At 49.4% G+C, this 142436-nt stretch overlaps 3 protein-coding genes and 2 pseudogenes across 3 annotated transcripts; all 5 read right to left on the bottom strand.

Annotated features, from left to right (window-relative positions):
- Positions 1–76016: 76016 nt before the first annotated feature.
- Positions 76017–78654, bottom strand: LOC132235088 (histone lysine acetyltransferase CREBBP-like). Its single transcript, XM_059696888.1, has 2 exons — positions 78492–78654; positions 76017–77667 (listed from the first exon to the last, which is right to left on the bottom strand). Exon 2 carries the CDS (start codon positions 77654–77656, stop codon positions 77099–77101), a length of 558 nt encoding a protein of 185 aa, XP_059552871.1. The 5' UTR covers positions 77657–77667; positions 78492–78654; the 3' UTR covers positions 76017–77098.
- Positions 78655–91718: 13064 nt separating this feature from the next.
- Positions 91719–95626, bottom strand: LOC132235148 (histone lysine acetyltransferase CREBBP-like). Its single transcript, XM_059697054.1, has 2 exons — positions 95461–95626; positions 91719–94340 (listed from the first exon to the last, which is right to left on the bottom strand). The coding sequence occupies exon 2, from the start codon at positions 94327–94329 to the stop codon at positions 93751–93753; it is 579 nt and encodes a 192-aa protein (XP_059553037.1). The 5' UTR covers positions 94330–94340; positions 95461–95626; the 3' UTR covers positions 91719–93750.
- Positions 95627–103268: 7642 nt separating this feature from the next.
- Positions 103269–117885, bottom strand: LOC132237607 (histone lysine acetyltransferase CREBBP-like; annotated as a pseudogene).
- LOC132237081 (histone lysine acetyltransferase CREBBP-like) lies at positions 103269–122885 on the bottom strand. Its single transcript, XM_059701422.1, has 4 exons — positions 122849–122885; positions 119575–119766; positions 116427–118746; positions 103269–104419 (listed from the first exon to the last, which is right to left on the bottom strand). The coding sequence occupies exons 1-3, from the start codon at positions 122883–122885 to the stop codon at positions 118157–118159; spliced, it is 819 nt and encodes a 272-aa protein (XP_059557405.1). The 3' UTR covers positions 103269–104419; positions 116427–118156.
- A 10835-nt stretch (positions 122886–133720) lies between these two features.
- LOC132236577 (CREB-binding protein-like) lies at positions 133721–141553 on the bottom strand (annotated as a pseudogene).
- Between the last annotated feature and the right edge of the window lie 883 nt (positions 141554–142436).

Here is a 142436-nt window from a genome sequence, read left to right as displayed (position 1 = left end):
ACATATATTTTATTGATTTCAGAGAGAAAGGGACAGAGAGAGAGATAGAAACATCAGTGATGAGAATCATTGTTTGGCTGCCTCCCGCGTGCCCCCCACTAGGAATTGAGCCCCCAACCCAGGCATGTGCCCTGGCCAGGAATCGAATTGTGACTTCCTGGTTCATTGGTCGACGCTCAACCACTGAGCCACACCAGCTGGGCCAGGGCTGGCTTTTTTATTGGGGTTCTGAGTCCCCCTGGTTAGGAAGTCCCTGGGCATGGATGGGTAGTTAGTGGTTCTTCATTTGGGCTTTGTGGGTAAAATGATAGGTAGCGAGATTGAAATTCCTGAAACTCCCAGGGAGAATCTCCCCCAACCCGGCTCGCCTGCTGCTGCCCTGATCGGGGAACAGCTCCTTGGAGTTTTCAGGGTACCGTGACACAGTTCTCTCTCCCTGCAAGAGTCAGAGAATCAGGGCTTCATAACCCAAATAGTTCACACAGCATGGTACTTGTCTCTATTTAAAATCATCTCCCATGGGGTTCAATTAACAATGTACATGTCAATTATGCCGCACCCATCACTTGCTCTAATTTGGTTAGGCTGGGTCAGGCAGTCCCTGAACTGACAGAGCTGTTCTCCTCCCAGCAGACGGCATAGCTGCCGTGCCCCCGCTGTCCTTGGCCTCAGCTGCATCAGGTTAACACCCCCTAGGCAGTAGCAGGCAGTGCTACGGGAAATGTCAAGCCCATGACCACAGTGGCCTGTCACCAATCCCCTTTACGGATCTTTGCTCCTAGACACTGAAGTGTGTGGGTTTGAATCATACCTCTTTCATTAACAGCTATGTGAACTTGGGCAAGTTCTTCAAATTTTCTGAGCCTCGTTTTCCTCATCTGTAAAATGGGAATACTTGAAACACTTCATTCACAGGAGGAGCAAATAGGATAATGCCTATAAAATGTTTGGCAGAATGCCCGGCACTTGATAACAACTCAGTGCTAGCTATTTATTATTAATAGTAGTACTTAATTTTTTATCTTGTTCAGTGCTTCAAAATTGGGGCTCCTCCCATGCTCACTCACCAGAAATATTTCACCAGTCCTCCAGAAACCAAGAGAAGGCAGGCAGCCCTTCCTGGCGGGCATGCGGGGTAGCCAGAAAAGCCACAGTGTTATTTTGACATCTGAATTATTAAAAATGTGGCAAGAGCAGCCTGGACTTTCAGAATAGCTTTGTGTGGGTACAGAAAGCTTCTTTCTCTGCCTGTCGGGGCGGGGCGGGGGGATCACGAGATGCTTTTGTGTGTCCATTCACTCGGCCTGCAAAGTGCTGAAGACACAGACATAAGGAGACATAAGGGTGCCGGTCACCCTCTGCACTTTATAAGGAGGTAAACGGAGGCACACAGAAGTCTACGACGCATGCGCAGCTCTTCCCCCACCGCTCACAGGACAAGTGGAGCGGTGGTCATGATAGAGCTGGAGGCAGAGTCTTCTGCCCAGATGACTGGAGGCTGAGACATGTGGGTCATAACCCACAGCGGAGGCCAAGAGTGGGGAAATTATCGGGGCTACTTTCCATGCACAAAGACGAAGCCTCTCGCCATCTTTCCCATCCAGAATCTCTGGGGTGGTCTGGCAGCCCCTCTGTGGGCACACCCGGGAGGCGGTTGCTGTAGAAAAAGCCCTGCATTCTAGTCGAGGCACCCAGTCCTGTCAGGCCAGCGGAGGGGCCCGGGCGAGTTGTGTAACCTGGGATTAGATTATGCTTCAGAAACAGAGGGGAAGGCTTTGGACATCAGTGGTTCCCGAGCCAGACTGTGTTGAGGACAGCGGGGGTGGGGGTGGGATGGGTGAGAGCTGGAGCCTGGGAACCTGTATTTAGAACGTGTTCGAGGTGATTCTGAAGCGCCGTCACAGCTGGCAATCCTGAAACAGATGTTGTAAGATGCTCGCAGGGCTCCCATGTTTTCTGACTCCGAAGCCCCTTTTAGCACGTGCCACACAATTCCCACGGTTCGCCCAGAGGTGACGGCAGCCCTCACGGCGGACCCCAGGAGAGAGTCAGTGTGTGACTCCAGGGGCAGCCACCGTGGCCCAGCGTCCGCTCAGGCCTGCCATGTGCTGGCCCTGGGACACGCCTGCTTCTCCCTGCTTTGGAGCCTGTGAATTGGGCTCCTCGGAGGCGAGTGGAGGTTGGCCTCGACTGGAACCCCCCCTTCTTGCCGCCCCCCCCCCCCCCCCGACTGCCCGGCTCCTGAGGCCGGGCCTGTCACCACAGCGCTGTGTCTGGAGCAGAGCGGCCTGAGCCCCAAGAGCATGTCAAGAATCCCGAACAGCGGCCTTGCCTCACGGGAGCCGGGAGCCGTTGAATTGGATCATGTGTCTCCGGTTGTCCCAGGGTTACAAAAAGTCCCCCTGTTAACGTGTTAACGAGGCGCTGTGGAATGCTAGGGCTACAGCTGCCTTTAGCTCTTCTTTCAAACGTTTCAATTAGGGGTTAATCCTGGCATTCTTTGGCTTTAGGAAACGGGGAGGGGGCTTTTGTGTTTGTGTGGGGGCCCAGGCAGGAGTACACGGTGGCTCCCAGGCTGACTGTGAGCCAGAAACGTGCGTCTACACTCCCTCTGAGTGGCAGAGGGTGCAGGGGAGCGTGGCCGCTCAGCCTGCAGGGCACACAGGCTGGAAGGGCCATAGGCGTGTGCGTGTGTGTGTGTGTGTGTGTGTGTGTGTGTGTGTGTGTAAGAGACGTGTGCCTGGGCTGCCTGGTGTGGCCACTACCTGCTCGTGCCTGTTGTTTTCATGCAACAATGAGAATCTAGTGTTGCCAATACTTTGGTTCTTTGAAAGAAGTCAGAAGTCTCCAATTTAACTGAATTCTCCCAATTTTAAAATAATGACACATTTCATTTAGAAAACTCCTCAGACCAAGCCAATCGTACCGTTGGCTACAGTCGGAGATGAGAGCCTGGCCTCAGGGTTGGTCTGGGTGTGCTCTAACATCTTCCCCCCAAAAGCAGACTCCCCAAAGGAGGTTCCTAAGTCCTGAAAGCTAAACCCACCTCCTACTTGGCGATTTCCTCTGTTGGAGGGGAAGGAATTCTCTGGGCCCTAGAAATCCCCTTCGTGGCCGCTGTGTAATGTGTCCCCTGCAGCACCACGGATGGGCGGTCCTCCCACTCCGTCTCCCGCTGACTGCCCCGTGCCCCCAATAACCCCTAATAATGGATAGCTCGTTCCCCGGACTGCCCTCAAGTCCTGCTGTGTACAGACAGTAACGCATCTTTCCCACGCTGGGAAAACATCCCAACCCAAGTAACCTTGGACAACCTTGAGCAATCATTTAGTTTGTAAAGGTAAGTCATTTATGTGCTTTGGTACTCTATCAGAAACCACTTGCTTGTGACAGTGGGTGAGTAGGGGCCCCAGAATTCCTAAATAGGAAAATCTTTGGGTGACATTTTGTTTGGAAGCAAGGAATGGCTAAAGCACTTCTCCTAAAACTACATTGTATATTAAACTCCCTTTTTTTCTCAAAATACACATTTACTAAACCGCACACACAAAGAGAGCCTCCAGGAGCCAAGCCTTGGCCCTGACATTGTGATTGGCCAGGGCATTGGGTGAGGGGAGAGATGGGCAGAATGAGGTCCCAGCACAACCCAGGTGCAATGCTGGCCCCACTGCTGAAGAAGATATTCAGTTTGGAGATTGAGAATGTTGAGCCTAGTCCCCGACATCATCCTGGACCAACAGGATGCATTCTACCTCCAGGCTGAGCCATTCTGAGTAAAACCAAGCCCACTCCTTGGCCGAGGCCAGTAGTAATGTCAGTAGCATCCCGGACACCTGCTCTCACGGGCTCCTCTGCCAGGCAGCCAGATGGTTCATTATGACCAACACATAGTCCTCCAGGCCTGGTGCCATGGCTTGTTGGCAACAGAAAGCATGAGGGACAGGGACTTAACCCCATTGTTCAGAATATGTCCCAGGGATCCTGCCCATGGTCTCCTTGTTGGGTGACTTAAAATTTACTTACTTATTTGAGGGGGGGGGAGAGAGAGAGAGAGAGAGAGAGAGAGAGAGAGAGAGAGAGAGAGATTTGGTGTTCCACTCATTTATGAATTCACTGGTTGACTCTTATATGTGCCCTTATGTGACTGGGGATGGAGCCCACAATCCTGGCATATTGAGATGATGCTCTGACCAACAGAGCTACTGGGCCAGGGCGCAAAGCGACGTCTAAACGTTAGAAAGGGAGAATAAAATGAAACACTGGATAGTTGCCAGGAAGTGGTTGAATTCTCTCTGTCACCATAATGCTACTATTTGGTATTATTTCAAGTAAGTGATCGGTGTATAACTCAGAGAGTTTCAATATTTAAAAACAAAGAAATAAACAAATTGGTGGTTGTCATCACACTAAGTGCGCCAACAGCACAATTCTGTTCTGGAAAACTGGCCACCAGCGACTGCAGGAACTTGCACTGTTCTCCCTTAAATGTACTTGTTAATAGATGGTTTGACTGCACTTTTCTTCTTTGACTTTTTAAGCAGTAGTAATCAACACTGAAAGGACTGTATGTTTGTAGCTTATGTTTCTCCTCAGGAACAAAGAAATCTGGCAGAACATACATACAGGTATGGATGTACACACAGGCGTGGGCCTGCCTTCAGAGTTATGAACAGTTATTATTTTTTTAGCTGGAGTGTGTGTTTGAGGGACGAGGGGACAAGAAAGCCACTTCTGCAAAGGGAGTGGTCCCCGCTGAAGCTTCCTCTGTCCTAAGCCACCGCCCTGCGTCACCCCTAGGTGTCCGTTATTCATCTGCCTTTCCGAGCTCACCCACAGAGCTCCCCCCTCCCCCTCCCTCGGGCCTGCCCGGCCAGGAAGCCCAGCCACAGCAGCAAGGCGTGAGATGAGCATCTTCAATGGCCCGGAAGGCCAGAGGCGGAAGGTGATGTCTAGGGCAGGTCTGAGGCTTGGGGCCACTTCACGATCATTTTTCTACTTGATATTTTGGTTCAGAACTCCATTGGGTTTCTTTGTCTCAAACGCCTTCATCAGTCTGCGGGTCTCCTGAAGGATCCTCTGGTTTACTGTCTTAGTCTGCTAAACACAGATGATGAAACGGTGGGTGAGACAAGAGGTTTGGTAATGTTAGTTCCTGGTGATATGAGATGCAGACGATCTACGTGCAATTTCTCAACATGCATGTGGCCTAAACATCTTCACATGCAGCATCGTGGGAACAGAGAACGACTTCTTTAATTTTTCTTAAAGGAATGATAGGAATCCAACAGACACAAATCACCTGGGAACACTTACTGTTTTCCAGGCATTAGCACAAGACCATGAACTTCAGTGTCAGAGAACCCCTGTCCTCGAGAGTTTCATAATCTAGTGGAAAGAGATTCTTGCTAAAAAGTAAAAACCCAAATTACTCTTGTTTCTCATGTTAGGTCCTCATATCTAGGGGTGAGCAGCAGCCTGCCGGGGCGGGGGGTTAGAGCATGGAGCTATGGGCTAACCATGGCTCACACCCTCCTGGAATCAAAGGTCTTCAAAGATTTGGAGGGAACATTGATTTTTTTTTTAAATTAAAGTAACCACAGGCCCTGGCCAGGTAGCTCAGTTGTTTAGAGTGTTGTCCTGATAGGCCAAGGTTTCGGGTTCAATCCCCAGTCAGGGCACATACAAGATGCATAAATGAGTGGAAGAGCAAATCTCTCTCTCTCTCAAAAAAAAAAAAATCAATAAAAAAATAAAATTAAAATAACCACAAACCTATTCTGCAATAGCATACAATCTGATCCTTGGACTTGAACATTGTTCTTTGTGTTTTGCATAAAAATCATATACTCCACCCCCAATTGCATCCTCTTCTCTACCCATGTTTTCTCAGTGGAAAGAGGCTGCTGCTTAAGACAAGGGATATAGGAGGGACAGACAGACAGACAGACAGATAGAGGGCACAGGGGAGAAGAGGGAAGAAGCAGGGTCCACCAGAGGGGCAGCAGAGAGGGCAGGGGCACCAATATGGTGTCAACTATATTGTCCCGTTGGGGACATTGCAAATACCAGCAGCTCCTCATTTTGTCTCAGAAAGAGGGGGCAGACGTTCACTGAAAGCTTCCGACTGGGAGGAGACACAGTCTTTGAAGCAAGCCAGGGGCTGCTCAGTGGCAGCCTTGTCTGCTTTGAAAGCTCTCGTCCACTCTCCGCGGGAAGTGGGGAGCCTCTCCAGCGACCTGAGAGGAGAAGTCGTGTAGAACAGAAAGCCCGGAGGAGGCGCGCTATGCCCTCCAGCGCAGCAGCCTGGCAGGAAGCTCTGCTGAGTAACTTTGGTTTTAGTTGGAAACCATCTGTCATGTTCCTGTCGCGGCAGCGGTGGGGAGTGTGGTCAGATTTCCTCCTTCCTCGCAGGGGACAGTGGTGGTGGGTGAGGGGATGAAGCAATGGACAGTGGAGCAGTGACCTAGGAGGGAGGTGGAGGTCACCACAGAAGGTTTCCAATTCACAGAAGCATTTCTGCTGTGAGGAGAATGAGCAGCATTTGCCTATGGAACAGGCCACTGGAGATTCCAGAGGAGGGACCCACCCAGGCCTCCTGACTTGTGGCTTTAATTATCCAGTTAGTCATTGGTTTACTGTCATCCAAGTTTAATAAGCCTGACTGTGACCTGTGAGCAAAAATGTTGCCCAGGCAACACACACACATACACACACACACACACACACACACGCATATCTCCCCCCTCCACCCTCCCACCCCACCGCCGCCCCAAAACACTCTGGGCTGCCTAGCAGGCTAAGGCAGAGCCCTCAGAGCCCACCTGGCCCTGCAGAAGTGGGGATCACCTATCTTCATTTTCTCTCCTTTTGTTGGAGCTGTGATCTTGAGCACAGGGCCTCAGGCACAGGCCTGGCAGGTTAAACTGGAAAATGTAGGAGCCAACAGCTTATAACTGCTCAGAGAGAGATTTCACTAGCACAGAGCACCTGGGAAGGCAGAAGCCAGACTTACAAGCCCGGGAGGGTGTGGGCGAGGTGCTGGGGCCCTGACACTAGCTGCTCACCCAGTTGTTCATGGGAACCGGCAGATCTCTGTCCGCCCTGGCCCCCGGCCCGCGCCCTGGGAGGAATGGGTGTGTTTTGTGGCATCGTCCTTGATGGGAATAGGCAGGGTTTTGTCCACCTGACCTTGGAGCAAAGCCTGAAACTCGGGGTGCAGAGCTCGGGCTTCCATTTTGAGAAACCCGATCCCTGGAGCTGAACACTCTGCTCTTTGTGTTTTACACAACAGGATGGTCCTGCTCCTCGCTCAGCGCAGTGAATGTTCTGGCTTCAGCTTCCCTCCTGAGCACCTGACGGCTGCCGGTTTACGGTGACTCACTGCCTTTGTATCTGCCTGGACTTATATTTCCAGCATCGCACCAGCGCTGCCGGGGCCCATCTCCCAGGCAAGGCTTCCACCCTGAGGCTGCCAGGCCGGTGGGACAGGAGACCTCCAACCCATCTGTCAGCATTTGGAAAATTTCAGCCATACGTGCATCTCTATTTTACTTTCCCTGAACCGTGCCAGCCAGAAGCGCCCGTAGGCCTGCTGCTTCTCAGTAGTTGGGCGCACCCCCTCCAGCGCTCGCGGAGCCCAGCACACTGGTTTCTTTGTGAGGTCATCTTTGCTGTGGTTTCCGGGCGCTCTGGCCTCCTTCCTGGTAGCTTCACACATTCTGGTTTCCCAGCGTTCTGAAGCTGCTCCAATTCAGTAAAAACACGAGGGCCTTCTGCGCACTCACCCCTGTGCTTCACCAGGTGGAGGACACCAAGGTCCCCGGGGGTGGGGGGTGGGGGGAGGTCTTGGGGGTACAGTGTAGTCAAGAGTTATCCAAGGTAGGTCCACCCAACGGGAATCCCAAGGAGAAAGAATTCCTTGACAATTAGATTGGCGAATCTTAATGACTCAAAAAACATGTTTATATAAAGGGTGAGCAATACTTAATAAATAATACAAGAATAAACTGTTTTGCATACTCACAATGGTAAACCTACTTTTGCCCACCCCTGTATTAAAGGTTCTGAGAAGTCCTGTAGTAAAAATTTTGTTCCTTTAAAAAAGAAATTTTTTTTTGACTTTCACTCTTTTTTATTTTTATTGATTTCAGAGAGGAAGTGGGAGGGAGAGATAGAAACATCAATGATGAGAGAGAATCACTGATCGGATGCCTCCGGCATGCCCCCCACTGAGGATTGAGCCACAACCCCGGGCATGTGCCCTTGACCGGAATCGAACCCGGGACCCTTCAGTCCGCAGGCAGACGCTGCATCCACCGAGCCAAACCGGCTAGGGCTGCACCCTTTTTTTAACCCACCATTTCCCAAACCCAGCATCCTATTGACTGTGGACTCTCCATAGCATTCCAACTTGCATCTCAAGGAGCTAATGCATGTGCTTTGGAATGTAGTTTAGGAAATGATTCAACAGAGGTTTGCAATCTAAGGAGGCACCCCAATCTCTAAAGAGAATTTGGACACAGGAGGTGGCATCTTTGGTTGTCACCTAGATGGGGAGGTGCTATGGCATTTAATGCCCGGGGAGCGAGTGATGCTAAACCTCCTGCAACGCAGCCCCAGCCCCGTCTTCACTAGCCGAGAACTGTCCGGCCCAAGTGCCCACAACACCCCTCCCTCACCGAGAAGCAGTGATTGGGAAAGGGCTCAGCACTTGTGTTTTTTAACCCCCTTCTGCCGGATCAGACACCTCGTCGCTATTTCCTGCCCTCTCCCCATCTCCCATCCCTGCTTCCTCCTGTTGGGATGCCTGCGGGGTGTTGCTGGAGAGGGTTCCTTCTGGGCCTTTTGCGGGTCTGGTCCGAGTTGGAGGTGACAGAAGCACCCAGAGGGCAGGCTCCTTGGTCCCCTCCACTACGGAGAGGACTCCCTTCACCCGCAGGGAAAAGGGTGCCCATGGCTCTCGCCAACGCGAAAGTCCCTGGAGTTAGCCAAGGTCGGGCGCCTGGAGAAGGAGAGTGAGTGAGAAGTAAAGCGCCGAGATGCCAACATCCACAACCTGCCGCTCAGACTCCAGGGACCCCTACGTCCCGCCTTCTGTCAAAACAGAAAACGCCCTGGCAACCGGCAAGGGTGGCCTGAAACTGCAGAGTGTGTTTGACAAAACAAGGGTGGCTCGTTGGGACGGTCGACCCAGCGAGATTCTGGCCCGGAGCCCAGGAGGGGGAGGCAGCGGGCGCCCCTCGCCGGGCGGAGGGCGGGTCTCCGCGGAGCTGGCGGGGTTTCCGGCGCCGCAGGGAGGAGCCGCGGGCTGGGCGCAGAGGCGGGCGGTTCCCCGGGGCTGGGGCGCAGAGGCGGGCGGTTCCCCGGGGCGCGGCGCCGCCCAGCCGCCCGCTTTCGGCCGCCACTGCGGCGGGTGGGGGAAGTGAGTCATCTGACTCCGACAGGGAAGTGTGGCCATCACCAGCCTCTGGTCCACCCTCAACTGAAGAAGCGGCGCCTGGCCACTTGCAGCGCTCCTCTCCCAGCCCGCAACGTTCACATAAACTGCTTCTGTGGCTGCTTCCCTCTTCCTCTTTCTCGGGATCAGTGGGGGTAAAAGGGTGTGGTGCTTTTTCTTTTATTTTTTTAAAATGACTTTTAGGGCAAAGTCTTGCCAAGTGGGCAGTCCAGTAGCCCCACGTTATAGACGAGGACACTGAGTTCCAGTGAGGTCAGACTTCAGGTCACACTGCGGATGCGCTGCCAGGCCAGGTAGAGAACTCTGGGTCCCCTCTCCTTGGGTGTCGCCCACATTCACTATTGTTTTCCCCTCTTCTATACCTACTAAAGCAAAATGTTGATTTTTCTCCCTGTTAATAAAAACTATTAAAACTTGTTGTACGGGGGGCAGGCAAAAAGGCCTTTCAGTATTAAAGCAATGTTTACCAAGCCCATCTGGGGTCATCTGGCTCTCTAGGGGAAGGTAACGTCTACTTACTATCAATTATAGCCCAGACATGCATAACTGTAAAATTAATAACTGTAGAAACTGTTAAAATGTAAATGGCTTTTCTGCTCAGTAGAGATGCAAATGATTTCTAAAAACAACCCTAAGGTTATAGTTTTGTTGCCCTGTAGGACATTAACCAGTTTTTTAAAAAAGATTTTTTATTCTTGATATTTAGAGAGAGAGAGAGAGAGAGAGAGAGAGAGAGAGAGAAACATTGATGTGAGAGAGAAATATCTATCGCTGTCTCCTTCATGCCCCCTCCTGGGGATCGAGCCTGCAACCCAGGCATGTGCCCTGACCTGGAATCAAACCAGCAACCGTTTGGTGCACAGAACGATGCCCAACCGAGTCACAGGGGCCAGGATGAGCCAGTTTTGTATCTAACTTTGCAATCTTCAGCATTCCTTTTTGTTCTCGGCGTGCGCAGCAATCTGTTCTCATATCCTCTTTGAAACCAGCTTTGTCACCCTGCAGGTTCCCTCGTTAATGAATGAGTGAAGTCATCAGCACACACCATCTCTTGTCAAGGCTTCATGTTCCTCTTCCTCTCTAGTCCCCTACCTCCAACCCACTATCAGCTGAAGTGCACACTGCACCCATTGTTGATTCTCAGACCCAAATGGAGCATATATATGGCATCAGGGGGATCTAAGGGTATGTGCTCCCTAACTGCAGGGTAAAAGATACCTCTGTGATTGTCAGAAGCATCCTAGGACTGTAAACGACAAACTCAACATGTGACTCCAAGCAGTCTGTTCCCCTCCCCTCTCACATTTTAATTACACCAGGTCTATGATGAGGGGCTGGGGGCACTGGCCCTCAGGACAACTGCAAGGCCTTCTCTGTCCCTGCAAAGAGCCTCTGGCCACACACAGACTCACACTTATGACCCCACCACCCTGGGCTGTGCACATGGTCCAAGCAGTTGGACCATGAAGGCTTAGCCCAGTTATACCAGTGAGATCCTCTACTTGGCAAACTTGTCAAGGAGACTTAGAGGGAACACTGGTAGTAAAGGAGACGGAGACCAGGCAGGCCTGTGCGGCTCTGAAGCAGCAGATGCTTAAATAAGCAGCAGGAAGAAACCAAGTTGCTCTAGCAGCAGAAGGCAGGGACTGAAGGAGCCTGCTGCTGAGCTGGCCAGGAGATGTAGTATCTGTTTTGTAGAATTGTGTTTGATCTTGTGGACTGAAAAAGGGATACTACGGAAAGTAACCTCACCGGGTGAGCAGATCATAAATTGCTCATTGGACACATCTTAGTGAGTAATCACGCCCCAGGCATGTAACTTCTTTAGTGAAAGGTTCGTCTTTACCTTAAGCTAGCCCTGTGCATTGTGTGTGTGTGCGCGCACGCGCGCGCATCTAGGTTAACAAACCTTTGAAATAAGTGTAACCACCCTCAAAGATCACATCATCTTAACTATCCTGTAATCCAATCCTTGCCTTGCTTTCTCCTACTACCTTCATGTGATCTTCTTATTAACCCCTCCTTAATTTCAAATGCATAAAAGAAACTGCAAAACTGTAATTCTCTGGGGCAGTTGAGATCTTGCTTCCAGGCAGTTGTCCATGGTTTGAGCTCAGGTAAACTCTTATGAAAATTCTCTACAGGTTTGGATGTTTCTTACGTCGACAATCTTGAAAGACCTCTTGGTTCCTGACCTGCATCTGGGGCTCTGTCAGGCTCCACACAGGTTCAATTGCTTCTGTTCCTCCCAATAGGCTGAGCCATGTGTCTTGTCCTGGATTGCCATTACACCCATCATTCAGTCTACAGCCCTTATCTTCTTATCTATGTGCGGCCTTAAAATAAACCCCCAGTGCTGGAGGGATCCTCGTGGGTCTCTGCTCCTTCTAATTAAAAAAAAAAAAAGAAAGAAAGAAAAGAAAAGAAACACACAAAAAAACCCTCTCACCTTTTTTAGTAACTTAAGTGAAATACTAATACAAAAGCTTTATTACCTTTTGTTCTGCCAACTCTCTCCAGGGTCATTAAGGACTTTCTAGGAAAGAGCCAGTTTCCTTGGTTGGAGCTGCTCTTCCCCTGTCTCCCTCCAGTCGTTTATGTTTGATCATTCATTCGTTCACTCCACAAGCACACCATGGATTCTAAAATGAATAAGGCAATATTCATGATGTGAAAGAGCTCACGATCTTACAAGGGTTAAGAGAGCGGGGTTGGTGCAGGAGTAAACTAATAAGATGGGTGTTCTGTGCACCCCAAGATGGGGCACCAGAACCTGGCATGCCAAGATGGGGGTGGGGAAGGATGCTCCAAAGCCTGCATTGGCAGCTGTTTTTCTGGCTCTCCCACGGACACTGGCTTTCATGCCTCTGGCCTGGAACCACATGTAACCAAAGCCATATGTACAAGTTGGATTAATTAAATGGTGGCCTCAGCAAATTTCTGGGGCTGCTTCTGATGCTTTTGTGTCATAATGTCTTTAATATTAGTTCCTGTGTGTTGTTTGTTATGTTTAACCCTGCGGCTTAGATTTTATTAGTCTGTAAAGTCTAAATGGTGTAAGACTTCTGGTCTTGATTTTTTAAAATAAGGATAGTTTTGCTTTATTCCATGAGAACGCATCTTCTGTCCTCCAGGTTGGTCCTGAGAGGATCCACAGTCCGGATTTTCGATGACTGTAATCTTGCGGAAGATGGGAGATGACTGTGATTTTAGGAAATGGTATAAAAAAAGGCTGTGCTGTGAACTCAAAATCCTGATCCTCAGTTCTTAGCACTAAGCTGCAGAAAAGAATTAAATTCCCAATACAGTTTCTAACTGCAGGTGTCTAAGCACCCACGAATCCAGGAAGAAGGAAAAGGGGGTGCCCATTTTAGCCATGGGCATCTCGGACTTGGCCCAGTCCTGAGCTGGCAGGTGAGGCGGGCAGCGTTCCCCCAGTGGGCACGTGTACATGTAAACCCCTCAGTGCCCCTTAGATCACAGCGCTTGGCAGAAGCGGTGGGCTGCTCTGGCCTGTCTCCCCCTTTCCCACACAGACCAACACCAGTGCTGGTGACATATGGCAGGTTTGGTCACTTTTATTTGGGAAGGGGCATTGTCACTGGTGATGAAGAATCTCTGTACTAGTCCCTTAAGCTGCAGGTGTAGGTCTCAGCTTCCCCCTCTGCAGTAGAATGCCTGCTTCGTAAGGTGACAGTGACAGGGTGAATGTGTGAGTGCTTGTGTGTGCATGTAGAGGGCCTGGTGTGTCTCCTGGCTGTGAGGCCCGGCCTCTTCCTTGAGGTGGGGCATCTAGGCATTTCCCTGAGGCCTCCAATCCCTGGGCAGGGTCGGGGTTTCGGGTGGGGTGCTGATAGCTGTCCTCCCCTCAGCTGAGTAGAGTAGTTCCACCAGCACATCTTGCTGAGCTGGTTTTGCAGGGAGCTGGGGTTCCCTAATGTCCCCGCCTAACTGCTCTTGACATCCAGCTCTTGTGTGCAGGGAAATTTGACCATGATTTCAAATAAGCAATTATGATTCAGAAGACATGCTTATTCATAGTTCCAAGGCCCCTGCCCCACCATACAGCAAGTGACCACACGCTCAGTACCTCCCTGGTCTCATCTGGGCGGTTCTAGCTTCGACTTGGAAACAAATGAATTCCATCCTCCCCTCCCCCTTCTAGTTTCCCTTTCTGTGTCTCTCCCATGTGTGTGTCTCTTGAATGAAGAGCACAGAAATTAGCAAACCAGCTTTGCCTCCTGGGCAGGATTTATGGAATCCAGGTGTTCCTGGACGTAACATTTTAAAACTTTCTTCTGGCTGCTCAGCGTTGTGCTGATTTTCCTTGGAGCATTGCCCTTCCCTTGCTCCCCGGTGAGGCTGTCTCTACCCAGGCTCCGCACAGACACCCCACCTGCCAATCAGCAGTGCGCTCAGGAACAGGCCCAGGCCTCTGTCAGTCGAAGAGTTAGTGCCAGGATTTTTGCTGAACCTGCTGGGAGAGAGGGTCTGCCTTTCCCCTGGGCTTCCTAAACGGGGTCAATGTGACCCTACGGCTTCTGGTGGCCATCTTGCCACCACTTGGGGAGGGAGAGGCATGTAGAAGAAAGCAAAGATGAGAGGTTATTTATATATATATACCTCAGAGAGGAAGGGAGAGGGAGAAAGAGATAGAAACATCAATAATAAGAGAGAATCATCGATTGGCTGCTTCCTGCATGCCCCCTACTGGGGATCGATCCCGCAACACGTGGATGCGACCTGACCGGGAATCAAACCATAACCTTCTGGTTCATGGGTTGACACTCAACCTTAGAGCCACCCCGGCTGGGCTTATTTTTTGCTTAAGCCCATTTGAATTGGAATTATATCACTTTCAATTTAAAGAAAGCTGTCTGCTAGCTGGATGAAGTGTAAACTGATTTCTGAATCAAAGACAATGTGTTTCTTTAGTTAAAGGAGAAAAAGAGGAGGCAGAGGAAAATAGTAACAGAGAAACCGGGGTAGAGAGGCTGGCGTCTGTAAAATACTGCCTTACTTTTCCTCTCTGCTTATTAAAACCATTTCCCGCCCTCCCTCCAAACCATGTCATCTGTCTCTACTGTGCTTTTAGCAACACAGCCTTGGAAAGGAGACCCTGAGAGACTGGCCATGCAGAATGTTTAGACCATGGTAGGTTTTCTGCCCGCGGAGCCCTTCCTTGAGAATCCCTCCAGAGACTGTTTTGAACCCCAACCCTCGCCCCAAGCTGATAGGCAGCGGCCCTGGGGAACCGTGATCTGGATCCCCACTCATGGCTTGGAAAACAGTTCTGGAGTAAGCGTTCCGCTTCCAGGAGTCTTCAAACCGTCCGTGGACAAGCAGCCTCATGCCCTACCCAGGTGCCAGAGAGGATTAGATTTGGCTTTTAGTGGCCTCACCCTCCCACCCCCAAAAGAGTTTAAACAAGATAGAAATCTATTTTCTTCTTATGTAAATGAAGTCTGGATTTAGGCTTCCTGAAGTTGTCAAGAACCCAGTATCTTTTTATCTTGCCTTCCCACCATCCTCAGCATTTGGCACATCCATTCCCTCCTCCCTCCCTACCCCCTCTCTCCTCTCACCCACACACCACTTTCCCTTACATCACTGGACAAACAGACGCAACCAGCAAGGGAGGCCGGAAGGGTGTCAGCTAAATATTGGGGAGGGGGGTCTATTACTAAGGAAGGAAGGGAAAACGGATAGTGGGGGACAGTAGGAGTCTCTGCCATAGCTTTCCCGTGATGGGCACAGCAATGCACTTCACAGGAACAGCTCAGCTGCTGGCAATGTTGCTGACGGGGCCTCTGGGGAAAAGAATAGCTCCAGACCCTTCAGTCCAGACACCCTGCTGTGCCAAATGGCCTGGGACCACCCGGGGAAGCCTACCCCTTCATTATCTGTCCTGACCATTCAGGGGTCACTGCCCCCAGGGAGTAAGGCCTCAATTGCTCAAAGACAGCTGGGCTTACAATGGCATTAGATCCGCAGAAACATCTTAGGAAACTCGCCGGGAGCCAGAGAGCAGGCAAAGGAGCCTTGTCCCTGCTTGACCCCGTCTCAGCTGAGACTGGACAATAGCGGCTTTCTTAGTGAAAAAATAAAGTGGGGTGTGTTTCTTGATATATTTCACTACCATTTGACATTCAGGGTTCGTTTGTGAATAAGCGAACTGTGGAATTCCACACCAGGCTGTTTGATCTCGGACCTCTTTCTGCCGCTCAGAAGGACTGGAGCCGCCTGGGTAGGTCGTGCAGGCACAGCTGTGTGGCAAACAGCCTTCAGGGAAGACCCCGCCTCCCCACTCTCCGCCTGACATTTGCAAAGTGCTTGACATGCTGGCTGGCACTGGTTAGGGACTCAGTCAATATAAGTTTAATATGGGCCTGAGTGTTCTGGGTGAGAAAGGACTTATTATCATTTTATGAAATATTTATTACACACCAACTATGTATAAGGGACTCTCTAAGCACCAGGGTGGGACACAGAGATGAAAAAGACACCATCCTTTGCCCTCAAGTTTACAATTCTAATAAAAATTATTTCAAAAAGCTGTTTAATTCATGTGAATTATCAAAACAAAACAATAAGAAGCGCCCAGCCCGCATGGCTCAGTGGTTGAGCGTCCACCTATGAACCAGGAGGTCATGGTTCGATTCCCAGTCAGGGCACATGCCCTGGTTGCGGGCTTGATCCCCACCCCAGTAGGTGGCGTGCAGGAGGCAGCTGATCAAAGATTCCCTCTCACTATTGATGTTTCTATCTCTCTCTCTCCTTCTACCTTCTTCTCTCTGAAATCAATAAAAAAAAAAAAATTTTTAAAAATAATAATCAAGAGCAGAAGCTGGGGGTCCTGCTTTCTGCGTTTGTAATTCTAAGTGTCCTTGAAGAGGCTGCTTTCTCAAGCCTCATTCTGTCTCCTGGAAGAAATGGTGAGGATTCGGTTCCCATGAGCCAGGTTTTGGGGAGTTACAGGCAGAACGCTGTCCTTGGAAATGCCAGTGGGGGGCCTTCTGTTTGCTGCAGTCACCTCCTATCTCAGGCTGAGCCTCTGCCTCAGTTCACCTCTCTCTGAAGTGAGAGCAACTGTATTTGTTTCTTCCCAGCTCTTCTGCCCTCCCCCCTTGGAGTCTGTGCTGATGGAAGCAATGATATCTGGGAATTATGGAAAACTTCCTGAGAACTGATTTCACATCAGATCTTTCTTGGGAATGTAGGAGTGAAATAGCTGGCTTTTCAAAATAGCAGTTTTGTTTTGAATTAATCTTCACACCAGCTCTTCCCAGGAAAAAAATGATGGAGGAGGGAACAGAGGGCAGGATAAAATACCAAGAGAGTAAAACAAGATACCCAAAGACCTGGGCAAAGATCAGAAATTTCTAGAGCCCAGTGCTCTGCTACCAGACAGCTGGGGGCAACTCTTTGATCTCTGGGCACACAAGTCCTCTATGCCCGTGCCTTGGGCAGCCACTATCTCTCCCCCAGGGCCACTGTCCTCCCCCTGCACAGCAAGTGTGCTGTGTCCAGCACTCTATGGTCTTCAAAGTCATCCTCATTTTTGTTTCATTTATTCTATAGTCACTCCATGTTTATTGAGCACCAAGAGGTGCCGTCTGGAAATCTTGCCTCCATTTGCTACCAGGAGGGGCATGCATTTGCATCAATCTTTCTGTACAATTAGTTTCATTTCTCAAGAGTGGTTTTGGACTTGAAAGTAGATGTTACTCCAACCTTTTCTGAAAGCTATGCCTGCAGGTCTTAGGGAGGGTCCTCTTCTTCAAAATAGTCTTACATGTCCTTGGCCTAGATGAGCCCCATCTCCCTGCTCATCCCCATGGGTATTCAAAACCAGAAGCATCTTTGCACAGTCCGGGTTGTCCCCAGGGAAGTCAGAGGTGACTGGCTGTAACTAACAAAGACTCTTTGTGTGGATGGGGCTGAGTCACCTGACAGGTCTGAAATGTAACTTCCTCCTCTGGGACTAGGGGAACTGAATCTGAAAGACTAGAAAGGAGGGTCAAAATGAAGATAAAAGTAGAGTTTTGTACTTAGTGATTTAAAAAAAAAGGTGAAAGGAGAAGGAATCCCATCTTGATGGTGTTGTATGTGAAACTGACTTGGAGATTTTGGTTGACTGCAGCTCAGTGTGAACCAAGGGCTGATCTGGCAGCTAGAAACCAAACAACCTTTGACTGTGTTGGCTGAGCCACAGTGTGTAGAGAAGGAGATGGGAGCCACTTGGGCTTGCTGCAGGGCGGGCCATATCTGAAATGATTAGGCTCAGTTATGGATATATATATATATATATATATATATATATATATATATCTCACTGAACTGCCAGCTCTCCCTTCCTCTCTGAAAGGGAATATATATATATATATATATATATATATATATCCATAACTGAGCATATATATATATATATATATATATATATATATATATATATATTCCCTTTCAGAGAGGAAGGGAGAGGGAGAGAGAGATAGAAACATCAATGATGAGAGAGAATCACTGATTGGCTGCCTCCTGCACACCCCCTACTGGGGATTGAGTCCACAACCTGGGCATGTGCCCTTGACCGGAATCTAACCCAGCAGGCCAACACTCTATCCACTGAGCCAACCAGCTAGGGCTGGATCCACATTTTAAGAGACATATTGATATATTAGAAGGATTCCTTAAGAGGATGGTGTTAGTATAGAAACACCACCATATGAGAAATCATTGATATTCAGTCTATGAACACAATGTATGGACCTGACAACTTTCTTCAGATATTCGATTGGTCATACGGAGCCTGGAGAACTGAAGGTTGAGACAGGCTATGTCGTTTTCAGATCTTCCAATGTGGACCTTCCCCTGTGGACTTCCAGAACTTCCAGCCCCTTCACCTCAAAATGTGCTCTGCATTTTCCTCTATCCTTCCTCTTCCTCCAGTTTCAGAAGAAGAATCATTCTTCCTTCTTTTAGAGGTTGCCTTATCCTCCCATCTCCTCTAGGACACACCTCACCAATTACCATCTCCTCCAGAATCTTTGCTTTTTCCTTCTCCACTGGTTCTTCCCATGAGCCTACGAATAGGAGGAAGATAATGATTTTGGTTCTTGTTATGTGCTAGGTGCATTGTGATTTATCTGCCTCAGTCCCCAGACCAGTCTAATGGTATCCTTCCTATTTATAGATGCGGAAACTGAGGCTCTGGGGAGTTCAGTGATATTCCCAAGTTCACACAGTTGCCAAGTGGTGAAATTAGAAGTCAACTCTAGGTCTATCTGCCTCTAATACTCTGAACTTCACTCGTATTCGGGCTGTTAAACACTCCCTTCCCTTTCCCAGCCAAATTCCTATAAAGATGTCTCTTTTCACGTATCTACTTCCTCACCGCTAATTCACTCCTCAGCCTATGCAGTCTGCTTTCTGCATTCACCCCCTGCAGAAACAGCTTCCCCCAAGGTCATCAGCGACCGGATGTTAATTCCAACAGTCTCTCCTCAGTTCTCATTCTACCTGGCCCTTCCGCAGCATTCACATTGCTGACCATACACCCCTTTCTCCCTCCCTTTTGTGTCTGGCTGAGCTCACCTTACCTCTCATCCTTCTAATCCTCATCTTAGATCCCTTAGGAATCTGTGTGTGCGGTCTCCCTGGCAGATGTGAGGGTAAGCTATGGAGTGAAAAGAATGGAGTGTGCTCGAGAGCACAGTTCCAGCGATTCCCCTGTCCTCACCCATGTCATGTGGAGTCATAGTGGGCAGGGAATAAGGCAGAAATGAAGGACCAAGAATAGGGACTGGTATAGTTTCAAAAAAACAGAGAGAGCTGGCAGGCAGAAGGCAGTACTAGGGAATGAGATGGTGAAGTTCAAGGAGAAAGCAGGCTGAGACCCTGGGAAAGGATGATCATGATGCAGAGCAGATGAATATTGGTGAAATTATGGATGTCGAGGAATTAAGAGTCTAGATTGTTGGCTGGCTCATCTACCTAAACCCTCTACAATCATAAAAGGAGGTGGGTTGAAATTCCCTAACTTGTGCCTGCAGCCCATATGAAGCTGCATCCTGGGCAGCAACAAGATTTTGCATCCCTGGGGCCCATCTTCAATTTTCCAGTTTCCCCAGAGCTCAGCATTCCTACTCCAGGTAAGCAGGGCCACCAATCCAGTACAGTACTGAGTGGAGCATATAACTCCAGGAGTGCCCCACCTTGAACCACTCTGATAGCACAGTGTCTATCTAGCACACATAGCACTTACTGGATAAACAGATGAATGAATGAATTCATTTCCTGTGAGTCTCACTCCAATTTAGTTCAGCAACATTATTTGAGCACTTACTGATATCAGGCTTTTTGTGAAGGATTGAGACAGATCAAAATGAGAGAAGGAAGCAGAAAACAGCCTGATGCCCAGGCAGAAAACAGCCCTGGCTGATTCTAAATTAGGGCAACACCTTAGAGCATCGGTTCTCAACCTGTGGGTCGCGACCCCTTTGGGGGTCGAACGACCCTTTCACAGGGGTCGCCTAAGACCATTGGAAAACACATATAATTACATATTGTTCTTGTGATTAATCACTATGCTTTAATTATGTCCAATTTGTAACAATGAAAATACATCCTGCATATCAGATATTTACATTATGATTCATAACAGTAGCAAAATGACAGTTATGAAGTAGCAACAAAAATAATTTTATGGTTGGGGGTCACCACAACATGAGGAACTGTATTAAAGGGTCACGGCATTAGGAAGGTTGAGAACCACTGCCTTAGAGGGTTCCAGATGCAGCCTAACGCTCTCCTGGGCTCAGCATGCAAATCTCCTTTAGAATCCCAGAAACCCTTTAGCTTGATACATGACAGGAAGGCAGTCTTGATGTGACCACTCAAGAAAATTTAAATTTTCTCAGTTACTGGGCCTCTCCCCAAGTCACCAGGTGAATGAAGTCAAAATGTCATAGTCTGGCCCTGGCAGATTTGGCTCAGTGGATAGAATGTCAGCCTTCTGGTCAAGGGCCCATGCCCGGGTTGTGGGCTTGATGCCCAGTAGGGGGCGTGCAGGAGGCAACCGATCAATGATTCTCTCTCATCGTTGATGTTTTTATCTCTCCCTCTCCCTTCCATATATATATATATATATATATATATATATATATATATATATATATATCTCATAGTATGTCTTGGACCAGTGATGGTGAACCTTTTGAGCTCGGCGTGTCAGCATTTTGAAAAACCCTAACTTAACTCTGGTGCCGTGTCACATATAGACACTTTTTGATGTTTGCAACCATAGTAAAACAAAGACTTCTATTTTTGATATTTATTTTATATATTTAAATGCCATTTAACAAAGAAAAATCAACCAAAAAAATGAGTTCGCGTGTCACCTCTGGCACGCGTGTCATAGGTTCGCCATCACTGTCTTGGACAGAGCTGCTGCTGAGTCCTCAATGGAAGGCCCTGGAGGCCGCGTTCAGGAGAGTCCCTCTGGATTCTCTCCAAGTTTTCCAAATTTAGGGGGAGAGGGGACTTACTGCTCATCCCCCTTGCTTCATCTCTCATCTCATTTTATTCTGACAGGAGCCTGCAGATCTCTTTTTATGTACACAGAAACAAGCCCTGCCTCCAAATTCCTTGCAGCATATTTTGGAGAACGCCCGCGGGGCTGTTTCTATCTACACCATGTGCTAGAGCATCACGAGGGGCTTCTCCGGAATTCCAGAAGAAGATGCAAGAGAAGAGCCTTGCCAGAGAGCCCACATTCCTCCCTGCTGTGCCCGCGTTAACGTGGCTGTGCCCTTGCTCTCCGGTTCCAGGCAGGGAGGCCGAGGAGAGCAGGCCGAAGACTCAGCGGGACAGAAGCTTGGGCCTTGGGAGGCTGCCACCACAGGGCCTCCCTCAGGGGCTTCCAGGAGAGCTTCCCTCTTTGTTAATTGCCTCGGTCCCTGCTACAGGAGCTATAAAAACCCAAGTAAAACTGGAGCATCCGCCACCGTGGGGTCACTTTTGGCTGGCAGGCCTCCTCTGCATGCGCTCCATTTCTCTCCCAGGGGAAAGAGGCCAAAGAGAGGAGCTCAGAACACTGGTGAGGAGGGGACTGGACCAAGAGACAACAGGGAATCCCTTTACACAGAGGCCAGCTTTGAGGTGGGAGTGGAGCAGGGGGATCCAGAAACCCTCTGGCAGAGGCTGAACCCCACCCAGACCTGGAGTCCCAGAGCTCTGACTCTGTTTAGACTCCTGGGCTAGTCCCCACACAGGAACTGGATTGGCTATGGTGATAACTGGCCGCCCTGGGGACAGGTGCATCTGCTGATGTGCTGCACAGCACTGTGAGAAATTTTGATCCACTGTTCATAGATTGGGAGAGTCACAGATTTATGGCTCCTTTTGGAAGAAAAAGAAAACCAGAAGATATTGCTAAACTGCACTGTCATGGCAAACTGCTCTGTACCGGTTGCACAGAGAGCATGCCTAACCATTCTCCACACGCTCCCCCACAACCTGGGACCTCCCCCAGATGGTGGCCAGGTGCTATTGACCTTGCACTTGCCCTTATAGTAGAGGAATATTTCTCTACATACCCTTTGCCATAAAAAATGATTAAAAAAAAGAAAGATTTTTCAGCCTGCCCAGCGTGGCTCAGTGGTTGAGTGTTGACCTATGAACCAGGAGGTCATGGCTCAATTCCTGGTCAGGGCACATGCCTGGAATGCAGGCTCAGTCCCCAGTGGGGGACGTGCAGGAGGCAGCCAATCAATGATTCCCTCTCATCATTTTTTTTTATTTTTATTTTTAAATTAAATCTTTATTGTTCAGATTATTACATTTGTTCCCTTTTTTTTCCCCCCATAACTCCCCTCCTCCCAGTTCCCGCCCCACCCTCCGCCCTCACTCCCCACCCACTGTCCTCATCCATAGGTGCACGATTTTTGTCCAGTCTCTTCCCACATCTCCCACACCCCTTTCCCCCCCAAGAATAGTCAGTCCATTCCCTTTCTATGTCCCTGATTCTATTATAATCAACAGTTCATTCTGTTCATCAGATTATTTATTCACTTGATTCTTAGATTCACTTGTTGATAGATGCATATTTGTTGTTCATAATTTGTATCTTTACCTTTTTCTTCCTCTTCCTCTTCTTAAAGGATACCTTTCAGCATTTCATATAATCCTGGTTTGGTGGTGATGAACTCCTTTAGCTTTTCCTTATCTGTGAAGCTCTTTATCTGACCTTCAATTCTGAATGATAGCTTTGCTGGGTAAAGTAATCTTGGTTGTAGGTTCTTGGTATTCATCACTTTGAATATTTCTTGCCACTCCCTTCTGGCCTGCAAAGTTTCTGTTGAGAAATCAGCTGACAGTCGTATGGGTATTCCCTTGTAGGTAACTGAGTTTCTTTCTCTTGCTGTTTTTAAGATTCTCTCTTTATCTTTTGCTCTTGGCATTTTAATTATGATGTGTCTTGGTGTGGTCCTCTTTGGATTCCTTTTGTTTGGGGTTCTCCACGCTTCTCGGACCTGTAAGTCCATTTCTTTCACCATGTGGGGGAAGTTTTCTGTCATTATTTCTTCAAATAGGTTTTCAATATCTTGCTCTCTCTCATCTTCTGGCACCCCTATAATTCTGATGTTGGTACGCTTGAAGCTGTCCCAGAGGCTCCTTACACTATCCTCGCATTTTTGGATTCTTTTTTCATTTTGCTTTTCCGGTTGGATGTTTTTTGCTTCCTCGCATTTCAAATCATTGACTTGATTCTTGCGCTCCTCTGGTCTGCTGTCGGGCGTCTGTATAATATTCGTTATTTCAGTCCGTGTGTGCTTAATTTCTAGTTGGTTCCCCAATATAAGATCGAGGGTCTTATTAGTTTTCGTGTAGATCTCATTAAGTTTATCGGCAGCTTCTAAACAGTTCTTGAGAGACCTTAAAAGTGTGGTTCTGAACTCTATTTCTTCCATTGACAATTTTGTCCTGTTTCTTTGTCTCCGCATTTTGTTATGCTTCCTTGGTGCACCCCCTAGTGGTCTTTGTTCGCAGTCTTATAGTTTAATCTTGATTGTTGTAGCTAATTCCAGGGAGGGTTTGACCTCCAGGCCAAGTGGCAATGAGAATCAACTGTGTCAGCAGTGAGAGAACTTCTGTCCTCTAGGGAGGTGCTAATCTAGCCTTTGCCTGAGGCTATCCGGCAAATGCTTCTGTGCAGGGCGTGGGCAGGGCGGGTCGCACAGGATCAACAGGGTGGGCCAGAGAGAGCAGTTATGGCGGCTCTCAGTCCTGTCCCCAGGGGCTCTGCCTCTCTGAGTCCCAGCACCCGCTGCAAAGCTGGGAGAGAAAGCTGCACTCGCTCTGACCGAAGCCAGACAGTCCCGCTTCTCCCGTTTGAGTCTGGGTCCCTAAAGACTCGCCCGGATCTGGAGCTCAGAGTCTGCGACTCCCTCCCGATTGAAAACGCCAACCGTGCCCTCCACCGCCAGCCCGCTCCGCGCGCTCCGCACCTCAGAATTTGACTTCAGCACTGCGCCTCCTCTGAGTGTCCGTATGCGTTTCTCTTTCCTCCTAGTTGTAGGACTTCCACTCAGCCAGCGTTCCTGTGGTTCTGGGCGATGTCCGTTCCGTGTTCTAGTTTCACTTTTGAAGTAGTTGTTCAAAGCAGCAAACTCCGGCGTTAACCTATGCCGCCATCTTGGTTCTCCTCCCTCTCATCATTGATGTTTCTATCTCTCTCTCCCTCTCTGAAATCAATTAAAAAAATTTTAATGATTTTTCAACACTAGATCCCCAGCTCCTATTGGCAGTTGAGTTTGCAAACCTTGATCTAAGGTGCCTCTATTAGCCAAGATGGTTTCCATTGCTAGAGACAGAAAATAAGCCCACCCAGTTTAAACAGAAATGAGAAGAGGGGTGGCTGGCTCGTGCAGCTAGGAAGGGTACGTGGGTAGCTACCGAAGTGAAGGAAAGGCTGCAAAAGGAATCAAAGAAAATGGCCACGCAACTCTGCCAGGACTCGCTCCAGCTCGCCGCTCTGCTTGTCTCGGCGTCTCTTTGCATGTTGCCCTCATTCTCCTTCAGCAGAGATGCCTTTGCCACAGGAGTGGATCATGGCCACCTGAAGCCCTAATTTGGAAATTCCAGTAGAAAAAAGAGCTTCCTTTCTCCACTTCTGAAAGTTAATCCCAGGAGAGGATGCTGGTGGCAGTTGGGTCATATCAGAGGTGCAGGATGTTTTCTTTCAAATCCCACACTTAGGTGGCTGGTCACTATTCTAAGCAGGTCACAAATATTAATTTATTTAATCACTTTTTTAAAAAGCCCATGAGTTAGGTCCCATTGCAAATGAAGAAACTGAGGCCCAGATAAGTTAAGTGGATTTCCCAAGGCCACTTAGCTATTAATTGGTGGAACTGGAGTTTAGGCCCAGGCAGTGTGGCTCCGGAGTCCGAGCTTATGCCCCCATGCTATGCTGCAGTCCTACGCTGTGGGTGTACCCCTTGCTATTATTTTGCAGGTTTGCTGCATAATTCTAGAGGAAGAAATCTTGAACCCAGGAGAACTGGACTTAGGAGCATGATCTACACAGGCAACATGGAGGGCCAGCACGTACCCACCCCTTGGGCAATCACTGTTGTCAGGGTGGATGGGAGACTGATGGTGGTTCATATCTGGAGTGTGTGGGGTAGGCACTGTGACTGACAGCCCCTGCACCACATCTCCTGGGGGATAAGTGGTTCCCCAGAGAGAGAAACCCAGGCCGACGATAATGCATGACCATCTCAGGAACATCTAGGGTCAGTCATGGCTAGAGCATCTGCTTGCCTTCCAGCCCCCTGACGATATCTGCGATATCAGGTAGCCTCCGAGAACATATTCTGGTTTAGGGTCTCTTTTTCAAAATTTATGGGTTTAATCAATGAGACAATAAAAGGTAATCAGATACAGACAGTCCTCGGTTACGTCATTTCGTGGTTACGTCACCATCTCCCATTTATTTATAAAAAAATGAAAGTTCCGTCATTTCGACGTATGTACATATGTGCTTTATGTTTTTTATTATTTATTTACGACAAGTAAAGGTCAGGAATTGTTATCTTTCTTTTAAATTGTTTTTACTGTTTCACTTCATTACTGCTGTGTATGTGCTCCATGTGAGTGACCTAGGTGCTTATGTAGGTGGGTTCCGACTTCACGGCGATTCGCGTTACGTCGCGCCGTAGGAACGGATCTCCCGAGGACCTACTGTAGCTCAATGTCAATAACACAAAAGTGGCTTTAAAAGAAAACTCTCCCAATCACTGTCTATTTTCATGCTCTGAGCTTCTCATAACTTCACCTTTTAGTTGACAGACCCCAAACAAGTTACCTACCCTTTCTGAATCTCAGTTTCTTCATCTGTAAAGTGGGAGTATAAGGCCTATCTTCTGGGGTTGTTAGGATGTGGTGAGATAAGCAACCATCTAGCATGGCCTTTGGCACATGGAAAGCTAATTTTCACTTTTGCTTTCATGGGCAAGTGTCATTCAGAACACTCTTCTCTCACTTCTACCATACACAGACCTTATAAAGTTACACAGATTCTTATGCAGAATCTTACTGCAAAATACATAAAGGCAAGCCACCCTGGATGAAGTGAAGGAAGGGCTGGGGGAGAGGTTAGTTTGGGCTCTCTGTTGTCCTCCACATAAGGCTCCTAGGAACAAAGTTTGAAAACCAGATCTGAGTCAATCCAGGTATCCAACACCACCACAAATATCCACTCTGTTTGCACTCCACAAATAAATTACCTACTTCATTATCCACCCCCAAACTTAATGTCTTAAGACAACCACCATTTTATTTGCTCATGATTCTATGAGTCAGCCTTTTGGGCTGCGCTCAGCAAGGAGGCTCTCCTGGACTACTTATATAGCTGCTATCATACAGGGGCTCCCATGGGCTGGATAGTCTAAGATGGCCTCATTCACACGTCTGGCAGTCCATAGCCACCTCAATAGTCCATGCTGGCTACTGGCTAGGCTTTTATCTCTATACTAGAGGCCCCGTGCATGAAATTCATGAAGGGCGGGGCGGGGGACGGTTCCCTCAGCCCGGCCTGCACCCTCTAGCAATCCGGGACCCCTCAGGGGATGTCCGACTGTCGGTTTAGGCCTGATCTAGCCTAAACCTGCAGTCAGAATCCCTCTCTCAATCCGGGATTGCTGGCTCCTAACCGCTTGCCTGCCTGCCTGCCTGCCTGCCTGCCTGCTTGATCGCCCCTAACCACTCTGCCGGCCATCCTGATCGCCCCTAACCACTCTGCCTGCCATCCTGATTGCCCCTAACCACTCTGCCTGCCATCCTGATCGCCCCTAACCACTCTGCCGGCCATCCTGATCGCCCCTAACCACTCTGCCTGCCATCCTGATTGCCCCTAACCACTCTGCCTGCCATCCTGATCGCCCCTAACCACTCTGCCTGCCATCCTGATCGCCCCTAACCACTCTGCCTGCCATCCTGATCGCCCCTAACCACTCTGCCTCGGCCCTCTGCCCGCCACTGCTGAGGCTTCATCTGGAAGGTCATCTGGAAGGTTGTTTGGCTGTCTGGTCTATTTAGCATATTGTGCTTTTATTATTATAGATCAGTGATGGCGAACCTATGACACGCATGTCAGAGGTGACACGCGAACTCATTTTTTTGGTTGATTTTTCTTTGTTAAATGGCATTTAAATATATAAAATAAATATCAAAAATATAAGTCTTTGTTTTACTATGGTTGCAAATATAAAAAAATTTCTATATGTGACACGGCACCAGAGTTAAGTTAGGGTTCTTCAAAATGCTGACACGCCGAGCTCAAAAGGTTCGCCATCACTGTTATAGATGGTCACTCATCCTAGGAGAGCTGCTCTGAGGCTCTTCATATGTAGCATTGAGTTCTAAGAGAGCAAGAATAAAAGCTGAAAGGCCTCTTGAGGTATGAGCTAGGCAGTCGCATATTATCATTTTTGCCACATTCTACTGGTCAAAACAAGCCATAAGACTGTAACTGGAACCCAAGTTCTGCTGCCTGCCACCATGAAAACCAAACTCATGAGACAGATGCTGATGAAAAAGGAAAGAGGTTTATTCAAGTGTCAGCATCTTGAGAATATGGGGGAACCTTGCCAGGAAGCCCATCTCAACATCTCAATGCAGGCAGAAGTTTTTATAAGAAGGGAGAGGAGGTTGAAAAGTTCTCTACGTGCAGGCCAGCAGAGTCCATTCTGATAAGGACCTGGAAACTGGTCAAGTGATGGTCTGGTGTGTGTCATCCTGGTCTTTGTCATCCTGTTTCTATATCATCCTGGGTCTATGGTTGCAGGTCAGCAAATCTCCTGGAACGGGGATGACTAAAGGTCAGAGTCTGTATCTTCTGAAGTTAGTTATTAGGATTCTTATACAAACATGCTGTTTATCTATCAGCTACATAGTCGCCAGAGTCAGCATTTACAGAAACAATATCAAAAGAATGGCGGTGGGGCAGGGGATGTACAACTATCCACTGTTACAAGAACAGCTCCTATATAAATTCAAGAGGTAGTGAAATAGACTGCTGATAGGAGGAACATCAAAGACACATTGAAAGGAGTTATTTATACAGAAATGGGAGGTATTTTTGACTATTTTTTTGTAACCTACCACTTCTTATTTTCTATAACCTTTTAAAAATAAACTTGGCATGTGTCTGGTATACAAGGATGACAACTTACAGTAATTTTGGGAGAATGTGGAAAACCCTGCCAGTTCTCTACTCATTGTTCTTGCTCCATCTCTTTCTTATTTACAGAATCTTAATTCTTTTTCAGGGTGGTGATGTGCCCAGTTACAAAAATTCACCTTCCTAATAGTGGGGGTGACCATGTGGCCCAGTTCTGGCCAATGAATGTAACCAGAAGTCTCCTGGGCAGGGCCTCTGGGAGAGCTGTTGTTCTCTTGATAAAAAGGAATAGGCTCTGTGCTGCTTGCCTTTTGCCTTTCTCCCTTCTTTCCTCCTGTCTGATTGCTGCCTGGATTTCATATGCAACACTTTGGGGTGGAGTAGCCTTCTTGAAATCATGAGGATGTGGTGAAGGATGCCAGAATGGAAGCACAGAAGAAGCCTGATAGCTGATGGCATGAAGGGGCATCAATTCCAGTCCTGGACTCTACCTCTGAGTTTCTTGGTGCTGGAGAAAAACAAACCTTACTTGGTTAACTCACAGTTGGAGCGATGTTTTCTGATACTCAAACAGGGAGTGACAAGATGAGGAGACTGGAAGGAGGGCAGAAGGCTGACGGTGAAGGGCCATAACTATTAGGAAGACACCACAGTTGCTATGAAAACTGAAACGAGTTTCTGCCTTTTGTTATACACATGTGTGTTTGGATGTGTTTGGATGTGCAGGAGTCTGGATATATATATGTTTGAGCGTGGGGTGAATGTATGCATATCAAGATACTATGGCTGTTGCAAAATTTAAAATCAAATTGGAGTCCAGATTTGGAAAGGCTAAAATTATAGGTTGAAAGTGAAAAAATAAGTTTAATGGTGATGACTTAAACCCTTTAGTTAGATTTTTTAAAAAATATGTCAAGACAGGAGAGCTTAGATTCATAGATAAGGGTGGGTCGATGGGGGGACGGATTTAAGTTGACTTCAAAGCCTTAGAATGACCTCATAGAATGAACCATGAGTTCTAAAAGTTCACCCTTCTGACTGCGGTGATTAGAGCACAGGGAACAGACGTCCCTCAGCCTCTGCATGTATGAGCCCTGCAAACCAGCACTATGCCCATCCCAGGGCTGGTGAATGGAGCCCAGCCAGAGGAAGACCAGGATGCCATCCAAAGATCTGGGAAAGTTTAACTTGGATGAGAAGACATGGAGGGGGCTGATATAGTAATAACAGCAATAAATCATCTATCACTGTCTATAAACCACACATAAACGTAGTGATTTAAACCAACAATAACCACTCATTTGCTCATGATTCTGCGGTCTGGGCTGGAGAGATTTTCTCTGCCCCATGTGGTGTAGTGGTGAGGGCTGGCCTCTCCGACATATTTGCAGCCAGCTGGCAGGTTGACAGAGGCTGGACGAGCCATCATTTGTTTTCCTCGCGAGTCTGTCACCTCATATGGGCTGGTTGGAATGGCTGCACCTCCCTGCTCACGCTCCTTCAGCCTCCTTCTCCACATGGCCTCTCACCCTCAAGGCAGCCAGCCCAGGCTCCGTGGCTTCTGAGGACAGCAAGACAGTGAAAGCAGATGCTGCACGGCTCCTAATGCCCAGGTCTAGAAATTTTGTCACCTTCTCCTGGACCAAGCAAGTCATGAGACCAGTCCAGATATAATGTGGGAAAAGACCACAAAGTATGACTATAGGAATGTGATTCATTTGGTAGCAATCTTTCAAAAAAACCAACATTCACTTTTTCTATAGTCTTTATCGTTCACAAAGGACATTTACTTGTGCTATCTTATTTGATCCTTACAACTAAGGTAAGATATGATCAATGGTGTGCTGGTAAAACAAAATAAAGCAAGAAAAAGCCCCAATTCATCACATTTGCCACTTGTCATGGTGTAAATACTCCCACCATGGCTCATTTTAAGAGACTAATGTGAGATTACTGAATGCAGAGCTGAGAGAACACATACTCAATAGCTAGTTCCAACACACCAGTGGGTATTATCTCCACTTGCAGATGAGGTTATGGGATACTCTCAAAATCACACACAACTGATAATGACAGAACTGGGACTCAACCCAGATCTAAATTGTATGGTTTGGATAAATGTTCTTTTTAAAAATATATATATTTTTATTGACTTCAGAGAGAGGAAGGGAGAGGGAGAGATAGACATATCAATGATGGGAGAGAATCACTGATCGGCTGCCCCCTGCATGCCTCCTACTGGGGACCGAGGCTGCAACACAGGCATGTGTCCTGACCGGGAATCAAACCGTGACCTCCTGGTTCATAAGCCGACACTCAACCACTGAGCCACACCAGCCAGGCTGGATCACTTTTCTTCAAGCAGTTTTCTTTTAACAGCTAATGGGCTGCTCTAGAGAAGGAGTAGCTGAAGTCTAGGCTGACCAGAAGGCAAAAGAAGAGTCAATGTGAATAAGTTTCAGAGAGGCAGATTTCAATATAAGCAAGGCAATATGCAAATGGATTCTCCAGTCATAGAGCCATCCAAAAAGAATGAATTCCTTTTTGCCATAGTGTTGTCCCTATCATAAAGTGCGAGTCCAGACCGTTGAAGATTTCTGAATTAGGGAAGAGGTTGAACTAGATAACCACAAAGACCCATTTATCTCAGATTCTGGATGTAAGAATGTTCTGAACTCCCAAATCTGGAATCATTTAATGTCCAAAGAAGGGAAGAGACCAAAGAAGGGAAGGGAAGGGGAAAAGGTGAGTGAAGAAAAGAGAAGAAAAGGGAAGGAAGAGAGGGGGTGAGTGTTAAATCCTGGGAGAAGCTTGGCCAGATGAGGAGTCCCAGCCCTGGAGAGCTGGGTCTCCTGAATAAATGCAGGGCTGAGAAATGGGTCTTCACTAGGGTAGCCCTGGTCTAAGTGACAGAGCCATATGACTCATAATATGGACCCACAACTTTTATTCTATCCCAAGTCAATTAAATGACCGCAGACAGGCCCAGACTTTGTGTCTGAACCATTGGGATGTTCTCAGTGTAGTAAAACGCAACCACCGATATAGCCTGGCTGTTTAGATAATGCTCTCTTTCCAAATGAGCTTCTTTAACTTTTCTCAGAAGGAAAACTTGCGAGGATTTAGCCTTTAGTCTCTTTGGCTCAACCAGAACCCAACTGCTCCTCCTCCTGGCCGCTCGCTGACAGCCCTGTAAAGTACCGGTGATTTGCTTGACGGTCTGGCCGTCTCCGGCACTTTCCCCTCAGCCCTGGGGCCTTCATAAAGCAGTTAAAGGTGTTGGTTTTACAATGAGAAGCACAAAACTGGAAGCTTTCCATAAAGAACAGCTCAAAACATGAGGAATAAATCTTGGCACTTGGGATAAACACCTGGGATATTCTCTGGGATGACTCAGGCGTCACCAACAATGCCAAGACATTACACGGGTAATCATAAGGCCTGAGAGCTTCCCGAGGATGCCCAAGACAGTTACTGAAGTAGATAATTAATCTCTGAGAACATGTCTTTCAGCTCAAAAATTGCAAAAGTTCATGCATCTCTGGTTCTGAGGAGGTGCTACTTCCCTGTGCTGAATCCAAAGAAAGAAGGAAAGTTGACCAAGTGAAGCCTGGCCCTGCTCTTTCTGCCGGCAGCTCCCTGAAGCAGGACCAGCCCCTGGGCCCATCCAAGGCTTTCAAGGACACGTTCCCATCAAGGTTCCTAGGTGCCCACTGAGTGGCACCCCCCCCCCCCCCGCCCCTCCGCAAGTCCAATGGACCCATCACCCATGGGTTGAAGGGTCTGGAATAGCTGGGCAGGATGTAAAATAAGCAATGATGGTTTCAAAAGCTGCTCCCCTGAAGACAGGTGCTGGGGTGGCTGTACTCCCCTCTGAAATACTTAGACAATAAGGAGCCATCGCTCTAACCGGTTTGGCTCAGTAGATAGAGCGTCAGCCTGCGGACTCAAGGGTCCCAGGTTCGATTCCTGTCAAGGGCATGTACCTTGCTTGCAGGCACATCCCCCGTGGGGAGTGTGCAGGAGGCAGCTGATCGATGTTTCTCTCTCATCGATGTTTCTAACTCTCTATCCCTTTCCCTTCCTCTCTGTAAAAAATCAATAAAATGTATTTTTTTAAAAAAATAAGGAGCCATCACTGATTTATACACAAACTGGCACCAGCTCTAGAAACCAGAGGAGCCCTCTCCCCAGGCCCAGAGTGCCCTCAGTTATCTCTGTTTTGCTCTTGCACAGAAATAGGTGTAAAAACCGCAGGGAAACAGGGCGTGCGCTATTAAATTAGAGCTTCCTGTTTCCATTCCTCACTCAGCAAATGGTAGCACTTGGGCATCCAGTCTGAGACTGGAGCTGTGGGGCACTGAGCCTGGACCTGGAGCTAACTCAGGGCTCAGGGCTCAGGTTTGGGGACTGCTTCCTGAGATCCATGTTCCTTTCTCTCCTTACTCCTTTCCTCCTTCACTCCTCTCTTCACCAACTTCAGATGACCAGAATCACAGACCTTAAGGAACTTAAAGACCATGCTATTTAAACTCCTGCTTTTATAAGAAAGGCCCAGAGATGAGGCGCAGAGATGTTGACTCTTGAAGGACATTCAACTAGTTAATAATCAAGTCTCTCAGAAGCCAGTCCATACCATTAACCTTCTCAGTGAATGATCCTCTTCCCCATTTCTCTCTTTCCCAAACAGGGTGTGGGAGCCAGCCTCTAAGATCCCTGCCTCCTGGTATTCACACCCTTGTATAGCCCCCTCTCCCACTATACCAAGGTTGTTCTATGGCAGCGGTTCTCAACCTGTGGGTCGCGACCCCTTTGGGGGTCGAACGACCCTTCACAGGGGTCGCCTAAGACCATCGGAAAACACATATATAATTACATATTGTTTTTTGTGATGAATCACTATGCTTTAATTATGTTCAATTTGTAACAATGAAATTGGGGGTCACCACAACATGAGGAACTGTATTAAAGGGTCGTGGCATTAGGAAGGTTGAGAACCACTGCTCTATAGAATATAGCAGACATGATGGTATGTCACTCCTGAGATTAGGTTACAAAAGACTGTGGCTTCTGCTGTGGACTTTCTCTTTTTCTTGAGTCACTCACTATGGGGGAAGTCAGCTGCCACATCATGAGAACATTCAAGTAGGTTATGAGAGGTTCACGTTGTGAGGAACTGAAGTCTCTGGCCAACAACCAGTGAGCAACTAAGACCTATTCACAACCACATGATTGAGCTGGCAAGACAATCCTTCCCCAATTGAGCCTTCAGATGACTGCTGCCCTGCCAACAGCTTAACTGCAAGCTCATGAGAGACCATGAGTCAGAACCATCATCTGAGCCACTCCTGGATTCCTAACTCCCAGAAACTGTGAGATAACAAAATGCTTGTTGTTTTAAGCTGCTAAATTTAATAATAATTTGTTACATAAGAGTAGATTTAAAACACTGGAGTTTCTTCTTTAAAAAGAGAGAGAGAGAGAAAGTAAAATTGCAGTGTATCAGTCAACAAGTCCTTGTCCCACACTTCCAGGAAAAAGGAAGTTTCCCGGAAGGTCTGGGGCAAGTATCTCATTGTTACAGGACTGAGTGCCTTTCCAGGCCTAAGTGAAAGCATTCCAGTTAGTGGGCTGCTAGAATGGCACCAGTTTCCTTTATAGAAGTTGTGAGCATGTGGCCCATGCAAATGCGGACCACATAACGTGCTTAATGTGTAAACCTTACAAAGCTTTAGAAATAGAGTTCCTCATTGGTAGCTGTTCTGTAACTTAAGGATACTTCCTTAAGTTCAAGGTAATTTCCTATGATTCTAGGGTCCCAGTTAAGACTGAGTTTCCGGTAGGGGGGTAAGAAATCAACTAAAGGACTTGTATGCATGCATATAAGCATAACCAATGGACATAAGACACTGGGGGATAGGGGAGGCTAGGGGACTGTCTAGGGCGGGGGGATAAAATGGATACATATGTAATACCCTTTGTAATACTTTAAGCAATAAAAAAAAAAAAAAAAGACAAAAAAAAAAAAGACTGAGTTTCCGTGTGATGTTTTCAGAGGCTGCAGCAAAGGTAGAACCTGCATTTCATATGTCCTCCCCACCCCCATTCACTCTCACGGTAGACCAGCCCAACCTCATCTGTCATGTACACACCTTCAAGAGAAGAAACTCTTTGTAAGGTGTCTCAGCAAAAAGCATCTTACAAACACATACGTTCAGCAGGATATGATCACAAACGCTCTTCCTGACAGACTTCCTCACTGGCGGGTCCATAAGTAACAGGTTCTATCCTACGCACTCTGCCCTGTGCTCAGAGGAAAGCTCTGTCTTGTTTTCTTTCCAGAAAACCTATCGCTGGAAGCCTGATATGCTTCCTGGTGCTAGGCATTTGTTTTCTAAAATATAGCTAATCTAGGTTAATGCTTTTCTTTTCTTTCTTTCTTTTTCCTTTATAAAAATTTTTTTCTGCCCTTCAAGTGTAGATTCAAAGGAAACCTCCTCTGGGAAACTTGCTAACTTCTTATTTTAAAAATCCATCACGAATATTAGCTATTACCTTCCTTTTGGGAGGGATTTCCATTGAATATCCTGGAAACAGACAAGCCAGAGAGGTGAACCTGATGGGCTCTCCCAGGTCAGTTAGAGAAAGTGAGAGCTGGCTGGTGCTCACTCTGCAATGTCATGGTGTCTTACTGTACAAAATAAAGCCAAGTTCATTTGGCTGGGAGAGGGCTAGAGGCGCTTTCAGGACCCATTGTATGTGAGCCAACAACCTCATCCCTCCAGCTGTTCCTCCTAAAGGAGACCAGGAAGTAGAAGAAAATAAAGAAGTTGGATTCAGAAGTCAGTTTCCACCAACAGAAACAATGGGTGCAATTGTGCTTCTCACATAGCAGCAACTGCTCTCAAGAAGCATTAAATAAAATTATGCACATGCTGTCACTACCATGAGAACCTCGCCATGGGAATTTCCGGATGTAGTCTTTTGGAATCTGAGGGACCTGGGAAGACCATTCCAGTAAAAGAGAGATTCCATAGAAAACTCAAGTAGTGGCCAGTTCTTGGGTTACCTCTCCAAGTGAGAAAAAATGCAAATATGTGCTTTAAGAGTTTCCTCAAAATAAATGAAAATCTTTGTTAATGTAAAAGATATGCCTTTCCCTTATTATTAAGATAGTGCTGATAAGGGGCAGAAATAGAATGTTGGGGAACAAGCCAGAATTGTAAGAAATATCAATCATGTTCTGTTAACCGTGATTGTTTTATTCTGATTAAAGAAGGCGCATTCTAACCTGCCTGGCAGTTACACACAGGACCTGGGAGCTCACCTGGAAATGCAGCCGTCTGTCCTCCTCATTTGGAGCTGCCCATTATCATGGAAAGATGAACAACTTTGCTGCAGAAACCAGAATGCCAGCCTTTGAAGACCCCAGTCCTTTTGCATACCTGCAGGCCTTTGCAAATCTCCTGCCAGCTTATCTGTTAACTGCCCATTTGGCATACTCTTTGGCTACTTCCCCCATGTAATCTTTATCCTTTTACCCAATACAAGCAGCTGGCTTATGGTGGGGTGCAGAGCAGACTTTTGTGGATGACCTGCTGCTCTCCCATATTGCTGGCAGTATTGGAATATAAGCTCATATGACTCAACCCTTTCTCTGCTTAATTGGCTCGAGCACGGACCCATTGTTTGTCTGGTTACAGTGCTGGACTTGCTTCTGGAAAACTTCCAAGGACAGAGGCTGAACTGTTAACAAATTCAGAGTCAAGAAAGAGACCCTCAGAACTGGGAAATTATCACTTTACATGGTTTCTTGCCCTTGCCTTGGTCTTTGCTCATTCCAAATTCTGCAATGTCTCCAAATGGGGTGGTCCTGTGTATATGCTATGATCTGAGACTTCTCAGAGGTAAGACTGCGGTGGACTCTCAGAGGCAATGTGGTGTGCTAGTAAGAGCCAGCCCTGCCTCAGGCACTTGCTAGCTGCTAACCTCAAAAGCTTCCTTAGCTTCTCCCAGCCTGTTTCATCTGCTTTACAATGGAGATTATAACCTACTTTCTGGAGGTTTTTGTTGTTGTTTTTTGGTGAGACATTAATGAGACAGTGTATTTGAATGAGGTTTGAAAACTAAAAAGTAATCTCTGGATTCCAATGAATTGTGACCGATCTACCCCATTAATAGTTCAATGACTCAGGGTCAGTAGAGGAAGCCTTGCCATGTGCCACATACCATGTGAGACCTCATCTGAGCGTACCCAGAGCTCTGTTCCCCCAGATGAGGAGAAACCTCAAGTGGGCACACTTACCTTCCTGGGGCCTTCCCAAGGCAGCGGAGTGATGCTGCTGGGACATCCTCGTTCCTCCTCTTCCTTCTGTCCATCTAGTATTGCTTTTTCTCTCCTAATGTGGTGTCTGTGTTCCATTTCTCACAACCTGTTTCATTTACAGTTCAGAAGACCAATTTCAGAAAACTCATTGACCCAACTCTCTTCTGATGACTCTCAAATCTGTCTCTAGCCCTGACCCCAATCCCAAATGCCTGCTGGGCAACACTATTTAGATGTCTGTTCTACCTTTAATTCAATGTTTTAAAAAGGATGTTTCCTTAAAATGGTTCCAACTCCCAACTATGATAAGCTAGTAAAATAAGGGATCTAGCTTTCATTTATTTACGTTAGCCTTTACTCTCTTTTATTCCCTATTCCAACCTGTTACCGAAATCTGGTACATCTTCCTTCAAAATGGCTCTTGAAATCCCTTCATTCTTTCCAGGTCTTTCTTGCTATCCTGCTTCAAGTCTTCCTTCCCTGAAATCTGAATTCATGTCCCTACTTCTCCTCCAACTCTCTCCCATTTATTTGAACACAACTTGATCTTTGTATTGATGAGGGAAATAAGACATTTTTTGGGGGGAGACCAGCAGCCTGACTCTGTACCTAGTTAATCAGTATCCCTAATGAACATTCCTGTTAGCCTATAGTCACTGCCTCTTCCTTAATTATCTGGTTTGCAAGACCTATTTACCTAAATGCTCACGTTTTACAGAGGCCATAAACCATGAACAATACACAACCCCCGGAGGGGGTTATCAGCGCTGGCGCCAGGCCAGGCCTTTAGGTGTGGTCTCACGTCCCCCGTCCCAACACACGGGGCTTTTTGCAAAGCCCAAGAAAGGTCCGGAAGTCTGATCCATATTTGGGGGACAAAGAAACCAAAGGGTATAAAGAGAAAGCTTCCTCCATATTGGCTTGCTCAGGATTTGGGAACAGGCTCCTCTGAGTCACAGTACTAGTACATCTGGAAATAAATGGGTTTTTCCTGAATTGCTGGGTACTCCTGTGAATTTTTCAGTCGCCTGGTAAATTCTGTAACAGTATTAGTTAGGTTAGGCTGGGCTATGCTGCAATAACAAATGACTCTAAAATCTAAGTGGCTCAACACAATAAAGGTTTACTTCTTATTTACATTACATATCCATTATGGACTTGCTCTGGCTCTGCTTCAAGTTGTTTTCATTCTGAGAACCAACCTGATGGAACATTCCCTTTTTGGGACAGTGTGGTTCTCAATGCAAAGGGAAAAGAGAGCATGGTGATCCATGATATAGCTATTAAAACTTTGCTTAGGAATGGCAAACATCCCTTTTACTCATATTTTATTGGCCACATGTCCAAATCTAATGTCATCTGGGTAGGGTTGTATAATCCTTCCATAGGGAGGGGAAACAAATAATTGTGAATACTACTATCATGCCACAGTACTCATTCCTACATTTCAGTTTTCCTCTTATCTCCCGTGACTCAATGCCAGATGTCAAAACCCCAGCCATCTCGCTGTCCTGTGAAACCTACTCTCTCTAGCTCAGGTGCTTTTTCTTTGTAATGACCTCCAGTTGACTTTAAAATTAATAGTCCCCATATTGGATTTATTTTAAGTGTCTATCTGCCCATAGCCCTTTAGGTGATCTTGTGATCCACTACTCCTGGCCACAGCTGACTGGACCTTCAGGATTAGCAAATGACATAAGGATAGCCAAAATATAAGCTCACAGAGGGCTACGAGCTAAACCAAATATAAAAACAAAAAACAAACTACCAAACAACTACGAGGTGGAGAAAGGATATACCACTTGGAGTGGTACTTAAAGTTGAAGGGATGCCTTGAGGCAGAGTGAGAGCAGGTGGAAGTCATCTGTAAGTTGAGGTTCGAGAAGAGGTAGAGAAGGCTTGCCAGTCCTCAGAGTTGTTTTAAGTCCAAAGCAAACCACATGGATTCTTACAATGAATCCTTATTTTCTTGAGACAGTTTGAGGGGTCTTTGTCCTTATTATCAACAAATCCCAAATAAAGCCACTTTGATTTAGAGAAACATCAGTTGTCAACTTGTTTCCCATGAGTTTAGTTAGATCGTCCCATTTAGACTTTAGACCCCCCAAAAAAGGAGCATGTTTTTGTTCTCCCTGAGCTTGGCACAGTGTAGATCTCCATAAATATTCTGCAAATGGCGTACATCACTTTTTATATACCTTTGCCACATTATCATCATTCTCTTCTTTGAAGCTAATTCTTGAAAATCAACCCAAAGCTTTATTTGGGGGCAAATGAAAAAAGAAATACAAACGTCCATACCCAGGAAACAGTTTCTATGCCCACTTAGCACAAACTTCTTTCTGGGACCTTTGTCATTGATGGCTGTGGATTATGGGCACAGGGTGGAATTTTCAGAGTTGCAGTAGCCCAGTCTCCAAGCCTCTCATTTAGGTCCCCCAGGGTAAACTGCTGGGTTTCAGACTCAGCCTCTTAAAAATAGGATTGACACCTGATTATGGTGAGAGGTAAATAGTGAAAGGAAGAACCATCAATGGAACAAGAAGCAACACAGATGCTTACTAGCAGCAAGTGCTCAATTTGCTTAAAAAATGCCCCATGTGCTCAAAGAAGCTCAGCCTAGACTGTCATAATATGAGACAGATAAAGTGAGCAGATGAGAGGAGCAGCAGGTGGCCGCTTGGCTACTGACCAGTTTCTGCAGAGGCCTTGGATGTCCTTTGTTCCTCTTTCCCCATTCCTTCTGCCTTCCAATCCCCCACATGGAAAACAAGTTGGGGAGATAAGGGCAGGAGAGACCACGTACAGTTTTTTTTTTTTTCATGTGTGTGTCTGTGTGTAAAATTATTCAACAGAGAAAGGTTTAGTTGGCTCTGAAAAGACTCCATACCACATTTCCCATCCCAGCTAGACATTAGTTTTCTGCCAAGAAAAGGAAAAAATAGACAGATGGCAGATAGATAGATACCTAGTTACATAGATACAGACAGAGACAGACAGATATTCACAGGCAGACCCTGCCAGTTAGCATCAGCCCTTTATCCTTGGGAAGCATCCTTAGCATGACTCTCAGGAGGGGAGCAGAAAAGGCTCTGCTGAAGGATTTGACGCACCGGGTGTACCGCTGATTGCCTGCCTGCAGGTGGAGAGAGGACTCCCTGAGGTTCTCTATTAAGAGGGATAACCAAGGGAGGCTCCAGCTGCTCTCAACGTCTTCGTATCCCGACATGAGGAATCGGGGAAAGCGCTGAGAACAGTGGCTGTCCCCAAACTCCTCTGTTTGTTTGGACTGTCCTAATGAAAGTCCAGAAACGTGTGTTAAACAACAGGCATTCATTGTCTCAAAGTTCTGGAAGCCAGAAGCCTGAGATAAAGGGGTCCTCAGAGTGGGTTCCTTCTGAGAGCTGTAAGGGAGCATCTGTCCCGGGCTTTTCTCCTAGTTTCTGGTGGTTTGCTGGTAATCTTTGGAATTCCTTGGCATGTAGAAACATCACCCATTTTCGCCTTCATGTTAACGTGGCATTCTTCCGTGGTGCTTGTCTGTCTCCAACTTTCCCCTTTTTATAAGGACACAGACATATTGGAATAGGGCCTACCCCAATGACCTCATTTCAACTTGATTGCTTCTGTAAAAGACCTTATCTCCAAATAAGGTCACATTCTGAGATAGTGGGCTTTAGGACTTCAACATCTTTTTTGGTGTGTGGGTGGGACGACACAATTTAACTCACATCAGGCCTCATCTCATCTGACCCAGCATGCTGAAGTCTGCATTCACCCCAGCCAGCCCTGGGTTTTATAACCAGCCAGACACATTGACCTTCTCCCTTTGAATCTTGACCTCTTGGGCTCAGTTAGCCAGAGGCCAGGGAAACAGGGGGATTAAAGCCTGCACAGCTTGAAAAGTGCAATGGAGGGAAGTGTCTTTAAAGCATCCCTAACCATTTTTGTGGTTTCTCCAAATTGGCGAATGTTCTCAGCTTTGCTTGATTATTCTAACTAACTCCACCCCCCTTTTTTAGGTAGTATTTTTTAAAATTAAATTTATTGAGGTGACATCCTATATAATAAAAGCCTAATATGCTAAGTGTCTGGTTGTCCCATTGTCCAGTCATCTGTTCAACAAAAGTGTAATATGCTAATGATATGCTAAGGCCGCTCAACCGCTCACTATGACGTGCACTGACCACCACAGGGCAGATAGTCAACCGGTTAACCAGTTGCTATGATGTGTACTGATCACTAGGAGGCAGATAGTCAACCAGTCAACGAGTCACTATGACATGCACTGACCACCAGGGGGCAGATGCTCAACACAGGAGCTGTCCCCCGGTGGTCAGTGCATTCCCACAGGGGGAGCACCACTCAGCCAGAAGCCAGGCTCACGGCTGGTGAGCGCAGCCATGGTGGTAGGAGCCTCTCCAGCCTCCACAACAGCACTAAGGATATCCAACTGCTTGCTTAGGCCCGCTCCTGGTGGGGAGCGGACCTAAGCCATCAGTCAGACATCCCCTAAGGGCTCCCAGACTGCGAGAGGGCGCAGGCCAGGCTGAGGGACACCGCCCCCCCCCCCCAGTGCACGAATTTCATGCACTGGGCCTCTAGTTGGTTAATTAAAGTATATAGGTTTCAAGTGTATAATTCTATGATACATCATCTGTATATTGCATTGTTTGCCCACCACCCAAAGTCAAATCTTTCATCACCATAGATTTGACCCCTTTTATCCTTTTCTTTCTTTTTTTAAAAAAAATATATATTTTATTGAGTTTTTACAGAGAGGAAGGGAGAGGGATAGAGTGTTAGAAACATCGATGAGAGAGAAACATCGATCAGCTGCCTCCTGCACACCTCCTACTGGGGATGTGCCCGCAACCAAGGTACATGTCCTTGACCGGAATCGAACCCGGGACCTCTCAGTCTGCAGGCCAACGCTCTATCCACTGAGCCAAACCGATTAGGGCCCTTTTATCCTTTTCTTCCCACTACCCCTCTTCCCTCTGGTAACCACCATAATGTTGTCTGTGTCTATGAGTTTTTATTTTTCTTGTATGTTCATTTGTTGCTTTCAGTTTTATATCCCATATATGAGTGAAATCATATGGTTCTTGACTTTTTATTTCTGACTTATTTCTCTTAGCATGATATTTTTAAGATCCATCCATGTTGTCACAAAAGGCAATATTTCATTTTTAAGGCTGAGTAATATTCCATTGTATATATGTAGCACATCTTTATCCAATCATTTATCTAAGGACTAGAGGCCCAGCACATGAAATCATGTGGGTAGGGTCCCTAGGCCTAGCCTCCTTGATCAGGGCCATCTTCTGCCCATCACCAGTCCTCAGGCCAAACGCCGCCTCCGCCACCAGGCTGTCAGGCCATTGGGATCACCAGCTCATGCCTGGCTGCTCAGGGGCTCAGGCCTGCAGGAAAGCAAGTGCCAGCGACTTCACCTCCATGTGCATGTGCCGGGCCAGCTGCTGATAGAACGTGCTGCCTGCTTAGGGCCATTCATGTGGGTGCCTCCGCCGCTGCTACTGCCGTGGCTGCTGGGGCTTGAGGCGCTGACAGAAGCTGCAGGGGGCGCCCGTGAATGGCCATCCTGGCGTGAATGGCCCCAAGTAGGCAGCGCGTTCCATCAGTGCCGGCCCAGTGCACATGTGTGGAGGTGAAGTCACTGGTTGCCTGCTTTTCCACAGGCCTGAGCCCCCTGAGCAGCCAGGGATAAGCTGGTGATCCCAATGGCCTGAGAGCCAGCCTGGTCCTCCTGCCACCCATCCCGATTTCCCCGTTCACCATCGCTGATCCATCGGAGCCTGCAGGCTGGGGGCAGGGACCAAGAGATCAGCCGTTCAGCCCGCTCGCCAGTTCCCAGTCCTGCCCTGCCCCACCCCTGGCTCGTGGGCCAGGGGGGAAGGATCACGAGGTGCTCAATGCACCTCATGGTGACCGGTCGTTTGGTTGTCATGGTCGTCATGGACACTGGCTTTTTATATATATAGATACTTCAGCTGTTTTCCATGTCTTGGCCACTGTGAATAATGCTGCAATGAATGTAGGGGTGCATATATATTTGCAAATAAATGTTTTCACATTTTTTAGATAGAATCCCAGAAGAGGGGTTGCTGGGTCATATGATAACTTTATTCTTAATTTTTGAGGAGCCTCCATACTGTTTTCTATAGTGGCTGTACCAGTTTACATTCCCACCAGCAGTGAATGAGGGTTCCTTTTTTCTCCACAACCTCTCCAACACTATTACTTGCCTTGTTGATAACAGCCATTTTAACAAAGTGTGAGGTGGTATCTCATTATAGTTTTGATTTACATTTCCCTAATAGCTAGTAAAGTTGAGCATCTTTTCATATATCTGTGGGTCGCTTGTACGTCTTCTTGGAAGAGATGTTTGTTCAGGTCCTCTGCCCATTTTTAATTGGATTGTTTGTTTGATGTCCAGTTGTATGAGTTCTTATATGTTTTGAATATTAACCCTTTGTTGGAGCTGTTGTTTGCAAATACCTTCTCCTGATTGGTTGCCTTCTTGTTTTGCTGGCGGTTTCTTTTGCTGTGCAGAAGCTTTTTAGTTTGACATAATCTTAGGCATTTATTTTTGCCTTTACTTCCCTTGCCTTTGGGGTCAAATTCTTAAAATCCTGTTTAAAACCAAGGTCCATAAGTTTCATACCTATGTTTTCTTCTGTGTAATTTGTTTCAGATCTTATATTTAGCTTTTTGATCCATTCTATTTCTTCACACCTCCTTGGGAAGAGCGAGAAGAAGCACCGAGGCTGGCTGCCTCCCTGACTCTCTGCAGCAGGACTCTTGCCAGGCAGCCACTAAGGGAAGTAGCAGAAGCCCCCAGGAACTTTGGGCTGTGAACACGTAGTTCATGGAGGCGGAAATATGGAGGTCAGTCCTGGCTCTCATGTGGGAGTCAAAAAAGGGAGGAGGTACAGAGGATGTGGGGAGAATAGGGGACCAGGGAGGGGACAAAGGGGTTTGGAAAAAGAGATATTATTATTGCAGACTTCTCTACAAAATAGGTAGTCTGTGGGTAGTGCAGATAAATAAGCTTTTCATTAGGCTGAAAGGAAATTGTGTGTAATAGTTGGGATTATATTTGGTTTTGTGTAACAGAAAATCCCCAAATAATAGAGGCTTTATAAAGATTGGCCTCTATTTCTCCCTTCCATAAAAGAAGCCTGGAGATGGGCGATCCAGGGCTGGGATGGCAGTCCCGCGGTCATCAGGAAATCAGGCTCTGCTAATTATTCTGCTCCCCGAACCCTGGCATGTCTCCTCATGGTCCCTGAAGGCTGCTCAGCCTCCAGCTATCACATCCAGATACCAGGTAGCAGAAAAAAGACTTCTCAGAGACCCCATACATTAGGTGTGCCTACTCATTGTCCAGGAAGGGATAGCTGTTTAAGTAGCACAAACTGGGGATCTGATATTAAGAAAAGAAGAAGGAACGCTGGAGGGCAAACAGTGGTCTCCACCGCCGCACTTTATGTGAAGGGAGGAAGTCACTGTCTGCATTCCGAGCTTATCCTTGAGGAGAGAATGTTTCTGAAGCAAAAATTCTTTGTGTCCGGGAGGCTCTCCCCTTCCAACCTCATATTCCATCACGTTTGAACGGTCCCTCGGGTGTCAGCTTCAACCTCAGCTCCTCAAGGAGTCCTCCCAGCCCCTCGGCTGCATTAGCCTCCCTGTCCTATGCTCCCAGTGCACCTTGTGCCTCTCTTTTAAGCACTTTGCGCTCTAGTCATTATTGAATTACCTGGCGATTTTGTGTAAGGGCTGCCTTCCCTGTAAACTAGCCTGTGAGCTCTATGACAGCAGGGGCTCTGCCTTGCTCACCATTATCTCTGTAGTTGGTGTAGGAGAGGGCAAACTTCCTTCTACCCCTTTAGGTTCTGTGGCTGGACCTAAGAATTAAACAGACATAAAACATGCTAACAAGATTGAGAAAAGCATACAAATTTTATGTAATATTTTTACATGTACATAGGAGTTTTTAAAATTTTTTTAAATTTATTTGAGAGAGAGAGAGGCAGGGGTGGGGAGAGAGAAAGAGAGAGAGAGAGAGAGAGAGAGAGAGAGAGAGATTTGTTGTTCCACTTATCTATGTATTTGATGGTTGATTCCCATATGTGCCCTGACCGGGGATTGAACCGGCAACCTTGGTGTATCAGGTTGGTGCTCCAACCAACTGAGTTACTTGGCCAGGGCTACCATAGGAATCTTCAAAAGGAAAATGAAGACCTAAAGAAGGCATTAGGCCAAAAATCTTATATACCTTTTAAAACAAAGAACCATATATCATGGGGATGTGACAAGACAAAGGGGCTTAGGCTACGGGGCAGTAAATTTTGGGCCAGTGACTAGGAAACGCCTGGGGGAAACTAATGGAAGATAAGAGTTATTTTAGTAGGTTTGTTGGCACATTTTAGTAGGTTTGTTGGTCCATTTGGGCGTCCCATCTCTGGTGATAAGAATGGTCTTCTCTTCCTGGTGCAGGGAGGGCACCTTTCTCAGGGGAAATGTAATGAGCTGCTTTCAGGTAGAAAGGGGAGGTCAGAGAGGCCTTCCTGCATCTGCTGTTTCTCAAGTGACTTCCCCGGAAAAGAATCAATATGGTAAAAGTGACATAATTTGGGGTGGCACATTCTGAGCCCCTTCTACACCCTCAATAAATACTTGTTAACTGACTGACTTTGAGTGATCAGAATACTAGCGAGGCCCCAGATTCAAGGCCATTTCCAATGAGACTTCTCTTGGACTGACTTCCCTGGCTGAGACTGGAGGGCAAACCCGGAGTCTCCAGGGCTGTGTGCCTGCCAGGATTTGAGCAGCCCGAGCGCCCCTGTGGATGGTCTGGGAGGGAGGAGGTTGGGGCTGTCAGAACAGCCTCTCGGGGGAAGACTCCCACGGCAAACTCCACTTTGCCACTTTACAAAGCCAGCACTGCCAGGAGCACACCCAGGAGGTGGGGAACAAACACTGCGGCAGTGTGGGTGAGCTTCGGATCTGAAAACGCAACCAAAATGCAACCGGCTGCCCGATGTGTGGGGAGGAAAAGTAGGTCACCGTCTTCCCTCAGTCGGGTGACGTCCTCAGGCCCTAAAGGGGAAGCAAGAGCTGCGTGATCTCTGGCACCACAGACTCTGGGCAGATTTGGTCACGCTCAGCTTTGTGAGAACTACCTGCCCCACATCCCCTCGCTTCCAGGGCTCCCTGAAAAACCAGAAAAACATCAGTCCAGGCTCTTCAGCCTTTAGGACAGTGATGGCGAACCTTTTGAGCTCGGCGTGTCAGCATTTTGAAAAACCCTAACTTAACTCTGGTGCCGTGTCACATACAGAAATTTTTTGATATTTGCAACCATAGTAAAACAAAGACTTCTATTTTTGATATTTATTTTATATATTTAAATGCCATTTAACAAAGAAAAATCAACCAAAAAATGAGTTCACCTGTCACCTCTGACAGCCATCACTGCTTTAGGACTTAGATAGGAATCTTCCTGAAGCCAGCTTTTTATTTTATTATTATTTTTTTTATTGATTTCAGAGAGGAAGGGAGAGGGAGAGAGAGAGAAACATCAATGATGGGAGAAAATCATTGATCGGCTGCCTCCTGCACGCCCCACACTGGGGATTGAGCTGGAAACCCCAGGCATATGTGAGCCCTGACCTCCTGGTTCATAGGTGGACGCTCAACCACTGAGCCATGCTGGCCGGGCCTGAAGCCAGCTTTTTAAGCAGGAGCCCATTTGAGCGCCACCCAAGGGAAAAGATAGAACCCAGAATCCAGTATGGACCCCAAGCCCTCCATTTTAAACTTCAGGAGGGAGCATCCCTTTCTCTAGCATGGGACCACGGGGTTTTAAAGGAAGGGGGCAAGAAAGAGGGAGAGCTTGCAGGAGGCCTCCGGCAAAGCGCTGCCTTGAAGCTCATCAGAAGATCTGTGAACAGGGTTCCCTCCGACTTCCCCTGCCCTGGGAGAAATGAGAACGAGATTGAGAAATGAAAATGCAGCTCTGATTTGGCAGACAAAATAAACCCCCGTTGCATCCTGTCCCTCCACACCCACCGTTATATTTATTCATAACAATGAGGCACACTTCCACCACTTCTCCTTCTGATTGAGAAGCAGAAAGTGATCTTCGCCCTGGGTATGATGTGGGGATTTTTCTGGGGCCGGTCTGAGATGATTCAGTGCTGCAGTTGTTGCCTCCTAGTTTGCAAGAGTTGATTATTAAATATTCAAGAATTTTGTGAGCCATTGCGAAACCATTGGTGACTTGAAGTCTGCCATGGTGGGAATATTTACACTATGGAATTAGGCCAATCTTACAAATCATGTGTGTGTGTGTGTGTGTGTGTGTGTGTGTGTGTAGAGAGAGAGAGAGAGAGAGAGAGAGTGCTGCTTGTGTTTGCAGAAACACAATGCATTACTCACACAGGAGCTCTGAGTGGACTGCAGGAGATGGCAGGAGAAAGAGGGTGTTTAGTACTTTTGCCAACATCTTTGTCATGTCTGCCTTCTCTGCTCTGCATACATTTCCTGGGGGTCAGTGTTTTCTCTGTAGAAACACCTATGGATCCCACTTCTGCTTCACCAGAAAAATCTACTTTCATCACCCCTGGGCTAAGGGGCTCCAAGAGCCCAACCTCCCAGAGCAGCGGGCCCATTTTCTTGCAGAAACGAAGAGAGAAGAAAAAGCTGAGGAGGTGCCTTTAATGGCAACAAGTCAATGGGAAAGTAGACATGGGCAGCCTGAAACTCAAGGCTTGGCTTCCTTCAAATCCCCTGATAAAACCGCAATCCACCCTTGCCTATTAAGGCCACGGGTGATGTTTCTTATGTAAGTGGATCCCTCTGCTTCACAGTCATTTTCAGAGGTCATGAAAGGTTGAAAGGAAACAAATTATTTTCACGAAAAGGATAGTACATGAGACCAGGATTGATATGGAGAAGGGTTCTTCAACTTTACTGGGCTGGCCAACTTGGGGGACGGGTGTTTGCAGAAACACAGACTTGCAGGATTTTCTCTGAGAAATTGAGATCCTGGAGATCTGCAAAGGGAGCCAAGAGCCAGCCTGGTGAAGAGCTCCCTCTCCCAACCCACCATTCCGCTGCTGCACTTGGAGAAACGGGTCTGAAGAGGCTCCTCAGGAGGCATTTTGTAGATGGTGGACTGACCCCTGCGTAGCACCCTGCTCAGGGCCCAGGCCCTGCCTTGCCACAGCAGCTGGTCTTCAGGATTGATCCCTGGGACATGTGGGTCCAGCGTTGTGCCGAGAGGTATGGGAATGCCATAAAAACACAGTAGACCATTCCATTCCTCATCACTGTCAGTAAGAAATGGGGTGGAGCCTGGGGAAGGTAGTCCCACGGCTCTCAGAAGAACAGCTGGGGTGTTGTTGCAGGACCAGAGACCTCTAAGAGAAATAGGAACAGCCCCAGGTCTCAGCCTCCACCAAGCCCTGCCCTCCAGCCCTGGGTGAGCCAAAACGGGGAGCAGGGGGAAGCCCTGGGTGGAGGCCTCCATCTGTGGGAGGCCAGCCTTCCAATCTCCTCTCCACCTAGATCAGCCACCCACCTGCAGTCAGACTGCCCCAGGGGCAGCCTCTCCATCCAGGCTCCTCCTCTACACATCTAGGGGTGACCCTGAACTTTGGTTTCTCGGCACAAGTGCAAGGATGCTCTTTCCTTGTGGGCTCAGAGAACCCTTCAGAAACTACCAAAAGCTACCAAAAGTCATTTTTTTCTTGTTGGAAGCACCTTAAGAATTTAGATTTAGAAGGCGTGGCAAAATTCATCTCAAGAACTCAAATCTGCTTGCAACGATGAGGTGGAGGGGACTGTGGCATCCCACACATGTGCTCACTCTGGAGGGAGGCTCCTGACCCACAATTGTCCCTCCTCCGCCATCCTGTACACCGCCTCCAGGCAGACACCCCCCTCCCCACTGAGAGGGCCCAGCTCTGCCAGAGAGAAAGATGCCAAGCTCTACCTCTGCACAGTGTGTGCTGTGTCACCAGAGGAGAACTCTACTGCAGCCCTTCCTGGGCCGTGCTCTTTATATTTCTAAGCCACTTCCTGTTTCCATTTCTAGGTCCTAAGCCAAGCTTACAGTTGCTGTGATTCACTCACTCAAGAGGCTCCGCTATTAACTCCCCGCAGAGACCACTGCTGCCTCTCAGGGAGGGATCGGAGAGTGCAACTTGGAAGGACAAGGTCTTGGTTTGTTCTTAGGAAAACACACAGACTGTCCCAGGCTTTTCAGAATGCTGCATGCCTAGGCCCGGGAGCTTGGCACGCCTGGAAAATCTGTGACTTGCTTGGTTTGCATTTTCTGCTGTACTGACAACCAGGTCCTCAGTCCAGGAACTGAACAAGTACGCTTTTTTTTTTTTTTTAATCCTCACCCGAGGATATTTTTCCATTGGTTTTTAGAGAGAGTGGAAGAGAGAGGGAAAGACAGAGAGAAACACTGATGTGAGAGAGAAACACACCAATTGGTTGCCTCCTGCATACATCTTAACTAGGGCCGAGGCTGGGGAGGAGCCTGCAACAAGGTACATGCCCTTGACTGGAATAAAACCTGGGACCCTTCAGTCTGAAGGCCAATGCTCTATCCACTGAGCCAAACCAGCTAGGGCTGAATAAGTACGCCTTTAAAGGACTTTTTGCCAAAGACATTACTGGAAAACTTGCTTTGCCAAGGGGCCAGGCCTACTAGGCACCATTAGGCAATAGCTAGTAGTCCCAGAGGAAGACGTGAACAAGAAGCCATTTGAAAGCATTATCTTCTAGAAACTACATTTCAAAACAAGGAGCTCAGACATAAGCCAGTGTTCAGCAACCTGGGTTCACTTGAAGGCAGACAAGAATAGGCTTTGCACAATTCTCCTGCCTTCCCTTTATGATTTCTAAGCAGTTACTCATTGGGAAGGATTATTCCAGTGGAACAGTGAGTACTAAGGACAAGGTACTGGCTGATTTGGTCAAGGTCAATGTGCCAAGTCAGCATCAGGGTGCTATTTTTGTCTCCTAATTTCATTTTCTGGCTTTTCTTTCTGTGAAAATGTACTGTAAGCTGGAGCACACCTGAGATGGCACAGAAAATGCAGAGCTGCAATCTTTTCCCCTTGTCCCTGAATGAGCCATGTATTCAGGATGACACTGGGGCCAGGGCTTGGGGCAGGGTCCCTGCAAGGGTCACCCAGGCTGCAGACACATGCACACCACATCTCATTCTACAGCAGGGAAGGGAAAGGGAGAGGGAATAACAGGCAGAGAAAGGCCCAGAAATTCAGGCCAGCCTAGGAAATAGGACTGGAATGCAGAGCCCTTTCCAGAGGCTCTCTAGGTCCTGATTGAGTGAGATTATCTCCAAAGAGAAAAGCAGGTACTCCGAGTCTAGTTGTGCAGAGAAGCAACAATGCTACATGCAGATCTACAGGAAACAGAACACAGAAAATGTCATCTTCTTAATTATGGAGGGTGTAGGGAAGTAGGAATTCTCAAACCCTGATGGTGGGAATGGAAACTGGAAAAACTTGGTTGGTTGGCAACCTGGTAATGCATGTTCAAGGCAGAAATAATGCTCTGTGTTCATCAAACTCTGTTTTTTCTCCTGGACACACAAGAAGACTACATTTCCCATTCTCCCTTGCAGTTAGGAGTGGTCATGTGACTAAGTTTTGGACAACTAAAAGGTGGATAGAGGAAGTGATGTGAGTCAATTGCAAGTCTGGCCTTAAAACCATCTGTGCAATTCTCCATTCTTCCTTCTCCTTCTCCTCCTCCTCCTCTTCCTTCTTCTTTCTTTCTCTCTCTCTCTCTCTCTCTGTCTCTCTCTCTCTCTCTCTCTCTCTCTCTCTCTCTCTCTCTCTCTCTCTCTTTGCCTGTCAGCTGAAATCAGAGAATCAGTGGAAAACTCCAAGGCCCTGGCAAATGGGGAACAACTCCTGGTTCCTGACAACTGCACAAAGTGCCCTTCACCCCCAAGATGACCTACACTGAGCTGTAATATAAGAGAGAAGTAAATCTTTATTGTGTTAAGCCACCGAGATTTGTTATAACATTTAGCCTATCCTGACTGATGTAGCATCAAAATCCTTATTAATGCCCATAAGTTTTGAGCTAAAAATTATATTCTTTGCAACATATCCTAGGGAAGAATTAAGAATAGTCACTATGGTATTGCTTATAATAGCCAAAAAAAAAAAGAGAGGAAACATTAATCTCCAATAATAGAAGATTCTTTACATAAATAATAATACAGCTTTACAAAGAAATATTAGACATTTGATACCATTGAAATGTATTTATTGATGTGAAAAACATTCATGATATAGAGTTATATGAAAAAAGAGCAAGGAACAAAACAATATGGAAGGTATGACTCCATAATCATTTACACATCTGTGTGTATGTATATATAGAAAAGTCTGGTAATATACCAAAAAACAGTGATTATTTCTGGTAATAGGATTACAAGTGGCTTTTTTAAAAAATATATATTTTATTGATGTTTTACAGAGAGGAAGGGAGAGGGATAGAGAGTTAGAAACATCGAAGAGAGAGAAACATCGATCAGCTGCCTCCTTGCACACTCCCTGCCAGGGATGTGCCTGCAACCCAGGTACATGCCCTTGACCAGAATCGAACCTGGGACCCTTCAGTCTGCAGGCCAACACTCTATCCACTGAGCCAAACCGGTTAGGGCACAAGTGGCTTTTTTTTTTTTATTGTCTCTTTTCTGCAATTTTGTGCTTTTTCTACAATAAACATATATTTCTTCAGTTAAAAAATTTTCTTAAGTAGCCTGTTAGAAATGGATGGGTCTCCTTTGAACTTGCAGGCTGGCCATGCTCTCTCTGTGTATAGGTGTAATGCTTGCCAAGGAAACCCAGGTCCCTCGGATGCTGTATTGGTCCGGGGCTAAAACTCCACATCTGTTGCTGAAGCAGGTTTGGCTCAGTGGATAGAGCGTCGGCCTGCGGACTGAAGAGTCCCGGGTTCGATTCCGGTCAAGGGCATGTGCCTGGGTTGCGGGCATATCCCCAGTAGGAGATGTGCAGGAGGCAGCTGATCGATGTTTCTCTCTCATCGATGTTTCTAACTCTCTATCTCTCTCCCTTCCTCTCTGTAAAAAATCAATAAAATATATTTAAAAAAACAAAAAACAAACTCCACATCTGTTGATCTTATCCATCAGGAGTGCTCTCAAGCCCTTCACATGCTTCAAGGCTCAATTCTACTGACCAACTGCCCTGGCTTTAAGGAAGTGCCTTTTCATCAGAATTCCCTTCTTTTGGGGTCCTAACGTGGATGATTTTAGAAAACTGTACCACAGGTCTCCCTTCTCCCAAGACAAGCTGAGTGCTATAGACCATACTCACACTGCAGAGAGCAGGGCCGGAAATAACACTCTAACTACAGGTCTGTATTCAGAAACCCAGCAGCCTCACCACAAAATACACGCAGAGAGCCCTGAAGCCCTGGGGCCCTGGCCTCCAAGATCAAAGAGTCTTACGCAATCTTTCCAACTGAACTTTGAACAAAAAGCAGTGCTGCAGGTTTTTGTTTTGACTTTCCAACCACATGATCATGCCAGAATTAAGTTGTAACTCCAATGTTTTTTTCCTGCTGAATTATTCCCTGCCCTTTTCAACAGACGGTCACACAGAGAGGATACGCCACTGAGGTTTCCTGTTGAGGAAGGTTCTTTGGGTTCTGTAAGGGGACCATATATTAACACAACTCAAGTATAAATTTTGTGTGCAGTAGGACAACGCTATTTCCGTTGAATTCAATGTCTTTTTTGGCAAACCACATGTCCCCAAACTGAAGGCATGTAAGGAAGGAATGACTTATTTTTAACAGTAGATTCTGATATACTGGTATTGTGTTGAGAAAATGGCTTTCCCAGGAGCCCGAGGACCGGGGAGTGCCCACAAGAAAACCTTAGCAATTCTTCTCCATGACTGAACTCCAATCTGACCCTCAAAGCCCAGACAAAGAAAGTGCTCACAGAGGCCTCTGTGGCCAGGTCAGCCCGCACCAATGTTTTCCCCATTTCCAAATCCCTCCCCAGTGAAAAGTTGTATCATGTAATATCTAACCGAGTGCTGCAGGCTCTGAGTGAACACCTCCTGGGCCAGTGCAGTCAGATTCGCACTGGTGTCTGGCTTAGAATTGCTCGGGGGCCCCCCGACTCAGGGTCTCAGCCCCTCCAAGATTCCTCTTTCCCCAGGTATTGAGGACCCGACAGAGAGGAGTAGCTAAATACACAGTGTTGGAGGAACAGTGTTATGTGATCTTGAGCAAGTCCCTTGTTTTCTCTATGTCTGGTTCCTCGTTTGTAAAATGGTCTTAATAGTTGTAAGAATTAAATGAGAGAATTCATGTAATGCACTTGCAACTAAAAACAAAACACAGTATTTTCATTTTTAGAAATGGACTCCAAATTCATTGACTCATCTCCCATGCAGAGGTGGCCCTCTAGTCTCCTCTCTGATTTGGTGTCTGAAACTGCCTCACCAGTAGAATGGAGGTAAGAGACGCCACACCAGTTTCCAGCTGCAAGCCTTCAGAAACGGGTAGCTCCCACACCCCGCCTTGCTCTTGGAAGCCAGACACCGCCCTGAGGGAGCCTGGCCACATGGAGTGTGCTCTGGTGGAAAGCCCCCGCTGAGGTGAAGCAGAGACGGGTTTGAGATGACTCCAACTGCACCGCCATAGGCCTGACCACGAAAACTGGAGGTCGGAAACCCTGAGCCAAAACCGTCGCTGGTCCCAGTCAGCCCAGAACCATGCACCATAAGAATGAAATGATTGGTCCTGGCCACTATGGCTCAGTTGGTTGGGCATCATCTCGATCCCCAGTCAGGGCATATTGCCCATGTTGCGGGCTTGATCCCTGGTCAGAGTGCGTGTGGGAGGCAGTCAATATGTGTCTCTCTAATTGACTAATTGACGTTTCTCTCTCTCTCTCTACCCTCCCCACTCTCCCTTCTTCTCTCTCTCCCTAAAGACGAAGAAGAAGAAGAAGAAGAAGAAGAAGAAGAAGAAGAAGAAGAAGAGGAGGAGGAGGAGGAGGAGGAGGAGGAGGAGGAGGAGGAGGAGGAGGAGGAGGAGGAGGAAGATTGTAGTTGTTTTAAGTCACTGTTTTCAAGAAAGCTGTTACTCAGCAATAGGTCTGAAGCCTTTACTTGTCACTTTAAGTCTCACATTGGTCCACGAGTGACCTTAGCCCTCACTTGCTATTCCTCCTTTGACGGGGGATACTCGGTTATTCTGCTTCTTCCTCCCCAGCGCTGTGCAGTCAGCTGTGCCCTTCCCCTCCCCTCACTCAGAGATTGTTGTAGGTTTCTGAATCCAACCGTGAAGCTGACTGAAGTTTTCCCCCCAGCAGAAACTTCTTAGCTCCCATGTTAACCAGAGCATTCAAAGAACAGGACAGACAGCTTCTCACCATCGCTTGCTGCCTTCTGTTCACCACATTTCCCTCTGTTAGAGCTTGTTTTTCCAAAAAGAATGTATGTTCATTAAGGGCAGGCACCCTGTTTTAATTTGAATTTTTATACAATTTTCATTTTATTTTTGAGCAAATTTTAATTTTTTAAAAATATATATTTTGCCGAAACCGGTTTGGCTCAGTGGATAGAGCGTCGGCCTGTGGACTGAAAGGTCCCAGGTTCGATTCCGGTCAAGGGCATGTACCTGGGTTGCGGGCACATCCCCAGTAGGAGATGTGCAGGAGGCAGCTGATCGATGTTTCTCTCTCATCGATGTTTCTAACTCTCTCTCTCTCTCCCTTCCTCTCTGTAAAAAATCAATAAAATATATATTTTTTAAAAAATAAATAAAAATATATATTTTTATTGATTTCAGAGAGGAAGGGAGGGGGAGAGATAGAAGCATCAATGAGAATCATTCACTGGCTGCCTCCTGCACGCCCCCTACTGGGGATTGAGTCAGCAACAGGGGAATGTGTCCTGACTGGGAATCAAGTCTAGTTCACTGGTCGATGCTGAACTACTTAGCCACATTGGTGGGGCAAAATTTAATTTTTTGAGAAAAAAAGTGATCATAGCTAATGGGGACCAGTTAAAAGCCTAAGTCCATGATGATACTCAAAAAGGGACAAGTAGTCAAAGTGAGCTAGAGGAAAATGACACTGCCCGATATGAGTCTATTGGTGCCCAAATTCTCAATTTAAAAAAAAAAAGTGTATGGGGCTAAATAATTCTATTGTTAAAACAGGGTGAAGATGGTTCATATAAAATGAAAAATCCGCCCTAACCGGTTTGGCTCAGTGGATAGAGCGTCGGCCTGCGGACTGAAGGGTCCCAGGTTTGATTTCGGTCAAGAGCATGTACCTTGGCTGAGGGCACATCCCCAGTGGGGGGTGGGCAGGAGGCAGCCGATCGATGTTTCTCTCTCATCAATGTTTCTAACTCTCTATCCCTCTCCCTTCCTCTCTGTAAAAAAAAATCAATAAAATATATTTTAAAAAATAAAAATTAAAAAAAATGAAAAATATAACTGCAAAAATCGTGACTCTTGGGTCTGGCACTGGAGTAACAGTCAGCCCTGACGGACATTTGGTGGCTTGGGGGGGTTGGGGGGGGGAGAGGGGGGCTGGGAGTGGTGGTGCTCCTGGCGGCATTGTGCACTCTGCACATGGCTCCTCCACAACCTCTGTCGGGAAGCGTGTTACATCATGTCTCCTGCTCTGTGGAACCAGCTCCCTCAGTTTCCCTATCCGCTGCCAACCAAGAAGCTTAACAGGCTCTACGACCATGGGAGCACCCCCATTGTCCCCATCTCCAGGCTGGGTTAGTGGTGCCTTCTCTGTGCTCCCACGGCTTTCGGCGCTTCTTTTTATCCCAACCCTTACTCTGCCTTTCCGTGACTGCGTGCGTCTCTCTCTCTAACAGACTGTGCTTCTTGAGGGCCTTGACCACCATTTGTTTTTCTCCTCCTGCTCCCTGGCAGTAGCAGGATCCCCCTTAATAAAGTGTTAAATGAATAAATGAGTAAATGAACTGCTGAGTGAATGTACTTTCCTTTATTTCCTTTCAACCAGGACAGATTACTTGCTTTTTCCCAAGTGTGCCCTTGTTCCCTTGTCTCTGAGGGGACTGGGTTTTATGTGTTTCTGGAAGCCTTCCCAGGGCACACAGTAGTGTAACAGCAAGTTTGGCTGCATAATTTGCAGGATCCAGTGAAAAATGACAATGTAAGATGCTTAGTTCAAAATTTATTAAGAATTCCCCAACAGTAACAGCAGAACATTACACCATGGAAAGTCACGCTGGCTGCCTTTTAAGGGCCAGGCCCTGTGTAACGGCACAGGTCACACACCCATGAAGCTGGCCTGTGCAACAGCTACGTGGTATTTGCATCAGCCCTGCAAGCCATGCCCCTCCTTCTGGTAACCGTAGTTTTTATTTGGGGAACCACCCTTTTATTTGGGGAACCACCCTTTTCTATGTAGCTTGGATGGGACTGATGTTCCATTTGGATGGGACTGCCTACCCCAAGAGTGAGCATGTGATCCTGGTCTCACCAATGAGAGTGCAGGCTCTTCCTTGTCACGATTGGTTCAGGGATGGGCAAGTGACCCAAGAACAGCCAATGAGAACCATACTTCCGAAAGGTGTTCTTTTTTGCTGGTGCTACTAACTTGACAGGAAATAGGCCTAGAGCTTTTGGGAGTCACCAGTTGGGGAAATCCGGCCTCAGATGAAACTGACACTGAAAAACCAGAGCTGAGAAGATGGAGCAGTGAGGGGAGAGATTCTTGCCAACATCATTTAAGCAGCTGATTGAGCTGTCCCTCCAGACTTTTCTCTCTCTTTTTTTTATTTTTTATAATTTGTATAAAACAATAAATTTCCTTCTTGGCCTAAGCCAGCTTACCTTGGGTTTCAGTCCCCTGTAATCAAAACAGATCTGACGAATGAGTGGGAGCTTAATAAGTATCTTTCAGTTTGAATACCAGACCAGAAGGGCTTGAAGGGATCCATTGTTACAGCCCTATTACCGGTCCTTTGCTTGGTTCCATTTGACTTGAGAATCAGGGCAAGAAATAGAATCGCCCAGAGAGACTGTGACTGGGTTATTAAAATGGGAATTTAATAGCATGTGGAGGACTTACCTCGTCTTCATGCTCATTGTTTTGCCGGTAGAGGGAGACAGAAACGAGGAGCATGGGCAGAAACGAGGGGCTTTGCTTTGGAGTCTTGAAAACAAAGTGTTTATGGTAAACATGTTTTACTTTGATCATATGAAATAATAATGATAAAGTTTATTGTTTAAAGCTTGGAAAGATCTGACCCAGGCCAGTTTATCTTTCTGCAGACTTTCAGGGTACCAGTCCCATATAGTTCACTCGAACCAGCTATGCCAACCCTTCACCTAAAAGCCAAGCTTCACAAACCCAGAAGTCCCGGTGAGCCCTCGTCTCCACCCCAGAACTCAGCCTGCCTGCTCCTCCCATCTCAGCTCAGAGCTGCTGCATCCAGGCCAGCAGGGCAGGGGGCCTAACCACTCCCCACCTGCATCCTCTCGCCAGTTTCATTTGGAATCTTCAGAAAGGGTCTCAGATGGCAGACTCTCCTGCCAACAACAAACATCATTTGTCCTGTGGATGTGTTGGCATGAAAACCAAACGTTTTCATCCTCAGGCTGGCCAACACCTTGAGGCCAGTTAACGTCCCTCATGACCTCATCAGTCATCCTTCACTTCTGCTCAGAGTGCAAGCCTCATCCGTGCTCTGCTCCCCTCCCAGCCCCGCACCCGCTCTCTGCATCCACCTCCCACGCATATGTCCACTGCCACCTCCCCTGACATCCCCTGTTCCACTGTGAGCCGCCTCTCCATCCTGCTCCCTCGGACTCTTCACTGAATATTTTGTGTCTCCATTGAAACTAGATCCTCCCAAGGACACCTACCACCTCCCCCCATCGGCCGCTCGCAGTTCTCAAGTGGAAACTTCCAGGGCCTCTCCCCATCGCTGTCATCCTCGGAAAGTTTCATTTTCTAATGGGTGTCTCAGCCAGTATCCTAGTATCAAGTTCATTTACCTTTGTCTTCTCCCCACGTCAGCCATGTTCATACTCTATATAGTCCCAAAACTCAGAACTGAAACGTTAAATTCCACTTGTTTAAACACACACACCTCCAATTCTAACTTCAATTCCCTGGTTACCAGCTTTCATACTGTCAGCATTTTATTGATTTTTTACAGAGAGGAAGAGAGAGGGATAGAGAGTTAGAAACATCGATGAGAGAGAAACATCGATCAGCTGCCTCCTGCACACCCCCCACTGGGGATGTGCCCACAACCAAGGTACATGCCCTTGCCCGGAATCGAACCTGGGACCCTTCAGTCTGCAGGCGATGCTCTATCCACTGAGCCAAACCGGTTAGGGTTCTGTCAGCATTTTTGCTTTATTGACACTTCTAGTTACTAGTTAACTCTATTTTCCCCAAATTCTCCTATTCAATGAATATCTACGGAATCTATGTCTGTGCCAGGTGTGGCCCAGACAAAGCTCTCGAAGCTTCATTCCAGTGGGTGGATGTTTCAGAAACCTACTTCTAGATAACAAAACACCACCCCAACTTCGACTTCACACAAAGGGATTTATTATGCCTCACAGCCTCTGTCGGGAATTGGGTCAGGGCTAGGTTAGGCAGCCCTTCTGCGCTGGGTGTCAGCTGCGGCCCCTCACTCACCGACTTCCCGCCACCACTACACGTCTGCCACCTCAGTGCTCCTCCACATGGGAGCGGGCTTCCTCACAGCGTGGCAGTCTCGGGGTAGGCAGACTGGGTACAGGGCAGCCAGCTTCCGAGAGTAAAGCTGGAAGCTGACAAGCCTCCTAACCGTTAAGCCCAGAGCTGGCACAGCACCCTTTCTGCTGAATGCTGTCTGTCCAAGCCGGCAGTAAGAAGGCATAGGCCAGTCCAGATTCCAGGGGAGGTGAACCCGCACGTGGGCACAGTGAGGGAAGGCATTGGTGGAGGCTGTTTTTGGAGAATATCAACTACAGAGGAGGGAGACAATAAATATGTGGACAAATAGACAGGAAAATACCAGATAGTAATAAAAGGTGCTCAGAGGATTGAAACAGGGTGTTTTAAAAGAGAACCACTCAGTAGCTCCTGCAAATCGAGAGGGTTGTCAAAGGAAGCTGTATTTAAATTACAACGCGAACGGCAAGAAGTGACAGCTGTGTGAGGATCCAGGCAGAGGGGAGGATTAGCAAAGCTCTAGGTGGGAATGAGCTGGGCACGAGCACGGAAGAGGAAGAAGGACCGGGTGCTAGGCGTGTGGACACCGACCGGAGTGCCGCTGGAAAGGAGGTCAGACAAGCGGGAAGGACCAGATCGCGTGCACTGTGGTACGGAGGTTGGGTTTTATCCCGAGAGCAGGCAGTGGCAAGCCTTGGAAGGGTTTTTGTTTTGTTTTTTTTAATTCTTTTTTTAAAAATATATTTTATTGATTTTTTACAGAGAGGAAGGGAAAGAGAGAGAGAGTTAGAAACATTGATGAGAGAGAAACATCGATCAGCCGCCTACTGGGGATGTACCCGCAATGCAGGTACATGCCCTTGACCGGAATCGAACCCGGGACCTTTCAGTCCGCAGGCCGATGCTCTATCCGCTGAGCCAAACCGGTTTTGGCGCCTTGGAAGGGTTTCAAACAGAGGAGGGGCACGATACAACTCACATGATAAAGAGGTCACTCTAGGTGCCTGTGGGGAGCAGGTTGTGGAGTACAGAAGCAGGGCTGGTGAGGGGGCCCCTGTGGGAGCCAGGATCGCGGAGATGGAGGCTTGTTTGGCTGCAGCCTGTGGGGAGGAGAAGGATGAAGACATGGTTGGGGGTTGGGCCAGCAGGAAGTGTTGAGGACTGAGCCTGTCCTGCCTTGGTTCCCTTCAAGCCTGGGTGGTCACTGCAAAAGCCTCCCGCTGCTCCTCACCAGCGCCCCACACCCACCTGTCCTTAAAGGGCACCTTAGAATTTTCAAGATCACAGTCACTTCAACGACAAGGACACGTTCTCAGAAATGCATTGCTAGGCAGTTGCATTGCTGTGCAGATACCATAGAGGGCACGTACACAAACCTGGGTGGCATAGCCTACTGCACACCTAGGCTGCATGGTGCTGCTCCCGGCCTACAAACCTGTAGAGCAGCGGTTCTCAACCTGTGGGTCGCGGCCCCTTGGGCGGTCGAACGACCCTTTCACAGGGGTCGCCTAAGACCATCCTGCATATCAGATATTTACATAGATTCATAACAGTAGCAACATGACAGTTATGAAGTAGCAATGAAAATAATTTTATGGTTGGGTCACAACATGAGGAACTGTATTTAAAGGGCCAGAAGTTTGAGAACCACTGCGTAGAGCATGTTACTATACTGAATACTGCAGGCAACTGTAATATAGTGGTATTTATGTATCTAAACATACCTAACACAGTAAAAATACAGCATAAAAAGATAAAAAATGATACATGCGTCCAGGACATATGTCATGAGTGGAGCTTGCAGGACTGGAAGTTGCTCTGGGTGAGGCAGTGAGTGAGTGGGGAGTGGCTGTGGAGGCCCAGGGCATTATTTTACACTACTGTGGACTTCATAAACACTGTACCCTTAGGGCTAACCAGATTTATAAAACAACACGAGATTAAATCAAGCACAAGAGAAAATGATGCAATCAAAATATGAGGTAAACATGGAGTGGATGAAGCTGTTGCCAGCATAACAGGACATGCTGTTTTACAGAGACTGCATTCTAAACCAGTGATAAAAAGCATAGTATGGTAAATGCATCATCCAGTAACAGTCATTTATTATCATCATCAAGTAGTATGTACTGTACAGGATTGTAGGTGCTGGCAGCACAGAAGGTTTGTTTATACCAGCATCACCAGAAACATGCGAGTCATGTGCTGCACTGCAGCATATTATGGCCGTGACTTCACTAGGCAATAGGAAATTTTTAGCTCCATTATAATAGTTTTTTGTGTGTTTTAAAAAATTTTTATTTGAATGTTTTGGGGTGATACTGGCTAACAAAATTATAAAGGTACAATTCTATAATACATCCCCTGTATATTATATTGTGTTCACCACCCCAAGTCTCTTTCCATCACCATTTACTTCTGCTTTACCCTCTTCTACCTCCCACCCCCCTTCGCCTTTGGTAACCACCATACTGTTGTCTATGAGATTTTTTTCTTTGCTTAATCCCTTCCATTATAATCTTATGGGCCCACTGTAGTATATGTGGTCCTGTTAGGCAGCACACCACCGTATTTGACATTTAGGATCTTTGCATACAATGCAGCCCTGCCTGAGAGACTCGAACCCCCTCCTCACTTAGGCTCCTTTCCAGCCCCTGTCCCGGCATGCCATTTGCTTCCGCCGTTTCTAATTATTCAGAGTTTCCTGACCATTCCCCAGTTCACGATCCTGTGCCTGGCAGGTGCTGTTTCTTCTTTCTAAAATGTTCCCTCTCCCCCATCTCCACTTGCCATCCAACGAGTTTCCATTCCTCCTTCAAAATCTAACAGATGTCACCTCTTCCACTAAGCCTTCCCTAAAACCTCAGTGTTATTTAGATTTCTGTGCACTCCCACGTGACACCATAGACATGCAATGCCTTCTCTGTCCCTCCCAGCTGACTGTGGGTGTCTTAAGGCCCGGAACTTAGTTCCATAGGTGAAGGAGGTGAGAAATTTAAAAGAGCAGAAACTGCCCCGTTTGGCATAATTTGCCCTTGGAGTGTGAAAAGGTGTATAAGGTCAGATCACAGCAGAAAGATGGATTTGATTGGTAGGTCCCTTTGCCATATTCCTCCCTTCTCCCAGGCTGATTCTAGGCAGCTAGGCCTCATCCCTTCACAGGCCTTGCAAGCCTCCCTGGGGGAGAACTTACTTTCCTCTGTGCTCACGATTCTCCGGGAAGGGTCTGGCTGCACACACAAAGTACCAACGTCGTTGCTGATGGATGTCAGGAAAAGCTGAAAGGCCCATTTCACCCAACGGGAACTTCACGGTGATGTTTAAAGGTAAATAAACTGCAAGCTGCTGACTGTGAAATCTATAGCTAGACCTGGTCCCTGCACTGAACTTCAGACGCTCAGATCCAAGTGCCCGATAAACTTCTTTACCTGGCTGTCTCCCAAACTCGTCGGGCCTAAAACTCGTCATCTCTCTTGTCCCCGTATATCCATGACTGGGAGTCTACCAGTAACTCACCAGTGAGTTTTTCTGGAGCTCACCCTCCTCTTCATTCCTATCGCTAGGACCCTGGTCCAAGTCCTCAGCGTCTCTGGCCTGCGCAACCGCATCTGCTCCCAGCCTGTGCTCTCCTGGCTCCCCAGGGATCCATGTGAAATGTAAATTCGATCTTGTCCCTCCCCAGTCAGAGACCCTTTCACTGCCCAGCACAAGTTGTCAAACTTTAGTCTGCACCTGAATCGCCTTGAGAGCTTCTTAGTCATGTAGCCCCTCTCCAAAACCAATAAATTTGGGGGTCTGCTGGGTGGTGCCAAGGGACTCACATTCTTAACTAGGACTCGAGGGATTCAAACATTACGACTCGAGGGATGAATGCAAGCTCTTCATCCACTTTACCAAGCCCTTCTCACGTGAGCCTTGCCCTCTTTAGGAGAGGGCCTACCCACCTCTCCAGCCTCACCCACCCCTCTCACACACCCTGCTCTCTGTGGCAATTCTCACCTTTGATCTTGCCTGCTGCCAGAAAGGTCCTCTCTGAATGACCCCCCTTTTCACGGAGGGAATTCTTACGTTGTAACTTAGCTACTCAGAACATCAGCATCGCCCGGGAGCTTGTTAGCCATGCAGAGGCACAGGCCCCACCCCAGCCCTACTGAATCAGACCCCAGGTGATGCCAATGCACTTCCGAGAATAAGAAGCACAGGTTTAAAACTCAGCCCAAGCCCTAGGTCAGTGGTCGGCAAACTGCAGCTCACGAGCCACATGCGGCTCTTTGGCCCCTTGAGTGTGGCTCTTCCACAAAATACTGACTTCTGTGCGCACGGGCCACGAAGTTTCGATCGCACTGTACATGCACGCCTGCACATGGTTGCGCAGGCCAGAGCCGCATGTGGCTCACGAGCCGCAGTTTGCCGACCACTACAGGTGGTTTGGCTCAATGGAGAGAGCGTGGGCCTGCAGACTGAAGGGTCCCAGGTTCCATTCCAGTCAGGGCACATGCCCCCTTGCAGGCTTGATCCCCAGTAGGGCGTGCAGGAGGCAGCCAATCAATGATTCTCGCTCATCATGGATGTTTCTATCTCTCCCTCTCCCTCCCTCTCTCTAAAAATCAACGAAAATATTAGAAAAAAATAACAACAAAACTCTGCTCAAATAGCACCTCTTCCAGGAAGCCTTCCCAGACTGACACACTCATCAAGTATTCCTCTAAATGAACACTGGGCATCCGCACCACTGCACCTGTAACATTTCACAGGTTAGGGCTCCTATGCTCCAGTCACAGAGAACTATAGTATTTATAGCATTGTCCAAAGAGGAGTTTTAACCCCCGAGAACCCCAAAGTCAAGGGCACACCCCTTTCTTTCTCACCGCCCTCCTACCCCCCATCTTGGTATCTCTATCCTGTCTTCTCTGCGGGTGCTCAGCCCCACAGGTGCCCTCAGCCTGCAGGGTCCCTGCCTCGCCAGGCTTCTTAGGGGATGCAGCTCTTCAGCCCCATCTGCTTCCCCCCTGAGAACCTGCCCTGTGGCCTGGTCTCTTCGCCCTTCAGAGATCGCACAGGTGGGAGGAGAGAAGGAGGCAAGTACCCGATGCTCTCAAAGAGTTGGGAGCCCCAGGCTGCAGTAGAAATGTGTTTGCTTAGGTTGTTAATCCTTACTGCAGGATATTTTTCCATTGTTTGCTTGTTTGTTTGTTTTTTTAAGACAGAATGGAAGAGAGAGAAAGAAAAACACATGGATTGGTCCTGCAGGCCCCCGACGGGGGAGGACCAGAATCGAACCCGGACCCTTTGGTCCGCAGGTCAACGCGCTATCCACTGAGCCAAACCAGCTCGGGCCGTTTTGCCCTGCTTCGTTTTGTTTTAAATGTATCTGCCTCTCCCCTCCTCCCTCAGCGAGTGTCCGTTCACTGCCGAACACCCGGCCTGTGCTTCACGGACCGGAAGAGGACGGCCTGGGAGCCAGAGCCTGTTCTCTGCCACTGGCTGGCGATGTCACCCTGGGCGGGTCCCGGTCCCTCTCTGAACACCCAGCTCTTGGCCTGTAAAGGGGGAGGACATACAGCCGGGTCCCCTCACTCCTTTCAGGGGCGTTTCTGTGACTAGGCCCGGTGTGGTGCGCATGCGCACATGCACAGGTTTGCAAGCACACAGGTGCGCAGGCGCGCACACAGCCGCGTCCTCTGCGGTTCATCAGCCCAAACAGAGCAGCGCAAAGCCCCGGTCTCCTGGCATCTTTCTGTGCTGCCGTAATGCCATGAATGACCTGGCTGATGCTCGGAAGAGCGTCAACAACACACACAAAGGAAATGAGACGCAGGCCAAGTTCTTCCTAGGCTGGGCTCCGCAGTCATCATTTGTTTCTAGCGGTGATGATGAAGCAGGGTTACATTGCGAGTTTGAAGTCATCGCTTGAGCACAGAGCTGGGGAGATATTTGTGACTCTCACCAGCACATTAAGGAAAGTGTGGGTGAACCAAGTGTGGAGCCCCAGATTGGATGTGCAAGTCAAAGATCTAGAAAAACGGCAGAACCATCTGCTCCCGTCCGGCCTGTTCGGTGTCATTGTACTGATGGATGCCTTCGCTGGCATCATGATGAACGCACACAGGAGATTCTTTTCTAGGGATGTAATACATACATACGAAGTGTCTCAATGCAAGAGAGAGGGGGAGCAAGCGAAGCCCAGGTCAGCTGTCTGCCAGCTGCTGCTGAGTCTCTGCCAGGGCACTGGACGGGGAGGCACTAATCCCTTGGCATCCACATGAGCTTTGAGACTGGAGTTGTCCTTTGGGGGCAGGCTGGGCATCTGGTACATGTGGAAGGTCTCACTGTGGAGTGTCCCAGAGCCATTAGCATGCACAGAGGGACACTGGCCGTCCGGGAGCTCGGCCCAGCAGAAGCCTGGGCTTGCTTTAGCAGAAGAGTGAGGGAACTGTGGGCCCTGGAGCAGGGTGCTTGTGGAGGACGTCTATGGGATCTTTGTTTTACCTTTTACTTGCTGAGTGGTATGGGACCTGAATACAAAGGTTTTTATTTTGGAATGGTTAGGACTCAGGCAGAAATGAGATTTTGAAACCAGATTATTCCTCCTCCACCATGTTATTATAACGATTTATGACACACCTACTATGTACCACACATAGTAGTAGGCACTTGGCTTATGTTGTCATAGGTAACATGCTCTCTTCACAAAATTGAAAAGGAGGCCAAGCAGCTGATGTGATTTTTAGAACCAAAAGTAGAACTTGCAGTGCTGACTCCCAACTCCATGTCCCCCACGCGGTCGGCCTTTCCCAAGCGTTCTCAGTGACCTCTTGTGGTCAAATGAACTTAGGAATGTCTGCATATTTGTGTGCCCTTCGGTTTCAGGATGCTATTCGCTAAAAAACACAGAACACCCCGTGGCCTGAACACTGAAGAAACAACCCGAAGAGCGAATGCAATGGTGTAACAACATCGGGCATTGAGATCAGCTGCTTTGAATGTTCTTGGCTTTTCCCTTGTGATTCTGCAGGAGCTCCAAGCTCATGTCTACATGTGATAAGACAGGAAGAGGCATGTATTCGTCTTGTGTTTTGTTTCAAGAGTGAGAAAAGCCTTCCTAGGAGCCCCCCCAAACCTGATTTTTGTTTTACCCCAATGGGCAGGGCTGCAGCACATGTCCACACCTAAAGCAATTACTGTCAGGGAGGATGGCTTAGATCAACCTACATGCCTCCTGGGTGCTGGGGAAGGGGCCCACAAAACACACAGGTATCAGTCAAACAAAATCCAGGGTATCTGAGCAGAGAAGTGTAGTGGGGAATGGTACTGAGTAGAAAATCAACAGGGTCTTCCATGCTCTTGGAGAGTCCCATTGCACATAAGCATATTTAAGGCTCTGGTTTATATCTTAATGTATTTTTATTAGTGGCTCGGTGCATGAATTCGTGCACACTGAAAGGAAATTAATTAGAAGAAATATTTTAATATTGCTATTTGCCCTTTCTCTATAACAGAAGTGTCAACCAAATTTACCATCGACAATGACAGATAGAAACACACGTGTGATATTGGCGCCAGCGAGAGTTTTATATGTACTGCACATGCGAGAGTCAACTTAGCCTTTTATAGACATAGAATAAAATTGCTTAATTAGACCTGCTTTCTGATTTAGCTAAACTTTTTCCAGCCCAGTGAAGCACCCCAACTTCTCTTTCAGGTAATTGTCAGCAACACAGTAGTAAATATCAACACAGAGAACATTATTATTGTAGATCACACAGGGAGAACAAAGGGTAAAATATTTAACTGCAGCAGTGTTTGACTATATTCTGCGCAGTGAGAAAACCTGAAGTCATTTTCAAGATCCACCATTTCTTACTTCTTTTCAGTCAGGTCAAGTTTCTAAGCTTTCTAAATCTCCATTTTCCAGCTAATGAAAAGAAAATAGGATTCCACCAAGTCTCCTATCTACCTACTCCAGGACTTCTGTGAGGATCAAATGAGATGAGGCACGGGAAAATACTTCACAGACATTTGGTTACAGTGTAAAATGCTTCCACCTGGCTATTGAAGCAAGTCAGGTTCCTGGGCTGAAGAAACTCCAAGGAGGTTGGTCACTAGGAAGAGGAAGCTGGGTGTTGCTATGTGACATCATTACCCAGATGGTCAGACACTTATATTAGCCTTTTATATATATAGATTGATTTCAGAGAGGAAGGGAGAGGGAGAGAGAGATAGAAACATCAATGATGAGCAAGAATCATTGATCAGCTGCCTCCTGCATGCCTCCTACTGGGGATTGAGCCTGACAACCCGGGCATGTGCCCTTGACCAGAATCGAACCTGGGACTCTTCAGTCTGCAGGCCAACACTCTATCCACTGAGCCAAACCAGCTAAGCATGGCTTAGTTTCTTTACTAACGCATTTAACTTCTTCTGAACCCAATGCTTCTCAAAGTTACTTTTTCTTGGAGTTGTTGACTTCTCCAGGCACATTGAGAAATACTGGGTCCCACCTTGCTGTTTGTCCCAGTTAAGTGCCAATCCTGAGAACTCTAGAGCACACGCTCTGTGCACACACCACATAACAATGAGAAAACAGCTCAAGAATTTGAAGGAGAGTTTTCCTGGGCCCCATTAACAGGAAATAAAGGCAGGAGTTTTCTTTCTTCTTCAGCCTCCTTTTCTTTCTGACCATTCTAAATCAATAGGCTTTAGACGTTACTTTTAGTTGAATTTCTTTCCCACTACCCTTGCCACCAGGAAGGGAGAAAATGACAGCTTTCAATATTGATTCAAGAGGGACTGATGGTTTGGTCAAACCAGAACTGCGTTTCCTCTCATTCTGCGTGTGCAGCAGCACTGGGAAAGCCTGTAAGAATGCTTTCCGACTCATTACTTCCCTGTGGCCTCTTCTCAGAAGCCAACAGCCGCCAGAGCCTGGACAGCTGACAGTCAGCTCTCACAAAGCACTCAGCTCCACACACCTCTCCCTTTCTCACTTCCTCCTGAATCCTCCGGTCTTTCCACCCCCGACAACTTCTCTTCTGTGCTTCTTCCCTTGTGAATTTCTTACTGTTTTACAAAAAGGAGACCTCAAGGTTTCTTTGACATTGCTATTGAATGGGAATAGGAACCCACTGTAGCCCTCTGCTGAGGAAGCCGGGTCCTCAGAACCTACTGAGCAGAGGAAGGGCAGGCAGGGAGGCCACACTTAGCTTTCAAGATAACCAAGGTTCAGGCTGATTTCCCAGGTATAACCATTGTTCTCTCTGCTGTTCATCCCTGGGTCCTGCTGTGGGCTGGCCTTTGTTTCCATGATTGTATGTGGGTTTTTATTTTATTTTATTTTATTTTTAAAAATATGTTTTTATTGATTTCAGAGAGAAGGAGAGAAAAGGAGAGAGAGATGAAACATCAATGATGAGAGAGAATCATCCATTGGCTGTCTCTGCATGCCCCCTACTGGGGATTGAGCCTGCAACCGGGACATGTGCCCTGACCAGGAATCAAATGGTGACCTCCTAGCTCATAGGTCGACACGCAACCACTGAGTCACACCGGCCGGGTGCATGTGGGTTTTAAGAGGCAACGCCATTCTGCTGGGCGTGGAAGAGAACAGGCACCCTCAGCTTTCGCTGGCTTCCTCAGACAAGTTGTCCTGCAAGCCCATGAGCCGAGTCCCCTGGGCTAGTGTCTGATGGAAAAGATGAGTGAGGTGCAACTTGCCAGGATGACAGAGAAGAGCTCAGCTGCCTCTCCCTGCTTCATTCAGACATGAGGACAATTCAGCCAACAAGCACCATTTGCCACACGGAGGTTCCCGGGCCCTGGGGTACAGGCAGGCCTGGGATGGACCCTGCACAAGCTTAGCTCTGGATCTTATAGTCTTCCCCTCCACTCCACGGTATGTGTCTCCATCTCCCTGGACCCTCACTTCCTTGACCTCTGCATCTCCCTTTTCTTTTATCCTATGTCCAAAACATATCTCCCATCCACCCACTTCTCTCTATTTCCATGGCCTCTACCAGAGTTTAAAGCACCGTCATCTCTTGCCCGGAGTGGTCAGACGAATTTCCACTCTTCCATGGCCCAAACCATTCTCCCCACCACAGCCACCGGGACCTTAAAAGGTCAGTCCTCTGCTTGAAACCCTTTGTTGGTTTCCCACTGACAAAGAATGAAAGGTTTTGCAATGACATTTTACTTAGCTGTTCCCTTCTTGCCGGACAACTAGAGTGTTTAAACGTCTTTCTAGTGTTCTAGCGATGCCTCCCTGTGCGTGTGTATGACCATTTCTCTAAGGTAGAGACCGGCATGAGGAACAGCTACGTTCAGGGGCTGGCACATTTTTTAATGTGATAGATACACGTCTTTAAACCACTCCTCTTGGCGCAGAAGAGACCGCCTGGGAGGCCAGGTGAGCAAGAAGATGCATGTTCATGGCGTTCAGCTCACAAAGCACTCAGCTCCGCACACCTCTCCCTGTCTCACTTCCTTCTGAATCCTCTGGTCTTTCCACCCCCGACGACTTCTCTTCTGTGCCTCTTCCCTTGTGGAATTTCTTACTGGTTTACAAAAAAAAGGAGACCTCAAGGTGTCTTTGGCATTGCTATTGAATGGAAATAGGAACCCACTGTAGCCCTCTGCTGAGGAAGCCAGCCCAGCGCCAACTGAGGGACAACTTAGAGTTCCCTCCCCGACCTCAAACTGTTGTTGCCTCTCCCACCCTCTCTGGTTCCTCAGTGGATATAGGGAAGGGCCCGGCAATTACTTATCTAAAGAAGAAAAAAAAAAATGATTCCCCTATGGGGTAGGATGGGAGCAGAAAAAACTTGAAAAAAGGTATAAGAAATCCTTTGTTTAAAAATAGCCCAGAATTTCTGCTTGGTATTTTCCTGATGTTTATTTATTGAAAAACCTGACTCCAGCTCCTCTTGAGTGTGAGGTGGACAGTGGAAAGGCTTGGCCTCACCCTGGAGCCCGGCATGCATTCAGCAGGTTGGTACTGAGCACCTCGGGGGCTTGGCTGGGCACTGATTAACCGAGTCATCACTGGCCCTGATGCAGAAGTAGGGTCCTGGAAGCTCCCTGCTATGTGAGTCAGTGCCTGTTTAGTTGGTGTTACGGATTGAATGATTGTGTTCCCCCCAAATCCCTATGTTAAAGCAGTAACCCCCAACCCCCAATGTGATGGTATTTGGAGATGGGGCCTTTGAGTGGTAGTTAGGGTAAATGAAGACAGGAGGATGGGGCCCTGGTCTGCTGATATTAGTTCCCTTATAAAAAAGAGAGAGAGAGAGAGAGAGAGAGAGAGACACTGGAGAGTTCTCTCCTTCTCCTCCCCTCCCTTTCCTTCCCCTCCTCTCCCCTCCCCTCCCATCCCTGCCCCTCCTCCCCTCTCCTTTCTCCTTCTCCTTCTTCTTCTTCTTCTTCTTCTTCTTCTTCTTCTTCTTCTTCTTCTTCTTCTTCTTCTTCTTCTCTCTCTCTCTCTCTCTCTCTCTCTCTCTCTCTCTCAATGAGAAGGCAGACATCTGCAAGCCAGGAAGAGTGCCCAGCTATCCCCAGGAATCCAATTGGCCATCACCTTGATATTGAACTTCTATGCCTCCAGAACTGAGAGAAAATAAATTGCTGTTGTCATAGCCACTCAGCCTATGGAATTTTGTTATGGCAGCCTGAGCAGACTAAGGTTGTTGGGTACCCGGGAGGTGCCATGAGGGTGGGGTCCATGGGAACTTGGGGATAGTGGCTAGTCACCAATAGGTACCGAAATATTTCACTATTTTAACAACTGGTACCAATATACTGTTATATACCAGCACTGTTCATGGGGTTTACATTTCAGAGGGGGCAGACTATACACAAAGTAAGCAAAATAAATAATATGTCAATGGTGTGATGTGCTATCGAGGAAAACAAGGAAGAGGAGCGGATTAGGGAGCACCGTGGGGCAGGGAGGAAAGAGAAGGAAAATGGCTTGTTCCTCGTCCTTTAAGGGCACTTTCCAGAAGTTGCACATTACACTTAAAGCCCGTTGCTCAAAACTTAGTCACACAGCTACACCTTGCTGCAAGGGAAGATGGGAAACCTGGCCTAATTCTGCAGAGTTTCATTACTGATGATGCATACAATGGATATTGGGGGACAGAAGGGGAACACCAATAACAGGCCAAATTGATATCATGCGCCTCTTAATGTGATGCCCTGAGAAGAACTACAAAAACATGAGCATCACGAAGTACAAGAAAGGGTGGGGGGATCTGCCAGAACACAGGGGACTAAAGGGATGGGACAACGAACTGCAATTTGTCAGCCATGATTGGATCTTAAATTGAAAAAATTGAATATGGTTATATATTAAGTAATATTATCATATCATTGTTAAGTTGAATGATATTGTAACAATGTAGACAAATGTTCAAGTCCTTAGGTGCTACACATTGAAATATTTAGGGGAGAAGTGTTATGACATAAGCAACTTATTTCCAAATAGTTCAGGACAAAAATGTGTATACATAGAGACACAGGAAGTGAAACTACAGATGGGGCTAAACGCCTAACAACTGGTGGGTCTGGGGGAAGGATAGGTGGATGTGCATTGGAGTATTCTGTAAACTTCTCTGTAGTTTGATTTAAAACAAAAACAAAACGTTGGAAAAGATGGTACAGAACCTTGGATGGGTTGGAGGGAGGACAGGGCTGGGCCCAAGCATGGCTGAATGCGGAACTCCATCTTCTCAGCGGCTCCAGCCGCAGCCATCAGCGCTTCTCTCTGCAGCTGGGGCTCTTTCTGTCTGGCTGCAGACAGGCTCAGACCCGGAGCAGGGCACAATGCACAGGCCTCTCTAGATTCCCAGCCTCCCATCTAGTAACCAGAGAGGAAAGAAGTGTTCAACTCTGCGCTTCAGGCTCAAGAATCCTGGGAAGGGCCAGGACCCGGGGGTAGCTATTGACTCAGGTTGATTCAACACTTTCTTACTAAGGTGACAGGGGAAGGTGAGGCCATTGCCTACAGGAGAGAAGATGAGAAGACAAGTTGGGTGTTCTATTTTGAACGTGGTGAGTTCAGAAGCTCTGAGGGCATCTGGGGGGGAGACATCTCACATATTGTTGGAAACAGTTCTGTAGCTCAGCAGAGCATTGGCAGTCCCAGGCGCTTGGTGACTGTGTGGGTGTGTCAATGTCAGCCCTGGTCCTGCAGCCTAGCCGCAGAGCCTGTCCCTATAACCGGCCCCCTGGGTGCGGGAGACCTGGCTAATCACAGGGGAGCAGAGGCCGGAGCCATGGAGAGTCCTTGCATCCACATTTCTGTTCAATGCTTCAGCTTTCCCGACTCAGCGAGGGCTGCTCCTGGGCGGTGCTGAGCGAATGTTTGAACAGCATTTAGTTCCTAAGCCTGCAGTGGCCTGAGCCCCCCAGGTTCAGAGCCTCCTGCTGGGGTAGGCAACCCTCTCAGCTTCTCCTGCAAGCCCAGCTAGTGCAGGAGTCATAGAGCCACTCAGAGCTCTGGCCTGGCTTTCCACAGACAGCTCCCGCCAAGAAGTGTGTCACTGGGGGAAGGGAAATATAGCCAAAGGCCCAGGGGACTGGCCCCTTCTCCTAGCTTCCTCTCTGGACACACAGGCCTCCTTTATTTGCTGTGGTCCTTTCCCTTCTTATTCAGGGGAAGTTGAGCCTGTGTCTATCCCTGAGATCCAGAGTGAGTCAGGCATGGATTTGGATTCAGTTTCTCCATCCACCAAATGGGAATAATAGTGCCTCCTGAGAGGAAGTGGAAGTCAGTGAGTCAGCTCAGGATAGGAGCTGGGCACACAGCTTGGCATGTGGGGGCTGGGAGACGTGTCAGCTGCCCTCCCCGGGAGAGTCTCCTCTCCTGGTGCCGCTCAGCCCTCCCCTGGGGAGGTTCCTGGTCGCAGAACAGAAGAGATCCTTTCAAATTGGAGGCCCAACGATGCTGTAGGGAGGGAGGCTGGAAGAGGGTGGCTGGGATTTCACTTGGGTAACTCCCAGGCAGAGACTCTGGGGCTTTCCTATCATCTTCGCAGTAAATGGCCCATTTAGAAAGCTGAGTCACTGCCAGCCACTCAGCCTGTGGAGACAGGCAGAAACAGGAAACAAGGCGAACACCCCGCAGCAGGGCCCTCACCCACAGGCCTGGGGTCGGCCTGGCTGTTCAGCTCTCAGAAGCACCTGGACAGGCTCAGGGTCTGCATGTTCCTGGACCAAGTTTACTCTCATCCCATTGATCCATTTTCTTTGCTCCCAAATAGCCTCCTTGTTTTGGAGTTATACATTTACAAAGAAAGTGTGGCCTCCTCATGGCTTGCTCACAGAGGGTGCCAGGCCCGAACCTCCCTCCACTTCCAAACTAAGCGGTCTGACATCTGAGTGAGAAGTGAGGCATCTGCTGTGTCCCCGTAAGAACAGACCCGCCTGGCTGTCTCTGCTTATGCCGAACTCTATCATAAAAAGCAAATTCCTAGGAGAGTTTTCACACATTCGGGGCTCTGGGTGCCTGAGGTGCCAAATTCATGAAAGGCTACAGTAAAAAAGGGAGCAATGAGGGCAGCAGAGGTAGCAAAGAACAGCTGCACGAATGTGGCCATCAGTTCATCCAAGGCAAACCCTTGAAGAGGGATCAGGAGGGCACAGGCTTCCAATTGCTGATTTCATAGCCACTCAGCCCCCAACTGAATTCATGAGTCACCAATCAGGCTGTTAAACCAGGGGCTCCCCATCCTGCCTCCAGCAGCCTAGTCAGTGCCAGTGCCCTGCAGGGGAGAGGGCGGCCCCATGGCACCATCTCCTGGTGTGCAGAGAAGTTTCCAACCCAAGGCAACATTTTCTGAAAAAAGATTATTATTGATTTCAGAGATGAACGGAGAGAAAGAAAGATATAGAAACACCAATGATGAGAGAGAAGCACTAATCGGCTGCCTCCTGCATGCCCCCTACTGGGGATCGAGCCAACAACCCCAGTGTGTGCCCTTACCTGGAATCCAACCTGGGACCCTTCAGTCTGCAGGCTGATGCTCTATCCATTGAGTCAAACCAGCTAGGGCCAAAGCAACTGTAGCACTCAACTACAGCTGCCCATTAAAAAAGGGAAACCAGTGGCCCAGTGAAAACATTCTCAACACCAGCCCCTCCCTCAGTAAACTTCTTGTCAGGACCAAGTGTGGGGCCCCAACTTGTCTGTGGCTTGAGGATCAAGCTCTCATTTGTGGGAGCTCTGAGATGCAGGAGGTTCCGTTCCTGGGAAGTTCCTGGGCCCCCACAGCTTTGGGCATTAAGGTCCCAGCAAAGCATGGTGACCAGGGCAGTCATGGGATGGGGCTTCTATCAGTTGGTCAGTGTGGGCTGGTGGTGGGAGGGGTGGGAGGTGCCCATTCCTGTCTCTCAGGGGCTTAAGCTCCTCCACTGCCCCCACATTAGGTGACCAGGGCTTCTTTGGGTCATACTGCTGGGTAGTGGGTCTCTGGTCCAGCTTCTCTTCTGGAACCTTAGACTCTTTTACCATCTACCGTCCCTGAGAATTCCCAGGCGCCACCCATCCACGTTCCCAAGTCTTTCCCTTCATCCTCTTCCCCCTCTCTAAATCCTCCCTCTCTTTATGGTGACATTCTCCTCCCCTATCCTGCTACCAGAGGACTCAGGCCACCTTTCCTCCCATCACAGTGGTCAGCGGCCTGACTAGCAGGTCTCTCTCTGAGTCTGTGGAGAACCCCGATGTGAGCATCACGGAGGCCCAGGCCCCTCCCCTTGGTGGGGGGAGGAGGAAACATTTTCTACTCCTTCCTAGTGAGTCACCTCCCCAACCTCCACCACCCACCACAGAAATTAACTGTGGGGATTGGGGGTGCTTCTTTAGACAGAGACAGAGAGAGAGAGAGAGAGAGAGAGAACAGGATGTCAGCTTACAATAAAGCAAAGACTCAAGCAAATTATAACTAATAAGATTCAGCAAGTTTGCCAGATACAAGATCAGCCTGCACAAATCAACAGCATCTCTCCCACCCACAACAGCTACTAGAAAATATTACTAAAAAGAAATCATTCACAGTAGCAGTAAGGATCACTAAATATCTGGGCATTAACAGTAAAACTTCTATACAAATTTAAAAATCCAAGATGATCTGAATAAGTAGAGCACTTGGCATGCTTTTGTACTGAATGACCTAATATAGAATGCCTCATCCTGGGTGGCTTTATTAAGACCTAATTGAATAATGATTAACTTACAGAGTCAGTGCAATTCCATTCAAATTCCAAATTGGATTTCTTTTTGAGGAACTCAATACATCTCTAAGGTAAAGTTATTTGTTTTTTCTTTTAATTTGTTGCACACAGTTTATTTAACAATAAAGAAATTAGTTGGCACTTTACTATAGTGATTGAATCTTCTTGTTTTCATATCTATGGTAATTATAGCACTGGCATGATTGACACTAGACTTGCTTTTCCTCATTTCAACTTTCACATAGAAGAAAGAATGCTCTTCTCTATTAACATTAGCATGGTCTAAGAGTGTGATCAGTCCTATTTTTTGTCTGAAACCAGTTTTATCAGAGAAACTAAGCAACATTTTCTACATCTGCCCAGTAAGAGTTTGGCTTAAGCCAGAATGTATAGATGGATGTGTGGTGTGCGCGTGTGCATGTGTGTGTGCGTGTGTATGCAGGAGCCAATTCCTATCATCAAGGGGCAACAATTCAAGAACACCCAGAGTACATAATAGAAAAAAAAAAAACCCACAACGTCAGAAAGTCATCAGGATACATTATAAGCTTGCATTATTTCAGGAATCAGTTTCTGAATATTATTTTTCTTCTCTTTTAAACATAAATGTTTAAAATCTTAAAAATACAAATTAAAAAAATGGATATAATGAACTTGTTTTCCCATTCAAAAGGCATGAGTCACCAGCAATGATGCCCCAGAAAAAAAATTTTTTAAAGCAAAAAGAGAGAGACCAGATATTTAAATCAACTGGTTTTTAACAAAAAATATGCTTTTTATTGTTTCTTTATATATATATTATTGATTTTTTACAGAGAGGAAGGGAGAGAGATAGAGAGCTAGAAACATCGATGAGAGAGAAACATCGATCAGCCGCCTCCTGCACATCTCCCACTGGGGATATGCCCTCAACCAAGGTACATGCCCCTGACCGGAATCGAACCCAGGACCCTTCAGTCCACAGGCCGATGCTCCATCCACTGAGCCAAACCGGTTTTGGCTTTATTGTTTCTTTAAACAGCAATCTACCCTTCTGTGGCTTAAAAGTAACAGTTCCGTCTAGGAATAAAAAGAGCCTAGTTGCTTGGATTTCAGTACAAAAGGTCCAAGAACATGGAACGAAAAATAGTGATTTTCTCACAGGCTACAAAACCTACATAAACTTTTCTAGGGTGTCTTCTGTGGTGTCACCGACCAGGGACAGCTCACTGGGCAATGCACTGCTGTGGGGGTATTGCATATTTGGGGTTCCCCAAGTGTCCCTGATCCACTGGGAGTCCTGGGTGGGGAGAACCAGTCTTGGGGGAGACGTGGTATGGTGAAGGCTGGGGCGTATCCGTGGTGATGGGCTGGAATGTGGAGGCTGCGACTGGGGTCAGGAGACTGGACAGGGGTCAGAGATCTCACCTGGCTACTGAGGGATGTGGCCATCTGCTGGCCAGGGAGGTGAGGCCTGTGGCTCTCTGAGAGCATGTGCTGCTGGGGCTCATGGTGCTTGTTAGGTCCGTGCTGACAGGGGACTGGCCAAGAGACATTGTGAGAGTGTAGAAATTTTATTTATTTTTAAAAATATATTTTATTGATTTTTTACAGAGAGGAAGGGAGAGGGATAGAGAGTTAAAAACATTGATCAGCTGCCTCCTGCACAACACCTACTGGGGATGTGCCCGCAACCAAGGTATATGCTGTTGACCAGAATCAAACCTGGGACCCTTCAGTGTGCAGGTTGACACTCTATCCAATGAGCCAAGCCGGTTAGGGCTAGAAATGGTCTTATTAATACACACCAACATATCCATTTCAGCAAGTAAGAGTAGGGAGGGTGGGATATTTATGTCTCTGTGTGGGTCGGATGGAGGTGCAGGCCGTTGCAGGAGGCTGGGTCTAGAGCTGCTTTTCTCAGCTGCTTAGCTGTCTCCTGTGACACCTGAAATGAGAGTAACAGGAAAATGGCAGAGAGGACAGGAACCTCAAGGGGGGACAATAGAAAGTACTGAGCGCAGGGGAGAAACTGAGGCAAGGGAAAGGTACAGAATATGCCTAACAGGGTTTGGCTGGCCTGGGACCCAATCGGCTGCTGGATCTGCTGCTGCTGCATGGCTGCGGGTGGCATCATGTCCCTGAGGCTGCTGGAACTGGGCGTGTCCTGCCAGACCTGCAGCCATGCCAGCGCTGCCTTCCTGCTGCTGCTGCTGCTCCGCGGCATCTCTCTGTGCTGTGGTTCATTCTCGCCACGCTGGGGTTGTGCCCCGGGTACATGATGTTCAAGGCCTGGCTCTGGGGGTTCAGGCCTCCCACTGTTGCTGCTGCGGAGGGACAGCAGGTCGGGCCCGCTGGCTTGCATGGCGTTCAGGTTCTGCAGGCTGGGCTGCAGGCTGGGCTGGAGCTGAAGGTTAGTGGGCTTCCCCGTGGACACTGGTGGGGCGAAGTTCTGGCCGAGCTGAAGAAGCTGGCTAGTGACATGCTTACAGGCCAGGGCTGGGACTGAGTCGGAGGCTGTGGTGTCTGGGGTGTGTTGGGCTGCTGTGGGGGTGTCCAGGGTGGTGCTCAAGGAGGGGATGGCAGACTGCTGAGGCACGTGACGGGAGTTCCTGGTGGCATCCGCTGGCGCATGAGCTACCCCTGCGGCAGGCGGTTCCCAATCCGCTGCTGGCGGAGCCGGAGCCGCTGCTCGCGGATCTTCCGCTTGATGATGAGGCAGAAGGGAACGGGGCATGGGTTTTCTTGGCAGTGTCTGGCATGGTAGCAGCAAAGGGCGATTAGCTGCTTGCACCTGGGGCAGCTTCCATTGGTTTTGCGCTGGCAGCGCTTGGTGTGCAGCACAACACGCTTCATCTTCAGGCAGGACTTCAGCCAGCAGTTGGCGTTGCGGCACTGGCAGGCGTGCACCAGGGACAGGATGCAGCCCTGGATGTTCTGGCGCAGGGACTCCAGGGGGTTCCTGAACCGGCGCTCCCCCTGGTTGCCGCCCTGATCGCCCTCCTCGGCCTCTTCATCCGGGCCCAGCCCCACCTTCACCATCTCGTGGGTGTGGCCCTTGGTGTTGTAGCAGTTGATGCAAAGGTCGTAGCCCTCGCACCCGGGGCAGTGCCAGCCTGTCTCCACCCGCTGCTTGCACTCAGTGCAGGTGAGGACACAGCGGTCCTGGCCCTGGCTGTGCATCTCCACCGGCATCGCTAGGGAACCTAGGAAAGAAGAGCAGAGAGGACAGACCTGTTCAGTCAAATACCTTCAAAACCACAGAAATGCATGCAAACCTCCCTTCTCAGGGGTCAAGACACCAGTTACGGTTTTGTTGGGCTATTGGCTGCATCGGAACCCGTGCCCCTAAGGAACAACACTGCTCCTTGAGGTCCCTGTGTGGCCAGAATGAACCACAAAGGAGTGGCTCCGGGGGAGAAGGCACTGGCTGCTCCACAGGCCGCCTATGGGCGTTGCCTCCGAAAGTCAGCGGCAGCGACACCGGCCTGCGAGTGAGACCCAGGAGGCAGAGGCACAACACGGAGGCAGGCGGCGCACCCAGCACAGGCCCGTCTTCCCCCCGAACACTGGGGTGTCGCTGCTGAGACCGGCTCCCACCGCCGGCAGAGCTGCGCCGCGAGCTGAGGGGATGCACTCAGGCTGAGACCAGACGTCCGCGATGCCACCAAACAGCCCATTCTCAGCATCCGGCAACTTTCACCTCCACGCGTCCACGCAGACCTGCAGCTCCCCAAACTCTGTCAGGTCTGGTCAAACCACCTCAGCGACACCCCCGCCCCGGGAGACTGTCCCGTAGATCCTTTGGCAACTGACCGTCCCTTCCGCTCAGACCACAGGCCCTTTGCTCAGACCAGTCACTGTCCGTCCCATCCTTGCCCAGGGTCCTCACCGGCCCAGAGAACTTCCCGCAGAAAAGCCCCTTTAGAGCCCTTTGAACCCTCTGCCTCCCCCGTCCCTGGGTGCTGGCACCACTTCGGGGTTCAACCCATCAATTTTCAGATGACTTAATAAATTCATAATTTCTTACCACTTTCGGCCTCGTGCTCTCCTCCTTCGCTCCTTCAGCGACCCTCATAAATCCCTAAAAGCATTAAAAAAAAAAAAGAACAGAAAAATTGAACAAAATTATGGCATAACTTCCTGGTTCCTCTTAGCTGCCTAAAGACAGAAATCCGGAAGCGCTCCGCCCCCTTCCCCGCCTCCGTTCCCTTCGCTGCCTCCGCCCCCTTTCTGCCTCCGCCCCCCCACACCACCCTCCCTCCCCCCCTCCTCCCCCCCCCCCTCCCCCGGCGCGGGGATCTCCAGAAAGACTTGTTTTCCTCCCAGATCCTTGGACAAGAGGTTTGGGTTGTTCTGGGGTTGGGACAACAGACAGAGACGTTTCCAGTGACGAGGAAGGAGACGGGGGCTCCCGCAGGGGCTGGCTTGCCCAGGTTCACCGCCCTAATAAGCGGTGGAGCAGTTACAGAGAATTCAGTTGGGTTGGACGAAAACAAAGCCGGACATGCGGATAAGTAGGGCATATGGACTAATTTGGTGAAGTAAAGTTGATTTCATGTCATTTGTTAAATGAATCCATCAGACTGCTGTAATACAATTGACTGTAGATTTGGAAAAACTCGGGTTTGTGTTTACATGCATGCACACATTCCAGTCATAATTCAGTAGGAAAGCCCTTTCTAAAAAATATTAAAACGAAAATAATCACATTTTCCAAAAGTTTAATGGTGCTTGTTGCGTTTACGTGGAAGCAGGCAATTAACTTTAATCCTGTTGGCATTCCAGTGCAGTTGCCAAGCAGTTCAGGCCTCTGGTACCTAGATGTGCTTAGATTTCTAGAGGAAAATAAGTAACATGGAAGGCAGCTCCTACAAGAAAAATCCAAATTGCCATTCAATTATAATATTAGAAAAACAGAAATGATCTCACTAAAATAAGGCATAAAAATCAGATCTCGTCAATTCTGTTTCCACTCTCTTTGCCTACTTGTCACTCATTCAGCATTTCTATAAAATAACTCCCTTTCCTCTACCTTTTAGCAGGAGTCTTCTAGGTTGTGCTGTACTAACGAGCAAACCCCAAATCACGGAGGCTTCTAGCTTGATCATTGTTGAAGCTAAGTAATGGGTATAGCAATTTTGATATATTATTGTCTCTGCTTTTATATAGGGTGTTTGTTTTTTGTTTTTTGTAATAAACAGTTTTTAAACCTCCATGGCTTAAAGCAATGGAATTCTGTTTCTTGCTCACATTAATAAGGTCTCTACTCCTCTACTGCACTCCGTCCTCAGTGAGAGACGCAGGCCAGCAAGCTGTCACCATCAGGAGTGTTGCTGGTTATGAAAGGCGCACCGCCCGCCTCTCCCGGCGGTGCGGGGGGAGGAGTCTGACCGCCTGGCTCTGAAATCCCTCCGCGCCCGCCGTAGGGCCTGGCCTCCCCGGAGCGGTCGAGTCTCCGGACCGGCTGCGCGGTGGCCGGCGGCGGGCCGAGGGGTGGGGGCCTGGCGGCGTCCGACCACGGGGGAGGTCATGGGGGCGGAAGGCCTCACCGCCTCACTCTTTCCTGGCATCCGATAACCGCCGCTGCCCGCCCTCCAGGATGTATCCCAGGTAACTCACCCTTTCTCGACATAACTGAGCCTTCCTCGCGGATGCCCGGTACCCTAAGGCCCCCAGGGTGGCCAATAGATCTTGGGTCCCCCGCTCACAGTCCTTGGCTGTGTCTGCAGCAATCAAGATGTCATCTACGTACTGGAGGAGGGTGAGGTTGGGGTGTTCCCTTCTGTACTCACCCAGGTCCTCGTGCAGCGCCTCGTCGAAGATGGTGGGCGAGTTTTTGAACCCCTGGGGTAGGCGTGTCCAAGTCAGCTGTCCACTGAAGCCCTCCTCTGGGTCATGCCACTCAAAGGCGAACAGGGACTGACTTTGAGGTGCTAGGGGTAGACTGAAGAAGGCATCTTTCAGATCTAATACCGTGTACCAGACTTTAGAGGGTGCCAAGGAGCTCAAGAGAGTGTACGGGTTTGGGACTGTTGGGTGTATGTCCATAACTCTTTTATTTACTTCTCGGAGGTCCTGTACTGGCCTGTAGTCGTTTGTCTGGGGCTTTTTAACCGGCAGTAGGGGAGTGTTCCATGCAGACTGGCAGGGAACTAACACCCCCAAGCTCTTCAGTCTCCTGATATGAGGCTGAATCCCCTTCCGTGCCTCCTGAGGCATAGGGTACTGCTTGATTCTTACCGGACCTTCTCCTGGTTTTAGTTCTACTAGGACTGGGGCCCTGTGGGCGGCCAGCCCCACCCCTCCTGTCTCTGCCCATGCTGTTGGGAATTCTTGTAGCCATTTGTCCATACTGCCCTCCACCAGGGAAGTCTTCTGGTAGAGGCGATATTCATCCTCTAGCCTCATGGTCAGGACCTGAATGGGGCGGCCCTCCTCATCGGTGACCTGAGGCCCCCCTTGTCTGAAAGTTATTTGAGCTCCAATTTTGGTCAGTAGGTCCCGTCCTAATAGTGGGTAGGGGCATTCCGGTATTACCATGAAAGAGTGGGATACCTGGCCTGTTCCTAAATCTACTGTCCTTCGGGTAGTCCATGAATACTGGCTCATACCAGTTGCTCCTTGCACCCAGGACTTTTTATTCGCCAGTTTTCCTTGCGGGGTACGGAGGACCGAATGTTGTGCCCCGGTGTCAACAAGGAAGTTAACAGGAGTCCCCTCCACTCTGAGAGTTATCCTGGGCTCGGGGAGGGGGTCCGAACCCTGACTCCCCTAATCACTCAGTTCACCCAGCTCTAAGACCTTGACTCGGTCAGTCCTGTCTCCCTTCTCACCGGCCTTCTTCGGACACTCTCGAGCCCAGTGCCCTATGTCCATGCAAAACTTACATTGATTCTTCCGTAGCCCCCGCCTCCCCTCTTGGGTGGTCTGCTTACCTCTTCCTTTATTGCTTGCAAGCTGTCGGAAGCGACGGTCTCGCTCCTTGGGGAAGTCCATGGTCGTAGCCAGCAGGACCCTAGCCAGGTCCCGAGCTTGCCTACTGCTAGAGGCAGCCACGACGCGAGCTTGCCTGTCTTCTGGAGACTCTCGGTTATTGTACACCTTCTCTGCCACTGCCAGTAAATCCTGTAAACTCTTCTCTCCCAACCTATCTACTTTTTGTAGTTTCCTTTTAATATCCGCGGCCGACTGGTTTACAAAGCTTATGATCACAGCTGCCTTGTTTTCAGGAGCTTCTGGATTCATGGGGGTGTAGGTACGGTAAGCCTCCATGATCCGTTCTAAAAAGGCAGCTGGAGACTCATCCCTTTCCTGCTGAACATTCCCCACCTTGGCCAAATTAGTTGGCTTTCTAGCAGCCATTCTGAGACCTCTCATTAGGGTCTGACGATAGACCGAAAGCCTCTCCTTACCTTCTGCCGTGTTGAAATCCCATTCAGGCCTAGTTAAGGGAAAAGAGACATCTATCTGGACCTGGTTGGCAGTTGGGTTTCCATCCACGCCTGGAACCACTTTCCGGGCCTCATTGAGGATCCTTTCTCTCTCTTCCGTCGTGAACAGAACCTGTAAAAGCTGCTGACAGTCGTCCCATGTGGGCTGATGGGTGAAAAGAACAGAATCTAGCAAGTCAATAAGTCCCCCTGGTTTCTCAGAAAACTTGGGGTTTTGTGCCTTCCAGTTATAGAGATCGGATGTTGAAAAAGGCCAATAATGATACGGTTGGTTGCCATCCGCATCCGGGGGTCCAGCGGCCCGTAAGGGCAGGGTCTTGATAGTGGAGTCAGGTGCTGCAGCAGACAGTTCCCGCTGAGCCCTTTGCCGGGTGAGAGGCGGGCCTCCTACCGAGGCCACTCCCGGAACCCCGCCCCCAGCCACTCCCAGAACTCCGCCCCCAGCCACTCCCAGAACTCCGCCCCCAGCCACTCCCGGCGTGGAAGGATCGTCCCTCCATGGGCTATATGGGGGAGGAAAGATTAGTTCTTCTTCAGTCCCCCCCTGCAGGATAGGGAGGGGAGGGGCCGAAGGCTGGGTGAGAGTCTTCCTTTTCTCCTCCTTTTCCGTTCTCTGCAAAGCAAGAATGGGCTTCGGCCCGGGAGGACGTGGAGGTAGGAAGGGCCTGAGCCAAGATGGCGGGTCTTCCACGAGGTCCTGCCAAGTAACAATGTAAGAAAGCTGACCAGGACGTCCCCCCCTAAGTCGGGAGACGACATCCCTGACTCGGCGGATGGTGGGGAGGTCAAAAGTCCCCTCCGGCGGCCACCCAACGTCCAAAGTTGGCCACTCCCTGGAACAAAAAGTCTGCCACCGGTCTTTCCGAACCTCTGCACTGAGGTCCCTGGCTCTTTCCCTTACCTCTCTGAAATGATCGACCATAATGCTTAAAGGGGTAGTGTGAGTCTGTCCCATAATGTCCGTCCAGTGAGTCCACAAAATAAAACCAAAAAGACACAAACACAAACAACAAACGGGCCCGAAAATACAGTCTTCCAACGCCATGGAAGCAGAACCAAAACAGGCTTCCAATTCCATGGAAGCCAAACCCGAACGCTAGACAATGGCCTTATACCAAACTAGCTAGCAGGAGCGACCTGCTTTCCGCGAGGGGCATATCCATCCCTCTGAGGGGCATATCCATCCCTCCTGGGGGGGCGGAACGTCTTCCAACTCCCCCCCGCCTGTGGTCTTTTGGGGTGCGTCCACCTAGACCCTCTCAGGCAATTACAGATTCCAGAAATGAGCTCACACTGAACAAAACACACAACAAACAAAACAAACAACACACCTACCCCTGCCGCGGTCAGTCAGACTCTCCGGATTGCGGGTCCCTCGATGGTCCTGGGAACCCCGGGCGAGCCCCCAAAATGTTGTGCCCAGATTTCAAAGTTCCCAAGACCCCCAGGGAGCCAGTCAGTCCGATGCAAAAGCAAAGAGTCCTTTATTATGCAAGCCGGCCTGCGCTCCCCGTTCACCAGACCCACCGACACAGCGGAAAGTCCAGCGGCCGAGAGAGAGAGGCCTGATGGGACAGGGGGTTTTAAAGGGGGGTGGAGTGAGGGCAGGAGAGGGCACTGTGGGCCCGGCTGATTGGCCAGGCGCGAGTCGGTACAGGATGTGGTCATAGTGATGGCGTGCACTTCCCTTGATCACCATTGGTTAATTCAGAGAAATCCTGGGTGTGGCTAGCAGCGGCTTCTTCCCGTGAGGAAGCACGTGGCCCCATCCCAAAATGGAGGACCCAAGGCAAGATGGAGGGTGCACATGGTCCTGTCCCAAGATGGAGACCCCAAGGCAAGATGGAGGGCGCAGTCCTTGTCTGGCTCCTGCTGCTGCCGCTCGAACTCGCCACAAGGCAGGATGGCCCCCCACATGGGGCCCGGCGGTCGGCCCACGCAGGCCCCGGTCCCCCCCGACTGGGCCCCGAGGGCCGCATGGACCCTCGGCCTCAGCGCGGGCAAGCGGGGAGCCGACCACGGGGGAAGGGAGGAAAGAGTGAGGCGGTGAGGCCTTCCGCCCCCATGACCTCCCCCGTGGTCGGACGCCGCCAGGCCCCCACCCCTCGGCCCGCCGCCGGCCACCGCGCAGCCGGTCCGGAGACTCGACCGCTCCGGGGAGGCCAGGCCCTACGGCGGGCGCGGAGGGATTTCAGAGCCAGGCGGTCAGACTCCTCCCCCCGCACCGCCCGGAGAGGCGGGCGGTGCGCCTTTCAGTTACACGCGGAGTGAAGGACCATGCAGGAGCCATGTGCTGGTCCTTAAGGCTTTGTGAGGAAGGGAGCTATCATGGTGTTCTCCTTTCACTGGCAAAGGAAGGCTCATGGCCACACTTAACTTCAGGGGCTGGGAACTATGATCCCACTGTGCGCTCAGGAGAAGTAAAACTGGATCTAGTTGGTGAACAGCACTAATACTTGTCACAGTCCTGAAGAGATGTGAATCTGGGAATTGAAGGCAAAAAGGTGCTTTTAATTTTTCCTAATACATCTCACGCCAAAAAACAAAAACACTCAGCTTTCTCATTTGGGAAAAAACAGTCACATTATAGCTAGATGGGGAGTCCCACAGAATCAGGAACAGCTTATGTCTCTACGTTTCCAATGCAGAGCGTCCTGTCCTGTCTTTATCAGGTGCTAACATAAGATTTGCTGAACTAAAGGAAACTGAGGCAAACAGCATGCATTACCCGGCATCCCTTAGAGCACCCATTTCTCATGTTGCTTCTGACTTTACCAAACTCTGTCTCATGACATCCCGGGCAGAGCAGGGAGGGCCTGTTGTTTTTCTAGTTCACTGGGTTATGGAGGCTGTTCTGCCTGGCCAGGATTTCTCAGGTGAGAGCCTTGAGCTTGAACTCACCTATGTCGGGGGCTCCAGGAGGGAGCCTCAGGATCATCCTCCCCCAATACTGCATCTTCCAGCTGAGGAAACTGAACCCCAAAGAAAGTAACCACTTCTATTTAGGACTCTATGGCTCCCAAGACCCTTGGTCTTAACATTCTCCATGCTTATGTCTGAATTGACTTCGCAACCTGGGTATCCTGGGCCCAGTCATGTGCTTTCTCTGTCTCTGTCTTTACTGTGTTAGCCATGCTGTGAGTTGCCATGTGTTCAGGCAAACGGGAGAGAGAGAGAGAGAGAGAGAGAGAGAGAGAGAGAGAGAGAGAGAGCTAATTAAATAGTGCTGGCAATTCTGCCTGCTATTCCCCTAAATGAAGGAAGGAGAATCTGCTGCTCCCAGTTGGTCTTGCTCTCCGGCCCCTCCTGTGTGTGATAATTAGCGAGGCTTTGTGTAGTTCTAGCACAGCCCCTAGATACAGGCCAACTCTTCACCTGGGGCTCTACTGAACAGACACTACATATTCTGTCCCCAAACTCGAGGAAAAGCTGGTGCATCGAATGCAATGAAAACTGGAATCATGGTCTCCAACGTGGCAACTTCTGAAAGGATTTCTGAGGGTAATTGGGACTCTTCTCACTGTCTTAGGACCTAAGCTGGGGTGTGATGTGCCTATGCCCTAATCGTGGCCCACACGGGAGACAGGCTGACAAGAAGGGACACACTCAGAGCAGGGCCAGGTGTGAAGTCACCCTGTGGTGGGCTCTTACTGGAGAGTCTTATGGGCAAGAGAGTGTGGAGAGAATGAAAACATCACTGAACTATAAAATCATTAAAATATTGAAGAATTTAATGACTCAGCAAAGATGGAAAACGTTAAAACACAGAGCTCAGGAATTAGAAATGCGTTTTGCACACCACGTTCACCATCTGAAAATGGGGGAGAAATACATTTAGGGTAGGATTGCCACACTTGCGCAAGCGGGTGGGTGAGAAAAGTGTTCCTGAGCACCCAATGAGACCAAAGCTCTCAGGTGCTCCCATTGCCTTTCTGTCACCATTTGAGGCTGCTGCCAATTCACCACTCCAGGGACTGCCAACTGTGCAAGATGCAGAAACATTTTGCTGAGACAGATCCCCTCACCGGGAAGAGGCCAGGAAGAGACGGGCTTGGTGGAAGCATCAGGAGGAAAGGCAGCTGGAGAAATGTGTAGGCAGCAACACCAGGGAAGCAACCTGCCAGAGAGCTCATTAGTCTCCTACCCATGCATGGCGCTTTCTTCGTACCGTCCTTAGTTACGCACTGTATTCACTTGCTGGGGCTGCCAAAACCAAGTATCAGAGACCGGGGGCTTACCCAACAGACACGTTTCCTCACGTTTCTGGAGGTTGGAAGTCCCAGATCAGGTGTTGGCAGGGTGGTTTCTTCTGAGGCTTCTCTCCTCGGCTATAGACGGCTTCCTCCTTTCTGTGTCTTCACGCGTCTTTCCTCTGGGCCGGCTGTGCCCACATCTCATCTTCTTCAAAGGACACCCTCTTTTTGGTGCAGGACAGACGCTCAGGAGCTCCTGTTAAACTTAATCACCGCGTTGAAGGCATATCTCCAAGTCAGTCACCTGCTAACGTACTGGGAGTTAGGACTTCAGCATATAAATTTGGGCGGCGGGGGAGACACACTTTAGCCCATCACAGTCACTAGATGATTATAATACATCAAAAAGGGAGGCTGAGAGGTTTCTTTCCTTCACAGAGATGATGAAAAGGTCATGGTGTATGGGGTGGCTTCTGCCTTTTAAGCTGTTTGATTGCCTGAAACTCCAACAAGGACTCCTGTTGCCAAACTGCTGGGACAGTGAGGGGGCAAAAGCCAGGGCTGTTGGCCGTGGACCAGGCATGTGATCCTCAGCCCAGCCTCAGTTTCCTTATCTGTGAACCACAGGAATTAGGTCCAGACTGGATGTAATGATTGGCACTCCAACTTGCTTCTGTGAGCTTTCTCGTGTGGCAGAAACAAGACAGCTGACACCTCCATTCTGGTTCTGAATTCGGTCACCCAGCACGATGCACTGTGTGAGATGGGAGGACAGCAATGAAGGCAAGGCCACTTTTCTGTTGCCATTTCTGCTGTCTAAGTGAATCACATAAAAGGAAGGAGGAGGCTGGAGTTAGGGTGCTAGGGTCTCAAAATCAGGCTGAGGGTCTTTCAGTGCAGTCGCTGTGAGGGAATAGCAGCAGAGCAGTGCCCTGGGAACCCTTCCTTAAGACATGCTGCAAAATGTGAAAACGTGCCAAGCTGCACTGCTGTAATAACAATTCTAATGCCTGTCAATAAGGGCCTGGCTGGGTAAGCAGTGGCATATGCACACACACACACAGTGGAATCCTATATAAGAAAAGGGTAATATGCAAATTGACCTTAAGGGCTGTACAACCGGAACTAATGACCAGTCGCTGTGGTGTGAACTGACTATGAGGGGGCAGACACTCAACGCAGGAACTGCCCCCTGGTAGTCGGTGTGCTACCCAGGGGAAGCGCCACTCAGTCAGAAGCCGGCTCATGGCTGGCCAGTGCAGCTGCAGTGGTGGGAGCCTCTCCTGCCTCCGTGGCAGCACTAAGGATGTCCGATTAATGGCTTAGGCCCACTCACCACGGGGAGCGGGCCTAAGCCGTCAGTCGGACATCCCACAAGGGCTCCCAGGCTGCCAGAGGGATGTCTGACTGCCAGCTTAGGCCTGATCCCCCAAGGAGTGCTGCAGAGCTCTGGCCTAGCTTTCCACGGACAGCTCCCTGCCAAGGAGTGTGTCACTGGGGGAAGGGAAATATAGCTGAAAGCCCAGGGGATGGCCCTTCTCCTAGCTTCCTCTCCAGGACACACAGGGCTCCCTTTCTTTACTCTGGTCCTTTTAGCCTGTGTCTATCCCTGAGATCCAGAGTGAGTTTTGGATTTGAGTTTCTCCATCTACCAAATAGGAGTAATAGTGCAGCTGCCTCCTGGGAGGAAGTGGAAGCCAGTGAGTCAGCTCAGGTTAGGAGCTGGCACAGAGCTTGGCATGTGGATGCTGGGGGACAAGGCGAACACCCCGCAGCAGGGCCCTCACCCACAGGCCTGGGGTCGGCCTGGCTGTTCAGCTCTCAGAAGCACCTGGACAGGCTCAGGGTCTGCATGTTCCTGGACCAAGTTTACTCTCTCATCCCATTGATCCCTTTTCTTTGCTCCCAAATAGCCTCCTTGTTTTGGAGTTATACATTTACAAAGAAAGTGTGGCCTCCTCATGGCTTGCTCACAATGGGTGCCAGGCCCGTACCTCCCCCCATTTCCAAACTAAGCGGTCTGGCATCTGAGTGAGAAGTGAGGCATCTACCGTGTCCCTGTAAGAATAGACCTGCCTGGCTGTTTCTGCTTATCCCGATCTCTATCATAAAAAGCACATTCCCAGGAGAATTTTCACACATTCAGGGGTTTGGGTTCCTGAGGTGCTGAATTAATAAATAATAGCAAAAAAAAAAAAAGAGAGAGAGAGAGAGAAAAGGAGCAATGAGGGCAGCAGAGGTAGCAAAGAACAGCTGCACGAATGTGGCCATCAGTTCATCCAAGGCAAACCCTTGAAGAGGGATCAGGAGGGCACAGGCTTCCAATTGCTGATTTTATAGCCACTCAGACCCCAACTAAAATCTGAGTCACCAATCAGGGCTGTTAAACCAGGGGCTCCCCATCCTGCCTCCAGCAGCCTAGTGCCCTGCAGGGGAGAGGGCGGCCCCATGGCACCATCTCCTGGTGTGCAGAGAAGTTTCCAACCCAAGGCAACATTTTCTGAAAAAGATTATTATTGATTTCAGAGATGAACGGAGAGAAAGAAAGATATACAAACACAAATGATGAGAGAGAAGCACTGATCGGCTGCCTCCTGCACGCCCCCTACTGGGGATCGAGCCCACAACCCCAGTGTGTGCCCTTACCTGGAATCCAACCTGGGACCCTTCAGTCTGCAGGCTGATGCTCTATCCATTGAGTCAAACCAGCTAGGGCCAAAGCAACTGTAACAATCAACTACAGCTGCCCATTAAAAAAGGGAAACCAGTGGCCCAGTGAAAACATTCTCAACACCGGCCCCTCCCTCAGTAAACTTCTTGTCAGGACCAAGTGTGGGGCCCAACTTGTCTGTGGCTTGAGGATCCAGCTCTCACTTGTGGGAGCTCTGAGATGCAGGAGGTTTCATTCCTGGGCCCCCACAGCTTTGGGCATTAAGGTCCCAGCAAAGCATGGTGACCAGGGCAGTCATGGGATGGGGCTTCTATCAGTTGGTCAGTGTGGGCTGGTGGTGGGCTGGTGGTGGGAGGTGCCCATTCCTGTCTCTCAGGGGCTTAAGCTCCGCCCACTGCCCCCACATTAGGTGACCAGGGCTTCTTTGGGTCATACTGCTGGGTAGTGGGTCTCTGGTCCAGCTTCTCTTCTGGAACCTTAGACTCTTTTACCATCTACCGTCCCTGAGAATTCCCAGGCGCCACCCATCCACGTTCCCAAGTCTTTCCCTTCATCCTCTTCCCCCTCTCTAAATCCTCCCTCTCTTTATGGTGACATTCTCCTCCCCTATTCTGCTACCAGAGGACTCAGGCCACCTTTCCTCCCATCACAGTGGTCAGCGGCCTGACTAGCAGGTCTCTCTCTGAGTCTGTGGAGAACCCCGATGTGAGCATCACGGAGGCCCAGGCCCCTCCCTGAGGTGGGGGAGGAGGAAACATTTTCTACTCCTTCCTAGTGAGTCATCTCCCCAACCTCCACCACCCACCACAGAAATTAAATGGGGTGGGGGGGGAGTGCTTTTTTAGAGAGAGAAAGAGAGAGAACAGGATGTCAGCTTACAATAAAACAAAGACTCAAGCAAATTATAACTAATAAGATTCAGCAAGTTTGCCAGATACAAGATCAGCCTGCACAAATCAACAGCATCTCTCCCACCCACAACAGCTACTAGAAAATATTACTAAAAAGAAATCATTCACAGTAGCAGTAAGGATCACAAAATATCTGGGCATTAACACTAAAACTTCTATACAAATTTAAAAATTTAAGATGATCTGAATAAGTAGAGAATCTCCCGTGCTTTTGTACCGGATGACCTAATATAGAATGCCTTATCTTGGATGGCTTTATTAAGACCTAATTGAGTTAATGATTAACCTACAGAGGCAGTGCAATTCCATTAAAAATTCCAAATTGGATTTCTTTTTGAGGAACTCAGTACATCATTAAGGTAAAGTTATTTGCTTTTTCTTTGTGTGTTGCACTCAGTTTATTTAACAATATAAGATACTAGGGGCCCGGTGCACAAAATTCGTGCACTGGGTGTGTGTGTGGGGGGGGGGAGTGTCCCTCAGCCCAGCCTGCCCCCTCTCACATACTGGGAGCCCCATCACCCTCCAATCATAGGATCGGCCCCTTGCCCAGCCTGACGCCTGGGCCAGAGGCGTCAGGCCTGGGCAGGGGACCCTCATTTCCCCCCATCACTGGTTCTGCCCCCAGCCCAGGCCTGATGCCTCTGGCCCAGGCGTCAGGCCTGGGCAGGGGACCCCCAGACCCCTCCGATTGCTGGCTCTGCCCCTTGCCCAGGCCTGACGCCTCCGCCAGAGGTGTCAGGCTTGTACAGGGGACCCCCTTCTCCCCCCTATCACTGGCTCTGGCCCCCGCCCAGGCCTGATGCCTCGGCCAGAGGAGTTGACCCTCATCACTCTCCAATCACCAATCACCGGATCGGCCCCTTGAACAGGCCTGAGGCCTCTGGCAGAGGTGTCAGGCCTGGGCAGGGGACCCCCAGCTCCCCGCAGTTGCAGGCTCCACCCCTGCCCAGGCATAACGCCTCTGGCCTAGGCGTCTGGCCCGGGCAGCGGGGACCCACAGCTGCAGCGGCCCTGCGATCGTGGGCTCCGCTTTAGGCCCAGGCAAGGGACCCCTAGCTCCTGGGACTGCCAGCTTCGACCTTGCCCAGCTCCCATTGCTGGCTCCACCCCTACTTCCTGCTATCACTGGCCAGGGCGGAAAAGGCACCTGATTCTCCGATCATGGCTGGGGGGCAGGGCAAAGGCAGCCCCAGGGCCACCTTTGCCCTGCCCCCCAGCTCTTAGATCCCCCCTGGGTTTCTGATCACTGTCAGTGGCAGGGGGCTTCTTCCTGCTTTCCCTTTCGCCTCCCTGCATTGTGCCTACATATGCAAATTAACCGCCATCTTGTTGGCAGTTAACTGCCCATCTTAGTTGGCAGTTAACTGCCAATCTTAGTTGGCAGTTAATTTGCATATAGCCCTGATTAGCCAATGAAAAGGGTATCGCCGTACGCCAATTACCATTTTTCTCTTTTATTAGTGTAGATGAGTTAGTACTTTGCTTTAGTGATTGAATCTTCTTGTTTTCATATCTATGGTAATTATAGCACTGGCATGATTCACACTACACTTGCTTTTCCTTATTTCAAGTTTCACATAGAAGAAAGAATGCTCTTCTCTATTAACATTAGCATGGTCTAAGAGAGTGATCATCCCTATTTTTGTCTGAAATCAGTTTTATCAGAGAAACTAAGCAACATTTTCAACATCTTTGACAAGAGTTTGGCTTAAGCCAGAATGTATAGATGGATGTGGGGTGTGTGCGGGTGAGTGTGTGTGTGTGTGTGTACGCTGGAGCCAATTCCTATCATCCAGGGGCAATAATTTGAGAACTCCCCGAGTAAATAATAGAAAAATCTCCCCACAATGTCAGAAAGCCGTCAGGATACATTATAAGCTTGCATTATTTCAGGAATCAGTTTCTGAATATTATTTTTCTTCTCTTTTAAACATAACTGTTTCAAATCTTAAAAATATGGATATAATAAACTTTCTTTCCTATTAAGAAAGCATGAGTCACCAGCAATTACCCCCCACCCCCTCCTAGGAACAAAAAATTTTTAAGAAAGCAAAAAGAGAGACATTTAAATCAACTGGTTTCTAACAAAAACATATACTTTTTATTGTTTCTTTGAACAGCAATCTACCCTTCTGTGGCTTGGAAGTAGCAGTTCCATCTAGGAATAAAAAGATCCTAGATTCTTGAATTTCAGTACAAATGGTCAAAGAACATTGAACAAAAAAGTGATTTCTCACAATGCTACAAAACCAACACAAACTTTTCTAGGATGTCAATTGTGGTGTCACCGACCAGGGACAGCTCACTGGGCAATGCACTCCTGTGGGGGTGTCCAGCTGTGGTAGCATTGCATGTTTGGGGTTCCCCAAGTGTCCCCGATCTATGGAGCTGGCCAAGGTGACAGGGAGTCCTGTGTGGGGAGAACCAGTCTGGGGGAGAGGTGGTGTGGTGAAGGCTAGGGCATATCCGTGGTGATGGGCTGGAACATGGAGGCTGCGACTGGGGTCTGGAGACTGGACAGGGGTCAGAGATCTCACCTGGCTACTGAGGGATGTGGCCATCTGCTGGCCAGGGAGGAGAGGCCTGTGGCTCTCTGAGAGCCTGTGCTGCTGGGGCACATGGGGTTTGTTAGGTCCATGCTGACAGCAGACAGGTCAAAAGACGTTGTGAGAATTTAGAAAAATATTATTTTTTTAATTTTAAAAATACAGTGGGGCCTTGACTTACGAGTGTCCTGACTAACGAGTTTTTCAAGATATGAGCCCTCTCTCGGCCGATATTTTGCTTTGAGTTGTGAGCTAAAACTTGGGTTACAAGCCAGCTTCAGATACCCCATCGCTAGTTGGTGCAGCGAACGTCACAGTGAATGCCACAACATCAGCCCAGCATCACGTGTCTCACTCGTTCACTTTAAGATTTGACATACGAGTATTCTGAGTTACGAGCTCCGTCACGGAACAAATTAAACTTGTAAGTCAAGGCCCCACTGTATATCTTATTGATTTTTTTTACAGAGAGGAAGGGAGAGGGATAGAGTTAGAAACATCAATGAGAGAAAACGTTATCAGCTGCCTCCTGCACCTCCTACTGGAGATGTGCCTGCAACCAAGGTATATGCTGTTGACCAGAATTGAACCTGGGACCCAGAGTGTGCAGACTGACACTCTATCCACTGAGCCAAGCCGGTTAGGGCTAGAAATGGTATTATTAATACACACCAGCATATCCATTTCAGCAAGCAAGAGTAGGGAGGGCGGGATATTTATGTCTCTGTGTGGGTCGGATGGAGGTGCAGGCCGTTGCAGGAGGCTGGGTCTAGAGCTGCTTTTCTCAGCTGCTTAGTTGTCTCCTGTGACACCTGAAATGAGAGTAACAGGAAAATGGCAGAGAGGACAGGAGCCTCAAGCGAGGACAACAGAAAGTACTGAGCACATGGGAGAAACTGAGGCAAGGGAAAGGTACAGAATATGCCTAACAGGGTTTGGCTGGCCTGGGACCCAATTGGCTGCTGGATCTGCAGCTGCTGCATGGCTGTGGGTGGCATCATGTCCCTGAGGCTGCTGGAACTGGGCGTGTCCTGCCAGACCTGCAGCCATGCCAGCGCTGCCTTCCTGCTGCTGCTGCTGCTGTTGCTGCTCCGCGGCATCTCTCTGTGCTGTGGTTCATTCTTGCCACGCTGGGGTTGCGCCCCGGGTAGATGATGTTCAAGGCCTGGCTCTGGGGGTTCAGGCCTCCCACTGTTGCTGCTGCGGAGGGACAGCAGGTCGGGGCCCGCTGGCTTGCATGGCGTTCAGGTTCTGCAGGCTGGGCTGCAGGCTGGGCTGCAGCTGAAGGTTAGTGGGCTTCCCCGTGGACACTGGTGGAGCGAAGTTCTGGCCGAGCTGAAGAAGCCGGCTAGTGACATGCTTACAGGCCAGGGCTGGGACTGAGTCGGAGGCTGTGGTGTCTGGGGTGTGTTGGGCTGCTGTGGGGGTGTCCAGGGTGGTGCTCAAGGAGGGGATGGCAGACTGCTGAGGCACGTGACGGGAGTTCATGGTGGCATCGGCTGGCGCATGAGCTAACCTTGCAGGAGGCGGTTCCCAATCCGCTGCTGGCGGAGCCGGAGCCGCTCTCGGAGGAGTCGGAGCCGCTGCTCGCGGATCTTCTGTTTGATGTTGAGGCACAAGGGAACGGGGCATGGGTTTTCTTGGCATTCTTTGGCATGGTAGCAGCAAAGGGCGATTAGCTGCTTGCACACTGGGCAGCCTCCAATGGCTTTGCGCTGGCAGCGCGTGGTGTGCAGCACAACACGCTTCAGCTTCTGACAGTCGTTCCGAGAGCAGTTGGCATCGCCGCAATGGCGGGCGTGCCTCAGGGTCTGGATGCTGCGCAGGATGCTCAGGCGCCGAGCCTCCCGGATGCTCCTGAACTGCATCTCCCCCTGGTTGCCGCCCTGATCGCCCTCCTCGGCCTCTTCATCCGGGCCCAGCCCCACCTTCACCATCTCGTGGGTGTGGCCCTTGGTGTTGTAGCAGTTGATGCAAAGGTCGTAGTCCTCGCACCCGGGGCAGTGCCAGCCTGTCTCCACCCGCTGCTTGCACTCAGTGCAGGTGAGGACACAGCGGTCCTGGCTCTGGCTGTTCATCGGCAACAGCATGGCTAGGGAACCTAGGAAAGAAGAGCAGAGAGGACAGACCTGTTCAGTCAAATACCTTCAAAACCACAGAAATACATGCAAACCTCCCTTCTCAGGGGTCAAGACACCAGTTACGGTTTTGTTGGGCTATTGGCTGCATCGGAACCCGTGCCCCTAAGGAACAACACTGCTCCTTGAGGTCCCTGTGTGGCCAGAATGAACCACAAAGGAGTGGCTCCGGGGGAGAAGGCACTGGCTGCTCCACAGGCCGCCTATGGGCGTTGCCTCCGAAAGTCAGCGGCAGCGACACCGGCCTGCGAGTGAGACCCAGGAGGCAGAGGCACAACACGGAGGCAGGCGGCGCACCCAGCACAGGCCCGTCTTCCCCCCGAACACTGGGGTGTCGCTGCTGAGACCGGCTCCCACCGCCGGCAGAGCTGCGCCGCGAGCTGAGGGGATGCACTCAGGCTGAGACCAGACGTCCGCGATGCCACCAAACAGCCCATTCTCAGCATCCGGCAACTTTCACCTCCACGCGTCCACGCAGACCTGCAGCTCCCCAAACTCTGTCAGGTCTGGTCAAACCACCTCAGCGACACCCCCGCCCCGGGAAACTGTCCCGTAGATCCTTTGGCAACTGACCGTCCCTTCCGCTCAGACCACAGGCCCTTTGCTCAGACCAGTCACTGTCCGTCCCATCCTTGCCCAGGGTCCTCACCGGCCCAGAGAACTTCCCGCAGAAAAGCCCCTTTAGAGCCCTTTGAACCCTCTGCCTCCCCCGTCCCTGGGTGCTGGCACCATTTGGGGCCTGAGCCCATCTGCTTTCCAGATGAGGATGATCTAATAAATGTATAATTCGTTACCACTTTTGGCCTCGTGCACGTGAGGTCTGATCAAATAATCAAATAGATACCCCTCCCCTGGGAAACTGGCCCTCAGACCACTTTGCAGCCGACATTCCCTTCCGCTCAGACCACATTCCCTTTCCTCAGACCAGTCACCGCCCCGCCGGACCCGCCCGGAGAATCCCCGCCGAGGAAAAGCCCCCTCGAGTCCTTAAAAACTCTGACCCCCCGATCTCTGGGTGCGGCACCATGTAGGGGCTCAGCCCATCTACTTTCTAGATGACCTCATACATTTTTAATTCTTTACCTGTCAGCCTCGTGCAGGTCCTCCTTCGCTCCTTCAGCGACCCTCACAAACTCCTGAGAGGTGTAAGAAGAAAGCTATCGACAACTTCCGGTTTTCTTCAGACAGAAATCCGGAAGCGGTCCGTTCCCTTTCCGCCTCCGTTCCGTTCCGTTCCTGCCTCTGTTCCCTTCCGGCCTCCGTCCGCTTCGCTGCCTCCGCCCCCTCCTGTCTCCGCCCCTTCCCCGCGCCGCCCCCCACCCCCCGCCTGCGCAGGGATCTCCAGAAAGCCATTTGCTCCTCCCAGATCCTTGGACAACAGATTTGGGTTGTTATCCGGTTGGGACCAAAGACAGAGACGTTTCCAGTGACGAGGAAGGAGATGGAGGCTCGTGCAGGGGCTGTTATGGCCCCACCCCATAACAAAGAAACAGAATTTCCGGAGGACGAGGCCCAGGAATCAGGATTTTAAGAAGATTCCCAGGAGATTCTAATGTGCAGCCAAGGTTGAGAACCACTGGCTCAGGGCATTCACATCCACATAGTGGGGCGTTCACCACATTTTGAAAGTTACCAGTACTGGGGTCTTTACACAGCAAACATTTCACACTTTAATCATTTCACACAGTAATTATTTCCACACATTACAGGGGTTTTCTTATGACCATAACGTTATTATAACACTGCTGTAATACAATCGACTGTAGATTTGGAAAACTCGGGTTTGTGTTTACATGTATGCACACATTCCAGACATAATTCAGTAGGAAAGCCCTTTCTAAAGCATATTGAAACGAAAATAATCACATTTTCCAAAAGTTTAATGGTGCTTGTTAGCGTTTACGTGGAAGCAGGCAATTAAGTTTAGTCCTGTTGCATTTCCAAGCAGTTTGAGCTGCTGGTTTCTAGATGTGCTTAGATTTCTAGAGGAAAATAAGTAACATGGAAGGCAGCTCCTACAAGAAAAATTCAAATTGCCGCTCAATTATAATATTAGAAAATCAGAAATGATCTCACTAAAAAATAAGGCATAACAATCAGATCTCATCAATTCTATTTCCACTCTCTTTGCCAACTTGTCACTCACTGGATATTACTGCAAAATAACACCCTTTCCTCTTGTTTTTAGCAAGAGTCGTCTAGGTCAGTGGTCGGCAAACCGCGGCTCGCAAGTCACATGCGGCTCTTTGGCCCCTTGAGAGTGGCTCTTCCACAAAATACCACGTGCTGGCGCACAAGGACAGTGCGATTGAAACTTCTGTGGGATAAGCAGCACAGGGAAGGCGCGGGCGATTCATGCACGAGTTGAGTGAGCCAGTCAGCCAGCAGTCTCATGTGCAGTGGTTGGTCCTAGTCCTAGTCCTGTCTGCAAATCGCGAGCGGGTCACAAAAGTACCTACTCGACACATAAAGTTACCTGTATTTTTCCAACCAACGGCAAATCCTACAGGTATTTTTGTCATCGATTTAAGAATTGTAATTCTTTTGTGTTGGTGGCTTTATTATTATAAAATGAAACATTTTTCAGGTGCCCTGTTTGAAATGGCTACAAAGAAGAAGCAAAGAAAAACGGAACACGAAAACCGTGAATTTATACTTGAATTTGAAGTTGAATGTACCTACCTATATAGTTTAAGTTTAAAAAATTTGGCTCTCAAAAGAAATTTCAATCGTTGTACTGTTGATATTTGGCTCTGTTGACTGATGAGTTTGCCGACCACTGGACTAGGTGTTGCTGTATTAACAAGCAAACCCCAAATTATGGAGGCTTATAGCTTGATCATAGTTGAAGCTAAGGAATGAGTATAGCAGTTTTGGCAATCTATTGTCTGTGCTTTTATATAGGTTTATTTTTGTAATAAACAGTTTTCAAACCTCCATGGCTTAAAGCAACAGAATTTTGCTTTTTGCTCACACTACAGGTCCATCATGGATCAGTAAGGTGTCTCCTCCTCTACTGCACTCCGTCCTCAGTGAGAGACGCAGGCCAGCAAGCTGTCACCATCAGGAGTGTTGCTGGTTACACGCGGAGTGAAGGACCATGCAGGAGCCATGTGCTGGTCCTTAAGGCTTTGTGAGGAAGGGAGCTATCATGGTGTTCTCCTTTCACTGGCAAAGGAAGGCTCATGGCCACACTTAAATTCAGGGGCTGGGAACTATGATCCCACTGTGCACTCAGGAGAAGTAAAACTGGATCTAGTTGGTGAACAGCACTAATACTTGTCACAGCCCTGAAGAGATGTGAATCTGGGAATTGAAGGCAAAAAGGTGCTTTTAATTTTTCCTAATACATCTCACGCCAAAAAACAAAAACACTCAGCTTTCTCATTTGGGAAAAAACAGTCACATTATAGCTAGATGGGCAGTCCCACAGAATCAGGAACAGCTTATCTGTCTCTACGTTTCCAATGCAGAGCGTCCTGTCCTGTCTTTATCAGGTGCTAACATAAGATTTGCTGAACTAAAGGAAACTGAGGCAAACAGCATGCATTACCTGGCATCCCTTAGAGCACCCATTTCTCATGTTGCTTCTGACTTTACCAAACTCTGTCTCATGACATCCCGGGCAGAGCGGGGAGGGCCTGTTGTTTTTCTAGTTCACTGGGTTATGGAGGCTGTTCTGCCTGGCCAGGATTTCTCAGGTGAGAGCCTTGAGCTTGAACTCACCTATGTCGGGGGCTCCAGGAGGGAGCCTCAGGATCATCCTCCCCCAATACTGCATCTTCCAGCTGAGGAAACTGAACCCCAAAGAAAGTAACCACTTCTATTTAGGACTCTATGGCTCCCAAGACCCTTGGTCTTAACATTCTCCATGCTTATGTCTGAATTGACTTCGCAACCTGGGTATCCTGGGCCCAGTCATGTGCTTTCTCTGTCTCTCTCTTTAAAATGTTAGCCATGCTGTGAGTTGCCATGTGCTCAGGCAAACGGGGGGTGGGGGGGAGCGGGGAGAGCTAGCTATGTAAATAGTGCTGGCAATTCTGCCTGCTATTCCCCTAAATGAAGGAAGGAGAATCTGCTGCTCCCAGTTGGTCTTGCTCTCCGGCCCCTCCTGTGTGTGATAATTAGCGAGGCTTTGTGTAGTTCTAGCACAGCCCCTAGATACAGGCCAACTCTTCACCTGGGGCTCTACTGAACAGACACTACATATTCTGTCCCCAAACTCGAGGAAAAGCTGGTCCATCGAATGCAATGAAAAATGGAATCATGGTCTCCAACGTGGCAACTTCTGAAAGGATTTCTGAGGGTAATTGGGACTCTTCTCACTGTCTTAGGACCTAAGCTGGGGTGTGATGTGCCTATGCCCTAATCGTGGCCCACACGGGAGACAGGCTGACAAGAAGGGACACACTCAGAGCAGGGCCAGGTGTGAAGTCACCCTGTGGTGGGCTCTTACTGGAGAGTCTTATGGGCAAGAGAGTGTGGAGAGAATGAAAACATCACTGAACTATAAAATCATTATAATATTGAAGAATTTAATGACTCAGCAAAGATGGAAAACGTTAAAACACAGAGCTCAGGAATTAGAAATGCGTTTTGCACACCACGTTCACCATCTGAAAATGGGGGAGAAATACATTTAGGGTAGGATTGCCACACTTGCGCAAGCGGGTGGGTGAGAAAAGTGGTCCTGAGCACCCAATGAGACCAAAGCTCTCAGGTGCTCCCATTGCCTTTCTGTCACCATTTGAAGCTGCCGCTAATTCACCACTCCAGGGACTGCCGACTGTGCAAGATGCAGAAGCATTTTGCTGAGAGAGATCCCCTCACCGGGAAGAGGCCAGGAAGAGACTGGCTTTGTGGAAGCATCAGGAGGAAAGGCAGCTGGAGAAATGTGTAGGCAGCAACACCAGGGAAGCAACCTGCCAGAGAGCTCATTAGTCTCCTACCCATGCATGGCGCTTTCTTCGTACCGTCCTTAGTTACGCACTGTATTCACTTGCTGGGGCTGCCAAAACCAAGTATCAGAGACCGGGGGCTTACCCAACAGACACGTTTCCTCACGTTTCTGGAGGTTGGAAGTCCCAGATCAGGTGTTGGCAGGGTGGTTTCTTCTGAGGCTTCTCTCCTCGGCTATAGACGGCTTCCTCCTTTCTGTGTCTTCACGCGTCTTTCCTCTGGGCCGGCTGTGCCCACATCTCATCTTCTTCAAAGGACACCCTCTTTTTGGTGCAGGACAGACGCTCAGGAGCTCCTGTTAAACTTAATCACCGCGTTGAAGGCATATCTCCAAGTCAGTCACCTGCTAACGTACTGGGAGTTAGGACTTCAGCATATAAATTTGCAGGGCGGAGGAGACACACTTTAGCCCATCACAGTCACTAGATGATTATAATACATCAAAAAGGGAGGCTGAGAGGTTTCTTTCCTTCACAGAGATGATGAAAAGGTCATGGTGTATGGGGTGGCTTCTGCCTTTTAAGCTGTTTGATTGCCTGAAACTCCAACAAGGACTCCTGTTGCCAAACTGCTGGGACAGTGAGGGGGCAAAAGCCAGGGCTGTTGGCCGTGGACCAGGCATGTGATCCTCAGCCCAGCCTCAGTTTCCTTATCTGTGAACCACAGGAATTAGGTCCAGACTGGACGTAATGTTTGGCACTCCAACTTGCTTCTGTGAGCTTTCTCGTGTGGCAGAAACAAGAGAGCTGACACCTCCATTCTGGTTCTGAATTCGGTCACCCAGCACGATGCACTGTGTGAGATGGGAGGACAGCAATACAGGCGAGGCCCCTTTTCTATTACCATTTCTGCTGTCTAAGTGAATCACATAAAAGGAAGGAGGAGGCTGGAGTTAGGGTGCTAGGGTCTCATAAACGGGCTGAAGGTCTTGCAGAGCAGTTGCTGTGAGGGAGTAGCAGCAGAGCAGAGCCCTGGAAACCCTTCCTTAAGACATGCTGCAAAATGTGAAAACGTGCCAAGCTGCACTGCTGTAATAACAATTCTAATGCCTGTCAATAAGGGCCTGGCTAAATAAGCAGTGGCATATGCACACACACACACACACACAGTGGAATCCTATATAAGAAAAGGGTAATATGCAAATCGACCTAAGGCTTGAACAACTGGAACAAATGACCAGTCGCTATGATGTGCACAAACTATGAGGGGGCAGACACTCAACGCAAGAGCTGCTTCCTGGTAGTCAGTGTGCTCCCACAGGGGGAGCGCTGCTCAGTCAGAAGCCGGGTCATGGCTGGCCAGTGCAGCTGCAGTGGTGGGAGCCTCTCCTGCCTCCGTGGCAGCACTAAGGATGTCCGATTAATGGCTTAGGCCCACTCACCACGGGGAGCGGGCCTAAGCCGTCAGTCGGACATCCCACAAGGGCTCCCAGGCTGCCAGAGGGATGTCTGACTGCCAGCTTAGGCCTGATCCCCCAAGGAGTGCTGCAGAGCTCTGGCCTAGCTTTCCATGGACAGCTCCCTGCCAAGGAGTGTGTCACTGGGGGAAGGGAAATATAGCCGAAGGCCCAGGGGACTGGCCCCTTCTCCTAGCTTCCTTTCCAGGACACACAGGGCTCCCTTTCTTTGCTCTGGTCCTTTTAGCCTGTGTCTATCCCTGAGATCCAGAGTGAGTTTGGGATTTGAGTTTCTCCATCTACCAAATAGGAGTAATAGTGCAGCTGCCTCCTGGGAGGAAGTGGAAGCCAGTGAGTCAACTCAGATTAGGAGCTGGCACAGAGCTTGGCATGTGGATGCTGGGGGACAAGGCGAACACCCCGCAGCAGGGCCCTCACCCACAGGCCTGGGGTCGGCCTGGCTGTTCAGCTCTCAGAAGCACCTGGACAGGCTCAGGGTCTGCATGTTCCTGGACCAAGTTTACTCCCATCCCATTGATCCCTTTTCTTTGCTCCCAAATAGCCTCCTTGTTTTGGAGTTATACATTTACAAAAAGTGTGGCCTCCTCATGGCTTGCTCACAATGGGTGCCAGGCCCGTACCTCCCCCCATTTCCAAACTAAGCGGTCTGGCATCTGAGTGAGAAGTGAGGCATCTACCGTGTCCCCGTAAGAATAGAGCTGCCTGTCTATCTCTGCTTATGCCGAACTCTATCATAAAAAGCAAATTCCCAGGAGAGTTTTCACACATTCAGGGCTCTGGGTGCCTGAGGTGCCAAATTCATGAAAGGCTACAGTAAAAAAGGGAGCAATGAGGGCAGCAGAGGTAGCAAAGAACAGCTGCACGAATGTGGCCATCAGTTCATCCAAGGCAAACCCTTGAAGAGGGATCAGGAGGGCACAGGCTTCCAATTGCTGATTTCATAGCCACTCAGCCCCCAACTGAATTCATGAGTCACCAATCAGGCTGTTAAACCAGGGGCTCCCCATCCTGCCTCCAGCAGCCTAGTCAGTGCCAGTGCCCTGCAGGGGAGAGGGCGGCCCCATGGCACCATCTCCTGGTGTGCAGAGAAGTTTCTAACCCAAGGCAACATTTTTTGAAAAAAGATTATTATTGATTTCAGAGATGAACGGAGAGAAAGACATAGAAACACAAATGATGAGAGAGAAGCACTAATCGGCTGCCTCCTGCATGCCCCCTACTGGGGATTGAGCCAACAACCCCAGTGTGTGCCCTTACCTGGAATCCAACCTGGGACCCTTCAGTCTGCAGGCTGATGCTCTATCCATTGAGTCAAACCAGCTAGGGCCAAAGCAACTGTAACAATCAACTACAGCTGCCCATTAAAAAAGGGAAACCAGTGGCCCAGTGAAAACATTCTCAACACCGGCCCCTCCCTCAGTAAACTTCTTGTCAGGACCAAGTGTGGGGCCCAACTTGTCTGTGGCTTGAGGATCCAGCTCTCACTTGTGGGAGCTCTGAGATGCAGGAGGTTTCGTTCCTGGGCCCCCACAGCTTTGGGCATTAAGGTCCCAGCAAAGCATGGTGACCAGGGCAGTCATGGGATGGGGCTTCTATCAGTTGGTCAGTGTGGGCTGGTGGTGGGAGGGGTGTGAGGTGCCCATTCCTGTCTCCCAGGGGCTTAAGCTCCTCCCACTGCCCCCACATTAGGTGACCAGGGCTTCTTTGGGTCATACTGCTGGGTCGTGGGTCTCTGGTCCAGCTTCTCTTCTGGAACCTTAGACTCTTTTACCATCTACCGTCCCTGAGAATTCCCAGGCACCACCCATCCACGTTCCCAAGTCTTTCCCTTCATCCTTTCCCCCTCTCTAAATCCTCCCTCTCTTTATGGTGACATTCTCCTCCCCTATTCTGCTACCAGAGGACTCAGGCCACCTTTCCTCCCATCACAGTGGTCAGCGGCCTGACTAGCAGGTCTCTCTCTGAGTCTGTGGAGAACCCCGATGTGAGCATCACAGAGGCCCAGGCCCCTCCCCTTGGTGGGGGGGAGGAGGAAACATTTTCTACTCCTTCCTAGTGAGTCACCTCCCCAACCTCCACCACCCACCACAGAAATTAAATGGGGTGGGGGGAGTGCTTCTTGAGAAAGAGAGAGAGAGGACAGGATATCAGCTTACAATAAAACAAAGACTCAAGCAAATTGTAACTAATAAGATTCCACAACTTTGCCAAATACAAGATCAAGCTGCATCAATCAACAGCATCTCTCCCACCCACAACAGCTACTAGAAAGTATTACTAAAAAGAAATCATTCAGCCGAAACCGGTCTGGCTCAGTGGATAGAGCGTCGGCCTGTGGACTGAAGGGCCCCGGGTTCGATTCCGGTCAAGAGCATGTACCTGGGTTGTGGGCACATCCCTAGAAGGAGGTGTGCAGGTGGGGGCTGATCGATGTTTCTCTCTCATCGATGTTTCTGTCTCTATCTCTCTCCCTTCCTCTCTGTAAAAAATCAATAAAATATATATTTTTTTAAAAAAAGAAATCATTCACAGTAGCAATAAGGATCACAAAATATCTGGGCATTAACAGTAAAACTTCTATAGAAATTTAAAAATTTAAGATAATCTGAATAAGTAGAGCATCTCCGTGCTTTTGTACCGGATGACCTCATCTTGGATGGCTTTATTAAGACCTAATTGAATTAATGATTATCCTACAGAGGCAGCCCAATTCCATTCAAATTCCAAATTGGATTTCTTTTTGTGGAACTCAGTACATCATTAAGATAAAGTTATCTGCTTTTGCTTTTTGTGTGTTGCACTCAGTTTATTTAACAATATAAGATATGGGTTGGTACTTTACTATAGTGATTGAATCTTCTTGTTTTCATATCTATGGTAATTATAGCACTGGCATGATTGACACTAGACTTGCTTTTCCTCATTTCAAGTTTCACATAGAAGAAAGAATGCTCTTCTCTATTAACATTAGCATGGTCTAAGAGAGTGATCATCCCTATTTTTGGTCTGAAATAAGTTTTATCAGAGAAACTAAGCAACATTTTCAACATCTTTGACAAGAGTTTGGCTTAAGACAGAATGTATAGATGGATGTGGGGTGTGTGTGTGTGTGCTCAGGAGCCAATTCCTATCATCCAGGGGCAATAATTTGAGAACTCCCCGAGTAAATAATAGAAAAAATCTCCCCACAATGTCAGAAAGCCGTCAGGATACATTACATTATAAGCTTGCATTATTTCAGGAATCAGTTTCTGAATATTATTTTCCTCCTCTTTTAAACAAAAATGTTTCAAATCTTAAAAATATGGATATAATGAACTTTCTTTCCTATTAAGAAAGCATGAGTCACCAGCAATTACCACCAACCCTGTCACAGGAACAAAAAATTTTTTAAGAAAGCAAAAAGAGAGATATTTAAATCAACTGGTTTCTAACAAAAACATATACTTTTTATTGTTTCTTTGAACAGCAATCTACCCTTCTGTGGCTTGGAAGTAGCAGTTCCATCTAGGAATAAAAAGAGCCTAGATTCTTGAATTTCAGTACAAATGGTGCAAGAACATTGAACAAAAAAGTGACTTCTCACAATGCTACAAAACTTACACAAACTTTTCTAGGGTGTCTACTGTAGTGTCACCGACCAGGGACAGCTCACTGGGCAATGCACTCCTGTGGGGGTGTCCAGGGTGGTGCTCAAGGAGGGGATGGCAGACTGCTGAGGCACGTGACGGAAGTTCATGGTGGCATCCGCTGGCGCATGAGCTACCCTTGCAGCAGGCGGTTCCCAATCCGCTGCTGGCGGAGCCGGAGCCGCTGCTCGCGGATCTTCTGTTTGATGTTGAGGCACAAGGGAACGGGGCATGGGTTTTCTTGGCATTCTTTGGCATGGTAGCAGCAAAGGGCGATTAGCTGCCTGCACACTGGGCAGCCTCCAATGGCTTTGCGCTGGCAGCGCGTGGTGTGCAGCACAACACGCTTCAGCTTCTGACAGCCCTTCTGAGAGCAGCTGGCGTCGCCGCAATGGCGGGCGTGCCTCAGGGACTGGATGCAGCGCAGGATGCTCCGGCGCCGAGCTTCCTGGATCCTCCTGAACCGGCGCTCCCCCTGGTTGCCGCCCTGATCGCCCTCCTCGGCCTCTTCATCCGGGCCCAGCCCCACCTTCACCATCTCGTGGGTGTGGCCCTTGGTGTTGTAGCAGTTGATGCAAAGGTCGTAGCCCTCGCACCCGGGGCAGTGCCAGCCTGTCTCCACCCGCTGCTTGCACTCAGTGCAGGTGAGGACACAGCGGCCCTGGCCCTGGCTGTGCATCTCCACCGGCATCGCTAGGGAACCTAGGAAAGAAGAGCAGAGAGGACAGACCTGTTCAGTCAAATACCTTCAAATCCACAGAAATGCATGCAAACCTCCCTTCTCAGGGGTCAAGCCACCAGTTACGGTTTTGTTGGGCTATTGGCTGCATCGGAACCCGTGCCCCTAAGGAACAACACTGCACCGTGAGGTCCCTGTGTGGCCAGAATGAACCACAAAGGAGTGGCTCCGGGGGAGAAGGCACTGGCTGCTCCACAGGCCGCCTATGGGCGTTGCCTCCGAAAGTCAGCGGCAGCGACACCGGCCTGCGAGTGAGACCCAGGAGGCAGAGGCACAACACGGAGGCAGGCGGCGCACCCAGCACAGGCCCGTCTTCCCCCCGAACACTGGGGTGTCGCTGCTGAGACCGGCTCCCACCGCCGGCAGAGCTGCGCCGCGAGCTGAGGGGATGCACTCAGGCTGAGACCAGACGTCCGCGATGCCACCAAACAGCCCATTCTCAGCATCCGGCAACTTTCACCTCCACGCGTCCACGCAGACCTGCAGCTCCCCAAACTCTGTCAGGTCTGGTCAAACCACCTCAGCGACACCCCCGCCCCGGGAAACTGTCCCGTAGATCCTTTGGCAACTGACCGTCCCTTCCGCTCAGACCACAGGCCCTTTGCTCAGACCAGTCACTGTCCGTCCCATCCTTGCCCAGGGTCCTCACCGGCCCAGAGAACTTCCCGCAGAAAAGCCCCTTTAGAGCCCTTTGAACCCTCTGCCTCCCCCGTCCCTGGGTGCTGGCACCATTTGGGGCCTGAGCCCATCTGCTTTCCGGATGAGGATGATCTAATAAATGTAAAATTCGTTACCACTTTTGGCCTCGTGCACGTGAGGTCTGATCAAATAATCAAATAGATACCCCTCCCCTGGGAAACTGGCCCTCAGACCACTTTGCAGCCGACATTCCCTTCCGCTCAGACCACATTCCCTTTCCTCAGACCAGTCACCGCCCCGCCGGACCCGCCCGGAGAATCCCCGCCGAGGAAAAGCCCCCTCGAGTCCTTAAAAACTCTGACCCCCCGATCTCTGGGTGCGGCACCATGTAGGGGCTCAGCCCATCTACTTTCTAGATGACCTCATACATTTTTAATTCTTTACCTGTCAGCCTCGTGCAGGTCCTCCTTCGCTCCTTCAGCGACCCTCACAAACTCCTGAGAGGTGTAAGAAGAAAGCTATCGACAACTTCCGGTTTTCTCCAGACAGAAATCCGGAAGCGGTCCGTTCCCTTTCCGCCTCCGTTCCGTTCCGTTCCTGCCTCTGTTCCCTTCCGGCCTCCGTCCGCTTCGCTGCCTCCGCCCCCTCCTGTCTCCGCCCCTTCCCCGCGCCGCCCCCTTCCCCCATCCCGCGCGGGGATCTACAGAGGGCTCCTCCCAGATCCTTGGACAAGAGGTTTGGGTTGTTCTCCGGTTGGGACAACGGACAGAGACGTTTCCAGTGACGAGGAAGGAGACGGGGGCTCCCGCAGGGGCTGACTTGCCCAGGTTCACCTCCCTAATAAGCGGTGGAGCAGTTACAGAGAATTCAGTTGGGTTGGACGAAAACAAAACCGGACATGGAGGATAAGTACTGGCATATGGACTAATTTTGTGAAATAAAGTTGATTTCATGTCATTTGTTAAATGAATCCATCAGACTGTCCCAATTATGCCCCGATTAATTAATTATCTGTTTAGACTTAGTGGGAAAAACACAGGTGACAAGAATCAGCAATCACGGCCTGTGCCCTGGTACTTCAATGTCTAGACAGCTGAGCCGAACCGGAACACAAGGACGCACAAGGCAGAATCAGTGTGCAATCACCCAGGGTTTACTTACCTATTCCTAGTGGGTCCTAGGCTCCAGCAAAGGCCACCGGCCATGCACACCGAAAGACGGACGATGAAGACCGAGGCAGACAGGCGGCCGCACTTGGTTCAGGCTCGCACAGCAGAGCAGACAGTCAGGGGCTTGTCCCATGAAGTGATGCGGAGTCCTCCTCTCATCAGGCGGGAGGCATCGACTGAACAAAATCTGTTGCTTATGTAGCCAGTGGTCAACAACTTGTGTCTCATCCGTGTGAGCCTTTGCTAGGAGCCGGGTGTATAGGCTTTAAGGGCTTTAGCCGTGGTTCTCAACCTTGGCTGCACATCAGAATCACCTGGGAATCTTATTAAAATCCTGATTCCTGGGCCTCATCCTCCGGAAATTCTGTGTCTTTGTTACTAATGTTGTGACCCCATCCCATAACAAAGAAACAGAATTTCCGGAGGATGATTCCCAGGAATCAGGATTTTAAGAAGATTCCCAGGTGATTCTGATGTGCAGCCAAGGTTGAGAACCACTGGCTCAGGGCATTCACATCCACATAGTGGGGCGTTCACCACATTTTGGAAGTTACCCAGTATTGGGGTCTTCACACAGCAAACATTTCACACATTAATCATTTCACACCGTAATTATTTCCACACATTACAGGGGTTTCCTTATGACCATAACATTATTATAACACTGCTGTAATACAATCGACTGTAGCTTTGGAAAAACTCGGGTTTGTGTTTACATGTATGCACACATTCCAGACATAATTCAGTAGAAAGCCCTTTCTAAAGCATATTGAAACGAAAATAATCACATTTTCCAAAAGTTTAATGGTGCTTGTTAGCGTTTACGTGGAAGCAGGCAATTAACTTTATTTTTTTTAAAATATATATTTTATTGATTTTTTGCAGAGAGGAAGGGAGAGGGAGAAAAAGTTAGAAACATCGATGAGAGAGAAACATCGATCAGCTGCCTCCTGCACGCCCCCTACTGGGGATGTGCCTGCAACCCAGGTACATGCCCTTGACTGGGATTCGAACCCGGGACCCTTCAGTCCGCAGGCCGACGCTCTAGCCACTGAGCCACACCGGTCAGGGCTAGGCAATTAACTTTAGTCCTGTTGCATTTCCAGTGCAGTTTGAGCTGCTGGTTTCTAGATGTGCTTAGATTTCTAGAGGAAAATAAGTAACATAGAAGGCAGCTCCTAGAAAAAAATCCAAATTAACACTCAATTATAATATTAGAAAAACAGAAATGATCTCACTAAAATAAGGCATAACAATCAGATCTCATCAATTCTGTTTCCACTCTCTTTGCCAACTTGTCACTCACTCGGTATTACTGCGAAATAACACCCTTTCATCTTGTTTTTAGCAGGAGTTGTCTAGGCCAGTGGTCGGCAAACCTCGGCTCGCGAGCTACATGGGGCTCTTTGGCCCCTTGAGTGTGGCTCTTCCACAAAATACAACGTGATGGCGCGCACAACACAGTGCGATTGAAACTTCGTGGCCCATGGGCAGAAGTTGGTTTTTGGCCTGGGCGAGTCTATTTTGAAGAAGTGGGATGTGTTGGTCAGTGAGGCAACAGGAGACCCGGCGCAGGCGGGCCATGGGATACACAGCACCTGGGAGGAGTGCGCGCGGGATTCCTGCAGGAGCTGAGTGAGCCAGTCAGCCAGCAGTCTCGTGTGCAGTGGTTAGTCCTAGCCACGTCTGCAAATACCGCGCGGGTCACAAAAGTACCTACTCACGCATAAAGTTACCTGTATTTTTCCAACCAACGGCAAATCCTACAGGTATTTTTGTCATCGATTTAAGAATTGTAATTCTTTTGTGTTGATGGCTTTATTATTATAAAATGAAACATTTTTAGGTGCCCTGTTTGAAATGGCTACAAAGAAGAAGCAAAGAAAAACGGAACACGAAAACCGTGAATTTATAATTGAATTTGAAGTTGAATGTACCTACCTATATAGTTTAAGTTTAAAAAATTGGGCTCTCAAAAGAAATTTCAATCGTTGTACTATTGATATTTGGCTCTGTTGACTGATGAGTTTTCCGACCACTGGTCTAGGTTTTGCTGTATTAGTAAGCAAACCCCAAATTATGGAGGCTTATAGCTTGATCATAGTTGAAGCTAAGGAATGAGTATAGCAGATTTGGCAATCTATTGTCTGTGCTTTTATATAGGTTTATTTTTGTAATAAACAGTTTTCAAACCTCCATGGCTTAAAGCAACAGAATTTTGCTTTTTGCTCACACTACAGGTCCATCATGGATCAGTAAGGTGTCTCCTCCTCTACTGCACTCCGTCCTCAGTGAGAGACGCAGGCCAGCAAGCTGTCACCATCAGGAGTGTTGCTGGTTACACGCGGAGTGAAGGACCACGCAGGAGCCATGTGCTGGTCCTGAAGGCTTTGTGAGGAAGGGAGCTATCATGGTGTTCTCCTTTCACTGGCAAAGGAAGGCTCATGGCCACACTTAACTTCAGGGGCTGGGAACTATGATCCCACTGTGCGCTCAGGAGAAGTAAAACTGGATCTAGTTGGTGAACAGCACTAATACTTGTCACAGCCCTGAAGAGATGTGAATCTGGGAATTGAAGGCAAAAAGGTGCTTTTAATTTTTCCTAATACATCTCACGCCAAAAAACAAAAACACTCAGCTTTCTCATTTGGGATAAAACAGTCACATTATAGCAAGATGGGCAGTCCCACAGAATCAGGAACAGCTTATCTGTCTCTCCGTTTCGAATGCAGAGCGTCCTGTCCTGTCTTTATCAGGTGCTAACATAAGATTTGCTGAACTAAAGGAACGGGGGATGAGGGGGCAGTCGGGGGGAGGGGCAAGCAGTGTGCATTTCCCGGCATCCCTTAGAGCACCCATTTCTCATGTTGCTTCTGACTTTACCAAACTCTGTCTCATGACATCCCGGGCAGAGCGGGGAGGGTCTGGTGCTTTTCTAGTTCACTGGGTTGTGGAGGCTGTTCTGCCTGGCCAGGATTTCTCAGCCGAGAGCCTTGAGCTTGACCTCACCAATGTCGGGGGCACCAGGAGGGAGCCTCAGGATCATCCTCCCCCAATACTGCATCTTCCAGCTGAGGAAACTGAACCCCAAAGAAAGGAACCACTTCTATTTAGGACTCTATGGCTCCCAAGACCCTTGGTCTTAAAATTCTCCATGCTTATGTCTGAATTGACTTCGCAACCTGGGTATCCTGGGCCCAGTCATGTGCTTTCTCTGTCTCTCTCTTTAAAATGTTAGCCATGCTGTGAGTTGCCATGTGCTCAGGCAAACGGGGGGTGGGGGGGAGCGGGGAGAGCTAGCTATGTAAATAGTGCTGGCAATTCTGCCTGCTATTCCCCTAAATGAAGGAAGGAGAATCTGCTGCTCCCAGTTGGTCTTGCTCTCCGGCCCCTCCTGTGTGTGATAATTAGCGAGGCTTTGTGTAGTTCTAGCACAGCCCCTAGATACAGGCCAACTCTTCACCTGGGGCTCTACTGAACAGACACTACATATTCTGTCCCCAAACTCGAGGAAAAGCTGGTGCATCGAATGCAATGAAAAATGGAATCATGGTCTCCAACGTGGCAACTTCTGAAAGGATTTCTGAGGGTAATTGGGACTCTTCTCACTGTCTTAGGACCTAGGCTGGGGTGTGATGTGCCTATGCCCTAATCATGGCCCACACAGGAGGCTGACAGGAAAAGACACACTCAAGAGCAGGGCCAGGTGTGAAGTCACCCTGTGGTGGGCTCTTACTGGAGAGTCTTATGGGCAAGAGAGTGTGGAGAGAATGAAAACATCACTGAACTATAAAATCATTAAAATATTGAAGAATTTAAAGACTTAATGACTCAGGAAAACTCAGTTGAAACGCAGAGATCAGTCATTAGAAATGCGTTTTGCACACCACATTCACCCTCCGTGAAAATGGGGGAGAAATACATTTAGGGTAGGATTGCCACACTTGCGCAAGCGGGTGGGTGAGAAAAGTGGTCCTGAGCACCCAATGAGACCAAAGCTCTCAGGTGCTCCCATTGCCTTTCTGTCACCATTTGAAGCTGCTGCCAATTCACCACTCCAGGGACTGCCGACTGTGCAAGATGCAGAAACATTTTGCTGAGACAGATCCCCTCACCGGGAAGAGGCCAGGAAGAGACGGGCTTGGTGGAAGCATCAGGAGGAAAGGCAGCTGGAGAAATGTGTAGGCAGCAACACCAGCGAAGCAACCTGCCAGAGAGCACATTAGTCTCCTACCCATGCATGGCGCTTTCTTCGTACCGTCCTTAGTTACGCACTGTATTCACTTGCTGGGGCTGCCAAAACCAAGTATCAGAGACCGGGGGCTTACCCAACAGACACGTTTCCTCACGTTTCTGGAGGTTGGAAGTCCCAGATCAGGTGTTGGCAGGGTGGTTTCTTCTGAGGCTTCTCTCCTCGGCTATAGACGGCTTCCTCCTTTCTGTGTCTTCACGCGTCTTTCCTCTGGGCCGGCTGTGCCCACATCTCATCTTCTTTGAAGGATGTAGGGGGAAGGATGTAGGTATTGGCTATAGAGTTAAGCATGGGATTGACCGGGGGCAGAGCCACAAACTAGTCCCAGTTTAGAGGGCAGAGTCCTCTTAGCATAATTAAGTTTGACCTTATGGCCGCCCGTAGATCTTTCCTGGGAAGCTGATGGGCTGTGGGAGGTGAGCGGGTGCTGCCAAAACAAGTGAAACTCACAAGAACATTGTAACTATGGTGACCACTATCTTGTTTTTCTCGGACTATAAAATAAAGCTTGCAGTCTGGATCCTTCTGTGGCCTCAGCCAGGGACAGGAGATCCATTGAGCCCCAGCTGTATTCGCTTCATCTGTCTTTTCTTGAGTCCTTTGTGGCCCCTCCTCAGGCTCACCAAACCCTTGGTTGTGCTGGCCTGGCACAGGAGGACACCCTCTTTTTGGAGTAGGGCCGACCCTCAGGAGCTCCTGTTAAACTTAATCACCGCACTACAGGCCTTATCTCCAAGTCACTCACCTGCTAAGGTACTGGGAGTTAAGACTTCAACGTATAAATTTGTGGGGCAGGGGACACACGCATTTTAGCGCATCACAGTCACTAGATGATTATAATACATCAAAAAGGGAGGCTGAGAGGTTTCTTTCCTTCACAGAGAAGATGAAAAGGTCATGGTGTATGGGGTGGCTTCTGCCTTTTAAGCTGTTTGATTGCCTGAAACTCCAACAAGGACTCCTGTTGCCAAACTGCTGGGACAGTGAGGGGGTAAAAGCCAGGGCTGTTGGCCGTGGACCAGGCATGTGATCCTCAGCCCAGCCTCAGTTTCCTTATCTGTGAACCACAGGAATTAGGTCCAGACTGGATGTAATGATTGGCACTCCAACTTGCTTCTGTGAGCTTTCTCATGTGGCAGAAACAAGACAGCTGACACCTCCATTCTGGTTCTGAATTCCATCCCCCACCACGATGCACTGTGTGAGATGGGAGGACAGCAATGAAGGCAAGGCCACTTTTCTGTTGCCATTTCTGCTGTCTAAGTGAATCACATAAAAGGAAGGAGGAGGCTGCAATTAGGGTGCTAGTGTCTCATAACCAGGCTAAGGTTCTTGCAGTGCAGTCGCTGTGAGAAAGTAGCAGCAGAGAAGTGCCCTGGGAACCCTTCCTTAAGACATGCTGCAAAATGTGAAAACGTGCCAAGCTGCACTGCTGTAATAACAATTCTAATGCCTGTCAATAAGGTCCTGGCTGCGTAAGCAGTGGCATATGCACACACACACAGTGGAATCCTATATAATAAGGGTAATATGCAAATCGACCTAAGGCTTGAACAACTGGAACAAATGACCAGTCGCTATGATGCGCACAAACTATGAGGGGGCAGACACTCAACGCAAGAGCTGCTTCCTGGTAGTCAGTGTGCTCCCACAGGGGGAGCGCTGCTCAGTCAGAAGCCGGGTCATGGCTGGCCAGTGCAGCTGCAGTGGTGGGAGCCTCTCCTGCCTCCGTGGCAGCACTAAGGATGTCCGATTAATGGCTTAGGCCCACTCACCACGGGGAGCGGGCCTAAGGCGTTAGTTGGACATCCCACAAGGGCTCCCAGGCTGCCAGAGGGATGTCTGACTGCCAGCTTAGGCCTGATCCCCCAAGGAGTGCTGCAGAGCTCTGGACTGGCTTTCCACAGACAGCTCCCTGCCAAGAAGTGTGTCACTGGGGGAAGGGAAATATAGCCGAAGGCCCAGGGGACTGGCCCCTTCTCCTAGCTTCCTCTCCAGGACACACAGGGCTCCCTTTCTTTGCTCTGGTCCTTTTAGCCTGTGTCTATCCCTGAGATCCAGAGTGAGTTTTGGATTTGAGTTTCTCCATCTACCAAATAGGAGTAATAGTGCAGCTGCCTCCTGGGAGGAAGTGGAAGCCAGTGAGTCAGCTCAGGTTAGGAGCTGGCACAGAGCTTGGCATGTGGATGCTGGGGGACAAGGTGAACACCCCATAGCAGGGCCCTCACCCACAGGCCTGGGGTCGGCCTGGCTGTTCAGCTCTCAGAAGCACCTGGACAGGCTCAGGGTCTGCATGTTCCTGGACCAAGTTTACTCTCATCCCATTGATCCCTTTTCTTTGCTCCCAAATAGCCTCCTTGTTTTGGAGTTATACATTTACAAAGAAAGTGTGGCCTCCTCATGGCTTGCTCACAGAGGGTGCCAGGCCCGTACCTCCCCCCATTTCCAAACTAAGCGGTCTGGCATCTGAGTGAGAAGTGAGGCATCTACTGTGTCCCCGTAAGAATAGAGCTGCCTGTCTATCTCTGCTTATGCCGAACTCTATCATAAAAAGCAAATTCCCAGGAGAGTTTTCACACATTCAGGGCTCTGGGTGCCTGAGGTGCTAAATTCATGAAAGGCAGTAAAAAAGGGAGCAATGAGGGCAGCAGAGGTAGCAAAGAACAGCTGCACGAATGTGGCCATCAGTTCATCCAAGGCAAACCCTTGAAGAGGGATCAGGAGGGCACAGGCTTCCAATTGCTGATTTCATAGCCACTCAGCCCCCAACTGAATTCATGAGTCACCAATCAGGCTGTTAAACCAGGGGCTCCCCATCCTGCCTCCAGCAGCCTAGTCAGTGCCAGTGCCCTGCAGGGGAGAGGGCGGCCCCATGGCACCATCTCCTGGTGTGCAGAGAAGTTTCTAACCCAAGGCAACATTTTTTGAAAAAAGATTATTATTGATTTCAGAGATGAACGGAGAGAAAGACATAGAAACACCAATGATGAGAATCACTGATCGGCTGTCTCCTGCACGTCCCCTACTGGGGATCGAGCCCACAACCCCAGTGTGTGCCCTTACCTGGAATCCAACCTGGGACCCTTCAGTCTGCAGGCTGATGCTCTATCCATTGAGTCAAACCAGCTAGGGCCAAAGCAACTATAGCACTCAACTACAGCTGCGCATTAAAAAAGGGAAACCAGTTGCCCAGTTAAAACATTCTCAACCTGGCCCCTCCCTCAGTAAACTTCTTGTCAGGACCAAGTGTGGGGCCCAACTTGTCTGTGGCTTGAGGATCCAGCTCTCACTTGTGGGAGCACTGAGATGCAGGAGGTTCCGTTCCTTGGCCCCCACAGCTTTGGGCATTAAGGTCCCAGCAAAGCATGGTGACCAGGGCAGTCATGGGATGGGGCTTCTATCAGTTGGTCAGTGTGGGCTGGTGGTGGGAGGGGTGGGAGGTGCCCATTCCTGTCTCCCAGGGGCTTAAGCTCCTCCCACTGCCCCCACATTAGGTGACCAGGGCTTCTTTGGGTCATACTGCTGGGTAGTGGGTCTCTGGTCCAGCTTCTCTTCTGGAACCTTAGACTCTTTTACCATCTACCAACCCTGAGAATTCTCAGGCCCCACCCATCTCATTCCCCTCAAGTCTTTCCCTTTTCTTGGTTGTCTTCCCCCTCTCTAAATGCTCCCTCTCTTTATGGTGACATTCTCCTCCCCTTTCCTGCTACCAGAGGACTCAGGCCACCTTTCCTCCCATCACAGTGGTCAGCGGCCTGACTAGCAGGTCTCTCTCTGAGTCTGTGGAGAACCCCGATGTGAGCATCACGGAGGCCCAGGCCCCTCCCTGAGGTGGGGGAGGAGGAAACATTTTCTACTCCTTCCTAGTGAGTCATCTCCCCAACCTCCACCACCCACCACAGAAATTAAATGGGGTGGGGGGGGAGTGCTTTTTTAGAGAGAGAGAGAAAGAGAGAGAACAGGATGTCAGCTTACAATAAAACAAAGACTCAAGCAAATTATAACTAATAAGATTCAGCAAGTTTGCCAGATACAAGATCAGCCTGCACAAATCAACAGCATCTCTCCCACGCATAACAGCTACTAGAAAATATTACTAAAAAGAAATTTTTCACAGTAGCAATAAGGATTACAAAATATCTGGGCATTAACAGTAAAACTTCTATACAAATTTAAAAATTTAAGATGATCTGAATAAGTAGAGCATCTCCGTGCTTTTGTACCGGATGACCTCATCTTGGATGGCTTTATTAAGACCTAATTGAATTAATGATTATCCTACAGAGGCAGCCCAATTCCATTCAAATTCCAAATTGGATTTCTTTTTGAGGAACTCAGTACATCATTAAGGTAAAGTTATTTGCTTTTGCTTTTTGTGTGTTGCACTCAGTTTATTTAACAATATAAGATATGGGTTGGTACTTTACTATAGTGATTGAATCTTCTTGTTTTCATATCTATGGTAATTATAGCACTGGCATGATTGACACTAGACTTGCTTTTCCTCATTTCAAGTTTCATATAGAAGAAAGAATCTCTTCTCTATTAACATTAGCATGGTCTAAGAGAGTGATCATCCCTATTTTTGGTCTGAAATAAGTTTTATCAGAGAAACTAAGCAACATTTTCAACATCTTTGACAAGAGTTTGGTTTAAGACAGAATGTATAGATGGATGTGGGGTGTGTGTGCGTGCGCTCAGGAGCCAATTACTATCATCCAGGGGCAATAATTTGAGAACTCCCCGAGTAAATAATAGAAAAAATCTCCCCACAATGTCAGAAAGCCGTCAGGATACATTATAAGCTTGCATTATTTCAGGAATCAGTTTCTGAATATTATTTTTCTTCTCTTTTAAACATAAATGTTTAAAATCTTAAAAATATGGATACAATGAACTTTCTTTCCTATTAAGAAAGCATGAGTCACCAGAAATTACCCCCCACCCCCTCCTAGGAACAAAAAATGTTTTAAGAAAGCAAAAAGAGAGACATTTAAATCAACTGGTTTCTAACAAAAACATATACTTTTTATTGTTTCTTTGAACAGCAATCTACCCTTCTGTGGCTTGGAAGTAGCAGTTCCATCTAGGAATAAAAAGATCCTAGATTCTTGAATTTCAGTACAAATGGTCAAAGAACATTGAACAAAAAAGTGATTTCTCACAATGCTACAAAACCAACACAAACTTTTCTAGGCTGTCTACTGTGGTGTCACCGACCAGGACAGCTCACTGGGCAATGCACTCCTGTGGGGGGTATCCAGCTGTGGTAGCATTGCATGTTTGGGGTTCCCCAAGTGTCCCCAATCTATGGAGCTGGCCATGGTGACAGGGAGTCCTGTGTGGGGAGAACCAGTCTGGGGGGAGAGGTGGTGTGGTGCAGGCTGGGGCGTATCCGTGGTGATGGGCTGGAACGTGGAGGCTGCGACTGGGGTCTGGAGACTGGACAGGGGTCAGAGATCTCACCTGGCTACTGAGGGATGTGGCCATCTGCTGGCCAGGGAGGAGAGGCCTGTGGCTCTCTGAGAGCCTGTGCTGCTGGGGCACATGGGGTTTGTTAGGTCCGTGCTGACAGCAGACAGGTCAAAAGACGTTGTGAGAATTTAGAAAAATATTATTTTTTTAATTTTAAAAATACAGTGGGGCCTTGACTTACGAGTGTCCTGACTAACGAGTTTTTCAAGATATGAGCCCTCTCTCGGCCGATATTTTGCTTTGAGTTGTGAGCTAAAACTTGGGTTACAAGCCAGCTTCAGATACCCCATCGCTAGTTGGTGCAGCGAACGTCACAGTGAATGCCACAACATCAGCCCAGCATCACGTGTCTCACTCGTTCACTTTAAGATTTGACATACGAGTATTCTGAGTTACGAGCTCCGTCACGGAACAAATTAAACTTGTAAGTCAAGGCCCCACTGTATATCTTATTGATTTTTTTTACAGAGAGGAAGGGAGAGGGATAGAGTTAGAAACATCAATGAGAGAAAATGTTATCAGCTGCCTCCTGCACCTCCTACTGGAGATGTGCCTGCAACCAAGGTATATGCTGCTGACCAGAATTGAACCTGGGACCCAGAGTGTGCAGACTGACACTCTATCCACTGAGCCAAGCTGGTTAGGGCTAGAAATGGTATTATTAATACACACCAGCATATCCATTTCAGCAAGCAAGAGTAGGGAGGGCGGGATATTTATGTCTCTGTGTGGGTCGGATGGAGGTGCAGGTGGTTGCAGGAGGCTGGGTCTAGAGCTGCTTTTCTCAGCTGCTTAGTTGTCTCCTGTGACACCTGAAATGAGAGTAACAGGAAAATGGCAGAGAGGACAGGAGCCTCAAGCGAGGACAACAGAAAGTACTGAGCACATGGGAGAAACTGAGGCAAGGGAAAGGTACAGAATATGCCTAACAGGGTTTGGCTGGCCTGGGACCCAATCGGCTGCTGGATCTGCAGCTGCTGCATGGCTGTGGGTGGCATCATGTCCCTGAGGCTGCTGGAACTGGGCGTGTCCTGCCAGACCTGCAGCCATGCCAGCGCTGCCTTCCTGCTGCTGCTGCTGCTCCGCGGCATCTCTCTGTGCTGTGGTTCATTCTCGCCACGCTGGGGTTGCGCCCCGGGTACATGATGTTCAAGGCCTGGCTCTGGGGGTTCAGGCCTCCCACTGTTGCTGCTGCGGAGGGACAGCAGGTCGGGCCCGCTGGCTTGCATGGCGTTCAGGTTCTGCAGGCTGGGCTGCAGGCTGGGCTGCAGCTGAAGGTTAGTGGGCTTCCCCGTGGACACTGGTGGGGTGAAGTTCTGGCCGAGCTGAAAAGCTGGCTAGTGACATGCTTACAGGCCAGGGCTGGGACTGAGTCGGAGGCTGTGGTGTCTGGGGTGTGTTGGGCTGCTGTGGGGGTGTCCAGGGTGGTGCTCAAGGAGGGGATGGCAGACTGCTGAGGCACGTGACGGGAGTTCATGGTGGCATCGGCTGGCACATGAGCTAACCTTGCAGCAGGCGGTTCCCAATCCGCTGCTGGCGGAGCCGGAGCCGCTCTCGGCGGAGCCGGAGCCGCTGCTCGCGGATCTTCTGTTTGATGTTGAGGCACAAGGGAACGGGGCATGGGTTTTCTTGGCATTCTTTGGCATGGTAGCAGCAAAGGGCGATTAGCTGCTTGCACACTGGGCAGCCTCCAATGGCCTTGCGCTGGCAGCGCGTGGTGTGCAGCACAACACGCTTCAGCTTCTGACAGTCGTTCCGAGAGCAGTTGGCGTCGCCGCAATGGCGGGCGTGCCTCAGGGTCTGGATGCTGCGCAGGATGCTCAGGCGCCGAGCCTCCCGGATGCTCCTGACCGGCATCTCCCCCTGGTTGCCGCCCTGATCGCCCTCCTCGGCCTCTTCATCCGGGCCCAGCCCCACCTTCACCATCTCGTGGGTGTGGCCCTTGGTGTTGTAGCAGTTGATGCAAAGGTCGTAGTCCTCGCACCCGGGGCAGTGCCAGCCTGTCTCCACCCGCTGCTTGCACTCAGTGCAGGTGAGGACACAGCGGTCCTGGCCCTGGCTGTTCATCGGCAACAGCATGGCTAGGGAACCTAGGAAAGAGCAGAGAGGACAGACCTGTTCAGTCAAATACCTTCAAATCCACAGAAATACATGCAAACCTCCCTTCTCAGGGGTCAAGCCACCAGTTACGGTTTTGTTGGGCTATTGGCTGCATCGGAACCCGTGCCCCTAAGGAACAACACTGCTCCTTGAGGTCCCTGTGTGGCCAGAATGAACCACAAAGGAGTGGCTCCGGGGGAGAAGGCACTGGCTGCTCCACAGGCCGCCTATGGGCGTTGCCTCCGAAAGTCAGCGGCAGCGACACCGGCCTGCGAGTGAGACCCAGGAGGCAGAGGCACAACACGGAGGCAGGCGGCGCACCCAGCACAGGCCCGTCTTCCCCCTGAACACTGGGGTGTCGCTGCTGAGACCGGCTCCCACCGCCGGCAGAGCTGCGCCGCGAGCTGAGGGGATGCACTCAGGCTGAGACCAGACGTCCGCGATGCCACCAAACAGCCCATTCTCAGCATCCGGCAACTTTCACCTCCACGCGTCCACGCAGACCTGCAGCTCCCCAAACTCTGTCAGGTCTGGTCAAACCACCTCAGCGACACCCCCGCCCCGGGAAACTGTCCCGTAGATCCTTTGGCAACTGACCGTCCCTTCCGCTCAGACCACAGGCCCTTTGCTCAGACCAGTCACTTTCGGTCCCATCCTTGCCCAGGGTCCTCACCGGCCCAGAGAACTTCCCGCAGAAAAGCCCCTTTAGAGCCCTTTGAACCCTCTGCCTCCCCCGTCCCTGGGTGCTGGCACCATTTGGGGCCTGAGCCCATCTGCTTTCCGGATGAGGATGATCTAATAAATGTAAAATTCGTTACCACTTTTGGCCTCGTGCACGTGAGGTCTGATCAAATAATCAAATAGATACCCCTCCCCTGGGAAACTGGCCCTCAGACCACTTTGCAGCCGACATTCCCTTCCGCTCAGACCACATTCCCTTTCCTCAGACCAGTCACCGCCCCGCCGGACCCGCCCGGAGAATCCCCGCCGAGGAAAAGCCCCCTCGAGTCCTTAAAAACTCTGACCCCCCGATCTCTGGGTGCGGCACCATGTAGGGGCTCAGCCCATCTACTTTCTAGATGACCTCATACATTTTTAATTCTTTACCTGTCAGCCTCGTGCAGGTCCTCCTTCGCTCCTTCAGCGACCCTCACAAACTCCTGAGAGGTGTAAGAAGAAAGCTACCGACAACTTCCGGTTTTCTTCAGACAGAAATCCGGAAGCGGTCCGTTCCCTTTCCGCCTCCGTTCCGTTCCGTTCCTGCCTCTGTTCCCTTCCGGCCTCCGTCCGCTTCGCTGCCTCCGCCCCCTCCTGTCTCCGCCCCTTCCCCGCGCCGCCCCCCACCCCCCGCCTGCGCAGGGATCTGCAGAAAGCCATTTGCTCCTCCCAGATCCTTGGACAACAGATTTGGGTTGTTATCTGGTTGGGACCAAAGACAGAGACGTTTCCAGTGACCAGGAAGGAGATGGAGGCTCGTGCAGGGGCTGTTATGGCCCCACCCCATAACAAAGAAACAGAATTTCCGGAGGATGAGGCCCAGGAATCAGGATTTTAAGAAGATTCCCAGGAGATTCTAATGTGCAGCCAAGGTTGAGAACCACTGGCTCAGGGCATTCACATCCACATAGTGGGGCGTTCACCACATTTTGAAAGTTACCCGTACTGGGGTCTTCACACAGCAAACATTTCACACTTTAATCATTTCACACAGTAATTATTTCCACACATTACAGGGGTTTTCTTATGACCATAACGTTTTTATAACACTGCTGTAATACAATCGACTGTAGATTTGGAAAACTCGGGTTTGTGTTTACATGTATGCACACATTCCAGACATAATTCAGTAGGAAAGCCCTTTCTAAAGCATATTGAAAGGAAAATAATCACATTTTCCAAAAGTTTAATGGTGCTTGTTAGCGTTTACGTGGAAGCAGGCAATTAACTTTAGTCCTGTTGCATTTCCAAGCAGTTTGAGCTGCCGGTTTCTAGATGTGCTTAGATTTCCAAAGGAAAATAAGTAACATAGAAGGCAGCTCCTAGAAAAAAATCCAAACTAACACTCAATTATAATAATAGATAAAAATGATCTCACTAAAAAATAAAACATAACATCAGATCTCATCAATTCTGTTTCCACTCTCTTTGCCAACTTGTCACTCACTCGGTATTACTGCAAAATAACACCCTTTCATCTTGTTTTTAGCAGGAGTCTTCTAGGCCAGTGGTCGGCAAGCCACATGGGGCTCTTTGGCCCCTTGAGTGTGGCTCTTCCACAAAATACCACGTGATGGCGCGCACGCACAGTGCGATTGAAACTTTGTGGCCCATGTGCAGAAGTTGGTTTTGGTCTGGGATAGTCTATTTTAAAGAAGTGGCCTTAGAAGAATTGGGGGGTGTTGGTCCGTCTGGCGAAGCGAGACTGGGATATGCAGCGCCGGGAGGCGTGGGCGCGGGATTCCTGCAGGAGCTGAGTGAGCCAGTCAGCCAGCAGTCTCATGTGCAGTGGTTAGTGCTAGTCGCGTCTGCAAATCGCGTGGGTGACAAAAGTACCTACTCGACACATAAAGTTACCTGTATTTTTCCAACCAACGGCAAATCCTACAGGTATTTTTGTCATCAATTTAAGAATTGTAATTCTTTTGTGTTGGTGGCTTTATTATTATAAAAAGAAACATTTTTTTAGGTGCCCTGTTTGAGATGGCTACAAATACGAAGCAAAGAAAAACAGAAGACCAAAACCGTGAATTTATAGTTGAATTTAAAGTTGAATGTACCTACCTATATAGTTTAAGTTTAAAAAATTTGGCTCTCAAAAGAAATTTCAATCGTTGTACTGTTGATATTTGGCTCTGTTGACTAATGAGTTTGCCAACAACTGGTCTAGGTTTTGCTGTATTAGTAAGCAAACCCCAAATTATGGAGGCTTATAGCTTGATCATTGTTGAAGCTAAGTAATGGGTATAGCAGTTTTGATAATCTATTGTCTGTGGTTTTATATAGGTGTTTTTTGTTTTGTTTTGTTTTGTTTTGTAATAAACAGTTTTTAAACCTCCATGACTTAAAGCAACAGAATTTTGTTTTTTTGGTTTTTTGTGTGTTTTTAAAATAAATTTTATTGATTTTTATACAGAGAGGAAGGGAGAGGGATAGAGAGTTAGAAACATGAATGAGAGAGAAATATTGATCAGCTGCCTCCTGCACACTCCCTGCTAGGGATGTGCCTGCAACCCAAGTACATGCCCTTGACCAGAATCAAACCTGGGACTCTTCAGTCTCAGGCCGAAGCTCTATCCACTGAGCGAAACCGGTTAGGGCCAGAATTTTGCTTTTTGCTCACACTACAGGTCCATCATGGATCAGTAAGGTGTCTCCTCCTCTACTGCACTCCGTCCTCAGTGAGAGACGCAGGCCAGCAAGCTGTCACCATCAGGAGTGTTGCTGGTTACACGCGGAGTGAAGGACCACGCAGGAGCCATGTGCTGGTCCTGAAGGCTTTGTGAGGAAGGGAGCTATCATGGTGTTCTCCTTTCACTGGCAAAGGAAGGCTCATGGCCACACTTAACTTCAGGGGCTGGGAACTATGATCCTACTGTGCGCTCAGGAGAAGTAAAACTGGATCTAGTTGGTGAACAGCACTAATACTTGTCACAGCCCTGAAGAGATGTGAATCTGGGAATTGAAGGCCAAAAGGTGCTTTTAATTTTTCCTAATACATCTCACAACAAAAAACAAAAACACTCAGCTTTCTCATTTGGGAAAAAACAGTCACATTATAGCAAGATGGGCAGTCCCACAGAATCAGGAACAGCTTATCTGTCTCTACGTTTCCAATGCAGAGCGTCCTGTCCTGTCTTTATCAGGTGCTAACATAAGATTTGCTGAACTAAAGGAAACTGAGGCAAACAGCATGCATTACCCGGCATCCCTTAGAGCACCCATTTCTCATGTTGCTTCTGACTTTACCAAACTCTGTCTCATGACATCCCGGGCAGAGCGGGAAGGGCCTGGTGTTTTTCTAGTTCACTGGGTTATGGAGGCTGTTCTGCCTGGCCAGGATTTCTCAGGTGAGAGCCTTGAGCTTGAACTCACCTATGTCGGGGGCTCCAGGAGGGAGCCTCAGGATCATCCTCCCCCAATACTGCATCTTCCAGCTGAGGAAACTGAACCCCAAAGAAAGTAACCACTTCTATTTAGGACTCTATGGCTCCCAAGACCCTTGGTCTTAACATTCTCCATGCTTATGTCTGAATTGACTTCGCAACCTGGGTATCCTGGGCCCAGTCATGTGCTTTCTCTGTCTCTCTCTTTACTATGTTAGCCATGCTGTGAATTGCCAAGTGTTCAGGCAAACGGGAGAGAGAGAGAGAGAGAGAGAGAGAGAGAGAGAGAGAGAGAGAGAGACCTATTTAAATAGTGCTGGCAATTCTGCCTGCTATTCCCCTAAATGAAGGAAGGAGAATCTGCTGCTCCCAGTTGGTCTTGCTCTCCGGCCCCTCCTGTGTGTGATAATTAGCGAGGCTTTGTGTAGTTCTAGCACAGCCCCTAGATACAGGCCAACTCTTCACCGGGGGCTCTACTGAACAGACACTACATATTCTGTCCCCAAACTCGAGGAAAAGCTGGTGCATCGAATGCAATGAAAACTGGAATCATGGTCTCCAACGTGGCAACTTCTGAAAGGATTTCTGAGGGTAATTGGGACTCTTCTCACTGTCTTAGGACCTAAGCTGGGGTGTGATGTGCCTATGCCCTAATCATGGCCCACACGGGAGACAGGCTGACAAGAAGGGACACACTCAGAGCAGGGCCAGGTGTGAAGTCACCCTGTGGTGGGCTCTTACTGGAGAGTCTTATGGGCAAGAGAGTGTGGAGAGAATGAAAACATCATTGAACTTTAAGATCATTAAAATATTGAAGAATTTAAAGACTTAATGACTCAGGAAAACTCAGTTGAAAAGCAGAGATCAGTCATTAGAAATGCGTTTTGCACACCACATTCACCCTCCCTGAAAATGGGGGAGAAATACATTTAGGGTAGGATTGCCACACTTGCCCAAGCGGGTGGGTGAGAAAAGTGGTCCTGAGCACCCAATGAGACCAAAGCTCTCAGGTGCTCCCATTGCCTTTTTTTTTTTTTTTTAAGTATTTCATGTTTTCACTCCAGTGAGCCGAGACACTTTTTTCTTTTTTTAAAATATATTCCATTGAGTTTTTACAGAGAGGAAAGGAGAGAGATAGAGAGTCAGAAACATCGATGAGAGAGAAGCATCGACCAGCTGCCTCCTGCACACTCCCCACTGAGGATGTGCTCACAACCAAGGTACATGCCCTTGACCTGAATCGAACCTGGGACCTTTCAGTCCACAGGCCGATGCTCTATCCACTGAGCCAAACCAGTTTTGGCCCCCATTGCCTTTTATCACCATTTGAAGCTGCCGCCAATTCACCACTCCAGGGACTGCCGACTGTGCAAGATGCAGAAGCATTTTGCTGAGAGAGATCCCCTCACGGGGAAGAGTCCAGGAAGAGACGGGCTTGGTGGAAGCATCAGGAGGAAAGGCAGCTGGAGAAATGTGTAGGCAGCAACACCAGCGAAGCAACCTGCCAGAGAGCACATTAGTCTCCTACCCATGCATGGCGCTTTCTTCGTACCCGTCCTTAGTTACGCACTGTATTCACTTGCTGGGGCTGCCAAAACCAAGTATCAGAGACCGGGGGCTTACCCAACAGACACGTTTCCTCATGTTTCTGGAGGTTGGAAGTCCCAGATCAGGTGTTGGCAGGGTGGTTTCTTCTGAGGCTTCTCTCCTCGGCTATAGACGGCTTCCTCCTTTCTGTGTCTTCACGCGTCTTTCCTCTGGGCCGGCTGTGCCCACATCTCATCTTCTTCAAAGGACACCCTCTTTTTGGTGCAGGACAGACGCTCAGGAGCTCCTGTTAAACTTAATCACCGCGTTGAAGGCCTTATCTCCAAGTCAGTCACCTGCTAAGGTACTGGGAGTTAGGACTTCAGCATATAAATTTGGGCGGCGGGGGAGACACACTTTAGCCCATCACAGTCACTAGATGATTATAATACATCAAAAAGGGAGGCTGAGAGGTTTCTTTCCTTCACAGAGATGATGAAAAGGTCATGGTGTATGGGGTGGCTTCTGCCTTTTAAGCTGTTTGATTGCCTGAAACTCCAACAAGGACTCCTGTTGCCAAACTGCTGGGACAGTGAGGGGGCAAAAGCCAGGGCTGTTGGCCGTGGACCAGGCATGTGATCCTCAGCCCAGCCTCAGTTTCCTTATCTGTGAACCACAGGAATTAGGTCCAGACTGGATGTCATGATTGGCACTCCAACTTGCTTCTGTGAGCTTTCTCGTGTGGCAGAAACAAGACAGCCGACACCTCCATTCTGGTTCTGAATTCCATCCCCCAGCACGATGCACTGTGTGAGATGGGAGGACAGCAATGAAGGCAAGTCCACTTTTCTGTTTCCATTTCTGCTGTCCAGGTAAATCACATAAAAGGAAAGAGGAGGCTGGAGTTAGGGTGCTAGGGTCTCAAAATCGGGCTGAGGGTCTTTCAGTGCAGTCACTGTGAGGGAATAGCAGCAGAGCAGTGCCCTGGGAACCGTTCCTTAAGACATGCTGCAAAATGTGAAAACGTGCCAAGCTGCACTGCTGTAATAACAATTCTAATGCCTGTTAATAAGGGTCTGGCTGAATAAGCAGTGGCATATGCACACACATAGAGTAGAATCTACACTAATAAAAGAGAAACATGGTAATTGGCGTACGACCACTACCCTTTTCATTGGCTAATCAGCGAGATATGCAAATTAACTGTCAGCCAAGATGGCAGCCGGCAGCCAGGCAGCTTGAAACTAACATGAGGCTTGCTTGCCTCAGTGATGGAGGATCGTTGGAGGAAACCAACATTCCCCGCCTGTGGCTGCAGGCCTCCGAGCGGGCAGTTTAAGAAACATTGTAACAAATACCGCCGGACTTCAGCCAGCAGATTCACAACATTGTAAGCAAAGGCCAGAAATCTACTTTCAGCCGCGGAGGCCTAAGAGCTGGAGCCAAGCCTCAAGGTAAAGCTGGCCCAGAATAAAAAAAAAGAAAAGAAAAACAGGAGTGGTTGGGAGCTTCAGTCACCCCCAGCCTGAAAACAGCCCTCAGCCCCTCACCCAGACTGGCCAGGCACCCCAGTGGGGACCCCCACCCTGATCCAGGACATCCTTCAGGGCAAACCAGCCAGCCCCACCCATGCACCAGGCCTCTACCCTATATAGTAAAAGGGTAATATGCCTCCCGGCACTAGGATCAGCGTGACAGGGGGCCGCGCCCAAACCCCGATCGCCCTGCGGCTCTGTGTGTGACAGGGGGCGGGGCCCCAACCCCCTGAGCAGCCCTGCTCTGTGCCTGATAGGGAGGAGCTCCCAAACCCCCCCCCCCCCCCATGGGCCCTGCTCTGTGTGTGACGGGGTAGAGCCATAACCTCCCCATCGGCCCTGCCCTGAGTGTGAGAGTGGCGGCACCCCAACCCCCTGATGGGCCCTGCTCTGTGCGTGACAGGGGGTGGCGCCGCAACCTCCCCATTGACCCTGCCTTGGGTGCCCCAACCCCCCAATTGGCCCTACCCCGAGCGCGACTGAGGGTGGCATCACAACCTCCCAATCTTCCCTGCTCTGTGCATGATGGGGCGGCGCACCAACTCTCCAATTGGCCCTGCTCTGAGCCCAACCAGGGGCTGCCCTCTGCCACCCGGGAGCAGGCCTAAGCCAGCAGGTCGTTATCTCCCGAGGGGTCCCAGACTGCGAGAGGGCACAGGCCGGGCTGAGGGACCCCCATTTCTCCCCCAAGTGCACAAATTTTTGTGCACCAGGCCTCTAGTCCTATATAAGAAAAGGGTAACATGCAAATTGACCTTAATGGCTGAACAACAGGAACAAACTATAATGTGCGCTGACCCCCAGGGGGCAGACACTCAACGCAGGAGCTGCCCCCTGGTAGTCAGTGTGCTTCCACAGGAGGAGTGCTGCTCAGTCAGAAGCTGGCTCATGGCTGGCCAGTGCATCTGCAGTGGCGGGAGCCTTTCCTGCCTCTGCAGCAGCACTAAGGATGTCTGACTAACCAAGGGGAGTGGGCCTAAGCTATGAGTCGGACATCCGCCAAGGGCTCCCAGGCTGCCAGAGAGATGTCCGGCTGCCAGCTTAGGCTCAATCCCCAGTGTGTGGGTCTAAGCCATCAGTCAGACATCCTCCAAGAGGTCCCAGACTGCAAGAGGGCACAGGCTGGGCTGAGAGCCCCCCGAGTGCACGAATTTGCATGCACCAGGCCTCTAGTGTTCTATAAGGGAATAAAAATAATATTTCTGTATATTGCCCTGACATAGTTTTCAAGATATGTAGTTGTGGGAACTATGCCTGCGTCACCAGATAATTAGAGTGTGGAGGCCTTGTTGATAGTACACCTGACAGCCATGGCCACTCTCAACTTGGGAATCTTTTTTTTTAAAGGTAGAACTTTATTTAAATTTTTATTGATGTTGGAGAGGAAGGGAGAGGGAGAAAGAGATAGGAACATCAATGATAAGAGAGAATCATTGATTGACTGCCTCCTGCACGACCCCTAACTGGGGGGTCGAGCCTGCAACCCAGGCATGTGCCCTTAACCAGAATCAAACCCGGGACCTTTCAGTCCACAGGCCGATGCTCTATCCACTGAGCCAAACTGGCTAAGGCTGAACTTGGGAATCTTAATCACAATGTCCAATGACTGCTCAGCTTCATGGCCACAGTGACCTCACGGTACACTGCTCCTCTGTAACCCAAATGATCGATGTCACTGTTGGCAACTGGCCCCTTTTGTCTAAGTGGTATAATGCATTACTGACCAGCTAGGAGTACAGGAGTGCAGAACAGCCTGGAGAGAGGGAAGAGGCTAGAGATGCAAGAGTAGAGCGCTCAGGTGCCACGACTATGTGAGGCAGTGAGGGCCAGCATGCGCCTGCTCAGATAATAGCTGTGGGTACAAAGGCTAGTGCTGCTTGGTGAGAACGATGTATTTGTTCACCAGCGGGTGTGCAGCTGCCTCTATGGGATTTTGCTCTGAAGAACTGATTTGTCTGATGGCTAAATGGCCACTGGCTTTTACAATAAAGACTCATTCTTATTCACGCACAACTTCTCATGGCTTCTCTGTCTCTAAGACTGGTGTCCAAGAAGGGCCAGCCCCTGGCAGCGGGGCTCAGAACCAATAACTAGTGTAGCCAGCAGTGTTTGAGAAGGAACCTGCTCTGACACTTGCCGTGGTCATTAGTAGGAATCAGAAGGATTTGCGGACTCAGAGCAGCTGTGCTCTAGCTGTGCTCGGACAATAGCCAAGGGAAAGAAGCAAAGTGGGTAACGAGGGATAAAACTATGCTATTTAGAAAGGGAGGATAGATATGTATACTTAAAAGAAATCTCAGAAAAATGGACAAACAAAAAAGACTTAACAGCCAAAATAGTGTGATTGTGAGGTCTCAAACTCTGGTGTGAAACTAGAAAGAAAGGGGCAAAACTGCCTGCCTGCTTCTCCCCCAGGTTCAGACTAGAAAGTAGGGAGGAAGCAGAGAGGTGGCTGGGGAGGTGCAGAAGGTCGATGAGTGTTTCCTGGGTGCCTGCCATTTACAGCACCTGAGCCAGGCCCCTCACATTCATTTTCTCCTTTAATCCTTCTCAGCTTCTCTTTGAGCTAGGTCCGTGGTCGGCAAACCGCGGCTCGCGAGCCACATGCGGCTCTTTGGCCCCTTGAGTGTGGCTCTTCCACAAAATACCACGTGCTGGCGCGCACATACAGTGCAATTGAAACTTCGTGGCCCATGCGCAGAAGTCGGTTTTCGGCCCGAGCGAGTCTATTTTGAAGAAGTACGGTTGATATTTGGCTCTGTTGACTAATGAGCTTGCCGACCACTGAGCTAGGTGTTTCTACTATCCCCACTTTATAGATAAGAAAAGGAGAGCAAAGAGAAGTCAGGCGACTTGGTCAAATTCATAAAACAAGTAAAGTCCCAGCAAGAGGGATTTGTACCTGGGCCTTTGATATCCTGGCTGTAGCCTCACCCTCCAGGTAGAGCCCTTACACCCGGCCACATAGAGGTAATGCCTCCTCAGAACCCAGTTTCTGATTTCTTCTCCGCCCACTCCCAGAGGCACCAGGCCTGGCTGCAAGGGAGGGGCCCCTAGCTTCCTCCCTTCCGGCTTCTCCTGGTCTGCTGCCCCGGAGGGAGGAGGCCCTCGAAGGCACTGGCTTTGGATTTGATTGCATATGAAATCACCTGAGGAGCTTCAGAAACTACTGATAATCAGATTCTGTTTTAACGTTACGGGTTTCAGCCTAGCAGCAGAGCCTGTCCCTGTATTGGGGCCCTGGGCAAGGGACACCTGACTAATCGCAAGAGAGCAGAGGCCGGAGCCATGGAGAGTCCTTGCATCCACATTTCTGTTCAATGCTTCAGCTTTCCTGACTCAGCGAGGGCTGCTCCTGGGCGGTGCTGAGCGAGTGTTTGAGCAGCATTTAGTTCCTAAACTGAAAGGACAGAGCAGGACTGATGGCTGTGTCCTTAACCCCTCTTCCAAGAAAAAAGCCGCAGGGTATATAAATTACTCAGCCCGCCCTTATCTCGGCCAATGGGAAAGCGGGGGAAACTAGCCCAAGGCCAAAAGTATGCTGGCCACCCCCCCTGTCTTAGTGTAACCAGACCCTAGCTGCACCCTGCCCCAACCCCCTCTCCAAGCCCTATAAATTCTTTGTTCTCTTGGGATTCGGGGCTCTCTCTTGCACCCAGTAATGGAGGCAAGGGGGGGACCAAGCGAGCTTGTATAAGAGACCCTCTGCTTTTGCATCGGACTGGCTCCCTGGCGTGGTTTCTTGGGGATCTTGAATTCTGGGCATAACAAAACCTGCAGTGGCCTGAGCCTCCTGTTAGGTCGAAGAGAGCCCAGGATCGGATGCATGCAGACGTGTGATGAGATAATGGACTCCCCCTGTCATTTCTAACAGATCAGCTTGCCAGACCCAGATACAGGCTTCTCCCTGAATCAACACGACCCCCACACAGATACTGACTCCTTCCTGAATACCCCTGCTGACCCCCTGCAGCGGAAACTTCCTCAGCTGAATACCTCAGCTCATGACCCCGCCCCTCATCCAACCGCAGTATAAAAAAAGCGCCCCCTCCCTGTTGGCGAGAATCCACGTGCCCTGTCTTTAGGGTACGTGGGTCTCCCGGGGACGCAATATACCTTTTCCTTTTCTTTCTTTTTCTGATTCACTGGACTCTCTTTATTTCCTACGCCGCCTCCTGAGCCACCTAACCTAACACCCCCCAGGTTCAGAGCCTCCTGCTGGGGTAGGCAACCCTCTCAGCTTCTCCTTCAAGCCCACCTACCACAGGAGCCATAGAGCCACTCAGAGCTCTGGCCTGGCTTTCCACAGACAGCTCCCGCCAAGAAGTGCATCACTGGGGGAAGGGAAATATAGCCAAAGGCCCAGGGGACTGGCCCCTTCTCCTAGCTTCCTCTCTGGACACACAGGGCTCCTTTATTTGCTGTGGTCCTTATGCCTGTGTCTATCCCTGAGATCCAGAGTGAGTTTTGGATTTGAGTTTCTCCATCTACCAAATAGGAGTAATAGTGCAGCTGCCTCCTGGGAGGAAGTGGAAGCCAGTGAGTCAGCTCAGGTTAGGAGCTGGCACAGAGCTTGGCATGTGGGGGTTGGGGGACAAGGCGAACACCCCGCAGCAGGGCCTCACCCACAGGCCTGGGGTCGGCCTGGCTGTTCAGCTCTCAGAAGCACCTGGACAGGCTCAGGGTCTGCATGTTCCTGGACCAAGTTTACTCTCTCATCCCATTGATCCTTTTTCTTTGCTCCCAAATAGCCTCCTTGTTTTGGAGTTATACATTTACAAAGAAAGTGTGGCCTCCTCATGGCTTGCTCACAGAGGGTGCCAGGCCCGTACCTCCCCCATCCACCCAGAACCCTCCTCCAACCTAAGCATTCTGACAGTGTGAAGTGAGGCATTTGCCTGTGTCCAGGCATGAACAGAGCTGCCAGGCTGTCTTTGTTTATGATGATCTCTATCATAAAAAGCAAATTCCTAGGAGAGTTTACATACATTCAGGGCTCTGGGTGCCTGAGGTGCCGAATTCATGAAAGTCAGCAAAAAAAGGAGCAATGAGGGCAGCAGAGGTAGCAAAGAACAGCTGCACGAATGTGGCCATCAGTTCATCCAAGGCAAACCCTTGAAGAGGGATCAGGAGGGCACAGGCTTCCAATTGCTGATTTCATAGCCACTCAGCCCCCAACTGAATTCATGAGTCACCAATCAGGGCTGTTAAACCAGGGGCTCCCCATCCTGCCTCCAGCAGCCTAGTCAGTGCCAGTGCCCTGCAGGGGAGAGGGCGGCCCCATGAAGTTTCCAAGCCAAAGTAACCAAAGTAACTCAGCTACAGTTGCCCAGTGAAAACATTCTCAACCAGGCCCCTCCCTCAGTAAACTTCTTGTCAGGACCAAGTGTGGGGCCCAACTTGTCTGTGGCTTGAGGATCCAGCTCTCATTTGTGGGAGCTCTGAGATGCAGGAGGTTCCGTTCCCGGGAAGTTCCTGGGCCCCCACAGCTTTGGGCATTAAGGTCCCAGCAAAGCATGGTGACCAGGGCAGTCATGGGATGGGGCTTCTATCAGTTGGTCAGTGTGGGCTGGTGGTGGGAGGGGTGGGAGGTGCCCATTCCTGTCTCCCAGGGGCTTAAGCTCCTCCCACTGCCCCCACATTAGGTGACCAGGGCTTCTTTGGATGGTACTGCTGGGTAGTGGGTCTCTGGTCCAGCTTCTCTTCTGGAACCTTAGACTCTTTTACCATCTACCGTCCCTGAGAATTCCCAGGCACCACCCATCCACGTTCCCAAGTCTTTCCCTTCATCCTCTTCCCCCTCTCTAAATCCTCCCTCTCTTTATGGTGACATTCTCCTCCCCTTTCCTGCTACCAGAGGACTCAGGCCACCTTTCCTCCCATCACAGTGGTCAGCGGCCTGACTAGCAGGTCTCTCTCTGAGTCTGTGGAGAACCCCGATGTGAGCATCACGGAGGCCCAGGCCCCTCCCCTTGGTGGGGGGAGGAGGAAACATTTTCTACTCCTTCCTAGTGAGTCACCTCCCCAACCTCCACCACCCACCACAGAAATTAAATGTGGTGGGGGGATTGCTTCTTTGGAAAGAGAGAGAGAGAGAGAGAGAGAGAGAGAGAGAGAGAGAGAGAGAACAGAATGTCAGCTTACAATAAAACAAAGACTCAAGCAAATTATAACTAATAAGATTCAGCAAGTTTGCCAGATACAAGATCAGCCTGCACAAATCAACAGCATCTCTCCCACCCACAACAGTTACTAGAAAATATTACTAAAAAGAAATCATTCACAGTAGCAATAAGGATCACTAAATATCTGGGCATTAACACTAAAACTGCCAGATTAAATTTAAAAATTTTAGTAAAGGAATCAAATGATCTGAATAAGTAGAGCACTTCCCAAGCTTTTGTACCAGATGACCTAGTATAGAATGCCTCATCTTGGATGGCTTCATGAAGACCTAATTAAATCAATGAATAACCTACCAATTCAGTGCAATTCCATTCAAAATTCCAGATGTATTTCTTTTTGAGGAACTCAATCCATTTTTAGGGTAACGTTATTTGTTTTGTTTTTTGTCTGTTGTACGCAGTTTATTTAACAATATAAGAAATGAGTTGGCACTTTACCATTCTATACAGGGATTGATCTTCTTGAATTTTCTTATTTGTGGTAGTTATAGCGCTTGCATGATTGACACTAGACTTGCTTTTCCTGATTTCAAGTTTTACATAGAAGAATGCTCTTCTCTATTAACATTAGCATGGTCTTAAGAGAGTCATCATCCCTATTTTTTTGTCTAAAACTAGTTTTATCAGAGAAACAAAGCATCATTTTCTGTATCTGCCAAAGAGTTTGGCTTAAGCCAGTACAGATGTGTGGGAGTGTGTGTGTGTGTGTGTGTGTGTGTGTGTGTGTACACAGGAGCCAATTCCTATCAACAGGGGTAATACTGGGAGAATGCCCCGAGTTCACAATAGAAAAAATCTGCCCATAACATCAGAAAGTTGTCCGGATAAATTATAAGCTTGCATTATTTCAGGAATCAGTTTCTGAATATTACACTTCTCACTTTTTAAACAAATGTTTAAAACCTTAAAAATATGTATATAATGGACTTGATTTTCCCGTTAAAAAAAGGCGTGAATCACCAGCAATGATGACAAAAAATCCAAACAGAACCTCTCTCCCCCAAGAACAAAAAAAAATATTGAAAAAGCAAAAAGAGAGAGTACATATATTTAAATCAACTGGTTTTTAACAAAAACATATGCTTTTTATTGTTTCTTTAACAGCAATCTACCCTTCTGTGGCTTGGAAGTAGCAGTTCCATCTAGGAATAAAGAGCCTAGCTGCTTGGATTTCAGTACAAAAGGTCCAGAACATGAAGGGAAAAATAGTGATTTCTCACAAGGCTACAAAACCTACACAAACTTTTCTAGGGTGTCTACTGTGGTGTCACCGACCAGGGACAGCTCACTGGGCAATGCACTGCTGTGGGGGTATTGCATATTTGGGGTTCCCCAAGTGTCCCTGATCCACTGGGAGTCCTGGGTAGGGAGAACCAGTCTTGGGGGAGAGGTGGTGTGGTGAAGGCTGGGGCGTATCCGTGGTGATGGGCTGGAATGTGGAGGCTGGGACTGGGGTCTGGAGACTGGACAGGAGTCAGAGATCTCACCTGGCTACTGAGGGATGTGGCCATCTGCTGGCCAGGGAGGTGAGGCCTGTGGCTCTCTGAGAGCATGTGCTGCTGGGGCTCATGGGGTTTGTTAGGTCCGTGCTGACAGGAGACTGGCCAAGAGATGTTGTGAGAGTTTTAGAAACTTTATTTTTAATACACACCAGCATATTTATTTCAGCAAGCAAGAGTAGGGAGGGGGGGATATTTATGTCTCTGTGTGGGTCGGATGGAGGTGCAGGTCGTTGCAGGAAGCTGGGTCTAGCGTTGCTTTTCTCGGCTGCTTAGCTGTTTCCTGTGACACCTGAAATGAGAGTAACAGGAAAACGGCAGAGAGGACAGGAGCCTCAAGTGGGGACAACAGAAAGTACTGAGCGCAGGGGAGAAACTGAGGGCAGGGGAAAGGTACAGAATATGCCTAACAGGGTTTGGCTGGCCTGGGACCCAATCTGCTGCTGCTGCATGGCTGTGGGTGGCATCATGTCCCTGAGGCTGCTGGAACTGGGCGTGTCCTGCCAGGCCTGCGGCCATGCCAGCGCTGCCTTCCTGCTGCTGCTGCTGCTCCGCGGCATCTCTCTGTGCTGTGGTTCATTCTCACCACGCTGGGGTTGCGCCCCGGGTACATGATGTTCAAGGCCTGGCCCTGGGGGTTCAGGCCTCCCACTGTTGCTGCTGCGGAGGGACAGCAGGTCGGGCCCCGCTGGCTTGCATGGCGTTCAGGTTCTGCAGGCTGGGCTGCAGGCTGGGCTGGGGCTGAAGGCCGGGCTGGCTGGGCGCTCACTTGGCTGTGTGCTATTTGATGAGATCTGCCATCAGCTGAGGGTTGGACTTGGGGATGTTGAGCACATGCTGCCGCTGGGGGAGCTGGGAGACTTCAGGGTCCACAGCAGGTCCTGCAGGCCCCCCGGTGAGATGCTCTGATGTGGCTGCACCTTGGGTCTGCATAGACATCACGGGTCTGGGCATGCCCCACATGGGCTGTTGCTGGGCGATGGGTGCCGGCTGCCACTGCCTGGGGTCGGGGGGCAGAATAACAGGCCCACTGACCTGGTTGGGTCACATTCAGGCCCATGGGGGCCATCTGGCTCTCAGGGGTCACAGTCCCGCAGGGGCAGAGCGTTGTTGGTGCTCACCCAGTACAGATGCTGCCGCTGCTGCGCCACACGTGCCATCTGCCGGGCGCCTCCACTGCTGCAGGTGGGCCTGGCAGGGGCAGTGGGGCTGGCATCTGGTTAGTGGGCTTCCCAGTGCAAACTGGTGGGGACTGAGTTCTGGCCACGCTGGAGAAGCTGGCTGGAGACAGGCTCCCAGGCGAGGGCTGGGGCAGAGTCCAGGGCTGTGGTGTCCAGGGTGTGCGGGGATGCAGTGTGGGGGGCGCGGGTGGTGCTGAGGAGGGAAAGCAGGCGCTGCTGAGGCACGTGCGGCTGTGGATGGTGGCATCCGCCGGTGCCTGAGCTAGGCGTGCTGCCGGCGGTACTGCAACTCCTGCTGGTGGAGCTTCTGCTTGATGTTGAGGCAGTAGGGAATGGGGCATGGGCTTTCTTGGCATTGTTTGGCATGGTAGCAGCAAAGGGCGATGAACTGCTTGCACACGCCACAACCTCCATTGGTCTTGCGCTCGCAGCCCTTGGTGTGCTCCACGACACGCTTCATCTTCTGGCAGGACACCTGCGGGCAGTTGGCATCGCTGCACTGGCGGGCGTGCCTCAGGGACTGGATGCAGCGCTGGATGGCCTGGCGCCGCAACTCCCGGAGGCTCCTCAACCGGCGCTCCCCCTGGTTGCCGCCCTCATCGCCCACCTTGGCCTCTTCATCCGGGCCCAGCCCCACCTTCACCATCTCGTGGGTGTGGCCCTTGGTGTTGTAGCAGTTGATGCAAAGGTCGTAGCCCTCGCACCCGGGGCAGTGCCAGCCTGTCTCCACCCGCTGCTTGCACTCAGTGCAGGTGAGGACACAGCGGTCCTGGCCCTGGCTGTGCATCTCCACCGGCATCGCTAGGGAACCTAGGAAAGAAGAGCAGAGAGGACAGACCTGTTCAGTCAAATACCTTCAAATCCACAGAAATGCATGCAAACCTCCCTTCTCAGGGGTCAAGCCACCAGTTACGGTTTTGTTGGGCTATTGGCTGCATCGGAACCCGTGCCCCTAAGGAACAACACTGCTCCTTGAGGTCCCTGTGTGGCCAGAATGAACCACAAAGGAGTGGCTCCGGGGGAGAAGGCACTGGCTGCTCCACAGGCCGCCTATGGGCGTTGCCTCCGAAAGTCAGCGGCAGCGACACCGGCCTGCGAGTGAGACCCAGGAGGCAGAGGCACAACACGGAGGCAGGCGGCGCACCCAGCACAGGCCCGTCTTCCCCCCGAACACTGGGGTGTCGCTGCTGAGACCGGCTCCCACCGCCGGCAGAGCTGCGCCGCGAGCTGAGGGGATGCACTCAGGCTGAGACCAGACGTCCGCGATGCCACCAAACAGCCCATTCTCAGCATCCGGCAACTTTCACCTCCACGCGTCCACGCAGACCTGCAGCTCCCCAAACTCTGTCAGGTCTGGTCAAACCACCTCAGCGACACCCCCGCCCCGGGAGACTGTCCCGTAGATCCTTTGGCAACTGACCGTCCCTTCCGCTCAGACCACAGGCCCTTTGCTCAGACCAGTCACTGTCCGTTCCATCCTTGCCCAGGGTCCTCACCGGCCCAGAGAATTTCCCGCAGAAAAGCCCCTTTAGAGCCCTTTGAACCCTCTGCCTCCCCCGTCCCTGGGTGCTGGCACCATTTGGGGCCTGAGCCCATCTGCTTTCCGGATGAGGATGATCTAATAAATGTAAAATTCGTTACCACTTTTGGCCTCGTGCACGTGAGGTCTGATCAAATAATCAAATAGATACCCCTCCCCTGGGAAACTGGCCCTCAGACCACTTTGCAGCCGACATTCCCTTCCGCTCAGACCACATTCCCTTTCCTCAGACCAGTCACCGCCCCGCCGGACCCGCCCGGAGAATCCCCGCCGAGGAAAAGCCCCCTCGAGTCCTTAAAAACTCTGACCCCCCGATCTCTGGGTGCGGCACCATGTAGGGGCTCAGCCCATCTACTTTCTAGATGACCTCATACATTTTTAATTCTTTACCTCTTTCGGCCTGGCGCAGTTCCTCCTTCGCTCCTTCGGCGACCCGAACAGATGCCTAACAGCTTTAAGAAGAAAAGAAAACTGGCAAAACTTCCTGGATCCTCCAGAAAGCCGCCTAAAGGCAAAAATTCCTGCAGAAATGCGGGAACAACTCCGCCCCCTTCGCTGCCCCGCCCCTTCCCCGCCTCCGCCCCCCCCTCCCCCCTCCTCCCCCGGCGCGGGGATCTCCAGAAGGACTTGTTTTCCTCCCAGATCCTTGGACAAGAGGTTTGGGTTGTTATCTGGTTGGGACAACAGACAGAGACGTTTCCAGTGACGAGGAAGGAGACGGGGGCTCCCGCAGGGGCTGGCTTGCCCAGGTTCACCGCCCTAATAAGCGGTGGAGCAGTTACAGAGAATTCAGTTGCGTTGGACGAAAACAAAGCCGGACATGGCGGATAAGTAGGGCATATGGACTAATTTTGTGAAATAAAGTTGATTTCATGTCATTTGTTAAATGAATCCATCAGACTGCTGTAATACAATTGACTGTAGATTTGGAAAAACTCGGGTTTGTGTTTACATGCATGCACACATTCCAGACATAATTCAGTAGGAAAGCCCTTTCTAAAAAATATTAAAACGAAAATAATCACATTTTCCAAAAGTTTAATGGTGCTTGTTAGCATTTACGTGGAAGCAGGCAATTAACTTTAGTTCTGCTGCCAATGTTATGGGTTAGCTCAACGAGATAGACCACCGACTCAGAATTTAAATTTAAGAACCTTTATTAAGCTGGCCAGCTGACCACAGCGCGTCCCTCCCCCTCTGGGAGCCTAGCAGCATGTGGTGCCGACCAAGGGTGCAGCAAGATCTTTTATTGCAAAACTACACAGTGTTAGAAAAAAAAGAAAAAAACAACTACAAAGCATTTCATTAGCTGTTCCTTAGAAGTTCACAAAAAGTTCATAAGCACAACGGGGAGGTAAACAGAGTCACACCTGGCTGGAGCATATCATAACACATTGTTTTTCTAAGATAATCTAGCAATTTTTCTCCGCCATGGTTCCTGACCCTGACACAACCGGTAACCTTTTCCAGCCAGCAGTCCCTCCCCCTCCCACATTCCATAACCCTTCCGTGCTGCAGTCCCTCCCCCACATTGAGTAAGTTTTCCATGTCGCAGTCTCTCCCCGTAGCACACCATTCCAGTGGACTTGACAAACAGTTCGAGCTTCTGGTTTCTAGATGTGCTTAGATTTCTAGAGGAAAATAAGTAACATGGAAGACAGCTCCTACAAGAAAAATCCAAATTGCCATTCAATTATAATATTAGAAAAACAGAAATGATCTCACTAAAAAATAAGGCATAACAATCAGATCTCATAAATTCTGTTTCCACTCTCTTTGCCTACTTGTCACTCATTCAGCATTTCTATAAAATAACACCCTTTCCTCTTGCTTTTAGCAGGAGTCATCTAGGTTGTGCTGTATTAACAAGCAAACTCCAAATCATGGAGGCTTATAGCTTGATCATTGTTGAAGCTAAGTAATGGGTATAGCAATTTTGATATATTATTGTCTCTGCTTTTATATAGGGTGTTTGTTTTTTGTTTTTTGTAATAAACAGTTTTTAAACCTCCATGGCTTAAAGCAACAGAATTCTGTTTCTTGCTCACATTAATAAGGTCTCTACTCCTCTACTGCACTCCGTCCTCAGTGAGAGACGCAGGCCAGCAAGCTGTCACCATCAGGAGTGTTGCTGGTTACACGCGGAGTGAAGGACCATGCAGGAGCCATGTGCTGGTCCTTAAGGCTTTGTGAGGAAGTGAGCTATCATGGTGTTCTCCTTTCACTGGCAAAGGAAGGCTCATGGCCACACTTAACTTCAGGGGCTGGGAACTATGATCCCACTGTGTGCTCAGGAGAAGTAAAACTGGATCTAGTTGGTGAACAGCACTAATACTTGTCACAGCCCTGAAGAGATGTGAATCTGGGAATTGAAGGCAAAGAGGTGCTCTGATACTCCATCATTTTTCCCAGTGGGTTCATCCCAAAACAAAATCACTCAGCTTTCTCATTTGGGATAAAACACTCAAATTTATACCAAGGTCAGGAGTCCCACAGAATCAGGAACAGCTTATCTGTCTCTACGTTTCCAATGCAGAGCGCCCTGTCCTGTCTTTATCAGGCGCTAACATAAGATTTGCTGAACTAAAGGAACGGGGGATGGGGGGGCAGTCGGGGGTGGGGGGGGGGGCAAGCAGTGTGTATTTCCCGGCATCCCTTAGAGCACCCATTTCTCATCTTGCTTCTGACTTTACCAAACTCTGTCTCATGACATTCCGGGCAGAGCGGGGAGGGCCTGGTGCTTTTCTAGTTCACTGGGTTGTGGAGGCTGTTCTGCCTGGCCAGGATTTCTCAGCTGAGAGCCTTGAGCTTGAACTCACCAACGTCAGGGGCTCCAGGAGGGAGCCTCAGGATCATCCTCCCCCAATACTGCATCTTCCAGCTGAGGAAACTGAACCCCAAAGAAAGTAACCACTTCTATTTGCTCTGGGAGTAGATGGCCTCCTTAGAATCCAGATTCTGTCTTCTTCACTCACTCCTAGGCCCTCACCCAGGCCTTGCTGCACGTGATGGGCCTCTAGCTCCCTCCCTCCCGGCTTCTCCTGGTCTGGCTGCCAGGGAGGGAGAAGGGCCTTTAAGCCACTGGCTTTGGATTTGATTGCCTATTAAAAGCATCTGAGGAGTTTCAAAAACTGACACGCAGCTTCTGTTTTAATATGTATGAGTTGCAGCCTAGCTGTGGGGTCTTCAGAAACTCCCCAGGCAATCCTAATGGGCAGCACTGCGTGAGGACCGGGGCGCTGAGCGCTCGCTGTTTTCGCGTGTGGGGGTGTGCAGAACTGGCTTCTGAGAAAGGAACGCCCGTGTCAAATACGACGCTGCTGCTGAGCGGCTCTGTGCCGCCAGCTGACAAAGGGAGTGTGGACAGTGAAGGGAGACTATGGTCCTAAGGACGGTGGGCCTGGGGACCCCAAGTGACCCAGCGCACTGCCAGGCCCTCTTGCCAAGACTCCTCAACTTGAACGGTGTGTTAATTTTCTAGGGCTGCCCTAACAAATTACAGCAAACTTAATAACTTAAACAACAAAACTTAACAACTTGAAACAACAAAAAGTGGCTCCTTAGGGAGGACAGAAGTCCCAAAGCAAGGCTCTTGACAGGGCTGGCTCCTCTGGACGTTGAGGGAGAATCTGTCCCAGGCTTCTCTCCGGGCTTCTAGGGTCTGCTGGCAACCCTGGGCGTTCCTCAGCTTGTCTTCACAGGGCGCCCACCTGCCTCTGTCTTCACAGGGCCTCCCCTCTGTGTCTGCACGTCCCTGTCCTTTCTCTACAAGGACATCAGTTATTGGACTCTGAGCCCACCCTAAACCCAGGAAGGTCTCATCTAAAGACCCTTCACTTAATCACATCTGCCAAGATTCTATTTCCAAATAGGGTCACGTCCGCAGGTCCTGGGAATTAGGACTTGACCTGTTTCGGGGGGAGCCACAATTCAAACCACTACAGATGGGAAACAGGGTTCACTTTCTTACTGCTGCCCTCCCAAATGCTGCTCCTGAGCCGAGGAAACAGCTGACATAAATCCGTTCCCTAAGGACAAAGGGGATGGGCCTGGGACACAGCACTGAGCTCACCATCAGAGTTCCATGTTAAACACGGTGCTCTCACGGCTCACTTAAACTTTGCCAGGAAACTGGTAGTTCTAGCTACTGCTCAAAGGGGGAAACTGAGGTGCAGGAGGCTACAGGACTGCCAAGCTCATAGAACTAGCAAGGGAGAGACCTCCCGCTCTAACCATGCTGCCCTTCTGTTGGGATCAGCTACTGTAAGGAGCCATGACTCAACTCCACTGTCTTCAAGGAAGTGGGCAGCTGGGAGACCCTTACCTGAGACCAGGGGTCTAATCAAGATCCAGCATCATGCCTGGCCAGCGTGGCTCCCGGTTGAATGTCGACCTATGATCCAGGAAGTCATGGTGTGATTCCTGGTCAGGACACATGCCTGGGTTGTGGGCTCAATCCCAGAGTGGGGTGTGCAGGAGGCAGCTGATCAGTGATTCTTTTTCATCATTTCTATCTCTCCCTCTCCCTTCTTTTCTGAAATCCATAAAAATATGTATTTTTTAAAAAAGATCCAGCATCATGCCAGCCAGTTTCTCACCAGTAGCTCACAGCATGCTCTGGTCACTTCTTTCTCAGGTTCCTGTGACTTCCTTCAACTCCTGTTCTACAAACACAGAGGCCTTGTGTGTGCCAGGCACCTTGGCCCCTGGGAGGAACTCAGTCATTGTGAAGAGGTGACTTTGTGTTTGGTTGTTTCTGGCCTAGCTCAGCAGGAAGCCTGTTTGATAATACAAGGTTGAAGAAAATACATCTATTTCCCGGACTTAACAATCCAGGGGACCCACAGACACACGTTGAAGCACAATGAAAACAGAAGCAGTGGGTTCTGACACCAGCCTCCATGCTCTTGTCAACTCAGAATGAATGGAAACCTGAAACCTGAGCAGCGGGGGGTTGGTGTTGGTGCCTACAGTTACCTTCAGGTGGGGGCCCAGCTTTCCAGGGGTCCTGTGGTCTGGCCAGTGATGCCCGGTCAGCTTCATCTTTAGAGTCTTTATGATTAAGCCCAAAGGCCTCAGCTTTGCTTGTCCACCTTAGCCATGGCCTCTGCTCCGTTTCTAGGAATGAAGAGACACCTGTGGCTTGAACACCCCCAGTGTCCCCGCTGAGGACTCCTGCCCCCGGGCCCCTGTCGCCATCTCTCAGCCCTTGGGTCTCAGCCACCATTACCATCACTTCAAATTCCAAATTTAAAAATCAACCCTTTCTTCCCTTTCTGACTAGTCCCCTTTCTAACCTTTCCCATCTGCTTAATGGCACCACCTAGAAAATACTAGTAGATGTCATTGTTTGGCCCTCTCCCCCTCTTTCCTCCTTGTGGCACAACACAGGAGGTGCGGTACAGAGAAGAGTAGATGAGGAAGGGAACAAACGTTGCTGAGCACGCCCAGGAAGAGGCAGCCCTGTGCTGTATGCTAAATCGCTGAGCTCAGTAATCCAGGAGGAGGGGGGACAGTAATACTGTCCTAATTTTGCAGGTGAAAAACAGAGGCTCCGAACGACTCAGGGTCTTGAGGCCAGGCAGCTATCGGTAGAGATAGATCAGAATCCACCCTGTGCTCCCTGTACCCCACCGTCGTATTCAGCCTGACTTGTTTTCTCTGGGGACTCCCACATGTGCTGTTTTTCTCCTGCCTTTGCTAGCACTGCCCAGCTCAGGCCTTCACCATCTTCTTCCTGAAGTGCTGTAACAGCTTCCCAGTTATTCTTTGCATCTACTCTTTAAAAAATATGTTCTTATTGGTTTTAGAGAGAGAAGGAGGGAGAGAAACATCAATGTGAGAAACATCGATGTGAGAAACACTGATTGGTTGCGGCCCCGACTAGAGATTGAACCCCCAACCTGAGTATGTGCCCTGACTGGGAATCAAACCGGTGACCCTTCGGTGCATGAGTCAACGCTCAACCAGCTGAGCCACACCAGCGGGGCTGCCTCTACTTCATTCTGCTCCAATTGCCGGTGTCCAGCTGCTGTATAATTCTCCTGTAGTGCCTGGCCGAGGACCCTGAAACACGCCCCTCTGTCTCCAACATTACCACCACACGCCTA

This window comes from Myotis daubentonii, chromosome 1, assembly GCF_963259705.1.
Source record: "Myotis daubentonii chromosome 1, mMyoDau2.1, whole genome shotgun sequence".
Lineage (NCBI taxonomy): Eukaryota > Metazoa > Chordata > Mammalia > Chiroptera > Vespertilionidae > Myotis > Myotis daubentonii.
Note: the sequence above shows the minus strand (reverse complement) of the source record. Positions and strands in the feature narration are given on the sequence as shown.

Excerpts from the sequence above, each read along its gene's own strand:
- LOC132235088 (XM_059696888.1), bottom strand. The coding sequence starts at position 77,656 with ATGCCGGTGGAGATGCACAGCCAGGGCCAGGACCGCTGTGTCCTCACC.
- LOC132235148 (XM_059697054.1), bottom strand. The coding sequence starts at position 94,329 with ATGCTGTTGCCGATGAACAGCCAGAGCCAGGACCGCTGTGTCCTCACC.
- LOC132237081 (XM_059701422.1), bottom strand. The coding sequence starts at position 122,885 with ATGATCCTGAGGCTCCCTCCTGGAGCCCCCGACATAG. Across the intron at positions 119,767-122,848 it reads TCCTGGAGCCCCCGACATAG|GACTCGAGGGGGCTTTTCCT; the intron begins GTGAGTTCAAGC and ends AGAGTTTTTAAG. Across the intron at positions 118,747-119,574 it reads CGTGCACGAGGCCAAAAGTG|GTTCCCTAGCCATGCTGTTG; the intron begins GTAACGAATTTT and ends GCTCTTTCCTAG.